The following is a 143,229-nucleotide window of genomic DNA, read 5'->3' on the forward strand; positions in this document are numbered from 1 at the left end:
AACTTTGATCATGATGGACTGTACCAGTGTCAGTACATGAAAACCAGTAGAAGTTTCAGCTCTTCCCCTGTCAGACTCTCTGTTACTGGTAAGAAAAAAATCCACTTTGCCAAGTTCTTTGTTTCATTCTCTTCTTTCAATAATAAAATCAGTAACCTGGTGAGATAATGCTTTGATATGTTGATATTTTTTCAGTGAGGTTTCCAAAACCTCGTATCTCCATTTACCCTGTTGGTGAGGTGACCTGGGGTCAGACTGTTGAAATCACATGTTCAGTCTCAACTCAGGTTTTAGGTGGATCGTTCACTCTGAGTCAAATTCAGGGTTCATTCAGGAGGAGCCAAACCTCCAACACAAACTCTGCTACCTTCAAAATTCCTAACGTGGATTTTGATAACGAGGGATCTTACCAGTGTCAGTATAAGAAAAGAGGCTCAAGTCGTGAATTCAGCTCCCCATTAAGTGATTCTGTCAGACTCTCTGTTACTAGTAAGAAAAACAAAAACAAGTATGGAGTAACTCTTGGAACAAAGCGAGATAAGAGTGACATGAATAAGAGAGTACTGCATTTTTATCACAGATCCTTTGATTTTTTTTAAAAAACTCTGTAACAAAGTAATTGAAAGAGTTTTTCAATCATAGCTTTAAACTTATTTAATTGTTACATATAAAAAGAGTGTATTAAAGATAGAATCTGCTGCTCTATATAGTTTTTAGTCACTTTATTTATCTGATATTTTTACTGGTTCATGTTTTTTGGCCATTATCAAAAATGCTCTCAAAGCCCACTGTAGCAAGCAGCAACCAGACAGTATTAGAGGTTAATTATGGGAGACTGTGGAGCGTTTAGCAATGAAAGAATCAAATCCAGAGTTTGCAAAGACCTATAAGATCATTCATCAAATCAAATTCAGCATAACAATAATATGTTAATGCTGCTCCATACCTACTACATTTATAAACAAGAAACTAAGTGTTGTGTTTGATTCTGCTCCCTTCTTAATCCTGGTACCTTTTATTCCCCAGTGAGACTGCAGACACCCAGCATCTCCCTGACCTCTCCTGGTGCAGGTCTGGTCTGGGGTCCTGAAGGTGCAGAGATCACCAAGGGTTACAGTTTTGTCTTCACCTGCTCCATTAACTCCACATTTTCCAGTGGACGGTTCTTTCTCATCTTCTCTGACTCCAACATCACAGACAGCAAGCCAGCAGTCAACAACTCAGCCTCCTTTAGTTTCCCTGTAGCTGAGTATGAACACCAAGGCAACTACAGCTGTGTGTATGAAGTCACAGTGTCCACACGGACATTGAGTTCTACTGCAACAGCACCCATTACTGTCATCATTAAATGTAAGTATACTATTGAATTTATGTTTTGTACTGTCCTAGAAGGACAGTCTTAGCCCAGACTGACCTTCTAGGTCTCAGCTAAGGGACAAACAAAAAACGTTGTCTAATCGTGAGAACCTTCAATTTTGTGATTTAAAATATTCAGTCACTGAACCTTCATACAGAGTAAACATTTCCAAAATCTGAGGTAAATATAATTGTAAGTCATCTACATAGCAGTGAAAAGAGATATGCAAAGAAAAAACCCCAACAAATTTCAAATAATGAGATCATAACTGCTGATGCAGAGTATTTTTTGATGTTGACTGAGAATGTCCAGTGTTTGTTAAGCTTTAAACCCATTTAGACCTAAACCTTAAACTACAACGATCCAAACACTCTGTGAGCAACTCATGATCAACATTGTCAAAAGCAGCACTCAGAAGCAGCAGTAATAACAATCAACACAATCTGGATTAAGAAGAGAATCATTTGTCATTTTAAAGGAGCAGACTCAGTACTGTGAACGGCCCTGAAACCTGACAGAAAGGACGAAATGTTCTCATCTAGGAAAGACAAGAGTTGATTTAAAACAACTTTTTCTAAAACTTTAACAAAGAGTGACAGTTTAAAAATGGACTGATAAGAAGGAACTTTTGTGATAGTTTGTGTAGCTCTTTGTTACCTAGCATTAACTGTGTTTGCTTTAGACTCGTAAATGCCTGTGTACAAGATTAATCACTGTGGTGCTGCGATAAACACTGTTGTCTCACAGAAGGTTTGGTGTTTGTGTGTCTTTGTTACCTGAGCTAACTGTGTTTGCATTTAGCACCTTTGCCTGTGTTTTCTGTGGGTGCTCAGCTCCCTCTAACACTCCAAACATGTTAGATACAAATGTCATCCTAAACAATAAATAAAAGACTCCATACGACTGTAGATTCATCAAAAGTCTGTAATTAGTCTTAAACTCATTTCTGATTAACACAAGTTTGCCAAACAAGAACCTCCTTACTATGTAAAACCATGATTACAAAGGAAATAGGAAGTGCCAATAAATAATACAAAACCACTTTCTATCTTTCATTTTTGACAAAAACCTTTTCTCTCTTAGTTCCTCGGATGCTGCTGGTCTCGTCTGTAGTTCCTGTGGTCCTGTTGCTCCTGCTGGTCTTGTTGGTGGTCTTACTGGTGCTCAGGAGAAGGAGGCAAACACAGCAGGCCCACATCCACACCACAGGTCAGTGCTCACCAGAACAAACAACATATTACATGAATCAGCAGCTTTATTTTGATCATGACATCTAGAAAAATCTGCTGTGCTGTGTTTCAGTGACTCTAAAAACCTGTAATGAAGAAGATGACGTCAGTGACGAGGAGAGGATCTATATGAATGTTGAGACACTGAACACCTACAGGAATTTTACCAAACAAACAGGAAGAGTGAAGAGAGAGGAAATATATGAGAAAGAGAGAAAAATGGAAGCAGACGAAGAACAAAGCAGCGGTGATGAAAATGATCATGTATATGTAACACAGATGTTTGCTGAACAAACTGTCGACCTTTATGAAGAACAAGAGGACATTTATCAAAACATTTAGATTTATAATGATTAACATCGATCCATTCAGATTAACACAGTCAGAATAATATTTAATACATTTTAAGATTGGAAGCTAGAGGCTCCATCATTGATCAGAACATTGCAGCCTTTCTGGCTCGTCATCAGTGTAAATATTGTGGGGGGATCTAGTTTATCACAGATTACACATTTTGAATTTCTGTCTTTTAATAATACCCTCTATAAAATGTCCGTGTAGATGAGTTGGTGAAATTATAGTTCAGAATTGGTTTTAGTTAAAAATAATTTCTTTTTAAGCACATAAACACAGTGTGGTGATAAGTGTAAGTATAAGAACGTTGAAAAGATGGTTCAGAAAGCTGCATCTGGTCAGACACAAACTCAGAAAAAGCTGGATTTGTACAAAATGAAATGGCTTAGCGATAACTTTTGTGCTGGACACTGGTTGTTAGTTTATTAGTTTAGAGGTGGTGCAGAGGTGCACCTGTGTGTTTATGCTGTTGTTTGCACTGAAGACCGTGAACGCTTAAAAAAGATGTTCCTGAAATCATAGAAATTTCACTTTGGAGATGTTTGAAGCAGCTTATTCATTTTGTTGTGTGTAGAAATGTAAAACAGTGTTTCAGGTACAATTCAAATATGTACAAGTGTCCTTCCTGAAATACCAGCAACAGGGAATAACATGTTTTTCTGTCCAATGTGATGTGTTGAATTTTCTCACAGAATCACATCAATTAAAGGTTGCATCTGATTTTACTCTAAATTGAGCTGAATGTCAAGAAAAATGTAAAGTTAATATTTCATTTCCTGCTCATTTGATTTATTTTAGTTGTATAAGGCTGTTTTGCTAAAACTCAGTGTAGCACTATTGATGCAGAGTATGTATATTTTGTATATTCTTTTTAAGTATAAAGTAAAAGAATACATTAGGCAAGTTTTTATTGTGAAGCCAAGCTAATCTTTGTATTTCTGATGATTATTTAAATGATATAATGCAAATAAATTTGCAATAAAAACAAAAAACAACTTGTTCTTGGAGTATTTGGAAATTAATTACACAATATAACTGCAACTATCTCCAAAACAGTGACCTACAGCGCACACCTGTATTTATCATTTAGCCACTGACCTGTCTGACTGTTACATACATGCATTAGCAGTCTCAGTCTTCCTATACGTTTTGTAGAATGTATCTTTAACTTATTCAGCATGAGCTCTTACTCAGTATTAACCACATATTTCAACACATATACACAGAACTATTCACACACGATGACTTGTGCAATTGCATTATGAAACCTTTCAAGCATTAGCTTCTCATTTCCTGGCATCAGATCAGGATTTGTCTGTGAATCAACAGTGGAAACCCAAACTGCTGCTCTTTGCTCTTTTGTCATTTTTCTATTTTTTAAAGAGAAAAAGAAAATGTTAACCTCTTTAATTAAACATTGTGTTTGCTTTATTATTCGTTGTGTATTAATGAGAAACGTGACTGTTACATACATGCACTAGCAGACTAATGTATCACTGTGATATGTATGTAAGTATGAATGCACAGCACGTATCTGTATCTATCTGTAATCAACAGAAATTCAGCTTGCTCATATTTCATTAGATATACATACACATATTCACGCATGCATCCCCATATGATTGTGATACACACTGTGAAACTTTCAGCAACTAACCGCCTCTTACCTGTGAACTAGCTGCGGAAAGCTTTGTGGAAGCTCCCCCACCCAAAACAAAAATATATGAAGACATAAGTAAAGTTAACTTGCTGTAATTCTTAAAAATCAGACTTATTTTAGTAATCAGTGTGTAACGTGTGTGTAGGAACAGGTGTTCGTTTTTATCTTTTTTCTCATTTAAAGAGAAGTGGAACAGGTGGCTTTGGAGCTTTAAAAATTGTCATTCGTAAAAACACAAAGATGAGATATTGCACACTGACCATGTAAAGCATTAATTAAATAATTAATTAAATATTAATTAAATTATTATTATTATTATTATTATTACGTTTATTTTGTCTGTGTGCCTGTAAAGAAACAGGAAAAATCTGCAGGTAAGTTTTTAGTGAGTATAAAATGTGCCAGCAACTGGCATTGCCCTTAATGCTGTTTCGGGCTTGTAGCAGCATGCTTCTATACAAAATACGCTCACCTGTTGAACATGAAGAGGAGGATAAATGGAACATTCACAAATAATATTACTTCCAGATTTACACAATGGTTATTAAATCTCAAAGACATAATTTACACCTGCGTAAATAAATAACTGACTATATAATTAACATGCTTCCCAAAGACCTTTAAATAGATAATGAAGAACTGAGGTAAACGAATTAAATTAGTTGCTGTTTAAAACCTGGTTAGTCATTTGACCCAGCGTTTTGTGTTTATTATTATGATCTTATGTTCCAGTTTATTCTGTGTATGTATTTGGGTTTAGACTTTTTAGTTGTTAGGGTTTTGGCTCTGTGCTCCCTCTGTTCCTTGTCTGTACCGTGTCTCTGAGTCCAGTCTGTGTATTCTGTGTATTTCCTGTTTTACTTTGAAGGTCCGTTCCTGATGTCAGTGTATTCAGCTTGCGTCCTCCCTGTCTCCTCGGATTAGGTTCAGCTGGATCTCCCTCCTGTGTGCGGTTTCCTCGTTTCCTCTGTGTGTATTTATAGTATGTGTCCTCTTGTGTGCATTATTGGTCCGTCTTTGTTCCTCCATGCTGTGTTACCTCCCTGAGTCACTCCCTCCGTGTCTTCCTGCGGGTTCAGGTTTCAGTTTTGTTTTATTAGTTTTCCCAGTTCGGAGTCGTTCTTAGTTCTGTTTCTCGCCACCCTCGCTTTTGGTTGTATATCACTCTGCTTCAATAAAGCATCTCGCATCAGCCTCTAAGAATTTAGATTTCCTGCTAATCATTTACTAAGCCAGAAAGAATCCTGACCGTCTGACGACGAAAGAAAAGTGAGCGTCAGTAAGTCATGTAACTTTATTCAGTTTTTACAAATCACGTCTACGTGGCGACTACTCATAAATTACCCGTAAACAGTGTTTATATCTTGTGTGTATAACTATAATCCTGTTGCAGATTTTTTTTCCATGTGCGCTCAAAGAGTAATGCTAACCCTTTCAGCTGTTTATAACTCACTGACTTCTCTGGGAGCTTTGTGACTAAATCTGCATACACACCATGAAGGATGTCGTTTTAAACAAAAACCCTGAATAACAGCCACCATAGTTTTTGTAGTTTTTAGGTAAAGTGAAGCTCAGTTAGATTTAAATAATCTTACTTGGTGCATTAAACAACTCACTGCCCGACTTCTTTGTACCAGAAACAATGGGATCTGCAATCTCTCTGTCAGAGGCAAACAGTGCCTTCTCTCTGGCTTTGCTCAAACAGCTGAGCAATAACAACAAGACGGGAAACATCTTTTTCTCCCCGTTCAGCATCTCTTCAGCCCTGGCTATGGTGATGCTGGGGGCCAGAGGCAACACAGCCACACAGATGTCAGAGGTACAGTACACATGCTCACACACTAACACTAAAATTATAGTGCAGAATAGTTGTTGTAGTGGTACTCATTTAACACATGCAGGATGCTCTGGTGTTAATCTGGGCAGCTGCTGGAAACCACTGTGACCATTATAACTGTATAAATGACCCTGACTTGTCTCCAGTGTATCAGTGTGATATTATTATAGTCTGAAACCTAATGTGAGCGACTGAGCTGGTTAGACATGAGGGCACAGTAACTCATACAAAAGTGATAATGTTGGACCCTTAAAAGAGGTCAAATAAGCTAAACTCAAGTCAACATGACAACCTAAATGAGAAAGTAACTCCAGAGTAATGTGGAAAAATAAACTGAGACTGAAACCAAACCAGTTTTCTGAGATTTATTAACAGAAAGTTCAAATCTTTCCAACAGGATCAATGCTGCACAAACAGTCTTCCTACTAGCTTTGAGAAATACACAAAATAATAACAGCTCCACTGTGTGGATACAGTCTTTGTCTGTTCATCTTTAAGGAGCTGAGTTACCACAGCCTGATATGAATGAAGACACAAAGTGCATCATGAGCTTGAATGCAGCTTACAATTAGTTGTTTTTCCCGTTTTCACACACTCACAACGTTTTAAAAGGAAGTTACAGTTACATACTGTTACTACACAGAGGTTAGGAGAGTGAAACACATACTAAGAAAACCTTGTCAATCAATAAAATTAATTTCATTTTCTTTGTTGAGAAACTAAAGTTATTTCTGTCTCCTTTAGGCTGTGACACAGTAAGCTCCGTTTTTTGTTATTTGTGGCTTTTATTGGATAGTTAAGATGGAAACGTAGGGCTCATGTGAGCACTTATTGCTGATGTTAGGCTAAGTGAATCCAGATAACAGAAAGGTTCCCTGGGGATGTTGAAGAAGCTGGGCACTCAGAGGAAACAAATAATAACAAATCATCTAACGACAAAGAAAGAAAATCAAAAGTTAGTTTCTTTGTTTTAGATCCAGTCCAGAATTTTCTTCTGTGTCCTTCTTTGAATCCACTAAAGTGTTTTGTCCACAGTGCTTGCAAACTGAGGATTGTTGGGGTGATGTTCACAGCAGCTTCGCCCAACTTCTCACTGTACTCAACAGGACAGATGCTCCATTTACCTTCAGTGTTGCTAACAGACTGTACAGAGAGAAGTCCTGCCCCTTTACTCAGGTCTGTTTCTTCTTCTTATGTAGAGTGTGATTCTTCATGAGCTCGTGTGTTTTGGAGTAAATGAGAGGCAGAGAGAGAAATGCTGTGAGTTCTGACTGATCAGAATCTAAAACTGTGTTAATGATTGAAATGAGGCATGTGTGATTCAGCATGTGTGTTCATGTGAATATAACAGTCTTTTCTTATCATGTCAGCCTGAAGTAAATCAGAATCAGTGATGTCAGACACTTTGCTGGAGTGAATTTATAAATGTGTCGTCTGTGGTTTCAGGAATTCTTAATACAAAGTAAGAAACATTACAGAGCAGAGCTGGAGTCTGTGGACTTCAAGACCAGGTCTGAAGAAGTCAGGATTGATGTCAACCACTGGGTGCAGCAACACACACCAGGTGGATCACATTTACACATGTATACACAATCACTTCATATAATGTCCAGTTCAAGTTCACATGTTTTTCATAAGCAGGACTCACTGCTCCTGCTAAGTCCCTCTAAGGTGAGGAGTGTGCACCTGTAAGGATACCATGAAAATACTGAATTTCTTTTCTCCTTCTGGTGTTCAGAAGTAATGGTAGCTGTACTTAACATAGTTTTAAAGAGTGAAGAAGCTTTACAGACCTGTGACCAGGGTTTGTCAAAGGGCTCCTTCCACCGTTAATCCTGATTTAACCCACAGTGATTCAAGCTGATTCAGCAGTGATCTCTGGATCCCAGAACCACCTTCCTCAGTGTCTGCACAGTCCTCTGTTCACTTGTTTCTTTTCAGCCAAACTCACTCACTGCCGCTTCTCATATTTTTTTAATCTTCTTGTTTATGTATCTTTTTATATTTTATCTGTCAAACTCTTCCTGTCCCAGTATCTCAGGTCAATATGAGTTCAGGTAGTTGAGTTTAATGAGCTCTGTGAAAGTTAGACTACAGCACAGCTTAAAATACCATCAGATTTTAATATTAACTCTTTCCTTCTATGAAAAGCGTTTCTGGCTCCCTGCCTGTTTGTGCTGGCACAGCATTAATGGTAGTCTCTTTCACTTCCAAGGTGGCTGCCAGGCACCAGAATACTTTGTTTACATCCAGATGTGTTGACCTTGACTGAAGCTCAACTCAAGTATATGCCGAGCGTTGAGAATTATGAAGAAATATAGGGAGGAGCGCCATCTTGTGGAACAGCACATTAATGCAACTTTACCTGCTTATCTGATGTCCCTTGTTTACCTCATTCATCTTATCTCGTGTAGAAAAGCAGGATTTATAAGTACTTCAATAATGAGTTGTTACATGTGTGCTGTAGTCATTAGCCAGAGTGGCTGTGCATCCTTACTTGTTCTAAATATTCACATGTTGTGCTGATGAATAATATCTTCGGGTTTCACTAATAGTCAAAGAATATATTAAACAGTATTTGTAAAACTCATCATGTTTCTCTGGCCTACAAAGGCTGAAAGAGTGTGGGGTCCATCGTGTTCTCATAGATTTGTGGATGAAAACTTTGCTGCAGTTTTGAGACTTTACTTCTCAATGTTTACATTTGGTTTTACTTTGGTCACCAGGTAACATCACAGAGGTGGTGGATGAAGATGATTTGAATGAACTGACCAGGCTGGTGTTGTTCACTGCCACCCACTTCAAAGGCTACTGGATTAAAGATTTCTCGTGGTCTGAAACTTATGATGCTCAATTTTGGCTCAACAAGGTAAAAGTGCTCATCAAAACAGAACACTGACTATGAAACTATAACCTTGTAAAGTCTATATACCATTGCAGTTGTGGTTGGTCAACATGGACAGTTTCAAATCATGAGCAAATATACAAGTAATATCTGTGAGCCAAAACTCAGATTTCAGACTGATGTTAAGGACCGGTTTCAGTTTCTCTGCTCTGCATGATGTCAGAAAGATCAGCCCCTCCCCTTTTGTTAAAGAGGGACAGCCAATCAAAATGGCCTCAAGATGAGGGAGCTTTAAAGATGAGGAGCCAAAATTATTAATGTGAGACTGCATTAAGGCCAAGTGTGAGATAAATAAGATTTATTTGGGAGTGTACGACATACAAAGCTTCTTTACGAACTACTTTAATTAAAAGTCATGAGAATACATCTGTGACTGGAAATGAGTCTTCATGACACACAGCATCAAAGGCAAAGTTTTTCAGAGTGATTTAATTCATTTTTGCATCCAAGACATATTTCAATGACTATATTAAAAATGCTTTTAATTTCTTTTGTCTTCAGAACAACTCAAAGCCTGTGGAGATGATGAAACAGGAAGAAGACTTTGCGTTTACCTTCATCGAAGAAGCAAACTGCAAGGTAACCATCATATTTATTATATTTATATAAATCACTGGAATAATCAGATTTCACTGAGAGAGTGATTGTAATGTAAATGTATCAGTAGATTTATGTGCAGTAATGCTTGAAACCCTCTGCTGGACAGATTCTAGAGATGCCTTACTGTGGGAAGGAAGTGAGCATGCTTATCTTTTTACCTGCAGAGATAGAGGATGATACAACAGGACTGGAGAAGGTAGAACACTTACACACTCGGGATGTTCCTGGTGACTCATTTCTAAGTCAACTAAACGAAGAAAACAAATCAGACTGACCGAATAGTCTAAAACTGACAAACACCCAGATATTAAGTCAAATCTGAAAAGTGCTCGACGTCCAGAACTGTGTAAACAAAGTGATTTGAAACTTTTAATGACATTCTTGAATGAATCATGTTGCTTAACTGTGCAGCACCTCGCATCGCACGTTTACACTACACGTTAAACTCCAAACAGACGACAAAGAAGAAAAACATTTTAAATATATTAACTATGATATGAAAACATGTTTCTACTAAAGATGCTCATTCATTACTGAAATATGAAAAAGTAACAACTGAAAAATAAATAAACTGCAGCTGAAAACTGTGGCACATCGTGCCGTGCATCGTGAATGATGGATGCCGTTCGAGAATTCATGACAATCACTTGAATAAAAGTTTACATTTAAAATAACAAAACAATAAATCATCCATCAATTTTCTTGTGCTTATCTGATGTTGGGTAGCAGGAACAGCAGCCGAAGCAGAGAAGTCCTCCAGCTTATCTGGGGAAATGTTAAGGTGTTCCCAGTCTGGCCAATAGATTTATTCTCTCCAGCAGGTCACAGTGTATGCCTGGTGGGAACACCTTACCCTGGAGGTGCCCCCTCAGCTGTCTCCTTTTAAGCAGTAACAGCTCTACTCTGAGCCTTTTTTGAAAAACTGAACTCCTTTTAGAGAAAGCTATTTTCTGTCGGTTGCAGGTCCTATTTTTTCATCTTGTGGTGTCCTCGGGATTCCCATATGCTTGTTTGCCATTCACCTAGCGACCATTTTTGATCCGAGGACACCACAAGGGTTACGTAGCAATAATAGGTAATTAAATAAAATAATGTTAACAGAAAAATCAGGCCAAGATTAACGAATTTATGGCATTTCTCACCAACACTGCTCTATTTGGTGGCAGATGGCTGCATAACATTTAGGACACAAAAATGTAAAATTTATTGATAAATTTATTTTATCAATAAAATGTAAACAGTAAAACTGATTAAATTACTAGTACATCTGATACTAACTAGTGACAATAGCAATGATTACTTGACTAGTTGCACACACACACACACACACACACACACACACAATCTCTAATAAGTGATATTGTTTCCATCCCAGCTGGGGAAGGAGCTGACCTACGAGAAATTTGTGGCTTGGACTCATCCAGGCCAGATGCAAACATATCATATTGATGTGAGGCTGCCTCGATTTACACTGGAGGAGACGTATGACCTGAACACAGTCCTGAGCAGCATGGGCATGGTGGATGCCTTTGATCACACAAAGTGTGACTTCTCTGGTGAGACATACGTTTGCAGTTTGTTGGTGTTTATGAACAGAGTGTAGAGCAACAATGCTCCAGCAGTGAAAGAGTTCTCCAAAAGACCATGGAGCTGCTTATTTCAGCAGATTGTTTGTCTTGTTTGATGATCATACTACTGTGAGATTTTGAAAGCAGGATCTAAGCTTTGTTGCTGGGTTTTGAATGGACTGGTGGACTTTTATATGACAGTCCTGATACTTTTATTGTAGATACATTATCTGAATTTCAGGAGTGGGACCACACCTCTAAACTTGGCCTTTACGGTTCTTATCTATATATGACAGCCTCAGCTCTACAAGCTGTTCATTCCCTGCCCTTTTTCAATTCTTTCACGTCTCATTAGCACATGGGGATCTGCCTGGCCCAGGAGCCGCCGCCAGTCCCCTCTGAGGTCTTCTCCAAACTGCTATTAATATTTTTAAGTCATTTGCCTTTATTTACTAAAAACGCTGTCAAAAATAAAATGAGGAATTGGCCCAGCTAGTGAAATATTATAATACTGACAGACAGTCAGGGAGGTGTTCTGGCTTCCTCCTGCCTAAACTAGACGTACTCTCTGACACTAATCACCAGAGGTGGGACCAAGTCATTGTTTTGCAAGTCTCAAGTAAGTCTCAAGTCTTTACCCTTAAGTCACAAGTCAAGTCTCAAGTCACTGGTGTAAAAGTCCGAGTGACTTTACTCGGACTTTGAATTTCAAGTCCTTTCGATTCTTTAAAAAACAAAAACAAAAAAAAGAATGTTGCAGTTATGCTAAATGTAAATATTAGACCATGTGATTTTTAAATCTCTATTTTGCCTTCAACACCATTCTTCCCTCGGTTCTGAAGGACAAGCTGGAGAACTCTGGAGTGGACCATCACCTCACTACCTGGATTTTGGACTACCTCACCGACCGACCACAGTATGTGAGGACTCAGGGCTGTGTGTCGGACAGGGTCGTCTGCAGTACGGGGGCCCCACAGGGAACGGTTCTGGCTCCGTTCCTCTTCACCATCTACACTGCAGACTTCTCCCACAATTCCACCCAGTGCTTCCTGCAGAAGTTCTCTGATGACTCTGCAATAGTCGGCCTCATCACTGATGGGGACGACAAGGAGTACAGAGGACTGACTCAAGACTTTGTGGACTGGTGCCAGCTGAACTACCTCCAGATCAACGCCAGTAAAACCAAGGAGCTGGTGGTAGACTTCCGCAGGCACAAGCATTCTCCACTGCAACCACTGAACATCCAAGGTATGGACATTGAGGCTGTGGACAGCTACAGGTACCTTGGTGTTCATCTGAACAACAGACTGGACTGGACTCATAACTCAGACGCCCTCTACAGGAAAGGGCAGAGCAGGCTGTACCTGCTGCGGAGACTCAGGTCGTTTGGGGTGGAGGGCCCACTCCTGAAGACCTTCTATGACTCTGTGGTGGCTTCTGCTATCTTTTATGGTGTGGTCTGCTGGGGCGGCAGCATCTCTGCTGGGGACAGGAAGAGACTGAACAGGGTGATCCGAAGGGCCAGCTCTGTTCTAGGATGCCCTCTGGACCCAGTGGAGGTGGTGAGTGACAGGAGAACGGCGGCTAAGCTGTCATCCCTGTTGGACAACGTCTCCCACCCCATGCAGCAGACTGTGACAGCACTGAGCAGCTCCTTCAGTGGGAGACTGCGGCACCCACGGTGTGGGACGGAGAGATTTCGCAGGTCTTTCCTCCCCACTGCTGTCAGACTCCACAACAAAGACTTTAACTGAACAAACACACACATCCACACATGTGCAATAACACTAAGTGCAATAATCTTTTCTGGCATCGTTGTATTTTTACTCAGTTGTATATAGCATTCGTATTCTATTTTTATCTTATTGTATATTTTTATTCTATTTTATTCTACTGTATATAGTATATTATTTTATTCTATTCTGTACAGCTGTGTACTGTATTTATTCTTATTGTATTCTAATTTTTGCCTCATAACTTTTGCACTGTCCACTTCCTGCTGTGACAAAACAAATTTCCCACGTGTGGGACTAATAAAGGTTATCTTATCTTATCTTATCTTATCTTATCTTATCTTATCTTATCTTATCTTATCTTATCTTATCTTTTTCTCAACACATGACAAAATAGTGAACTTGGAAAATATACACAAATTGTGAAATTGCACCTCTTTAAAATGCAGCTCAATTAAACCTAGCTCCAAGAATAATTTTCACCGACAGTTCTGAGATAAGCTGCATGTTATTCTTGGATGTGCTTGTAGGACCGGCTTTAAAATAGCATGACAAAAATATCATACACATTAAAACCAAACAGTATCATCAACGTAGCCTGGACAACATTTGCTCGTTAGATGAAGTCAGCTATCCCATCGTAGCAAAAGAGAAGCACCACCTACCGTTCTTTATGCAACTTCAACTGTCAGACAAAGTTGGAAGTTGTTCCATCTCTGTCTGTGATTCTCTACTTGCATGTTTTGTATATTGCATTTCGGGTTTTTTTTGTTGACTACTTCATAGTTTATGTACCTGAAAAAAATAACTCCTTGCAGCATTTTTGAGCATTTTTTTTTCTTAAAAAAAAATCTGGTTAATTTGATTGGCTGTGCTACAGCTCACGCACACATACGTACGGAGTGTGGTTTGAATAAATGAATGAATGAATTGAATTAATGGTGCACACTTTCTATATAATATGCGTGTTAAATTTTAGATTCGGGGTGAAATATCAAGTCTTTTCAAGTAAACCAGTTCAAGTCCAATTCAAGTCCCAGGTCATTGGTGTAAAAGTCCAAGTCAAGTCACAAGTCTTAGAACATTTTTTCAAGTCAAGTCTAAAGTCATAAAATTAATGACTCGAGTCCAAGTCATGTGACTTGAGTCCACACCTCTGCTAATCACTAATGACAATGTTAAGAAATATACTCTAAAACACTTCTTCAGTAAAGACTCAGAGAAGAGAAACACACAGAACTTCTTGCTAGCAAGGGCAGCCTCCAGAACTGAGGCTCGCACTGAGAAACTGCCCCGGTCTTTATTTATACTTCAGTGAGCGTTTGTTCCTTACATTGGAATGTGGAGGTGTGTGTGTGTGTGTGTGTGTGGGGGGGGGGGGGGGGTGTCAGAGTGTGGCCCCATAAACGACTTCCCTTAACCTGCTGGTCTGGAAAATCCAACAGTTCATCTATATGTAAAAAAGCACTTAAACTAAAACTGACATAGCTACATTAATCCTACCGTAAAACAATAAGACAAGGTACGACCTCTCTCATGCTCCTAGGATGTGGGGGTGAACACCCTAGAATGTTACAGACATCCGAGGATGAGACGTTCAATATGCCACCAACTATATACTTCTACACACAAATGATTACATGCAGCATTCTACCATATGAAAACTTATATCATTAAAAGATTATACTGACTACTAAGTACAATTTTCCTATTAACAGACAGGCTGTTGAAGTGACCTTATTAAGGTTTATTTTTGAGATATCACACTTTGACAGAATAGTAGAGAGGATAAAAGGGAGAGGATGAGGCATGCAGGAAATGGTCTGGAAACACTCAAACCCAGGCTCCTGCAGATCTTTTGGTATTTTAGTTGTCAGCTCAACCAGGTGATCTATATCACCACCTAGCCTTATCAGAATTTAATTTGAAAAAACCCTCTCAGATAAAAACAAAAAAGAAAAAAAATGAAAATGCAGCATTATGTTCATTTAAAATGTTCTCCTTTCACTTCTCTGTCACAGGCATGTCTGGGCGCAAAGATCTGGTACTTTCAAAAGTCATCCACAAGGCTTTTGTGAAGGTCCACGAGAAGGCAACTGAGGCTACTTTTGTGGATATGTGTTGGGGTGAGAATATGATGGGCAAAATAAGATGGGGCAATTGTGATTTAAAATCCTTCATCGCAGACTACCCCTTCCTCTTCTTCATCAGACATAACCCCACCATGAACATCCTGTTTGCTGGTCGGTTCTGCTGCCCTGTGTGAGCTCTGTGTCCTTTAGAGCAGCTCAGTACCAGAAGTCTTTAGTGTTTAGTTGGAGAACCTTTCAAAATCACTGCACAACAGCGCTGTATTCATATTAATATACAGCTCTATACTATCCGTTTTTTCTGTGTTTTGTATTTTCCTATTTTCAAAACTTTATCATCTTTAATGTTATCTGTTCCGATGTTTATATCATACTCTTCAAATGTCCCATCTCCTGATCAGAAATTTATCAAAGAGTGTTTAGTGGCTGAAATGAGACGAATTGCATGACGTATAATTTATGTTTGAATCTTTATTTCTCATTGACATCACACTGGCCAGTTAGGGACCACCAACAAGCCAGATGTGGTCCAGTTGCTAAAAACATCTTTAAAAAAAGAAAAAAAAAAGAAAAGTAAAACATGTCATGTTAATTGTTTCTGCTCTTACTGTCTTTCTTTAATAACAGTGAAACAAAATCACTATATTTATTTAAACATAAAAGGGACGCAGATTTATATATATGATTTGGTTAAACAAGGGCTAAGTTTTTCCAAATGTTGATGGAGGGGAGCCTATTGTTTTATTCCACTCATCTCGTGTCAGCCAATTGCTGAAGCTCTAGCCAGCTCTTGTCCCTTCTTAGCGCCAGCGCCCATGTTTTCAGTCTCTTGCTTTCTCCAGCCGAGCAGAGCAGGCGGGCTTAAAGGTTTTGAATTGGTAAGCTGGAGAAATGAACCTCTAGAGAGTGAAATACCATTTAAACTGATATTGTTCACGAAGTACTTTTTTGCTTTTGTTGTCGTAAAGGACAGAGTGAAAGCGAAGGGTTTACTGAGAAATGCCAGAATCTCAGGTTAAAACTCACAAAACTATTTTGACAACCACCAAACAGCTAAAACAGTAAATGAGAGCAGGTAAACGGATTCCTCACAAAGGCAACGCGGACCCGACGCATCAGAATCAGTGAGATGGGGCTTTCTCACCCGATGGCGCATACGCGGACACGCCGTCAGTGCTGAAAGCCGACAGCTCACTGATTCTGATGCGCCGGGTCCACACTTTGTGTTTACGTCTTTGGGATTTTTTTGCACTAGATTCTGGTGCTGCAGGTTTTGTCTCTCTCCAACCAAAATTGACTGAACCAGCAGCAAAAGAAGATCAAAACTAAGCTTCACATTTGATAAACATCGTCATTAATTCCCTCTTACTTTTGCTATTTTGCTTTCACCATGATAAAAATCACACTTCCTGCACAGCTTTCTCTCTCAGTGTACTGCAAGAACAGTTTCCCATCCTAAATATATTTTCTGCATTATTTGTTCGCTTATTACGCACAAGTCATGTAGAGTGCGTCAGCCACTGGTTTTGTTTTCCCCAAAAATGACCTCCAACAAGAAAGCCTAATTTCTGCTGTTTAATAGCAAAGAAACTCATTTTTAAAATTATGCCAAATTGCAAAATGCTTAGCTGTGTCTTTAATAAAACCTCTGTAACTTTGCTCTGCTTCACTTCAGCAGCATCAGGTCATGTTCATATGTTGATTTGTTCTGTTGCAGAATATTTTTAGGGCAGTTATCTGCTATAAAAAGCCAGGCCTGGAAAATCTCCTTCATGTTTTTCTGTGTTTTATCCTCAGTTACTTTGACACAAAGACATCTGCTGTGATGCTCACACCTCTGATGAAGTCTCACAAGTGTCAGTACTGATAAATGATCAGAATTATAATATTTTGGACTGTCTGAGGCAAAATTGAATCGAATCGGGACCTTGCGACTCATAATCGAATGGATTATAGAAATCCGTGACGATACCCAGCCCTAGTGAGGAGCCTAGGCCGGACAGAAGTGGATGTAGCTGTGGGTAATCAGAAAAGATGAAAAGAACGATTGATAACGTAAGTTAAGGCCTGATCCATCTGAAATTCATAGCCAGTGCTCTGACATGGAGCCATCAACCTCTGAATGGTGAAAAAGCACAGTATATCCAGAAAACACATAATATGCCGCAATAAATGCACTGCCCAAATGTCCCCTCTCCTCAATGCCTTTCAGCGGCAGGCAGCAGCAAACAAGTCGATGATGATTAAGTTTAACATTGTCTCAAATACTGCCAAAGCACTTTAAGCACAAGCACTTATTCAGTAACGTCTTTCTTGTAGAACTGGGCTCCAAATAAAGAACTTTGTGTTGACAAGATTGTTATTTAATCATTTACAAATCAATATTGTCTGTATGGACACCACGACAGGCACCAACCACCTTGAGGCCGCAGCTCAGTGAAGCAGCTTCGGCAATGGCAAAGTCCAATAATGAAAAACTACTCGGGTTCAGCTCAGGGAGGCCATTCCTCCCAATCACGCCCTTTCAGGTACTGTCGTTGCCCACATCAGCATTGAAGTCGGGCGGTGGAAGGAATACTTCGAGGACCTCCTTAATCCCACTTATGTGGAGGGAACAGAGTCTGGGGACGAGGGGGATGACCCACCAATCTACGGGGTCCATGGTTTGGCTGGAACGTTCTGTCAGGGTTGACGGAAACTCAGGTGCAGACTTAAGGAAAAGAGCAAGGAGAGTTTATTTCCATTTAAAAAAGCAAAACAAAAACAAAACTGATTGACTATATACAGAATGTGAGGGGAGTTCAGGGGTTCTGGGGTTCCACGGGGTAGGTGAGGGGAAATTCCACACATTCTCTCCAGTTCACTCCCAAGCTGCTCTTCGGCCACGCCACACACGCTCTGCTCCTGCCACACAAAACGCTCCTCTTCACTTCACTCACACTCGGGAAAACCAGGGACGAGAATCAAGGACCAAATTAAACCAGAGCCACTCTGTGCTATCTTTGATGTGGTCTAGAACCTGAATCTGCCCAACTCTAGACTCAAACTTAAACTTTTCATTACTGCTGGCCAGGCGAGCTATTTTGCTTTAGTGGGAAGACTCTTGCATGCGCAATGGGTAAAAGATATAATGTCCTGTATGGATTTAGAAAAAAATTTAATATACAGTTTGTGGGTCAAAAAACACATTTTATAAACTGTGGTCCCCTTTCCTGGGCTCCTTTAAGCTGAACACAGCTTCAACCGTCTGTTTGTTGTTAGTAACGCCGTTACTTGTAACGCTGTTATTCCCATCACTGTTCATATTTGACTAAAACCTTTTCTCTCTTAGTTCCTCGGATGCTACTGTCGCGGTCTGCGGAGGCAGACCATGCGGTGGTGTGTGTGGTGGACCCAGGTGCGAACACACGAGAGTAGACTCGAGTAAACTTAACTGAAAGCGAGCCTTTATTGTGGCTGGTGACAGGGAGTGCAGACAAGGCAGAAACGCAGTGACAAACTAAACTATGACTAAACTGGGAAAGTAAAACTAGGAAAAAACTATGAAGACACAGGAAACCATAACTATGAATACTAAGACTGGCTGTGACAACATGGAGGGTGGAACACAGACGACGCGACAATGACATTCAGAAAACAGAGGACTTAAATACACACATGAGGTGATCAGGGGAAGTGGAGACACATGAGGAAACAGCTGACTAGGATAAACAAACAATGATGCACAGGCAAGAGTAAAACTAACCACATGAACACAGAACATAAGCCCCTTTTCAAAATAAAACAGGAAACATGCAGACTTAGACACGACAACACAACTTAACAGGCCTAACACGTATGACAGACTAGACAAGGAGCCAAACATAACCACAGAGACAAGACACATGAACCAGGGAAACTTAGTACAGGGGAGATGACATAACTAAGAAACAGGACTACACAGTAATCTAGAAATTAACTAGGTGCACTAAGCTAAGGCACAAAATAAATATAAAAGATACATAAACTCAACACTGGGTCGCTTGACCCAGGACCATGACAGCTGCTGGTCTCGTCTGTAGTTCCTGTGGTCCTGTTGCTCCTGCTGGTCTTGTTGGTGGTCTTACTGGTGCTCAGGAGAAGGAGGCAAACACAGCAGGCCCACATCCACAGCAGAGGTCAGTGCTCACCAGAACAAACAATATATTGGATGAAACAGCAGCTTTGTTTAGATCATGATGTCTAGAAGAATCTGCTTTGCTCTGTTTCAGTCATTCTAAAAACCTGCAATGAAGAAGATGACGTCAGTGACGAGGAGAGGATCTATATCAGGCCTGCCCAATCCCAGTCCTCGAGAGCTACTATCCTGCAGCTTTTAGATGCATCCCTACTCCAACACAGCTGAGTCAAATGGTTTGATCTCTTCAGCATGCCATCATGTTTGGCAAAGGCCTGATAACAAGCCATTCATTTGATTCGGGTGTGTGGGAACAAGGATGCATCTAAAAGCTGCAGGACGGTAGCTCTCGAGGACTGGGATTGGGCACCCCTGATCTATATGAATGTTGAGACACTGAACACCTACAGGAATTTTACCAAACAACCGGAAGGAGTGGAGGAAGAGGAAACAGAAGAGAAAGAGATAAAAATCCCATCAATAGAAGTGATTTTAGTCTAAATTGAGCTGTACCTATAGTGTACTTACATTTTTTTAAAGTGTAGAGTAAAATAATACATAAAGCAAAGTTGTTTTTATTGTGAAGCCTGAAAAAGATTTGTCTTTTTGATTATTAGTAAAAAAAAACAAAAAACTTCTTGGAGTATTTGGAAATTAATTGCACAATATAGCTGCTGCTATCCCTAATACAGTGACCTACAGCACACACCTGTATTTGTCATTCAGGCCACTCACCTGTCTGACTGTCACATACAGTCTCAGTCTTCCACATCATCATGCATCTTTAGCCAACTTAGCATGAGATGTTGCTCAGTATTAACCACATATTTCAACGGATATACACAAACAGATACACACAAGCCAGCGTGCATTATGGCACCTTTTAACCAATAGCTTCTGCTTTCCTGGCATCAAACCACCTCTTTTCTGTCTTTGAAAAATTCAAATTACTGCTTTTTGCTTCTTTGTAGTTTTCCCAAAATATGAGTAGATAAATAAGTTAACCCAGTTGAGTTATTACAAATCATGCTTATTTTAGCAGTCAGTGTAAATTATGTGTGCAGGAACAAGTGTTGGTTTTGACCATTTCTTTTTTTATATTAAAGAGAAGTGGAACAGGTGGCTTTGCAGCCTTAAGAAAATCTTCATTGATAAAAACACAAAGCTTAGCTGTAACACACTCACCTATGTATTTATTTCTATTATTGTAGTTATTTTGTCTGTGTCCCTGTAAAGAAATATGAAAAGCCAGTATGATTTTCACATTCCTTTTTGTTAACTAGAACATTCAAACAAAAATGTCAATTAGTTTTTAGGGAGCACAAAATATTCCAGCATGCAAAATGCTGTGAAAGAATTAACAACAAACCAATGAAATTCTACAATAACTGTAATATCGCTCAGGTAGCAGGTGAGGTATTTCAGAAAATCCAGCTGAGCATGCTGCAGCTATTATCCACCGCTAATACCTGCTGCTTACTGAATTTGACCAAGAAGCTATACTGCCCTCAAGTGGAAGAGAATGTAACTGTTAGGTCTACACTTATAGTGTCACGGTCCTGGGTCTCCTGACCCAGCGTTTTTAGTTCTTTGTGATGTTTGTATTATTGTACTTGTGTGATTTATTCTATGGTTTCTAGCTTCGATCCCTTGCCCTTCATGTTTCTCTGTGTCCCCTCTGTTCTTAGAGTCCTCTGCCTTATGGTTTATGTCTCTGTGTTTCTTAGTTGCTGTCTCCACTGTGTCAAGTTCGCGTCTCTGTGTGATCCTTCCTGTTTTACTTTGATGGTCCGTGTCTCATGTGAATGTGTCCTGCTTTCCTTGTCTCGTCAGTCCTGATTTCTCCCAGCTGTGCCCTCCTTCTGTGTCTCATTCCCCTCGTTACTTCCCAGTGTATTTTAACCCTGTGTTTCTCTGAGTCAGTGTCGTGTTGTCCCTCATGCTGTGTGGATCGCCCTGTGGCTCTCTGTGAGTTCTTAGTTTGTTGTTTCCCAGTTTAGTTTGTTTGTCCTACCAGCAAATAAAGCTGTGATTTTTGAGTTCATCCCCTGAGTCTGTGAGTCTTGCATTTTGGGTCCAACTCCTGCCTGCCGAAGAGCGATTCATGACATATAGACCCCGCTAACTCAGACTTCTTCGTGTAAGTTCTGCACCCTGCTAATCATCTTGCACAATGACAATCATATTGATCCACAATTCTCCAACATTAACTGTTCTGCCTGTCACAATGCTACGCTCGCTCGGAGTACCAATCAGGTGAATTTGGATAATCTTCCATGGCAGCAGTGGTTGAGAAACACTGCTCTATAGACACAGACCCTCTGCATTTATTTTACTCAAACTTTCCTATATATTTTTTATACAATGCCATTTGTCTAGACCTCACTTGTGCTCATTTGAGGTCATGATAGAGTTGACGCATGCCTTACATTTATGGCTTTAAAATAACAGCTATGAAGCAGTGATGTGTCATGTTAGCTGCTTGACTGGTGGGAGCTCAAAGATGCAACAAAGAGAGGAGGAAAGTAATTGGAGATGTAAAATCTGAGAAGTGAAAAGATCGTGAATGTTTTGTTTCCTGCAGTTGTTCATAGTTTACTGATAAATGTACACTCTTTGTGGAAAATTTGAAAGTATCAGAGGTCTGATCTGAGTGCCTGAAACATTTGCACAGTGCAGCATGTTTTTGGGACAAGTCTTTGCTTTTGAGTAAGTTTGTCGTCATTTCACACTGACTGGTCTGCTGAGCTTATGTTTTACTATAGACTGAGACGTTGCTGTGCATCGGCTCATAGTGCCAAACTTTGCTAATTCGTACCTCAATCATTACTTGTGCTAATTTTAATTATTTGTTAATTGCTGTCCAGTATCTCTATAAAGTAAACAGTTTGATGATGTTTTGATTCTTCTTTTATACTTTTAATATACTGTATTTGTCTGATTTGTGACTGGCCATATCAAATAAAGATATGTTTGTGCTTAATCAAAATATTTGCAAATGAGATTTAAATGTCTCTATAAAGCAATAGAGACATTTAAACTGACTGATCTACTGATTCTTTACTTCCTTTTTTGTTAGCTAAACTATATTTCTCTAATGGACAGGTAAGGTAGAATGAAATTACAGGAAAAAAGTCAACATAACAAACCAGTGACCAATAACCTCTATTGGGTGGATGGTTTGTTTTAGCTCGGAGGCTCAATGACTCCAACAAACAGAGGCATGACAGTCACAATCTGGTGTCAGTCATCCTACTGTGAATTAGTTACTGACACATAATACCAGACATCTACAAGCAGGAGGAGTAAGTTTTTCAGTGTCCTACAATACTGTGCCAAAGTCTGGAACCACTCTTCATTTTTCAGTATTTTGTTGATAAAATGGGAAGTACAGATTGTGTACAGCTCTATCAAGCTTGAATACCTTTATTCTTCAACACAGCCTGAAATCTCTTAGGCAGCTTTTTTATCATTTGTTTAAGTAGTCATCGGGAATATTTCCCCAGTATGAAGCTAAATGTGTTGCAAAATATTCTTGAAGGACATTCAAAGCTCTTCTTTGGATGTGAGGTAACTCTTCGGCCATATGGTTTGTTTTTGTTTTTTGTTTTTTTTTGTCCCCCAACTTGTCCAGTTTGAACAAAGCAGCTCTTTTAGAATCACGTTTTTGTTGCAAAAAAACAAAACTGTTTAATTTCTTTGTTATCTTTGGCATTTTTCATAGATTCAACCAAAGAAACCGTGATAAATTGTGTTTTTATTTTTAATTTTATTTTTTGTAAAAAGCTGCTACTGTCTAATAAAACAATTTAAAGCTGTTTCTTGTTCTGTGAATACACAACACTAGTTCATTCTCAATGCATGAATGATTCATAAGTCTGTGTTAACTAGCTTGATAAAAACAAACCAACAAACCTTGCAGTGAAGGTGATTTGTGTAATGGACTGAACATTTGACTACTTTGAGTTGGATTTGCGCCTCCTAGTGGTCAATTCAAAATCATGTTTTGGTAAATCAAGTTATTATGAGTGGAAGTAAAATTCCCCAAGTTAAGATTCAATTTGAAGCCACATCAGTTGCTGTTGCTGACTATGTAAACATCCTGCATTAACATGCTGTTCAGTGTTTCATTATCCCGGTTTACTGCCCACATTTTTTTTTTGGGGGGGGGGGTGTAAACCTGACTGACAGGTTCTCTTTTAGCATGCATTGTATACAGTGACAGTAATACAGTGTGCATTCATCTGTTGAGCTCTTCCTCTGTTGAAAATGCAATTCGAGCTAGATGGAAGAGTAAAACAAAAGAAGTCTCTGAGAACCACAACATGGAAAATGAATGCATGAGCCAAAGTGTGGGAACAAAGAAATAGTTTTCAGACAGATGAGGATGCAGGAATTTGGAAGTTTGAACTTTTTGTCAGGCATAAAAAAATAAATAAATATAACAATAATTCTTCCATTGTTATTTCCATCCTGCAAAGTGAGTTATGTGGACAAAATCTATTAACACGATGAAACAATGAAACATATTTCTGAAGAGGGAAATAAAGGAAAGCATGATACCAGTCTTTGTAAGAGCAAATAGAAAAAAACAGAAAACAGCTTTCACATTTTCATCTGTGACATCCGTACCAATTCGTCCTCTTCATTTAAATTCAGCATATCTGTTACAATAAAAATAAAATATACACTTTTAAAAATTGCAGAAAAACATAACACAAAATGAAATCAGGACACTTTGACACTGTGCTTCCTGTTAATTACAACTTCTTTGCAGACTAATAAGAGGTTTATTCACCTGACACTAGTGCAGCTCCTAGAGGCAAAATATCAAGTATTTCAATCACAGCAAAGTACTCGATGGTAGTGTGTATGATCAGTGTTGGGGAGTAACGGAATATACGTACCGGTGTTACGTATTTAAAATACAAAATATGAGTAACTGTATTCCATTACAGTTCCCCGTTTAAAAAGGTGGCATTCAGAATAGAGTTACTTTGTTGAAATAAATGATTACACGGCGGTCTTTTCCTGTTTCATATGTTAGACAGTCCCCTCTCTATTTTTGGTAATTCCACACCAGAACAAAACACGCATTAAGAGGCTCTAATGCCTTTGTCTCAATCTCGCGGCCCATGTTAGCTCTACTTGTGGCCCACATAATGACGTGACGAAATATTTTTTAAAATTATTTAATATGAAGGCAATAGGCAGAGTGTTACAGGCATAGACCTAAAGAATGTAAGTGCTATTAGGACTCGACTGTACACTGTGTTCGTGTACATTTCCTACTGCAAAGAACAATGTGCAGAGTTCAGTCTTTGTGAGCTGCATGGATGACATGCTGCACAGGCTTCCTTTTATGGGCGTCTAGGTTAATGTTGGGTGATTCACATTAGCAACCACTGCATTATTATTTTTAGCCTTCATTCATTATACTGCAGGCTGTGGCGGTTGAACAGGTTAGTTGTGCTGCGCTGTGCACCCTTTGCATCTCTTCTTGGTTGTCATTGCTTGCCTTGAATCCAAAGAATCTCTCTTCTTATGTACCAGAAATTTGAATTTTGTTGCATAACTGTGTTTTAATGTAGTGTCACTTGTCCAAACTATTTCAGAGCCTACGATGCAAGTTCAGTTTAGCTTGAATAACTTTATGTGATCTGGATTTACCTAACCTAACATAGGCAATAAGGATCATTTTCCACTGAATGCTAAAACGAGGGTAGTGCAGTGGTTGATACTACAGGTCCTGGATTTGAATCTAGTCTGCATGCAGTTTGAATGCTCTCTCTGGGTACTCTGGCTTCTTCTGGTGGTCCAAAGACATGCATGGGGTTAGATTAACTGTTGATTCTAAATTTCCTGTAGGTGTGAATAGATGTCTGCCTTTATGTATTAGCCCTGTGACAGATTGGTGACTCATCCAGGGTGTGCCCTGTCACAGCTGGGCTTCTGCGACTCTGGATTGAATAAGTGGAAAAAAATGGATGGATAGAAGATAAAGCTACAATATTAGAACATATGAAGAGGTTAAATATACAACACAGACTGAAAGAAACACAGTTGCTACAGACAAATCACCAGTTTGTGAGTGTGTGAGAGGAAAAAGCACTGTGTGAATGTGTGAGCTCTTTAAGACTGGATAAGATCTGCTTTATGAATAAAGTATTGTTTATGTGAAGCAAGGAAAGAAAGCCAAAAAAAGAGAGAATAAGATATCTGATTGATTATTACTGAATATTTCATAAATGTTGTAAAGATTGTTTTAGTTTTTATTCTTTCACGTCCTACCTCAGTCTGAGAGAAAGTACAGAAAAACAGAATTCAAATAGTCAACATGCAAATTGGATGAAAGTACAAATATAGATTGTAAGAAAATATAAAACAATGAAATTATGAAATTGTCTGCAACAAAACAAAAAAAATTTTATACATTAGAGAACTGAGAAATGTCTTGAGGCTATTGTAAGACTCTCCCACGCTGCACACAGATGTTTGAAGGATCTTTCAGGAATAGTGACACTATTTTCCAGACAACTGATTGTTCATTAGGTGGTATACCTGCTGATCCAGAATGAGTTACCATAGTGAAATACGCAGGCAATAAATCAACCACCTAAACCCAGGGTTAACCTTGAAGTTGCCTGGAAAAGACAAAATCCAGCTTCTTGCACAGGCCTCTGCTAGAGGTGGACAGATCACTCCAAATGTCCATAGTATTAAGAAAAATGCTGGTATTGGATTGATAGTTTGCTTCTGTCCTCTAAGTTCACTATGTTATCCACTGAGTTTTGTTAAAAAAATAAATGAATATTAACTAAATAAATATTATTATTGAATGAAGGAATACTGGCCTCATATCTACTTGGTATTGGATCGACACTAAAATTTGCAGTATCGCACAGCGCCAGCCTCTGAACTTTAGTCGTCAGTCCCTGCAAAACGTTTTCTCCTCGAGGTCGCATGCGCTGTACCTCACTGACTAAACCTCACTTTAAACTTGTACTTTGAAGTATTTTAACTGGAAAAAGGTTTCACCCCCTTGCATTGAAGGGGTACAATACAATACAAAATTGTATTGTATTGTATTGTACCTAAAACTCCCAGCAGGCGTTACCCCTGCTCCTGTACAGTAAGTGACGAAGTGGTTTTTCTCTGGAATTTTTCCATTCGGCTTCCGTACAGTGATGTTCGAGAACGCGGAAGTTCACGTGGGGCGTGCCGATTTGTAAATAAAAAGCGATGCTTCACGCAGAAGGCTTGCCATCACAGAAAGACTCCTGATCGCTTGAAGACCTCGACAAAAGTCCGCGTTGGTAAGTGACAGGCTGTGCACTATGGGACGCATTGTTTTTATCTAGTGTGCAGATGGTTGGTGTTACTTGAATGCAGCACAATAAATTTCAGATGACGTCAACCAGATATGTGGAAAAATCCAAGTTATATAGTCGCTCAGATTATGCAGTCCCTGTACTGAATTTAAATTCTGTGTAAAGAACTTTAATCATAGTAATGATCGATGATAGCAATATAAGATTTCTTCCCCCATGTGCACTCAAAAAAAGGGATGTTTATATGTGACTGACAAATGTGGAAGTTGAACTGTTGCTTGGTGTATTTGCAGTCTGCAGGTAAATCTGCATACACACCACCAAAGATGCACGTCATTCTAATTCCCGAAACAATAATCACATCTTTTCTGTTGTTGTGTTTTGGGGGTTTAGGTAAAGTGAACCATAATTCACTTAATTAATCCTACTTTAGTGTAATAATTAACACCTTTGCCCTCTCTTTTTTATACCAGAAACAATGGCATCTGCAACCCCTCTGTCCAAGGCAAACAGTGCCTTCTCTCTGACTTTGCTCAAAGAGCTGAGCAATAACGACAAGACGGGAAACATCTTTTTCTCCCCGTTCAGCATCTCTTCAGCCCTGGCTATGGTGATGCTGGGGGCCAGAGGCAACACAGCCACACAGATGTCAGAGGTACAGTCGTGCAGCTGCCTTTGTTGAAGATTGTATGCAGCTTGTTGAAGCTGGTTAAAATCCATGGCTTCTGAAATGACCCCTTTCATTTACTTAAAGAGCTCTGAGAGGCCGTTTCAAGCAACGTTGAACATTAAAGCTCCATGATGATAGGGCGTCGAATTTGATCTTTTGAAAGCCGCCAAAGCTACTGTGTGACTCACCAAGCTCTGACTTTCAGTGTCAGGAAAAATGACAAAGATCTGTACTGTTCAGCCTTTATGAGGGTCAGCCCTGTGCTGCGTTACTCGGGGAACAGGATCCATAAAATGGAAGTGTAAGGGCAATAAAGCTTCAGGTAATCCGTACGGGTTATCAGTTCCCTTTGTGCAGCGGGCATGCCCATTTGTCTGGCTGCCTGGATTTCATAAGCAGGCACTTGTCCAAGCTAAGGCACTAAATGGAAACGGCTGGAAGAATATTTGACGCAATCTATGAAGAAGTAATACATTACCCTAACTAAGACATATCAGGCACTGAAGCACATTTGTGGAAACATAAAATGCATTTGAACTTGCATTGTTTATAGAAATTAGAGCTATGCTTTTAGCACCTTATGGAGAAGAAGGCTCACGCTGTGGAGCGTGCCCTGCATTTCAAAGGTCTTTAGACGTGAGATTGACAATCAGTGTATTGTTAGAGTAAAAATTAAATAAGAGATACTGAGGGATTTTAAAGAACTGCCCATCTGGTTAAATAAACAGCAGAGAGGCCTTATATTCAGCAGGAGTAGCTGGTATGGAAGTTAACATTCACTAAGAAGATTGTGACAAAAGGATTCCTGAAGTCAAGCCACACCCAGCTAAGTCAAGCTAGTGGGTGTGGGAGAGAGAGGGCCTCCACGTGTATCTGGTCATTTGAAATGATAATGCTCTGAAAGATAATGGATTTATTAGAGAGTACCTTGAACGAAAAGTTTGAAGAAATTCCTTGAAAACGATCACAGCAGTTGACATAGAAAAGCAAGATTAATGCAAGCTGTCTCTTTTCTTGAATGGTAAATGGCCTGTATTTGTATAGCGCTTTACTAGTCCCTAAGGACCCCAAAGCGCTTTACACATCCAGTCATCCACCCATTCACACACACATTCACACACTGGTGATGGCAAGCTACATTGTAGCTTTCTTTCTACGTTGTAGCTTTTCTTCTTTTTATGCCTTCCGTTGCAATACTTTTAGAATATTACCTGGTTGTTTGACAGGATCAGAGAGAAGATGGTAAAATAAAATGGTTCACTGTTCAAATCAAAGAGGTCAGGGCCCATGTGCATGCACGTTGCCTGGGTTCATTCAAAAAGACTGTGTAGCTGTAGGTAAACAGCTACTTTTCACACAGATGTGGCTTCTGCAACTGAGCTGCACCAAGAGTCAAAGCAGGGAAGGAGCTAAAAGATAACTATCAAGGCTAATAAGAGTAGTAATTGAGATTTGATGCATAGTTAAACTTTCTGTGGGGTGTATTTATAAAAATAAAAAAAAAGCCTGCGGCAGAAGTTCAACTGGAAAAACAAAGTGCAATCACATTCTTCATTTTGTGAGTAAGTGTCAGTGACTGTACGATTGTTGGGCAATCGTTCGCTTGACAAATATTGCAGTCGATTGGAGTGCGTAAGAAATACACGGGAGCACTGACGTTTCCTGAATTTGCACACACTTGTCATTTATCTCCTCAACAAACAACATTAGTGCAATAATTCAGTCCTGTTTAGCAATGCACATACGTGGGCGTGATTACTCAATCAGGGTGTAGCTAGAGACCACCCACAATTCTGAATCTATGAAATAAAATATGTTTTTGCCTCACACATACTGGAATATACTGGATAGGGTCCAGTCACCCCACCCCTGCAACCCTGTATTGGAAGAGAATGGATGAATGGAAGCATTTAAATAAGTTTAAAATTATGACTGAATACAGTGACAAGCCACAACATTAAAACCAAGCCAAAACACTTCCATATCATCGACAAACGAACTCCATAAGACCTCTGAATGTGTCCTGTAGTAGGTGGTAGTTTTCAAAGAAGCATCCACATAAATGTCAGGATCCGAGATCTCCCAGCAGAACTTAAAGAACCAGTTAAGAACCATCCACATGATGGTGAAACCTCGTGAAACTGCACAGGCCAGACTGTGAGACACTCGTGACTCTTTCACTCGTTCAGTGGTTATCTTTACTGGGCCTCTCTTGGTAGGTTATTGAACTTTCGTAATTCTGTAAGAACATCAGGACAGAACTGTTTCTTAAGCCAAGTCACACCCAGTGAAGTCATGCTGGTGGGTGTGGGTGTATATGGGAGGGAAAGAACCTCCACCTTTATCCAGTCATTTGTAGTGATAACACTCTGAAACATAATGGATTTATTAGAGATTACGTGGAAGAAAAACTTTGAAGAATTTCCTCGAAGATTATCATGACAGATTATCATGATTATGATGACAGATGATATATCAGACATTAATCTGTGTGTTTTATGCCGCCTGTTTTCTTCGTCCAACACTGTTGCCTGACATTTCTTTTCTCTTGATAGATGTGATTGTGTTGAGATGATCTTGCCATACATAAGCCAGTGGCTTGTGGCTTATGTATGGATACAAGGTGTCCTGTTTCACAGTCTAACTGGGCGGTTCCCAGTTTACTCTGTCTGTTAAATCGGTATTTATTCAAATCATTTCAATAATAAATACATATTTGAGGAACTTTAACTCACCTCAGACTGCTCTGGTCATTGGCTGACTAGTCTGTTATTTAACATAACAATATTCCTATAAACAAGTTGCTTTTTTTTTTTTTTGTTAGTTTGCACAGCAGCTAACTACAATCAGCCTTTCCAGAGCAGAGACACTTCCCGAGCTACAAGCGCCCATGGTTAGGATTCATTGGTTCAAAACATGTGGCCAAATAACTTAAATTGGAGTTAATTATTGGTAAGAAACAAATCCATAACCAATTCTGTCATACATTTACGGAATGACGAGATGCCTGTTTAAATAATGATGTACCCCACAAAGTCATGCAGTAAATCCACTGCTGTCAAAAATGACTTATGTTAATAATCCAGATCTAACACAGTTGTTGTTTTTTGGCTTACATTATTTCTCTGCGAGTTGGTACAAGTAATTTTAAAAGAGCGACTTACTGTAAACGGTGTTTTCCCAAGCACAGTTTTATACACTACTGTGCTAAGTGCAACCAGACACGGCTGTTGGGTGTGATTACTCTGAGTCAGCTTGGCTCAGCTGTACCATCACAGAAAGATGAGCCTGGCTCAGAGGGGCATCTGGGGACCTACTGTAAGGACAGTTGGCTGCCTGTTACCTTATTTGAAAGACTGTATATTTTGCTGGTTTAATTTTAAGTAAGAGTTTATAACACAAAATAAAATGTTGTAATTACTTAAAATGATAATACTTTGATTCTGGCTAAAATGTTTTGGTTCTCAAAAAATTCCTCTGTAGAGGAAATATTCTTTATGCTTAAAGCAAATGAATGCAGGGAAGTTATGGTCATACTGTTTATAATTGTTTCTATTGTTTGTTTTGTTTTTTTCAACTGAGGGGTTTGTCACAACTGTGTAAAAGTGTTTCATTGAACATTATCAGCGACTCATTAGAAGATTTCTTGTTCAGGTATCAGATTGAAGTCTACAACTCGGCCAACACATCAGTTTAAGGACAAGCTCATAAATTACTGTTTTGTTTTGTTTTTTAAAAATGGAAAAACAAACGTTGAACGTAACGGTGAGCACTTGGAATCGCACTTCTAGGTTCTCTGCTTCACCAAGGCAGAGAAGCCTAAGCACGCACCGGCGGGACAGATGCACATGCAACAGCAGGCCCAGTCTGCGCTGCCGAATCTGAGGAAGGTGGTAACAAAGCAGCAATACAGGAATTGCACACTAACAAAAGGGGAAATATTACTAACAGCTGATCTAACAGTGCCGTGTGGTGAGGGGATCAATGGAAACAAAGATGTTAGAGCTTCACAGAGCATTTCACATCTGTGTTTGTACTCTGTTTTTGCTTTGCTGATGTCCTTTATGCTGCTGTCTTGAACTGTCGGGTAAAAGCAGCAGTGATATGTTTACTGAAGGTTTAATGTGTATGTGGCGAGTCCAACAGCTTCAAACCCCACAGCATTACATAATGCATATGAATATAGCCGTGTCCTTTTATGACCTCTTTCTGTGTGTTTTCTTTCTTTTTATCTCTTATTAGCAGATGCTGTAAATGTCACTTGAGCCTTCAAAGTTTGAACCTATGACAGCGCATCACTTTTTCCATTTCCTGTTTGTGTAATTCCAGAGAATCACTCTTGTATAAAGAGAGAAAACTCTGTTAACAAATTGAGCACCCAACATTACAGCCGTCTGTGACTTTAGCTGTGGATGTGCACCATGTAAAAACACACTCTACTTCGTTCTTATTAAGCAGTTGGACTTGAAGATGACCACATAAATGATAACACGGTGGTGGGATGGTGTGGGTCTTTATGTGCTGTAAATGCTTTGTGGAAAGGCTTCTCTAAGCTTGGGTCATGGCTTCTCTGAATCCAGTGCTTTTTTTTTGTTTTGTTTTTTGAACAGTTGTCTGCTTTGTTCACAGTGCCTGAAAACGAAGGATTGTCAGGATGATGTCCACAGCAGCTTTGCGCAGTTGCTGAGTGTGCTCAACAAGTCAGATGCTCCATATTCTCTCAGCGTTGCCAACAGACTGTATGGGGAGCAGTCCTACCAGTTTGTTGAGGTGTGTGTGTGTCTCTGTTCGTGTGGCTTGTTTTTTTTTTCCTAAAGAATGAGAGAAATCTTTAAGCTGTGGAGGAAAGAATGAGGTAGTTGATTAGGCAGTAAAATCCCACAGAGCTAATAGGTTATTTTGTTTGGGTGTTCAGACTTTATAAGTGTGTCATTAACTGATTTCAGGATTTCTTGGGAAAAACCAAGAAGCATTACAATGCTGAGCTGGAGGCCGTGGACTTCATCAAAAGCTTCGATGCTGCCAGGCTCAACATCAACAGCTGGGTGGAGAAGACAACACAAGGTGGGTAACACACTAAACATGTCCACCTTCCACTGATATGAAGTTAGAAGTTGTAATGAAAAAACTTTTATAGTATTAGTGTGTTGGTTAGTAGTCCTGCAGAACTGTTCTTCTGTGAGATGTTAGTAGAGTATTTATTACATACGTCTGTGTCGCTGCTTCACACGTGTCAACGTATCCTTCAGGTAAAATTAAGGATTTGCTGGCTCAGGGTGTTTTGGACCCCATGACCAGGCTGGTGTTGGTCAATGCCATCTACTTTAAGGGCCTCTGGAACAAGCAGTTTAAGCAGGATCAAACACAAGATGCTCAGTTTCGAGTCAACAAGGTAATACAGCAGCTGCATGAATACTGCTGATTTTATTTTTTATATATAATATATCCTGACAGTGTTTGTGGTAAGGGTCTTTTTTTTTCTTCTTTTTTTTAAGATCACATGGTGTTCAGTCACATTCTTAGCGGCACCTCTCGATCAGATATTTCTGTTAGCTGTGATGAAACACAGTAAAAAACACATTAGACTTTGCTCAGAGTGATAAAAAGTCATTATGCTTCGACTGGCTGACAAAATCCTAGAACTGCATGAAGTGATGTTAAACCGTCTCATGACTTAAAGAGAGCAAATCTAACTCAAGAACAAGGCTTGTTATATCTCAGCCTTTCCAGCTGTTATTATTAACTTGCCAGCAAACAGTTGGAAATCTAGAAGAAGTGGGCTGGCAGTGGCAGTGGTTTGCTCTTCACCTGATGAGTGAAAGTCACACTCTCACTGCTGTTTGTATTTCTCGAGTAGCTCAACAAGCCTTAAAGAAACAACTATTTTTAACATTATTTATTTGCATGCCAATGATTTAAAACTTCACTTTTTCTCCTCGAGCAGGTTCGCTTCTAACTGTGGTTGCTCTCATACACTTCTGTATACACTCAACACCAATTTCAGGTTGAACTAGTACACTCGTGACAAAGTAAAAGATTTCAGCTGGTGATGTTTCACATGTTATTTTTTTCATATTTCAGAATGACACTAAGCCAGTGAAGATGATGTACCAAAAGTCTAAGTTCCCTTTGACCTTCATCCATGAAGTCAACTGTCAGGTAATTTGCAGTAAATCAGTCAGTATGGCCGGCAACCCATCACCTGTTAACTTGGCAGCATTTAAAATAGTTTGATTTGAGAGAGTGTGTGTGTGTGTGTGTGTGACACACACACACACAACCATAATGTTGTCTGGTTGGCAGCTCAGGCTGTTTCAAAACCTTGGTGGGTTCAGCTTTAGTGGTTAAGTCATGTGGACTAATGCTCTCTGCATCATCATGGATGCTGGTTTGTGAACTGCACATACAAGATGGTTAATCGTTTTCCACTTCTCCTCAGTCCAAGGAAGGTAGAGAATAAAGTTGGATTTGCAGAAATGCAGGAATGAACTGTATTTACTGCCAACGTTGGTTTGAAGTCTTCCAGAGCCTGTGAACTTGTTTTTCTTGCAAAATCATGTCAGTTTTGTAACATAGTGCAATCTAACGAGCCAAAGATTGTCGCCAACATCAATTTGTTTGTTTGTTTTTACCCTTGACTCTTGTGCACAGGGATTTTAGTGCCTTTTGAAAAGTATTTAATGGTGTTGTTTTTTTGTTTTGTTTTTTTGTTTTTTTTTGTTTTTGTTTCTTTTTTCTTTTTAACACCACACTGTTGTAAGCTTAATGGTCTACAAGTTATTTTAGTGCTATGTTGCCCCTGTCCCAGCTTTCTGGATTTGTTTTTGTATAAGTTATTGTATTACACGGCATTGCATGTTAACATTTTTGGAAGCAGGTTATAATAAACTAAGATGATTAAGTCTAACAGTTGCATAGCCACTATTATATATTCACGCTAATGTTTGAAACCTGTGTGACAGATCATCGAGTTGCCTTACAAAGGGAATGAGCTCAGCATGGTCGTCTTTCTGCCCCAAAATATCGAGGACGGCACAACGGGTCTGGAGAAGGTATAACAAGCACACTTGGATAATGAAACCTATGAAATACATAAACAGTGGATGATTTTTTTTATTTTTATTTTTTCCCCATCTCTAGCTGGAGAAGGAGCTGACCTTTGAGAAATTTGTGGAGTGGACTAATCCCAATATGATGGATGAAATTGAGGTCACGGTGGGCCTGCCTCGATTCAAGCTAGAGGAGAATTACGACATGAAGACTGTCCTGGTCAGCATGGGCATGGTGGATGCCTTTGACATGCAAAAGAGTGACTTCTCTGGTATGAAGTATTCTTGGAACATGCCGCACAATAAAACGGGAGCCCAAAACATGAACGGACTGCTGCTGTTCTCTTAAATCACCGTAATTTCCATCACCTCCATATTCTACATAAATCAAATATGTTATTTTGCTTTGTTTTGTGACAGGCATGTCTCCTGCCAATGACCTGGTGCTGTCCAAAGTCGTGCACAAGGCTTTCGTGGAGGTCAACGAGGAGGGAACGGAGGCTGCCGCTGCCACCGCTGCTATCATGATGCTGCGCTGCGCCAGGATTCCAGCCAGATTCATCGCCGACCACCCCTTCCTCTTCTTCATCAGGCACAACCCTTCCTCGAGCATCCTCTTCGCTGGCCGATACAGTTCCCCCGTGTGAGCGCGTTTAGAGTGGTGTTTCTCAGCTGGAGGGAGGTTACAACATGACTGGTGTAAAATCGAATTTGGTGTTGTTGCTGAGAGCTCCTGCTCAAGAGTTTCATTATGCTAATCTCACCCTATGTTCCTGGCCTGTATATCAACACCACCAGGATGAGGAATTAAAAATGACGGTGTGTAATTTTTATAAAAAATTTCACCCCTTGTTTGTGTCTCTTCTCTGAATACTGTCATCTTGCACTGTTTAACCTAATTTGATCTTTTGATTTATGTCGTAATGCACGTATGGCCCTGTTTGCTGCAGTCATATACCCTATTTTATCTATCTTGAAGACTAGATTGTTATCATATGCCTTACACCTTAGGAAAAAGTTTACAATGTGCCTCTATTAACCTGCTGTACACCAGCTGCACCTTTTTTGGTTAAAAAAATGTGCTATGCATTTTATCTGAAAACATGCAATATCATACTTAGCTTAGCCAAAGATAATAATTTTAACAGTGTAATACATTTTATATGGAATTATAAAATGCATATAATAATTGGAGAATTTATAAAAACGTACATAAATGCTTGAACTGGCATTGAGTCCAGGTCATTTTTATGTATCCCTTGACTTACATGTGGAATAAAGTGTGTGGTTTGCAACTGCTCCATGTTTAAAATGCCTTTTACTCACATTTTCCTTTACCTGGTTCAGCCAAGTGTTATAGGATGGGGTTTCTAATGCTGTTTAACCATTTAATGTAGAATTTTTGGTATTACACTTGTCACCGTCAGTCACTCTAACATCATATTAGTCCTTTCAAATGTTTAGGGGGGGCATTTTGCCATTGTTTTGTTCCAGTAGGAAAAAAGGAGACTTAAAGCAGTTTCGAATTGGCCACTGGATTACTTTCTACACTTCTGTTAAAAAATAAAAAATATTACCTATGTAACCAACTGAAACAACAAAAGTTGTATCAGCCAAGCCTTGGGCAGTAACTTTCAATCCTCAAACAAGTTATTCATTTTGTTTAAATGCAATATAATACTTATCTTAGCCAAAGAGAGTAATAATAATAATAACTGTTAAAAATAGCTTCATAATTTCCAATTTTAAATAGCAGTCCCACTCCAACACAGTAGGTGGTGCTATTGCATTAGCTGTGCTCACTGAAGCCCTTTGTAGAATTTATACGAAGAAGACAATTTTGCTAATGCCACTTCCGGATAACTTCCGTGTTGTCATATTTGAAATTGGGGCATTCAAATGGGATTAATACTCGCTAGTATTAATGTTTGATAAGTCCGTAAACTAAATAGAAAGGATATGGACGCGAAGTAACGTTAAACATAGAAAAATAGCCAACGTAGCTCTCAGTCCTACCTGCTAATCACTCCGTGGCTGGTGATGGAGAAGCTAATATCTAAACTCACTGAAAAGCATTTCCTTTTCACGGCTTCCTTCGTTATAAGACTGGCTTTGGTCGCTTATGGAGACTACCAGGACAGGACAATGGCGGTGAAGTACACTGACATTGACTACCATGTGTTCACAGATGCTGCGAGGTTCATTACTGAGGTAACAACTGTCTCAAAACTGAATGTCCTGCTGATATAACGCTGACAATGAAAAATAGTGAGAAGCACCAGTTGTATAAGGGTGGTAACATTACTTAATACTGAGCTAAATGGAGAATTTATGAACTAGGATTTACCTGGAATTGAAGCTGTTAGGTCACCAAACCAAAGCTTAGTATATTCAGTTCAATGCAGGTTTATTTTTATAACGTCAAATCGTAACAGGATTCCCCTCAATGTGGTATAAAGCGCAGTTATTCGGGAGAAAACAAACAACTCCCCAAAGCAAGCACTTGGAGACTGTGGGAAGAAAAAAATCCCGTTTGACAGGAAGAAGCCTCCGACAGAGCTAGGCTAGAGAGTAGCTCTATGGCACAAGATTGGTGGAAGGAGAAAAGAAAAATATTAAGACACACACACATCAACGAGAATGCCTGACTTTTAAGTGAAGTTTAGACAGTTTTGGACACCTGGATATTTAACACATGAAGTTAGTTGGAGTTGTATCAAATACAGCCAATTTATGGGGTTGTTGTTTAACTTTCCAGAGATGCAGAGAGTGAAACATAAAAATATATTATTTTATTTTTATGTTAGGATATTTTTTGTAGTGAGGTCCTTATTACATTTCTATGTTAACAAAATAAGCTATGTTTAAGATATGATATTTATTCTAGCACTTTAAGAATGGTGTATGAAACCGTCAACAGAAGACAAAATTTCTGTCAGGCTTTTGGATGAAATGGCTGTTTTAGCTGGTTATCATATATAACCCCTTTATTTAACCTAATATCACATTCAGCATTTTCATGTGGGGAATTCCTTTTACAGGGCGAGTCCCCATACAACAGGTCAACCTACCGTTACACTCCTCTGCTGGCCTGGCTTCTCACCCCAAACATCTATCTTAACATGGTTTTTGGAAAGATCCTCTTCATTGTATGCGATGTGCTGTCAGGACTGCTCATCTACAAAGTCCTCTGCCTGCGAGGTCTAAGAGCTGAGGTTTGTGACTGGCACTCTTTCATCATGTCTCTCTCTTTTTTTTTTTTTTTAATTAGATGAGCTATGGGGGGGGGGTATTTTTTTTCTTTTTCTTTTTTTTACAGATAAAAATACAAAAATAAATTTTTGCTTGTTTATGTTCAGACTGCACGCTGTGTTTCTTCTTTGTGGCTTCTCAACCCGTTGCCCATGGGCGTGTCCAGCCGAGGGAATGCTGAGTCAATCCTGGCAGCTCTGGTGCTGGGGACTCTGCTCTGCATGGAACGCAGAGGTGTGGGTTAAATATATCAGCATTAATTTGATCATGTGTTTTCACAGCTTCTGTGTTTATTGGCTCCTTTTGTTTTCTTCCAGCTCAGCGTCTGACCTGGGCAGCGCTGCTGTATGGTTTATCGGTTCATATGAAGATCTACCCTGTTACGTATGCTCTGCCCATTGCCCTGACCCTTCGCACAGCTGAAATCAGGGTAGATGAAGCCAAAAAGGTCTCAAGATTCAAGAAGCTTGTCGGCTTTTTTGTTGGTTTCTTCAACCAAGATCTGCTCCTATTTGCAAGTGTGGCTGGCGGAGTCTTCTTTACACTCACAGCACTCTTCTATTACATGTGAGATGGACACCACAAACCGTTTTCATGATTTAGAAATGACTGTTCTATTACTACAACTAATGCTATTGGAATTAGCATTAATGGTTAATATTCAGATGCCATAAAAATTACTTTGAAGATGATAAACTGTTGTTTAGGAATGACTTTCAACAATGCTAAGTACTGTTTTTGATTTGACTTAATGCTAGCCTCTTGTGACCCATTATTTGAACCAACACTCTTACTCACACGTGTGTCCTCTCGTACAAACGCAGGTATGGTTGGCAGTTTCTTTATGAGACCTATTTGTACCATCTGACCAGAAGGGACATCAGACACAACTTCTCTCCATACTTCTACATGCTCTACCTTACTGCAGGTATTTATCCATCCAACCATTCACGCCTGTATTGTGTAGCATGCGAAATGATGAAGTTTGAAGGCAATAAAATGCTTGTTAAATCTGATTTATAGGTGTGTTGAGTTATTTTCCTTTGTCTTTTGTGTTATACTGAGCAAACGTACAGCGGGAAATACAGCTTTATTTATTTATTTATTTTTTAAATGAGCACATTTCTTTCGGCCTTGCAGAGAGTACGTGGAGCCATCGGCTAGGCTTGGCAGCATTCCTGCCGCAGTTTGCCCTGCTGTTGGTAACATCATGGATGTATTACAAAGACCTGGCCTTCTGCTGTTTCCTGCACACAGCCATTTTTGTTACCTTCAACAAAGTGTGCACTTCTCAGGTACATACCTAACATAATTTCACTTTGTTCCTCCTGTCCTAGACATAACACACAGACTTTACAAATTTAACAATGTTTCTTGTAATCCTTTCACAGTACTTCCTCTGGTACCTGTGCTTACTTCCTCTGGTCATCCCTAACCTGAGTCTGACAGTAAAACAAGGGCTGGGACTACTGCTCCTCTGGTTTGCTGGACAGGTAATTAAGTTAAGCACATTTAAAATTACAGTTAAATATGAATTCAGATATACATTTGTTAATGTAATCAGATTTCATACCATAGACTGAATCTATGGGCTCTCCATTCAAAATCCCAGACTAGTAGTTTAATATTCTAATTTTAGTGTTTTAAATTCTAATATTAGTGTTTTGTAGCCAGAAGTGAGACCATATTTGTACAAGAGGGAGGATTGTTACACTATTAGCTAACACCTTGGTTAGCAAGGTGCATTCATGGAGTGTACAGGTGCATTGCACAGACACAGATACCGTCTGACGAGTGCTTACACACTAGAAAAATACTACAGTTTTACTCACCACTTAGTGTCCCTTACCACTCACTACAATCAACTACACAGCAAGACAAAATTTTGGTTAGCTACAGCTTGACAACTAGCCACGGAAATAAAATTTTTAAGCCTCAGAACGGCTTGATAGGATGAGCCTTGTACAAATTCACCCACCTGTAGTTTTCACAAAGGGTAAAACTGTCTACAAGGATTTTTTTTGTGCCAGAATGAAAGCAGAAAACTGTGTTTCTGCCTTAAACTTGTGCGTTTTAATATGTAGCTCTAAGAGGATTGACTAATGTTTAGAGCTAGCCTCAAGTGGTCACTATTTTGTAGCACCTCCTAGTTGGCGGTGTTTTCAGAGCCCTAAAGTTTGTTTTCTTGATTGTGATCTTGATCATGCTGAGTTGAAAGTTATACGAGTGATAGGATACATAGAACTGAAGTCATCTGGCAATGTTTTTAAAATAAACTGTCATATTTTTCTCCCCTAAACAGGCCATCTGGTTGGGCCCAGCCTACTTCCTGGAGTTTGAAGGCTACAACACCTTCTTATGGATCTGGCTAGCCGGATTGCTCTTCCAGGTCGTCAACTGCTTTATTCTGATCCAGATTGTAACTCATTACAAACCAACAAAAACTCCACTGAGACTGAAAGCTGAATAAAACCCAAATGTATTCAAAGTGGAAGAAATTTTGTCTTTGAAACTTCAAAGGATGCTCTTTCAGATCATGCACTGTGGATCCATGTAGACCAAAGTTTAATCTCCCCAGACTTTAATTACTTTCTCTAATAATTTAAATCACTTTAGCAAAGAACACTACGTTTTCTGAGCGACAAAGGCTTAGGTGGATTTTCAGTTTTTCTGAGTTAAACCTTTGGATTATATGCTCACCACTGCCGGTCAAAACACTTAAATCCACAGTGTATGACACGTAGCAGAAACTGACTGTTGCCCAGGTTTTTTTGGATGGTAACTTTGAAGTCTGCTCCACCTGTGGCCAAGTCATTTGTCAAAAGTTTGCTGATGGGGCAAAACACCTGCTGCAGATCAGAGATCACAAACAGTCTTAATAAACAGCTCTGGGTCAAAGTATTTAACACACCCCTCGGGGATTTTTTTCTTTTTTCTGGGGTGGCATTTTGACCTCGTGGTGACGGAAAGCATTTTCTAACTCCAGAGGGAGAAATAATCCAATTGTATGCTGCTAGGAATCGAGAAGCCTTCAGTCTGAGTGTCTCACTTTCATGTTGACATTATTGTTGGTACTTTCAGCACTTGAACTATGGATTAGATTGCACCGAGGAGAATTACCGTTACAAAATCTGTCCTAAATTGTGTCGTGTTTTTTGTCCTGACCGGTGTAAATTGAGGCTGACCTGCACATTAATCTGACAGGTAGGAGATAGTTTCTTGGTTTGAGGGAGAATATGTTAAATAGTTCTACTGTTAGAAACGGTAAACAAATGCACTGTTGTCTTTATGTCTATTTTTTTACAGTTTCACAAATGAATAAAATCAAATAAGTAATTTCCTGAGAATGCTGTTGTGTAATTTCAAATCCTTGGTTACGTCTCGGACCTAATGATTTCATCTGTGTTTACTATTAACACTGTAAGAAAACAGACAAGCACAGTATTTACAGTCTAGGCCACTAATGCATAATCTTCTGTCAAGGCAGCTGTTTGACTTGCAGCTTCTTTGGCTGCAGTTTGCAGCTGTGACCAGTAGGCAGGAGCATTTGCAAGCAGAAGGGACAGCTTGAGCAAACATCCTCATGTAACCCTCGCAGATTAATCAGTCAACTGGAGCATGAACACAACCTAAAACAAACAGAGCTGGCAGTGGCTCCATAATCTCACTGTACTCTCCCTCTAATCTCACATGGAAATTATTAGAGCATTCACTTTAGCCCTGTTGGTTCTGAGCGTGTCTGTTGATCCTGGGACTGATAGTGGAAGTGCATAATAATTATAATATACTGGATTCGCATTATGAATGCTTGAGATACACAGCAGGTTGGGTCAAATCGGTGGCTTTCCTTAGACATTTGCACATTGCTTTGCTTTTCTGTACGAGTATAAGGTCTTGGTTGTGTGTTGCATATGTGCATGCGTGTGAGTCATGGTCAGCTGCAGCCTGCATATCTAGTTTCTGAATCACCAGGATGCACCCAGTAACCTTTCAACTGGCTAGTTGCCCCCCAGGCACATGCATAAACCATCTTATTTTAAAACTAACGGCCACATTCAGGGGTTTATTTGCAAATTCTTAGGATTACAAATTAATACGAATATGTTTTTCCCCTATATTACAATTTCAGTTTTTTGTGGCAGCCAATCCAAATTACAGCTACTTGTCCCCTTAAGAGTTTCATCATACCATCATAGTTGGTGAACTATGGAGGCAAACTAAAACCAGTTCAGATGAACCTGATGTGTCTGGTGAGTGAAGGGTAACAGCACTCTGTAGGCACAACAGTCTAAAAAAGGTGGAAAGCACTGTTCTGCTGCTGGTGCGCTGATGTGGACAAATAAAGAAAACAAGGCGCTGCGTTCACTGTATATTTGTTAATTGTGCTCAGGAAGCAAGAAGTGGGAAGGTTGAGGGGGTTGCGTGACTATGTCCCATATGCTAATGTGTATATGTGTGTTTAATGAAGTGTATGCATGTGTATGCAGATGCCTGTTTGTGCCAGACCCTGAAGAATTCTCCTCATTGTCACTGGGGGGGATGTATGCATGTATTTGTTCATCTGCCTTTATCTCTGTGTGTTTTTTAAACGTGTATGAGAAAGATGGAGCAAGAGAGGGAGTGACCAGTTAGGCCAAATGGTGTGTGGAGCAGAGAACAGCAGGGTATGAACGGTCACGCAACCTTGTATGGTATAGGATTATAGGTTTTGATCTGCACGCACGCACACACACACACCGTGGCTCACGGATCAGCTGTCAGCAAGCGTCAAACACGTTGGTTACACTACAGTTGCCTTAAAGCACTACTCCTTTTTTTTTTTTGCCCTTTTCCCAAATTGACTTCTGTTTTTTCTTCTCTCAAATTTATCTCACTTCCCTCTCTTTTTTTTCTCGTCCTCATCCTTTCCCCTTCCTGTACCGAACGAGCATTGTACAGATGGCGTGATCGAAGGTTGCGTGCATGCGAGTGAATATTAAACATTTAAAGTCAGCCTCAGCCGCTCCTCCTCCCTGTCATTGTCACAGCATCTGATATGAAGCTACAGTGAGACAAATGGCTCACTGAAATCTTGTAGCAGTATCAAACACTGCGTCACGAGTTACTTGTTACTCGTCATGAAGAGGACTTTATGCCTGAATGTGATTCCTGTTATGCAGTTTGATCCCTGCGAGACGAGAGCAGAATGCTTTATCGTTCAGAGTATTTCTAACTATTTAATTAAGGCTGTTTCCATTATTCTGTTTACAATTTAGTGTCAACAGTCTGAGTGCAAGTGGATATCTTAACATGCAGTGCGTGCATGATCTGCAAAGATTACCTGGAGTTTTGTGGTAATAGTATTGTGAGTAAAAGCCTCCTCAGTACTTTTGACGTAATATGCTTAAGCAGGCTTTGCGTACAGTAAAAGTGGAGAGCAAAAGGGAGCATGCATTTACAGGAAAGCAATCTTGAGAAAGACACTTGAGACTTTTTCAACATTATTATGCAGCACAGTCACCTCACTGCAAGATTGTCCTGGGTTTGAATCCAGTCTGGGGCCTCTCTGTGTGTAGTTTGCATGTTCTCCATGTGGGTTCTTTCCAGGTACTCCAGTGTCCTCCCACAATTCGAAGGCATGCAGTTAGTGGGGTTGGATTAACTGGTGATTCTAAATTGCCCATAGGTGTGAGTGGTTGTCTGTATCTATGTGTTAGCCTTGCGACAGGCTGGTGACCAGTTCAGATTGTGTACCCTGCCTCTTGACCTGTGGTAGCTGGGATAGGCTCCAGCCCTTCTCTGACCCTCAGTTGGATTAATGGAAGAGAATGGATTGGAGGATAATTATGGTCTTGAAGAGCATAAATGCTCATCTGTCACAGGTGACCCCTGACTGTCATCCATCAACTGTGAACACCAAAAACCTTCAGTGACGGAATAAAGGACTGAATGAAGAAAACATCAAACCAGTTGCTTGAAATGCTGTGAGACCACAGGCATCTTGGAGGAGTATGATCATCAGTGCCATTTGGGAAGGTTCTTAGAAAAAGAAGAAGAAGATTAAAAATTAAAGGACAACAGATTGAACAGGAAGTCCCAAAACATTAGCCCGTGTCACCAACAAGGCTTTTTGGGGCCAAAGCTATTGACCTATTGGCACTCTGCATACACACTATTTATGAATCACAATGGGTTGTGAATAGCGTTTACACTTTCTCCTACACTGTAGTTCCTATAGTTCTGCTAAGTAAAAACATAAAAATCGCATTCATTTTCTCACAGCCAAAACAACCTAGCACAGGTGGCCCTGCACTTTTGTATGAAAAACATGTTGCAAATGCAGTTTCCTAGAAACATAAACACATTGTGTGTGAAGCACCAATGGGAAGTAGGATCTTAATTTGCCTTTTGTAAGTCAAGAGGAAGAAAGGCATTCTGTACAACTGTGCGTGTAAAACACATCAGTACTGACACACACATGGTAATTGCTCAATAGGACAGTATCAAAATACAATTCTTTAGAAGAATTTATGGGAAGTGTAGTTTATAATGTAGAAATACTAGTTCTGGAGACTGCTAATTATACACTTTCACAGTTATGTAAAAATGTCGAGTTATTTCCCAAATACAGTAAAACATACAACACTGGACACTTTATAAGATGCATCTTACTAGCACTGAGTGGGAGACTATTTTGCCTCCAGGACTGCCTTCATGGCACAGATTCAACAAGCTGCTGGAAACATTCTTCAAATATTTGTCGGCTGCAAATCTATGATGTGAATCTCCTGTTCCACCACATCCCAAAGGTGCTTTTATCGGATTAAAATCTCTTGACCGTAGAGGCAATTTGGATACAGTGAACTCACTGACATGCTCAAGAAACCAGTTCGATATGATCTGAGCTTTGAGTCAATGGACATTGTCCTGCAGCAGCCATCATTAGATTGGTCACTTTACGGTCACTTTTTTCCTGTTTTTTTATCTTTATTATCTCCAAAAACCTAATAATGAAACAAAACAAACTGAATAACCATTATTCAGTGTTCTGGATCTGTGGTATAGCTGAATGCTGGCCCTAGACCTTATTTTTGTAAATACATAGTGGATAATGGTGGAAAGCATAATAGGATTTCTTGTGCTTTACAGACAAACATAGGATGTGACTATGTGGCGCTTACTTGATGTACTAGCATGCACACAAACATGCACAAATGTATGTACACACTCAAAATCATCCTACTGGCTGATCCTCGTGTATCCCGTAATTCCCTATAAGCTATACTCTCCCCACAGCAAAACAAACACAAGCTTCTGGGGGGGATTAGAGGGAGGAATTACGATACTGTAGTTGGCAGTGGGAGAAACTAGTTCTTTCTTACCAGTATGTGTATTTGTTGCACAAAATCTCAATTCTGTTTCTGTTTGACGTTTGCTTGATCTGGAAAAGTTTTTTCCCCCTCATCCTAAAAACTATTGGGCAGCAACCAGCTTGTAAACAATAACAAGAGTATCCAAGAAAAACATTTATCCACTGGCCAAGTGGACATACTAATATAATTTTAAAAAGTCTTGATATTTCATGATTAATTTTAATTAACGGACAACCTCTAAAATACTATCACTGATGCTTCAGATTGTGGAGTGATCAGCCATCATAGTGGTTTACATCCATCTTTTATATACAGTCTACACTAACATTTACTTTTAAGTATGAAGCGCGTATCATGAAAGTTCCCACGGTGTCCCAGGACCCAAAGGTTCGACTTTGGCCAGTTTACCAAATAGCCTAATTGTTTCCGGAGTATCAGTTTCTGTAATTTCTGATATTACTTTCATTTTTAGTTCCAGTGCTGCAATTGTTTGTCTGGTGGATTTCCTCCATTCTTGATGCTAAATTGTTGTGTCCCATTATCTGCAACCACTTGAATTCTGAGTTTGGCCTTCAAGCCACTTATTATTTACTCTTTAAATCTGACTGATTTTTGGACAAGCAAAAAATCCAAATACCACATACTGCACTTCTACAGTCACGTTCAAAGGAAGCGACGCTGAATGAATACCTATGATAATTTTAGTAGATGAGCATAAATGTTCAGGGAGTACTTTAAACCATATGTGCCAAGTAAATACAATTAACTGCCTGGATGGACTGGAGTCCAGCTCTTCTGGGAATCCCACAGGGTCGGGATCTAACCACAGCTTTTAGGTTACATCTCTTTCCCCTCATGTCCACTGCCTCTTTTTCTGCCCTCCACCTTTTGGTGACCGCCAACATTCCCCTGGCTCTAGCCCTCATCCCAGGCAGTGGTGAGAAATGGGGAAGTTTCCCAGATCGTGTCAAGCAAGTTGTCGCGCCAACTTTGCAGCACATTAATCATACAGGGCATGTGGTTAGAGATACTCTGTATCCTGTTCTGCTGAATATTTATTATTAATTGAGAGACAAATCTGAAGGATGAAACCTATTTGGTGTGCGTGAAAAATTCAAAAGCTGCTAAAAAGACAAGGATGTTAACTGAACAGCAGAATTTGTGTTTTGATGATCCTAGAAAGAGCTGGAAATCATGAAGTCTGGTAAAATGACCTCTCACTGTACATGATTTCACATTAGCTCTGTGATGATGTTTGTCTGATGAGTGTAGCTAGGACATTTAATGTTATTCTTGCAGTAACTAAAAAAAATGACCACCTGGAACAAATTTTTCATATAAAGAAAAGATTTTTTAATAGATAACTCCCATTTGCAAAAACACTTAGAAACATTGGAAGACACTGCACATACATACATATATATATGTACATATATATATATATATATATATATATACATACATATGTATATATACATATATATACATACATATATATATATATATATATATATATATATATGTATATACATATATGTATATATATATATATATACATACATATACATATATATACATACATATACATATATATACATACATATACATATATATACATACATACATATATATATATATATATATATACATATATATATATACATACATATATATATATATATATATATATATATATATATATATATATATATATATATACACACATATATACACATATATACACACACGTATATATATATGTATATATACATATATATATACGTGTGTGTATATATATATATATATATATATATATATATATATATACACACACGTATATATATATGTATATATACATATATATATACGTATATACATACACACACTGTGTTCGCTACCTTGCAGCTACCTCCTCCATCAGATAAGTATGAGTCTTTTTTTTTACAATTATCAAAACAGATAGCGAGGAGGGGGGAAAGCCATATTTATTTACGTTAGTAGAACAGAAACAAAAAAGCCTTCAAAACTGTAGTTTTTAAATTATTTGCGTCTTACAATAAATACAAATCCTCAAACATTTATTGAAATGAACACACACAAAGAGAGAGAGAGAGAAAAAGACAAATCCAAAACAGTGACACCATGTACAGTTGTGCGTGTCGACTCCAAAACCTTTCTGGATAGGCTGAACTTCAACTGAACTATTCCCAGTAGTGCAACTTAGCTTCACAAAACTGAGACTGACATTGATTTAATTTGGTGCTTTTTTTAAAAATTCACTAGTGCAAAAATACTGATGTGAACATAAGGTCCAATGTTTCGGGGCTGAAAGGACGACGTGAAAGGCGTCATAACCCGGAGGGGGGGTATATGAGCTGAAATGCAGAACTTGTCATGAACACTCACCTATGCTGTACAATATTACCTCCAAGAGAAGGTGCGACAGGAGTTTTATGATCTAAAATGATGACGTTTGAAAGATTTTAATTAAAATATTTTACTGTTTAACGATTAAAAAAACAGCAGTTACATCATGATTTCAGTTAGTATCACTTTTGAATTACCAGCCTTCTTAAACTTTGATCTTGTGCACTCTGAATTTCATCTTCCCGTTATCCTTTTTCACAAAGAAGCCCAGCAGCCAGTGCAAAGCAGCACACTCACAAGGTACCAATCAATGCCTTGCTCATGGAGACTTCAGCAGGACACACGCCACAGGGCTTGTGTTGGAGGTTTGATTCCCTGCTTGCTTCTATGTAATCTGGCTGATTGTAACATACAAAAAAAATATGCTTAAAGTTTAAAGCTTTGGCTCTACTGATAGTTTGACATGTTTTACACTATGCAGTATTAATTGGTCTCTAGTTTTCTGAACAGTTCTGCAGCAAGCAAGGATCAGTTTTTAAAACTTTCCAATGTTGCATCGAAAGCTACGCTTTTAGACGATTCAGAACACAAAACAAACGGGCATCAAAGAAGATTTTTCATGCATTAAAATATCCTCGAATGAATGAACAAGTGTTTTACGGTGCTTTAAGTATTATCTTGTGGCACCAATTTAACTTTGCTCACCCTATTTGTTTTTTTAAACTGCCCTGGCAGTAATTTAAAAGCATGAAAACATGCAAAAATCACCTGTTTTTCTCATACTCACTCGTCATCTCCCTTGAGACCAGCGTAGGCGTAAGTCGTCCCCTGTGTGCAAGGTTAAAAAAACCAAAACATTTCTCGACAGCTAAATCTTTGTTTCTTCCACAAAAGTCAGGTGTCCACAACATATTAAAAAAAATAAAATAAAACTGTGTTTCAAAAGTCTTGTCGTCGCTAAATCTAAAAGTGCTTGGAACCAGCTACAAAGTTTAATCCTTACAAACAAACGAATCTATGCATAAACTGGATTCATATTAACTTTGATTGTCACAACACTAGAACCTGAGCTTCTTCGTCAAACAGAAGAAGTATGTGACATCCTGGGAATCCCTTAAAAAATAACTCTTCTCTTATAATGCTGGTGTATGAAAACGATAAGACAAAGTACTTTAATGCACACTGATTTCTTTGCGTGTACAGAATATGTATGTGTGTGTGTTTGTGTAGAGGGTAAGTATCTGCAGATGTGTTGACGTGTCACTTTCACGGCATGTAAATATATGGACTGGACTTGTGGTGTCCTGTGCTCATCACGCATGGCATAACGTTCCTGGAGCCGACCATTATGGACTGGTTCATGTCATGGCCGCGCTCAGGCCACGGCGGCGAGTCTATGGGCTCCCGCTTGATCGAATGGATCAGGCTGTGACCTTTGAACTCGTAGGTGCCATGCTTGTTGTAGTCAGACTGCATGTAGGCCTTGTGTGGATCCTGTGAGTAGACGTGCGAGTCCATGAGGTTGACGGATTGGCTGCTGCATAGAGAGTCTGAGTGTGGGAATCTCTGAGGACTAAACTGACTGGAGTCATTGTTACTGCCCAGGTCTTTGTCGCACTTTAACAGGCGTGCGTTGGCGTTCCCGTTGTTCACTGCATAGTTCTGATAGTTACCGTTGTTGTACGGCGGGCTGATCCCAGCCTTCCCCCGCTGGCAGGGCGAATACTGTGGATCGTAATAATCAGCTTCGGATTTCAGCTGCAGGCCAACGGTGTGGTCATATAGGCCGTTACCATAGCGACGGTCAACGGGCACTTGGTCGCGGCACGTCCAGGGTCGGCCGTACGCGTCGCAGCCGTTCTCCGAATCAGAGTCGTGCTCGATCTTTATGGGGGGCATCTCGGGCATCAGGTGACCGTCGAAGCATTCTCCGTAGCCATTCTCGCTCTTCACCAGGTCCACGCAGTAGGCGTCTGGGTCTGTGGGAATCTGGACGTTGCCGTACAGCTTGGAGACAAACACCTCACCACCTCTGCCGCTGTGACAGCTGGGCGAGAGACGGTACGGCTTCCCGTACTGGCCGGTCTTGTTCATGCGGTTAGAGGGGATGTAGCTGACGCCCTGGCCTGCCCTGACGGGTCCTGAGTTCTGTCGCGGAGGCCAGCCGCCACCCACGCCTGGGCTCAGACCTTTATGGGGACCCACGGAGGACTTGCAGTAGTTTAGGGGCTCCTCCTGGTTATAGTAACCGTCCGGGCGGAACTTGAGGTTGTCTTTGGAGAGTGGGGTCCACGGAGTGTGGTGACCTCGCTGGGTTGCACCAGGAGTGGGACAGGAGAGCCGGAGAGAATCTGCAGCATCACCCATTCCTCCATTGAAGGAGTGTCTCCGGAGGTGTTCTCCACGCTCGCTGTGCAGGGGGAAAGAGTGGAAGTGGAAAGAGAAGGAAAAAAATAGATCATTAGTCACAAAACAAAGACACAAAACTTACAAAGTTTTACTCTACCCATGTATCCATATGGCAACCACTGCATACTCAATGTTTTTGTTTCTTTTCTGCCGAATGACTCAAAGCATAAAAATTCTAAGTTTGGTTCAATTTAGTTCACGAGAGGATCTTTCCAAAAGTGACTCATCTTTTCCGGGATGTGTCTCATCTGAAAATTGAGAACAGAGTCAACATCCAGAACCCCAAAGATCAATGATGGCCCGGTCTCCTAGTTTATAGGCAGCACAATGCAATATATCTTCATGTTTACACAGTGCAGTAGCTGAACCCGAATGTGTTCAGTAACTGCATGAAAGTCTTTTCAAACTGTATTTTCTTATTATTTTAAGTTTGAAATTCATCTTGTTGAACGCTGAGTAAGCGATTGATCGAAAAAGATAAAAGAGCTCAATTATATTTATAACTATTACAGCATTCTGATTAATCAGCATTCATACGTTAAATGCCTTTTCCAGTTTTTCCCGTACTTGTTTGACTTGTTTCTGTGGCTTTCTTCGTGCCCCCCCACAAAAACAATAATCAAAATATGTTTTTTTCCCCCTCTTCATCTTTTCAGTTTTTATATGGAAACCCAATTACAGTGCATGGCTACAGTGGTAATAACAGGGTTTAATTTGCGGTTCTGTGAGTGATTATTCAGGAATTCTAAAGGCAAATGTTTCTTTTTGTTTGTCTGCTTCCAAATATGTTTCTGCATTTTTCCTATCTTTCAAATATCTCTCAACCTGAGCACAGCACAGCTGAAGGTCTTTAATACAACCAAGCTGTGAGTGAGTATATTCTGTAGCATCATATGTGTAAAATGAGTCTTTTCTTAGCTCTTAGATTGTTCTAGCAGTAGCGACAATTTCACTATAACAGGCTCGCAAAGAAATGAACTAAGGGACATGTTTTCAGTGACATCTGCCGACTAGTGACACGAAATGACCAAAAAGAGAAGTATTGCTTTCTATTTTTTGTTATAATAGCCTGACGCAGTTTCACTGTGTTTCCTAGTTTTTAAAAAGTCTACATATACTCAGAATTTAGAGCAGAACCGGAGATCGTTGTGCAACAATAAAGTCAGCAGGCTTTCGGGAATCTGACTGTAAGTTTAATCCAAGTCATATTAAGTCTCTCAATATGGCAGCAGACCCAGGCGCTACATGTACTGTACATACTATACACTTAATTCTGAACCTTAACCCTAAGAATGGTTTAACCAATCCAATCTGCTGTCAAGTTAACCGGTTTATCGTTACATTATCCACCATGTTGCCTTGGATGATGTGTGAAGGAAGAAAGAAGCCTGAACAGCAGGAGGGGTGGAGGAGCTCTGCTTTACTGACTACATCCCAAGTCTTGGCCTCTCTGACTCCCTAAAGTTGTTAATGATGCATGAATCACAGAGGGCCTTATCCAAGCTGAGACGCGTATTTGCTCCTAATTGGCCACAGGTAAGGCGTCCAGCGCTTGTTTGGTTTGGTATCAGATCCTACTGGGTGAGGAGAGGGCTTATGTTTGTGTTGGTAACTGGGTCTCAGTGTAAATGTTTGTGTGTTCATAAAACTGTTGCTGGGCAATAAGTTGGTATCTGTGAAAAAAAGACAAACCTCAAAAAATCAATAAATGACACATGAGGGCTGGAGCAAATGGATTTTCTCACAGTAACTCCAAATAATTATGTTTCCTGTGCCCGTGCGATGTGGACCACAACCGAGGCAAGAGGTAATCTTAGGACATGTAAAGTGTATAATAACAAAATAAACACGTCATCCCTTATGAACTGTGAGCTGCTGTGACCTATGGACTCTCAAATGTTGACCTTTACTCAGAGCTCCCATAAAGCCAATCAGTGTCGTTCTCTAGAGGCTATAACGAGATGCCAAAATGCATCAAACCTCAGTGTTAAGACTGTTAAAACACTTCACCTTTAGTTACTACATAGTACCCCTATTAAAGCAATCAGTGTCCAAAACTGTGACACAGTGTCAATATGCATCATCTCTCCTAACTTAGTTAAAGCTGTAAAGATGCTGCGCATGTGTGAGAATTTATTCCTTCTTACCCTTGCTCCAGTCCGGAGATGATTCCTCCTACTGCTCCTTTATTCTTTCCCCGCATTAACATGTTCTTCATTTTCATCTCCGTGATGGAGGGGAGCAGGAGGGGAACAGCTATGCAGAACAAAGCCAGCTGTGGGGCCACTGGAGCACCAGAGGCTGACTTCTTTTTCTGCCCATGGAGGAACTTCAACCGACCTTGGAACTGCATCGTCTGGAACAGAAGAAAGAAAGGACCCATCCAAAGGCCTTGATTAACATATAATACAATTACACAAACATCTAGGCTTTATTTTTCTGCCCTTTTACAAAGGCTTAAAGGTATCGACTATTATAGCGACCATTTTTATGACCAATCAGTGGCAAAGAGGTTTCATATTGTTGGCTAGGCTTCTGCTAGGTTTCTCCTCTTTTAATCTGAGTCACTGAACTGAACCTCTCTAGCATATCTGCACTGTTAGTGCCACTTTCAGACAAATAGTATCGGTTCCTATAAAGTCAGTTGTGCCGACACTCCATCCATTAAAGCTAAATTCTAGTATTTTATTCGTAAGCTTCTTGGCTCAAATCAGGAGGCATCTGTGTCTGTGGCATGCACGCGTGTGGTCTAAACATTTAGCTAGCCAAGCTTGTTAATGTTAGCTAACTTAAACCTGGTAATCCTCCCCTCAAGTCCAGTTTAACCAAGTTTAATTAGATGTTGTGTGCAGTGTTCAACATCTTGATTAAACCTGTCAGCTAACTTTTATTAGCCAACACTGGTGGACATTTAATTTTTGGCTAACACTGTGAAGGAACTGACTGACTTTCCTGTCCATGAAATAAGGCTGCTACTGTGTCTGAAAACACTCGTAAGTGGTCCAAATGTTATGAAACCGAGACTTTCTTGCCAGATTATTTGTGAGCAGATTGAGCACTGTGCGTTACATTACAAATTGTTGTGTCCTAACTGTAATTATGTTGACTGATGAGGAAAGCCTCCAACCAGTATTTCCTCACTACTTGGCTACCAGCATCTACAGTATATGTAGAAAATTGCCATCTAAAATTTCAGTTGTGCGGCCAGCTTCAGTGCAACCAGAGAGGACTTGGTGACAGTAAACTTGACTGACCCTGATGAAACAGTCCAAACCCATATTCTCGTTGCTCTGTCATCAGGGCCTTCAGCTTTTCCACTGCTGGTCTCCAAACCACTCTAGTCACAGCCATGAGGGATGAACCACGCTCATTCTCTGCCACTGTGGCCATGCACCCAATTACCTTATAATTCTGTCAATACACCTATAAATAACTGCACATACTACAATTATATGTGAAGTCTTGCGGTACCAAGGGGTTATAACACTTTTTATAGCCCTGGGTCTTCTTCCAGTGAGTGGGCAACCCCTGCTCAGTTTTTATATTTTGCGTAAACTTTAATGAACTGAAAACTGAAGTAACGTTGTTGGGGTTTTTTTTGAGTTTGAGTTGGTTCAATTACTCACCAAGAATCCAGAGGTGCTGTCCAAAAGGCATCGGACTCTGGCTATGAAACATCTGTTGAGAAAGCAGGAGAGCTCGGGAGGGATTTCCCCTGCCTCTGGAGAATGGAACAGGCTGCTCACTACAAAGTCTTCACCTGTAATTTAGTAAAGAAATATGGAGAGGGTATGAGTAATACAATTTGTACTGCAATTTGTGTAATAATACAGGAGAAAACAAGATACATATGTATAAATATGATGACGTTTTAAATGACAACAATATTTATAGTTAGCAAATGACTGGGACAGACTTCTTTTTTGTATTTTTATTACTTACCTGCTTTTATGAATAATACACTGCTGTTTAAAGCATTTATCTGTCAGCACTGTATCAATTTTAATTAATGAATCGTTAAAACTGTTAATAACGAGTGTAATGTGAGACAGACACCCTTAAGATCAGGCTTAAAACTTTCCTTTTTTGATAAAGCATATAGTTAGGGCTGGATCAGGTGACTCCGACTCCTCCCTCGGTTACGCTGCAATAGGCTCCTGGTGAGCTTCCCATGATGCACTGAGTGTTTCTTCTTCAGTCCCCTTTCTCACTAACTATGTGTTTATATGCCTCACTGCATTTAGTTATTAGTTATTATTAACATCTGGCTTATTTCCACAGCTCGTCTTTGACCTGTCTTTCTCCCCTCACCCCTAACCGGTCGCGGCAGATGGCCGACACTCCCTGAGCCTGTTTCTGCTGGAGGTTTCTTCCTGTTGAAAGGGAGTTTTTCCTTCCCACTTTTGCCACGGGGGGTCGTCTACTGATTGTTGGGGTTTTCCCTCTATATTTGTAGGGTCATTGCCTCAATTTGGCACTATATCAATAAATTTGAACTGAATTGAATTGAGATTGACAGAATAGATGGTTCCTCTCATCAACATCATACAGATCCAGGAATAGAAATCTCAGCAGCTGACCTCATCACCTCAAACCTATTGCATTGTTCGATAATAAGTTTTATATGTTCCCATACTAAATTCATAGTGATCTACCCACCAGTTCCTGCAGCTAGCTGGTTATCCTGGTGTGCCACCGTCCCTTGGTGCTGTGGAGGACACATGGCCCAGTGGAGCTGGCGTCTGAATTCCTGACGGTCGTCTATGTGGATGTAGTCAAACACATTCTGGTGCATCACGTCAGTCTGTGGGGAGGGGATTCGGACTGGTTTGGTTAATCAGTTTTAATTTTTAGTTTTACATCTGGTTTATGACTTTGGACGACCGAGTTTTGCTTCCATTCTTGTAGCTGACAGCTGTTCGCCGCTCTCAGGGCTAATTCTGCCCCACCATTCCTGGGGAGGTCAACGCTATACATACAAAGTCGATGAAAGTCAGACAACCAGAGCACTCGCACAGTTACATACACATGCAAAAAGGCAGGAGAATTGCCCCAGTACAGTAACAGTCTTAAGGGCAGCTGCGGGGCCAGCGAGGGCAGCTGTGTTTGTCAAACATCGCGTGACACCAGCTCCCGAACGGCAGTCCAGCCCAGCTTTCTCTCCACATCCACACAAACACACAGTAAGTCGGGTTCCAGCCCGCTCTCGTCATTCCTCCCTCTCTTTTCCAGCAATAGCTGTGTTTTCTGTCATTCCATGACAGATTCCTCACTAAAATGTTCAACCTTCTCCTCTTCCCTCTCCCCCTCCTCCCTGCCCTCGCTCCATAATTTCCACACTGGTGGCACGCGAGGCTTTTTGATCGCCTGCCTCTGCAAACACAATCTGTTCCCACTGTCTTCGGCGAGCGCTTCGTCCTGTGGTTGGGTTCCCTACCGGCAGTCAGGCAGACAGAAGGATCGAGTGACTATTGTTTATGTTTCTTGTAAAAAAACTCAGAGAGGAAAAGAAGAGGGGGAGGAAAAAGAGAATAAGTGATATTTTCAGTGACCTTCAAAGGCTAACTGCCCCTGTAACAAATTGGATCAAAGGCCAGTGGAGGTTTTCTGCTCTTCTGTGGCGCTTTCTTGTGGTGCTACTTAGCAAAGCCATGTCTTTTCTTCTTTATTTCCTGTGGTATATTATGGATAAGTGTCTTTCTGAATACAGCTGTGGGCTCAAAATTATGTTACATGCTGTCAAAGCCTGAGAGGCAAAGCATGTGGCTTAAAAACAACTAACAGCTCCTTTGCAAGAGCTGAACATGTGGGAAAGTATAAAAGAATGTTTTCATGACAGTCTGAAAATACAACACGCGGATCTGTGAGTATTTAAAAAGACATATTTTTAATGTAGAAAAATGCAGAAAAGCTGTCAACTACCCGTTCACTCCTATTCATCTTCTCTGTGCTCAAAGTCACCTGCATTTTGCTTTTCACTTCTAAATATGGCCATTGCTGACTACAAAGAACACCTGATTTGAATTCTGAGCTCAACCTTGAGCTAATGCTGATGATACATTCGTTTATCACACCAAATGCTTTGCATGCTGCAGTGCTATGGCTCACAGCCAAACCTGTTGCGTGGTAATTCCTTTTCTTTTTCTTTCTTTAAAATAACTGTTTTGCATGTACGCAATTTAACGTACTGCGGTGACTTGATTCGCTTGATCCGCTGCCAAGTGTCTTACATACAGTCACTGCCGAGATCTGAGCACACAAAGGGCCAGTTGTGATTCTACTAGTGTGAGCTGGTAAATTTACATCTCTTTAATATTTAATCAGCAGCTAACATGTTGCAAAACGGTCCCGGTCCTTCCTAACATGGATACGATTTTTGCTAATTCTTCGAGCACTTGTTGCATATTGAATGAATGTTCGTTTTTTTTGTTTTTAACTGTGCTGGTCACATGTGTTTATGAAAGGCAACAACTGGATGGCAGCAACTCGACTCAACGCTGGGATGGTTTGCTGTGAAATTCAGCCAAGGCCATATTCAGGTTCTGTGCAATAATCAGCTCAAAACTGATATTTTTTTCCATTACTTTGGTTTGATTCCTGCAAAATTATTGACATTAACTTTTCGCTCGGGTCGTTTGCTGAGCACGTGACAAAGAAGCTGGCATAAAGTGAAACCTTAGCTAGCAAAATCTGATCATTTGAGTGGAAATTTATGGGAACAAAAAGCAGACGTTACAAAATAAAAAGCGTTGACTGAGCTGCTAAGACACACGTGCATACGCAAATGCCCCTTGGAGTTTTAATTTCCTTTGCCCGGTGGTTCCGTGCCAATCTGTAGACACACACACACCTATGCACATACTGTGGCAGGGCGTCTCAGACCACTTTGGGTTTCATGTCAATTTCATGGCCGCCCCTGTCTGCTTGTAAGCCAAGTGGGAGCGCTGCAGAAGAATGTCTATCGTGATGTGTGTGTATGTGTGTGTGAGAAAGAGAAGGCATGAGGGCAACAGGAGGAATTTTAACAGTGAAAAGCACTTTATTTATGGCTTTGAAGGAGAGCGATGATTTCAGCATCGAGGGACAGGCGAGCCCATGTTGACTTCATTCATAATTAATGACTGGCTGGGTATAGCCACTGGAAAGGAAAAGAGTTAAACCGTCGGTGACTTATCAGTGCCCGCACACACATAACAGACGCCCGCAGAGTGTATCTCAGGGTGAAACAGAGGTCTTCACCCTTCTGTGGTCCCCTTAGGTGTAACCTTCTGGGTTTACTTTGCCCTCTGAAAGAGTTATCAGGCAGCAGGAAGTCAGAATTAAAAGAAAGGCAGTTTACTCCGGATCCTAAACTGGATGGGATGGCAACAGAAGAATGGAGCGTACTAAAAACGGCAATTGTGACCTTGTTGAATAATGACAGCAATGAGGTCCTATGAGATTTGCAGATTCGTAACCTTAAGAGGGTTTGTGTGCTAAAACACTTTCATGGATGCTATCATCACAGATTACGAGGCCATGTGACCAGCTGAAGTACAAAAAAAGGCAACTCATACCTCATTTTTATATTTTATATATTCTGGCTCAAAGAGCACATTTCCTACTGATCTGTTGGAGTTTTGGCACACTGATTCCCCCATCTACAGAACAGTCAAGGCTTATCAGCTTATCTATGGATAATCATATGTACAGCGTGCATTTCGTTTATACATATTAAACATAGATTATACAATGTTTTCACTGTATTCGTGTTCAACTCACCTGATGAAATCCCAGATAGTCCACAATGGTCGAGGAAGCGTAAAAAACCATCCCGTCACTGCTCACCACCAAGGCAAAGCCTGTCAGAGACTACACACACACACACACACACACACACACACACACACACACACACACACACACACACACACACACACACACACACACACAGAAAGAGAGTCAGGGCAGCTCGTGCAGCAAATAAACTCAAATGCAACAAACACACACATGACTTCTCTATTCTGTCTGTGAAAAGTGTAATACAGGTGTAAGAATATAGATACAATATAGTCAGATGTTCTAATTTGTGACCTAACCGTGGTTGAAGTTATTACTACGCCCTTAAAAAAAAAGAATTTTTGCTTGTAAAACCTTTAAAAATGTAATATTCAACTTCTTTCCATAATTCTCAGAACAGCAGAAAAACTGTAAAAATGGAACAAAAGATAGAAAATTACAACACAAGAGAGGGAATGAAAAACAGATGGTTGTGTTACAGAGCGAGCCAAATAAAACTTAGTGATTTATAATGCAAAATATTGCTTGTGAAAGACCTTTTTCCTCATATTCTCTGGTTAAAACTGTATTTTTTAAAGCAGTTAGCTCGCAGATGACTTACGCGCCTATTTGCGCTCCTTTAAAGTTACACATTTCATAGGCTCGAAACTCTGATAATTAAGTCTGTTTGACTGGTACAGCTGCTTTGATTTGTCGTAGCAAACACACTGATTAAAAGCAGAGAAACTCCAGACACAAGCACACTTCTTCCCACTTTCCCTCTTTGCTCACACACCCATCCACACAAAGCTAGGGAGGGGGGATAACGTGTTTGGCCAGCGGAGGATACAGAGAAAGAAAATGTTAAAAAAATACACAAATGGTATCTGTTAAATGAGGAGAGATGGACAGATGGAGAGGAAAAGAAAGAGTGCGAGAGATATATTTAAAAAAGGCAGCACATGAAGGAGAAAAGCACAGGAAGGAGACGGGAAAGAGGCCTTCCAGTGTGCAGTGTGCGCACAGCTGTGATAGCGTGACAACTGCAAGGCTACTTGACTTGCGTGACTGCTGCTGCCAGAGTCTGTCACCTCTATTTTACTGCGAGACTATGCAGGTCTTTCCTGGTGTGTGTGTGTTTCTGTGTGTTTCTGTGTACTTTATAAGGTAGAAAGCCCAGCTGCCCCTCACTTCACCCCAGTGCCCACTCCTTCCACGTCTCTCTCTGTCACTTACACCCAGCAGTGATATGATTGCCTTAGCGAGAGGCGAATGCTCACTGTACGCGCCCTGTCCTTACCTGTCCCATAAACTCCTCTCTGTGACCTCTCTGTGAGCAGAGCAATTTGCAGCCCTAAAACCTATCGGCGTAAAAGCCAAGCTGCAGCAAAGCAAAGCCTCTGAGAAAAAAATATTGAGACACTGACATGATGACATCTGAAAACAGTATATGAAAGCATGACGGCTGCAGTGGAGACTGGAAGATGGGTCAAGTCCTCTGTGGCATAGATGCAGATGATGTTTGACAAGTTTAACTGGCACATGTTCAAATGTCGGGGGGGTACACACAAACACACAAACACACATAGATGCACAACTTATTCCAGCATTCAAAACAGATGCAGATTAGTTGGAAATAAAGCACACTGATATAGCATCTTTCCTCTGATACTGGTCCTCACTCAGCATTTACTGTGCAACATTTGTACAAATTAAAAGTCTTTGTTACTCGGACCAGCATTTTTGGAGCCCTCTGGAGGGTAGCGATCAATCAACATTAGTGGATTAATATTTAATGTAGCTATGTAATGTATTTAGTACTTCAATAAACATCTGGGAACAACATGTCAATGCCAGATGTGATATATTTACGTCTAAATCCAACACCGCCAACGCAGTGTCGCGGCAGTTCATCAGATAGTCACAACATCTAATGTACTTATTCGGGTTTCTGGACATAATTACCCACCCTTATCTTCGTATCCCTGAAGACATTTTTTCACCTGTCTGGCCTCAGATGTCCTGATTCATGTCCGTGTACACAAAGTGAATATTTTCCGCTATTTGAAAGGGTGTCCCAGACGGGGTTGGCCTTGGATTGATCATTTGACCTCAGTTTGAGTCATGGAGTGACATTATTTATATTATAGAAAATGCTTAGCAGCACGTTAATATGAAACAATATTTTATTGATTATCATTAAAAACGACTTGTTGAGGGTGAGGATATAAAAACGAGTTGGTTACGTTTAGGCTGTGAAGCTGCGGTTAGGTTTAAAAAAAGATCCTGTTCTGGGTTAAAATACAACAGCTGAAAGCTCTCATTTCTTAGCAATAATAGTTTCAATGTCACGCTGACTGTCACAGAAAAATATGGCAATGCATGACCATGAACTTGAACAAACAGATTGCTTTTTCACGACTATTTCACATGTAGCTATAAAGGTCTCAAGCATGGATCACTTGAAGGTCTTTGGATCATGTGTCCAAAAACTCATGAAAACATCCTAAGCATGCTGGAAAGCTAGGTTGACTTTATGAGGTCGTACAAGGCCATAAAAAGGTCGACATTTACATGTAAGGTTCATTTAGATTTATTTAGCCCATTCACCTTTCCCCACTCCTCTTCCAAGTCAGTGAAATGCCAGTAAATTTCTGCAACCCAAATTCTTTACAAAAGGACTTTGACATTTTTATTCTTCTGGAACAAATAGGCCCCAGACCTGTGACCTGAAAGAGTATGCACAAGCAAAAAGTGTATGTTCTAAAGCTTTAATTAGCTTTTTTATGCCTGGCCCTGCAAATTTATTACAGATAAATACAGTGCATTTGTTTTTTACATGTGCAAAACTTCAAGAGAACATCCGTCATTTATGCTGGAATAGAGCAGCTTATTTACTACATTTCCAGTTAAAGAGCTGGAAGGAACATCAGAACTCTATTACTCAAAATAACAATTAGTGTTTGGTTTTATTTATATAAAACCAAACACTTTATATGAATCAGCTAAATACATCTAAACACTGCCTGTTCTTCTGTTGTTGTAAACTAGGCAACAAAAAAAAGTTCCAGAAACAGAAATACTGTTATGATATTGGCTGCACTGCTGCATGCTGTTTTTGTGTGTTTCTCCATTCACATTCCCCTCAGTTCCTTGCATACTAAAGCCTTTAGGTAATGGAAACAGGCACCTGCTGCTGGCCTGCTCCACCACATATCTGCAACCGCAACGCCCCCAGCTCTCATAACTGGCCCTGGGAGACTAAAAGCTTTGACTTACAAATCTTAAGAGGCCCTTTGCACGCAGAGCCCAAAATAAAATATATGTTCGCTGGACTTGGAAGCAGCAGGGGAGCTGTAGGGCGAAGGATGTTAGTGGCGGGCATGGCGTTATTGCCTTGTATCAATGTTTCAAAGGAGTTTCTTTAGTTTTCCTGCTGTCTTGTGTCGACAGTGAGAAATGAGGGGAGGTCGCAGCAACCGTGGTGATACACGCAATAGGGTTGCAGTAATATAGGATCGTGTTGTATTGACTGATAGTTAGAAAACTTTTGATAAGCCACTCAAACCAGAGTCACACATGAAAAACATTTTTCATTAAAAGACTAAAAGAAGTGGTCTGTCCATCAGTCCACTGCGTTACTTCTGACTGAAATGTGTTAAAATGATACAAAGAGTTGCCTTTTAATGCGGGAAATGTAAAATATTAAAGACTTTGTTAGTATCTTTGCTTCCCCCTTGAACCTCTTTTGAGTCTAAACAGCCATTACAACACATTTTCGTCTATTAGCCTTGGTAAGTGTTGATAATTAAATATGAAAAAAAAAACATTGATGGAAATATGTTTAAATGTCCAAAAACACTGCTGCGGCACAACACGGCACAACATCGTCCTCATGTGAATTCAATTTATGCAATAAATCCTGCAACTTCCAGCACATTCGATCTGCATCAATCTCCAAAGAATTGCCTTCAGACATTTGCAAACACAGTTCATATGCAAACAGATAAACATGTACAAACACATATGCGTACAGACAAAGACATGCAATCTCCCCCAGACACACGCACACTCAAATATCCGTCTCTTCCCTCTCTTGGGATCTCGTCACCATAAGTAATGTGCAGTTTGCTATGAGGCTCCGCTGCAGGTTGAGTCACGCAACAGGAGGCAGCACATCACTACGGTCAATCTAACCTTTTGTTTCCTGTCCCACTGAGAAGCCTGACACGTTAACAGAAGCATCAGTGGATCGCTTCTGAACTCCGAATGAAGATCCGTGTAGTTTTTGTGCGATAATCTCTGTCATAATTTACTGCTTGACCGAGAGCCATGGGAATATTGCGTGGAGGCAATGACGACCTAATGCCCGAGCAATTCCCATGTAGCGTATGGCTACGTGCGTTTAAACGAGTCACACAAACGGCTTGTCACATGCTGTTTGTTACTCCACGCGAAATAAATGCCCTCGTAAAACGTGCTGTTAAAAACCTGATTAAAGGTCTCGGGTCAAGTGAGTGCTGAACAGACCTCCTATGTTCTCTGATAAATGTCAACAGGCTTGACGCCTTCTCGCTCTCTACTTCTCGCTTTCTCGTGCTTTCGGCCGGAGGTCCGACCACACACAGAAGCACACTTCCCTTGGATGCTCAAGCCGCCAACATGTGAGAGTCCCCACCTAATTCATCAGCTCTGACACTCCTGTCTCACCCATATGTCACGCAACAGCACAGCCCTGCAAAGAAGGCAGGACCAAAGGGCAAAGGGTGCGCACACACACACACACACATGCAAACAAAATCCCCCCATGTCCCAAATTCCCAATCACTAATTCAGAAGCAAATGTATGCAAACCAGAACATGGCAGGAAAATAAGTGCCAACCAAAAGGTAAAATATGGCACATAGTGTGGTAACAGTTGATATTAATACAACTGCTTTGGTGCTGTATTTACAGATGTAGCATGTTAAATGTTCCACATGATCGCCACACATACAGACAACACCCATGTGGTTTCTTACTTCCAGGAGGAGGCTGCTTTCATTCACGCCTGTGCCCAGTGGAAGGCTCTCTTTCCTGGGTTCAGGGTTAGAGGATGCTGTGCTCATGATGTGCTTCCTGCTGGTCTTGTCTTGGCTCGCTGTAAAAAAAAGAAAAAAGAAAATGGGTAAACAGGTTGGCACGAAGGACTCGCTTTTGTTTAACACAATAATCCAAAAGCCACCGGTCGGTTTGAGAATGTTAAAAATGAGAACAGAAGAGGTGGAAAGAACATCCCCAAACAAAACGAGAAGATCACACACGCTGGATACAGCCCTGATTTAAATGTATCCTTATAGGGTTATGCGCTCATATGTGCTGTTGAAGGTCTGAATTCTTAACCTAATTCAATGCACATTCAGAATACAGAGCATATAACAAGGCCTGTGTCAAAACAGGAAACAGTTGACTTTAATAACAATAATAATTCTGTTTTCTCTGATGTGGCAGCGAGAGAACACGACCAGCACTCAGACATGTGGCCGACACATTAACTGTATCGGTCTCCCTTTCTTAGGCGCTGCACTAATGCCAGGTATTACTCTGCGTGGTTGGCTGGTCTAACAAGACAAAACACTGGAAGATTTCATGACTTTAGAGGATTTCTTACACACGATACAGCCACATGCACATGCAAATCTCACTGGGCTACAGAAAGCCAGGCCAAAAAAAATTGAATGCTTTAGCGACATTTGAATGGGAAGTGGTTAACCAGACATAGAGCATTCACTCTCTGCTTTTACTGAACTGTGCAACAGGTTCTCAGTCAACAATAACAAATATACTCAGCTGCTAAAATAAGAACATCTTGTCTAAGCAACCCCCTGAATAAAGCATCATAGTTTTTTTTAAGTTGACTTATGCAGTTGCAGTTGTGCAGTTTTATACATTAAAGCTGATTCGTACTACATCACGAGAATAACACAATTACATTTTGTACTATTTCACATGTTATAACATAGAGGCACAATATGACAAAGTTCTTTGTGCACGAAAGTGTCGTTGACGAATAAGTAAAAGCCTTCTGGTTCCAGTGACTAACTAAGCCTGACCTCTGGCCTCTCTGTGGCTCACAAAGAGGGCTCCTACAGGCCGACAATGTAATGAGCGGCCATTCAAATCTCTCGCTACACTGTCTTGTAACTAAGCACAGTTTTAACCTGGGTCTTCAAAGGTGAAATATGCCACCTGCATGCTTAAGCCCATGCAATTAGCTTACATGACTGTGGGATGTCGATTCGTCACATGTGCACACGTGGTGACGTATGCATTGCGTGTCGAAGGCATGTTTGCGTGTTTCTCTCACAGGCGTGCTGTCAGGGAGCATGCAGCTCACTCCGAGTGACCGGCCCTTCACTCCATCATTCATTGTAGCAGGCACGGATTAGTCATGCGACATGCACACACACACACACACACACACACACACACACACACACACACACACACACACACACACTGAGAGCATATAAATCTATACATCTACTGATGCTTCATATAGCTCCCACCCCCACTGAGTAACCTCATTACAGCTTCCATCCTCCCCCCTCCACCCCATTCGCACTCCTTCAACTGCCCTCCTCCTCTCTCCACCCCGCCTTTGTTTCAGTCCATCGACGACTGATTTCACTGATTTTGTTGGAACAGTTGGCGTTCTCTTGAATCCACACTGAAGCTTGCAAACCCTTTTTTTCTGCGCCCGTACAGTTTGTCAGGATGAATTTCTTTCACGTGCAATAATTCATTCCCCCAGTTGGAAAAGTAGGTTTATTCAAGCTGTACGAGGAAATAAATGCCCTAACGTGTGCAAGCGCAAGAGCTTTGACAGACAGCTACATTTTTAAAAAGCCAGTAATAATGTTAAGTATTTTGTCATCACCTCTGCAGGTGCAAATGCATGCAAACAAACAGACTCAGACAGTCACACACGCGAACACACACAAAACCCATTCTGTCCAATCACCGCAACATCATCCAACCAGTGGAAACCACTGCAGAGGGAAATGAATCTAATAACCGTCTTTATTTTCCTCCTTCAACGCCTGGTGCATTTTTTTGTTTTCTCTCTTACGGCAGCTTTTTGGAGAGGATGCAGCGTCAGGAAAGACAAACATACGGGATGATTAATTATCGGCACCGGTACTTCCTCTGCCAACAATACGGGCTTTATTCATCGCCGCTCATGTCTTCGGGTTTGCTTTTCTTTGCCTCTATTTTCTCCCTCTCTGGTCGAAAAAGGAAAACAGAGTAGGTAATGGTGAGGCGTTTATGTGCTCCGCGTGAGGACAGGGTGTTAAGTAAAAAGTGACAAGTAGCGGGATGTAGATGGTGCCAAAGGGTGAGGCTGAAAGTGTTTAGCTCCTTTTTAGTCAGCACCGTCTGTCTTTCCACTTTCACTGAGAATCTCAGGACCACCCGCCAAACACCGAGCATAACACAGCATGACTTCATTTTCACAGTCTAAGGCACAATTGTCTCAGCACTTCAATCACCAAACAGAACTTCTGGGATGACTGACGAGAGGAGCTTATAGTGATATTAGATGCGTTGATTTGTCGTAATAAACTAACATTATGAGAAGCGCTGTAATTCAGAGGGAGCCAAAGGACTTTCACAAAACTTTGAACAACCTGCTGGATGCCGCCTGTAAGCAGAGCAGAGCCCTGTGTGGAGCAGGTATTAACTTAAACGGCCTCTAGGGGGTGAGGTGAGATTTGGCACTGTAGCAGACGGATGTGTAGAGCACAGGCTCGGTTTGTTTGTCTGTTTTCAACTGCTTCTCCTCTAAAGCCACTTCCTCCTGTAACACCACCAAGAACACCTTAAAAAAAACAAAACAAAAGAAAAAGAGAGAGAAAACAGAAAAGAGATAAAAGAAGAGGCTGCATCCAATAAGAAGAAAAGACAGGGAGAGACAGTTGTTTCAGCAGAGGGGTGTAACATTTCTGAGGGCTTGACATGCTTTTTTTTTTTTTAATAATGGGGATAAAAGACAAAAAAATAGTTACAAATTGATGCCAAATGCTGAATCAAAGATGTCACGACATTATGCTTAAAATTAATGCTGCAGAAGAGTTTTTATGACTATGCAAATTTATGAATTGCTTCAAGTCATGCACAAGGGTTGGTCTACTTTTAACATCATGTTCCTAAACAGAGCAATGCGCAGTGAGGAGCGAGTAAGTGTTTTTACACGGCTCATAGACACGAAACCAGCAGGCATCCTGCTCCAAGCTGAGTCAATAAGGTGGTTATAGCTGCTGTTTCTGTAGTTTTTCACTATGTTACATTTAAAGTAAATGTTAGTAGAAGTTGGTCCAGTCAATTTTAGCGTTACGTTAAAGCTGTTGTAGGTAACAATATACACAACTGTTAAAATTAGCTTGACTAACTATCTACAGCAGATGAACAGTATCTGAGAGTCTATAAAAATCCAGCAAAGATCTGACACAAGACATAAGATGTGTATCTGGCCCTTCAACCGGTTACTGAAGCCTCATTAAAAAGGGTTTCAGTGGAGGGGCGGATGTCAAGAAGCCATTCTTAATGACAGAAAACAGGGAGAATACACAATAGCTGGACTGAAAACCAGTAGCAACAGATCTGATGGGAGTGATGAATTCGTGGTTTTAATCTCTGTTTCAAACTGTCATCAATATATACGCAGGAAGTCGGGAGAGATGTACAACAGTGAGTTTTTTCAGCCATCTGCAAAGCACGGCAGAGGTGCTGTCATGATTTGGGCCTGCATTTCAGCCACAGGTGTTTGAGAGCTTTTGAGACCACTGTGCCACGCCATCTGGAGAGCATGTGATCTGCAACAGTTTCATTTTTCAGTATGACAATGATCCGAAACACACCGTCAATGCAGCAAAAGCATACCAGGATAGTGAAACACTATCACGCACAAGGCCTCCCAAAAGCTTGGAGCTCAACATTATTGAAGCAGTGTGGGATCATCTTGAGAGAGAACAGAACAAAAAGCAGTCAAGGTCCAAAGAAGAAGAAGCCTGGAGAACTATTCCTGAAGACTACTTTACATTAAAAAAGTTACAAGAAAGCTAAGAGGGTTCAGATTGTGTTGAAGAATAAATGTGGTCGTACCAAATATTGACTTTATAGCCAGTATTTTTGCACATTTCACTAAATCACTGCACCTAGCAAAGTATTAAACGAGAGATACTAAAAATATTTATTCATTATTTATAATCAATGAAAAAAAAAAAACCCAAGAAACTCCCAGCAAACATCACTGAAAAGTCATCATCTATCAGGTAAAATCTCATTTCTGGTGAATGGCAGGGACACCTACACCCATTCGTCTCTGTGCGCCCCTCATTGGAGTAGCAGGGGTGCCATCTTTTGGCAGCTGATCCACGGCTGTGCCAAGAAGAGCTCCAGACATGAACATGGGAGCGCAGTACAGCACAGCAGTTCTTCCCCTCCCACAAGGCTTGCGTGAGTAGAGAAAACTATGTGTGTGTGTGTTTTCATATGTGTGTGTGGAGGCTGGGTTGGCTCACTGCCACCTCCTTTGCCTATTCCCGCCCCCTTCCCTTAGCACTCTTCTCTCTCTCTCTCTCTCTCTCACTGCCGGCACAGGAAATCCACAGCAGAGAGAGCAATACTAACAGAGAGAGAGAGGCAGCGCGAGAGAGAGAGAGAGAGGAGCTGGCTGATCAAGGGCTGGTTGTCACGCGAGCGAGCCGTCTGTCAATCTCCCCCCCTTCCTCCTGACAGACTGCTGGCGGACAGCCAAGGCCTTGCGTGCAAGCCGACGAGCCACATTAGCCCATAAAGAATTTCATAATAGCAACAGCTGTTAAATATTGATGACTGCTGGCAAGCGCTCAATGGCGCTCTGCAAAAAGGTTAAGCCTCCTCTGTAATGGAAGCTAATACTTCATTATGCCAGAGATCAAATGTCCGGATCTCGCCTCGTCTAAATTTGAACTTTTTTTTTTCTCTTGTTTTTGCAATAAAAAAAAAAAAACAAAACACAAAAAAGGATTTACAGCTAGAAACGTTTTGGGGCATTTCCCTGCTGTTCTAAAGACAAACAGAAGCAGACTTTTCCACTGCTTTTAACTGCAGCAGATGAGGAAACATACAGCACACTGACTCAATCATCCCACGTAACAATATTAACTTTAAATATGAGCTTCGTAAGCTCACCGATATTGTTTTAGATGAATGTTTTGGTTCCCCTGTGACCTGCTATGTAAGATTACATTTAAATGAATGGAGAGATTTAGAGCGACTTTCTTTGTCTGTTAACAAAACAACAACTACAAACAGCACGTTTGTTGGAGGCAGCACAGGACTCAGAAATATTTACCTTTCAGAGGAGATTATAATGCGAGCGAGTAATTTTTATTTTCCTGGGGGAGCATGCACATGTACTGTAGTTTGAGCAGCTAGGGGGAAGCCTATCTCTGAAGCAGGAAAAAAACAGAACCCTGATTCCTGAATAGAACGTAAACAAAGGCCTTGGTTGTGCGCCTAGATACTGAAGCAGAAGGGAAGTGATATTATGACAGAGCAAATGGGATCACACAGAAGAGCACAAGATGTAAACTCAATTGTTTCCACTTCTCTGTTTTGGTTGGCAAGCAGTCGCCACACTCTACAGGAGTAATACGTCTCCACACATGAGCCTTTGGGCAAAACATACTTGCATGGTAACTTCTTCACTACCGCTACTGTATGTGGCTCTGTCTGCATGGTGCACCATAAAACTGGCGCCACGCACCTTTTCCTTGCAAACACACACACACACAGGAGAACTATTATAGCGATCATAATTTGAAAGTCATCTAATTGCTTCTATAAATAGAGGACATGACTGATTGTGGCGCACATGCTTTATATGTGAGCGCGATGTTTGTCTGCTGGGAAAATTGCTTTTCTGATGAATCCGCTGAAATGAGCGACGCACAAGCGTAGCCAGCGAAAGGGCTGTCTAAACACTCCTAAATTTGGCTCGTCAAGCCCTAGGAAAATTAACCGCAACATCAGCTCAATGTGGTGCAATATTTATACAGACAATTAGAAAAGCTAACAGAATGCGAATGGACGCAGGCCCAAGGAGAATGTGCTTCGGCACGAAACGACGTGCTCTCTCTCCTCGCACGCACACGCGCACGCTGCATTCAGGCATGTGTCGCGTGAGATGAGCCAGTTATGCAGGAAAGCTTTTTATTTGACTGTACCCAAATGAATGCAACAGTGTGTCTTCTAATTGAAGACAACAAGACGCTGTAGTTTTCCTCCCGGGGCCGGCGATGTTCCACCAGCTAAACGTCGACCCTGGCCCTCGGTAAAGCTCCACGGGGTTGAACTCAGGATATAAACTCCCTCGTGAGTCACACAGTATATTCCAGCAATAAAACTGCCAAGAGGCAGAATGACAACATGTGTGTGAGCACTGCATGTACACAAACAAACACACACAGTACAAGTGGATTTAGGAGGGGAAACCTCACTATAAGGCGTATTGTCTTTTCCCTTCAATTTGCTTCCTTTGCTTCCCTGTTTATGTCAAACCTCCGTGGACATGCACGGTCAAATCATGACATAATATATTTCCTTTCAGGCACCTCCGTGTCCAGACACAATTTAGCCTTGGTGACGCACTTCTTTGCAGAGTACTTTTTCTGCCATTTTATTTTTACTTAGTTCGATTTCTGCCATACAGTCTGTTTTCCAGTTAGCCAACTGTAAAATGAAGTAACAAGAGTGAATACATTTCTAATGCATGCACTGAAATGAGTGCAACATCTCACATCTCAGATCTGCTGCACTACTGTAGGAGGCATCAGCTCTTGCACGCATATACAGTATGCGTTTTGCATGGATACCCTATAAATAGCTGTTCCTTGGATTCCTGTTTTGATGAGGATGGTTGTGGCCCGCTGCTCTCTCAAGGAGCTTGTGGTTAATAAAAGTTGCATTCAGGAACACCACCTGGCCACAATAAAGCACAGGCCTCCTATTTTTGTACTCGCAAAATCTCCGTTTTCATGAGCAGTCTGAGATTCAAGAGCTTGAAGTTGCCATACAGTGTCCTTTAAACTCTAACGTTTATGTGCAAGCTGCTGTAAAGTCCAAATTGCTGACTTTACGTTTAACTGTGGGTAAATTTGTAATGAAAACGTATCCTCTTTTTCTAAACAAACAGAAAACTCAGCAAACAGACGTGCCACGAGGTGAATGTGTTGTTTTAAGAATACAGTGAAAAGGGAGAGATAATGAAGAGGAAGAGAAAGAAGAGATGAGGCCTTGGTGCAAAATCAAGCTTACAATGTATAAAGTAAGCAACTATAAAGTGTTTCTCACTCATTCATCCTTATTCTTACTGAAGAAAGAAATACTTGAGACAAACTTGCGGAATATTTCTTTGTCTTATATCCCTAAACTTTGGTTTCTCTGAATTCTGAATGAGAAGAGAGGAAGGCAAGAGGAAGACAGAAAGCAGATCAGAGGTAAGAGTCTGCAGCATCATGTGCGCTGCCACTTTAAATGAAATGGTGGTTTCTTGTTTGGTGTGCCAATTAATGTCATTCTTACTTAAAATGAGAGGGAGTGAAAGAACCACAACAAGCCCAAGATTATCACTCTGGTATTCTCCTCCTTGTTTAAGAGCCAAAAGCACTCCTCACTTGAGTCTCCATAAACAGGGAGTTAAGCAGGTTTCTGGAAAAAGAACCACACCTTTTTTAAAACCTTGATTCCTTCAGTGATCCAATTAGATTTTATTTTTTTCATGTGTAAAACCTCTTCATAACGAAAGGGTAATCTGTTAAAAAGATTATGGTACCGTTTCGGCCCATTGAGGCAAGTAATAATGGGCAGATGGTCCCTGAGGCTCAATCCATATGGGAGGGAAACTACACTAATGCCGCTGTAGCACGCAATGCTAAACAAATGCTAACCACTGACTTGTGGTGGGAAGACTGTTTCACAGCTTCAGAAAATACGTGTTGCTTAAATTTTACTGAAGGAGACGGTTGTTAGCAGGGAAGAGAGTGAGTTTGGTGAACGCAGAAAGTGGCTCAAAGCTGTACGTTTTAAAAAGTTCAAGATCAGACAATGGTAGTGCTACCATAGCATGTAATGCTGCTAAATGTTAAAAAGAAGGGAGTGGAAAGAGAAGTACAAGAGGTCTCTACTCCTAAAGGGTTTTACCCTGGTAGGAATTTCTTGTTTAAGCTGGTGTCGTCCGAGTGGTTACCCTGCACCTAACGGAGTAGCTCCAGTAGTTAGTTGCAGTTACCAGCCACACCCGGTGCTCTTCCTCTAATGACTGTGCTTCAAGATGATCTGTCTGCTCATGGCGAGGACTAGAGAAATACCAGTCCTTTATTACAAAGCATCACTTTTCATACTCTTTTGCAAAAATCTACTCCCCACTGAGATCGCTTTTTACGCACATGACTCCAGTTGCAACACACTTTCTTCCGCTTTTTGAATATTCGTCTGAACGCAGTGACGCCGCTGACATCCTTTTTATAACATCACTGCTTTTCTTTCATTCATTGTTTTCACTCATTTTACTACGTCTGCTGTTTTGAAATATTGCATTTCGTACAAGATTAGCATTAGCAACAATCACGTGTGTATACATTTCCGAACTCTTTATTTTATCTAGCATCTGATGGCGCTGTGGTGTGCTGGCAGCATATCATCAATGTGTAATTAAATGGGTGTGAGATGGTTAATGAGCCAAGGGTTGAGGAGGATCAAGTGACCCATGATGGTGATCATCCTTAATGCATGAAAGCCATTAACCTGTCAATCACTAGATGCTACCACAGGTGTTACATGTCCGCTGTGTCAGTGTGATCAATCTGTGAAGCGGGTAATCAAGAGCAATGGCTCCATAAAGTATTTATTTTGGCATCGGTTCACTTTATCTTTACCACTCTATTATCGTAAAACTCTGTCCAATAAAATTTAAATTGAAAGAAATATTTCAGACCATGTCGTCCTTTGTAGTTTTAAAGAAAACAACATTTCAGCGAGTGAATGAAGCGGCTTTAACCTGATTTGACACTCGTTTGCATCACCCATTACCAACATTTTAACACTCATCTCCTTTTTTTTGTTTTGTTTTCCTCACTAAAAATATCACAAACCCATTTGGCCAGTGACACTCTAACCCAACAGTAATCTGATTATCCAACACCTCATCCCATTAGGCTAGGGCGGCAAGAAAACACTGGGTGTTCATAGAAACACCCTTAAGACATTTTGATTGCTTTGACATAAAAAACCTCAAATTCACAATGAGGTTGACTGGAGTGGTAAGACAAAAGAAAATACTACAACTGTTTAAATTTGGCGTCTACCTCACTATTGTTAAGATAATAGTGGTGGACTGCAAATGAGGCAAAATGTTTCTACATGGCTGTTCTCCAATAAGACGATGGCAAGCATCTATTCATTTTAAGCTGCCTCCACATGTAACAACTTGCTCTTTTAGAAAAGCTCAAGTGGCAAAATATCCCAAAGAGCCCTTTGGGATGACTTTTATAAAGCTTGTTTTGAGAGACTATTTTGTGTCCACCATGTGAAGAATGAGCTTTTTTTTATTATAGAAAACTGGGAAGTTGCTGTAGTTATAATCCCTCAGGGGAAGGGCAGGTGGAAATATGATAGCTGCTGTCACGTCTGGACATATCGTGACTGTACACTTCACATTTTCCCATCCATGCCCACTTGCACGTCACAACTACGCTCCAATCCAAGCCTCTTTATAAGTGTTTGCTCCTATCACTTCATTTGGCACAGCGAGGGAGGACGTATTCCCCCTGTGTCGTCGCCCAGCAGGCAATATGCTACTGTGTGTGTGTGTGTGTGTGTGAGAGAGACTGGATATGGAGTCGGGTAGTGAGATGAGGAGGGCTTAAAGGGGAGTGATGGTGGGATCACGCAAGCTTGCTGAAAGAGGTAAAGTCGGGGGCAAGTCACGGATGGCAGGACTCGCTGCAGATGCCACCTAGTCACCACTTTGTTTCCTGGCATCTGGTGTTAGTGTGCTAATACGAGTTTATATATGTTTGTGTGTGTTATGTTGAATTCCCGACCAACTGATGAGATTTGCAGGGTGTAAACAAACACGGACTTGTCTGGCCTCTCTAAACAGGCTGTTGCTCTAAATAGGAAGACTATTTTTGTGACTGAATGTGCAAAGCTGCAAAATGCAGCACACCAACCTGTGTGAAGGTTGGTGTGCTAGAAGGCAGCACACCAAAAAGTTGGAGGACATACCTTTTTATTTTAAGGGGCACTCCACCTGCTCCACCTTACCCTTTAATGTGAGTCTTGTGAAAACAGTTGCATGACAGCAGGTCTTTGTCAAGTCTGGGGAAATGACCCATGGTGATATCATAGGGATGTCACTACTGCTATCTTAGCATTTAGCAAGATAACACTTGCATATGGCATGACTATATGAGCATATAGTAACTGTAGGAGACTTTCTTTGGGGAGACCAGGCACCTTATAAAAGAGCGTCCTTTCTAATAAAAAGAAGAAGAAACCCCCACTCCATTTCAACATAAGACCTGCAGCTCAGGAAGTCTCAACTGTTTACTAGACATTAACTGAACAAGACAAAAAAATGCATGGGTAGCTGTACTGAATTCCTGCGTGTAGAAAGCAAAGCTGTAGTTACAGTAAAACAAGCCTCCTGCCAACATATAAAACGTTTTATTGTGCTGATGACCTGAACAAGCTTAGCAGGTTTAAAAACAGAAAAAGCAGATACTCCAAGTGCCTGTGAACTCGATCACAGGGCTGAAGCCACTGGGCTGATGGCACCTGTGTAACACAGCTTTTTAGCTCTTGCCACAGCGCGGACTAGAGCTACTTTAAGCAGTAAGCAAATGAGTCTTTAAAAAAAATTACAGCACAATGACCTTGCGTGTGTGTGGCTTTGTGAGTCATTACAGGCCAGGATTCATTTTTTTCGCAAGTGTTCGTGCATATGACACAGCAGTTGTTTGTGTATGTATGTTTTAGCTTGGTAATGATCTCATCACCATGTGGTAAAATCCTCCTTGTCCACTAAAATAAGAGCCTGCTTCTCACGGAAGCAAGGTCGGAAGCGGTGACGAGCGCACGCGCGCGTGTGTGCATGCTTGTGTGCGTATCTGAATCAGGGAGAAAGAGGGATTGTTTTAGACAGCCAAGCAGAGTACAGTAGGGCGCAGCAGGGTCAGCAGACAGAATCCAGTGTCTCTATCCACTGACCCAAAAGCCTCTGCGGCCCAGAGTCACACACACAGAGAGAGAAACTGCATATTTCACTGCCTTCAATGTGCAAAATATATTAAGTCTTAAGTGTGTTTGACTGGAACTTAAAACTGGGATATCAATCTTGTGTGCTAATGTACGTCATCTTTGATTTTGGCTAACACAAATGGAAATATTGCATTTAAACTGATGCTGAAAAGCAAGAAAGTACAAACAGATATTGGGGATAATTCTTTTTAATGAGTTATTATTGCACAATGATCACCTTGGTTAAAATTTGACCTAGGCTCGGGCTAAGCTATAGATTTATCTGGATCCTAAATCATGCTTTTGTGCTCCTGGCCTATAAAGAAATCTGCACATGGTAAAGAGCAACTCTGTAAATCTGAGGCAAAATAAATGTGGAAAAACTTTTCAGAGAAAATATTGCTAGCTAATTTGATTTATGGGAATAGTAGGCAAGATTCATTCATTACATAATTCAGTTTGTTGAGATTTATGTTACTTATAAAGACATCCTTTGAATGAAAATGCGAGATGAGATCATGTGCATCTGATATTTGTTTTCAAGCTGCAGATTGAAATGTAATCAAACAAACATGCATCTGTCAAACTCTTTTTCTTTTTTAAACCAACAATGGTCGGGTACAGAGTCCTGAAGTGGCTTTTGGAGGTTTTATATTTGGAAGAAGTCAGAGAATTCTGGAGAAAGGCTAAAAACTTGCCGGGAATCCTTGCTGAAATGCTGAACATCGGGACCTGATGTGTGGCACACTCCTTAAACAACCCTTGCAATTATCGCCTCTGCACTAATGAACCTCACATTACACCCGTGTCATTAAAACCGCCTTTTAGGTTCGGCAACATATAAACTTCCACATCGGCCCTTTGGTGGTGTCCTGCAGCTGAGACCTGCGGGTAACACTGCCAGACCCACGCCCACAATCTGCCCATCTAAGGCTGCAGATCTGGCTGCTTTCAAGCCATTTCTTATTTTATAGCATTCATCTACAAACGCTCTGCTCGCAGACAGAAAACTCCAAGTTTCTTCTCTTTTCGTCTTATCACCTTTACTCTCTGATGTTGCAACCCTGTTTCCTCACAGACATCATCAGAGTTTTATCTAATCAAATCTAACTGCTGTGCTGCTTCAGATGTGACATGGCAGCATTCATGAGATAAAGTTCTCCTTAAAAACAGGCTGAAGTGTTGTAGTTCGAAACCCTGACCCAGAAACTGAAGCAGCTGCTTTGTCCATTGACAGCTTCTATGTAAACTTGACTAAAATCATTTTAAACCTTGGAAATCACTTGTTAGGCTCCAGAATTTGTTTTTTTAGCTTGTTGCTTGAAGTTAACTCTGCATATATGAAAGCACGTATGCAATCTACATCAGAGAAAATGCAGCAAGACACATCAAACATGGTGAAAGTGACGAACATGTGTTTCCAGAGTATTCCATGCAGGGCCATGCTGTGCTGGACTGAGCGTCACACTGCAGGCCAGTCCTCCTGTGTTTTCTGCTTGACTTTTCAGCTGATTTATGAGCAGGACCACAGAAATTCCTGTGCAATAGCTTCAGGATGTCTCCACAATAAGAGGAGCATTTCTGATTAGGGAAAGTATTAGCAGCTCAAAAACACGGCCGTCACTGCGAGCGGCTCACGCAAGTCAATGCAGATCCTCATCTCCTCTCTGCTGAACAAAGATTTACTGCGCTTTCTGCTCTTTTATTCATCTCATTGTGAATATTTGATGTAGCAACTCCCTATGTCAGCTCGGTGCTTTAATCTTCCTTAAATTATGTGTCATTTTTAAATCGGTCAGGTTTTTCAGTGTCCTGGGATCGAAATCAGTGTCAGAGAAAATATGCAGATGCACTTACACTTAATAATGCACACACACCTACTCGCACGTCAACACACTTCGAGCAAGTGTGTTACATTTTTAGCCGTTTGGGGATATGGTCTTGCTCGAAGACACTTCAGCGCACAGCTGCTGCTGCTGGGTTTGAACCACTGTCCATTCGGTAGGCAAGTCTCCCGTTAAACCCAGACACACGTGCACACACACACACACACACAAAATAAACACACCAAACACCCACATCCTCCTCACCCAACAACAGTGCCGCAACTGTTTCTCATGTGACAGAAGAGTGGGGGGGGGGGGGGGGGGAACTGCTGAGTCGAGGGAGTGGCGAGGAATAGCGTGCGAAGACCTAATGCAATGTTTCAACCCCAGATGGGTCACATCAGTAGCCCGCAATCAACAAATTTGGCCCTGCCAAGTTTACACGCTTTCCATGTCAAAAGGGATGGAGGAGAGAGGAGAGAGGGAGGATGAGAACCCACCCATCGCCCCCACCCCTAGGCTCCCTTTCAGTGCCATCACAGGTTATAGTTATTCATCGCTGTGACTGAAGAGAAGAGAAGAGAAGAGAAGAGAAGAGAAGAGAAGAGAAGAGAAGAGAAGAGAAGAGAAGAGAAGAGAAGAGAAGAGAAGAGAAGAGAAGAGAAGAGAAGAGAAGAGAAGAGAAGAGAAGAGAAGAGTCCACACTGTGGGCAGGAGGAGCTCTGTGGTCAGCCAATCCATTTCCTCACCGACACCAGTGATTATTCGCGCCACCGCGAGCCCATTTAGGGCTGGAAAGAAACCTTTGTATCTGTCTGCAGTAGTTAGGCCGAGCCAAGCGGACACCTGGCAAGTAACTTTAGACGGAGGGCTTTTCAATGTGTTCACAGTAGTGATATTTAAATAAGACTGATGATATCACAGTCTCTGGAGAAAGACATCTCGAGATAGCAGAAGTTTCAGCATCCTGCTCCGAATTATCAGTGACAAATCACACCCATGCGTGCTTGAGTTTGCATAAACGCACACAGGAGCACCATAGCGATCTATATGAAATCTTTTGCACAAATAGACTGGGAGAGAGAGCTCTGTAGAAGTCTATTCTCAGATCAGTGTGTGGTCTTGTCATTCACTCTTTGTTTCCACTGTGGCCTCTCATCTTTAAATAGCCTGCTATAATCTGTCCATCCAAGCACAGACACATCGAGTTTCAGACCAAATTTTACACTGCACGGTGCCGTTTGACGTCTATCACTGGGAGCCGGAAGAATGATGCACATAATGATGGAGCCTTTAAATAAATGGAAAGTTCACTTTCTCTCACGCTGGAAGAAAACCATTAACGTTTTGTGAAGTATATGTAAAACCGGACGCTGTTTCCTGTTAAAGTACATGTACTTTTAAAACTGATAAAAGAAAGCTTCCTGACAGTCTGTGGGCTAATCCTCATGACTGTCTTGTTTGCGGAAGAACAACTGAATTTACCCTAAAGGGTGGCTGAATATAGTGCTGCGACACCAGCACCAACTCACATTCCAAGCTAAGAAAGACACGGGAGGAGGGTAATAATAAAAGAATGGAATTCCTTTGCAAGATAAAAAAAGAGAGGGAGGGAAAGATAAAGAGAATCCAGGATGGGAACTATCATAAAAAAGAACAGAGAATGAGATTCAAAGTCTTTTTCCCATCGGACAATAAAACATGAAAAAGTGTGTGTGTTAGAAGGAAGGAGAAATCCTCTGTGGCTCCGCCGTACTGTGAAGGAGAGTCAGAGAGAGCTCCAGATGTGTCTCAAACATGCTTCAAGTTTCATTGTGATACTTAGTTGGTCTTAGAGGAGCGGGCCTGGGGTCTGCATTAAACCCAATCCAGCCTGGCTTAGGTTCACGTGCAACCAGATGGCTAACATATGAAGCATAGTTTGACATCAACTGTGCAGTTATCCTTAAAAAAAAAGAAAGAAAAAAAAGAAAAAACTATACACAGCACCCCTCAAATTATTTTGATTTATTATGTAGCTACCAACTAGATGCCAAACACCATTTCCACAGCATCTGTCAGCAGCTGTGGAAACTGATCTATAGCATCCAACCATCACGTGTGGATGTGAATGCTCAATTTTAATTTTTTCTGATGCACATGTAAAATACGTCTAAGATCTACAAGTCAGAGATTCTCAAAAGCTAACAGCAAACGCAGGATGAGGATGCGGTGACACCTCTCCCTCGGTTTCAACACTTCAGCGTCTGACATCACCTCTCCCTTCCTGCCTCTGTCTCCTCCTCTCTGTCCTCGATGCTCACAGCTTCTCCCTGTCCAAACATTTAGTGTCACTGTGCCACAACAGAGAAGCTCACCTTTGATCATCGGCAGTGAATCACCGAGGCAGCGAAAGGTCAAGACAGCACGGAGGGACAGATTATGTAAAATAAATATATGAAACTGGAACCACCTTGTTTAGGCCATTTTCAGGAAATTAGTCTGAGGATCAGAGCTGATTTTATTTTTTAATCAGCAGAAATATTTACTGATACATCCCCTCTTTAAAGTAAGACTACTAAAACACTGCATCAAGACAAGAATCGTGCACACTGCTTTCCAAAATCCAGTTATTGTAAACATTTTCTCTGCTCTTGAACTTCTTTTTGAAATAGAAACTTTAAAAACAGAAACCACAATTGCTGTAGCTAATTCTTTTAAAGGTCCTTTCCCTCACATGTCAAACATGTACTTAGAAGACGGCTGGATTAAAACACAGCTACAGTTAAAGAAGCCATGGCGGCCTTTCTGTATCTCCAGTTCCCATTTTCTTGACCCAGAGCCAGAGAAGCTGATTGATAATCTGCCAACTGGAACGTAAACTGTTATGCTAAAGGCATTTTCTGTGTACTACTTTTGTTACTTTTAATTTGGCACATGATCACACAGCAACATCAGCTTCAGTGCTCTTGAAATAAAAAGAAAGATACGCCAACAACGGAAGGAAGAAAAGAGGCAGAAAAATGTTGCTTCTGATGGCTAGCTCCAGGTGAAGAGTGTGTGTGTGTGTGTGTGTGTGTGTGTGTGTGTGTGTGTGTGTGTGTGACTGATCTTATCTGATCATTGTTTGGAAAGACACCTCGCATCCTCGTGGGATCTGGGGAGAGTCTGTGCGGCGCTGTATCTATTTATTTTGTTTTGTAACTAAGCAAAATGTGCGTGTGTAGGAGTGCCATCCTCATGAATACCTGATCAGTGTCAACTACGTCAGCAGAGTGTGTGTGTGAGTGTGTGTTTTTGTGCATATGAATATGTATGTGTCTATGTGAGAGGGAAAGGGCTGGGATTCCCTAAAGCATTTTCAGTAAATCCTCAACCAGCACGGATTCCCAGGCATTGCGTGCGGCAGGGCGGGACTACCAAGCGAACCCACGCCTCCCCACGCAAACTGCGAACACACATACCTACTCAGGAGGAACGGTAACACGGACCAGCGTAACAGTTAGGTGTAAGGCTTGAGCTGGTGCCGTGGGGAGGGTTAATGGACTTCATCCATTTATTCACCTGTCATCCCCAAGCTGGTCCTTCCGTGACCAAATGAGACCTTTTATCTCTATTACAGTCTGCATCTGGTTAACCTCATCAGTGGATCCGTGCGCATCAGTGCATATCCCCCCCCCCCGTACGGTCTCAACAGCACTTGTGGAAACAGAATGATACTTATCTTATAAAAATGAGAGCAACGATCCTTTGCAAAGAATATCACTGAGCTGATCTTCAATGTGCTTATGATTTAGCCACGGCAGAAACACCTGAAGACTAATGCGGTTTCATGGGTTAAAGAACAGTAAAGCTGATGAGTCTCACATGTAGAGGAAGCTCTGGTTGCAGTGTGGGTGGTCAGTCCACAACAGATCAGAGGACTGACAAGAAAAACTTGTTTGAACTGTTTCTATGCGTGTGAGGCTGTGTTTTAGTGGTGGTTGTGTGTTTGAGGGTGAGAGTGCAGCCTATTATGGTAGACTACACCAAAACATGTCATTGCTGAGAAATGGTTGGTTCTCCACCTCCAGACTATTTTCAGTGAAGGCTTTTGATTTCGAGTGGCATACTGCAGACGTCCAGATAAACAAAGGCTGCTTCTTGCTTTGAGTATTGAAACATTTACTGGAGAAATTGGATTTCAAATTGGAAAGTGCTGAAATATGAATCCCAGTGGACGGTGAGTTGTTAGTACAAATGCTCCCGTGCATTTATGTGGCCGATGAGTACGGCTGTAATTTCCAAACTGGGGATCCGCTGGCATCAAGGTGACCAGCACTGTGAAGAGATCTTTACAAACTGTGCTGCAGAGAAACCACCAGCAACTCTACGACTTGCAGGACGATTAGTTGTTCTGTGTTCTGGACACAAGCACCTCACATTGAGAGGAACTCACTGTATAATTGATGAGCTATATCGAGCACTTGCTAGACAGTAACGAGATAATATGAGATCTTGACAAACATGGCAACTATTTTGGAAGCTTTGAAATACTGTTTTCCACTTGTTAAATTAGACATTCTTATATTTTATTTTATTAAGTTTAATGTTTATGAGGTTCAGCTAGGGCTAAGTCAAACAGATTGGTGGGTGATCGTCTGGCAACCTCTGTTTCTAGGGAAAATGTATTCCCCAACCAGTTGTTGAGTTGTTGCTGGTAAAACTGGCTGCAAAGAGGGTTCTACACCAAAAAATGTGACTCCTTTGGTCGCTAGAAGATCTATGGTCCTGTAGTTTGTACAGAAGACGGCGGATTGTTTGCATGCACTCACTAGCTATGAGACAAGAAGCAATTTGAAAAACTGCAACAAAACCGGAAATAATTTACCTTCAAAGTAAAAGTTGTGCCTCAGCACTGCAGCTAATAGATTTCAAAGGTGTAACATTTACTTTGAAGGCAGACATTCTCAGTTTCTGGTGTGCATCACACTGTCGCTCAAAGAGTAGCTGGTGAACTTTTACAGACGAGTTGGCATCTCACATGCAAACTATGGGTTACTGTGGTAATCTGCTGGTGGCCAAAGCAATTGCAAGAAACTATTTTGTTGCAGCACTGCTTACCTCTTCGTGACCAATTTAACCTAGCAACTGCCAGGAACCCACCAACCAGTCGGAGAATGCAAATTTCTCCCTCGCAACCAGAGTTTGGCAGAAAGTCATCGACAGGTCTCTAGGTCTGCGTGACAGCAGCCTTAGTCATTTGACCACACATCGTCACATGTTCAAAATGGGGGACAAATTCTCGTTATGTAGTCGTTGGTCATGTGACTGCAACAGCTGAATAGCAGTAAAATAGCTGACTAGTTGACATAAGACGCCCATGTCATCAAAAAATTTATATACCACGTTCTGGTGGAGGTATATCTAAAAAATATTGTTAAAACTTGGTCGTATTTCGAGTTGTTTTTCCTCAACAAAAGTCTGAAATTAAGGTTTAACTGATCTGAAGACCACAAAGCGAAACACGTTGGTCAAGTAATGAAGCTGCTCTTCATGCCACAAGTGTTGCTGAGGCTTCAATCTCTTTGATTGATTTGTTAAACAGACACCATAAGTCAGCCTCTGCCTGGAAATTAATACGATTAAGAAAATGATGCTATTGAAAGCGTATATCCTGCACAAGCACGAATGTGTGTCCATGTGTGCAGCCTTGATGTGTTAACCTGACACTATTACAACACGGTGATGCACACCACCTGTGCAAACAGCACTACAAAGACTTCCTTGTTTTAATGGGCTGAGCCTTTAATTAGCCTTTAATTGGGCTAAAACTCCCACCGTTAGGACAACGAGAGACAACCAGCCATCTGTGGAATGAATGCGGGCAGTAAAAGAGATTAAGCACGTGAATGCCTGGAAAATTACTTTTTCCTACATCAACCACTCAGTAATCAGTCATTTTAAATGGTGTATTCAGCATTTCTAAGAACTACATGCATTAGGATGCAGGATCTTTAAATTCAAAAGGTTATCTTGATTAGAAGAAGTAGGCTAAAGTTTTCAGTAAGGTATCTGTCAAAGCACACACACCTCTATACCCAAAATAATCCACGACTTACAAACCACATCTCAGAAGTTATGCAATGTTCAAACATGTGGCCTGTAGTGAAAACAAACCATGGCACGCAATGGGAGAGAGGTCATTTTATTCACTGTAGAGTCCTACCGCATCCATCTACCTGCTCCCTGTTACTCTTCCCAAAAGACTACATGCACATTTTAGAGGGAAAGCGGTCAAATATTATTACCTCAGCAACATGCCACTGAGTTTTTCCTGACATACGTCAAGACCTTAAATAGACTGAACACTGGAGCAGGGATACACAACGTCTTACTCCTGGAGTCACTGAATAACAGGAGGAATCCGTTAACAAGTTGGACTAGACAGCAGAGGGAACAGAAAGTGACAATGCAACAAAATGAACTGGAACCAATCCTGATGATGAGGTGATGATCCCTGATGATGGGAGGCGGCTGAACAGAACTGGAGTGTGTACTTAATGACTGATAGGAAACATGTGGCTGCTTCTTTGAGGTCTGTATGTTGGGTCATTTTCATGTAATAGCTAACACATCAGGGTGGAAGGAAGCCAGACAGAGGGTTGTCTTTTTCCTTTTTTTCTGCTTTGTAATTATACACCAATACAGCTCACATTCGCCAGTATTTTAAACACCAAGATCAGCATTTCTTTCTATACTGACAATAATCTTAGAAAAATCTAACATTCCTTATTTGTTTTGTCTTTATAGACAAGCTTGAAAGCTGGGGCAGCAGGTGATGTGAGACTATAAATGACATCTGTTTTTTTTTTTTTTAAACAGAAGAAGAGTCAGCAGCAGTAAATAAAATGAAAGCACCATGTGTCGATCCATTGTTCTGAGTTTGTCTGTGTGTGGATCTAGACAGCATCCTGTGGAGAAGCATAGGGAAACCATACCATTGTGTTGGTGTGTGTCGACACCTCCTTCCTACCTCCCGCCTCACCAACGCTTTTACTGAAACGGACATACAACAATAGAAAGTAGGAGTTTTTTTTCCCCTCAGCATCTGCACTGAGTTCTGGAGATCTATGCGCTGTAACGCTGATAGATCTGTATCACTGGATCACAAAAATGCAAGGCAAGTATGAGTCATTTTGGGGAATAAACAAGAAGCCAGATTCCTCCCTTCCTTCAGCCTTGATTAATTTTAGCAGTCATTCTTCTTAAAAAGTTTCACATTTGAACAAAAAAAATACACTATGTTTAAAAAACCCCAAAAACAACATATTTTCCTTCTCTTTTTTTTCCTTCCATGAGGGACTGCTGCTGCTGTTTAAAAGAATACTTGGAAAGGCTGTAGAGAGCTTCAACAAATTCAGAAGAAGACAAATTATAATTTGATTAAAATACATCCACATTGTAGCCTGCTGCAAAACACAAAGCATCCATGAGAGCAGATGAGCCTCAAAGCACAAATGGTACCAATACAGTTAAATGTAGCGAGTGAGCAGTTGAAACAACTGTTTTAGCTACGGTAATATCATCATTTCTGCTATATGTACAGAAGGAAAGGCTTTATTATTTTTCTTCTGTGAAAGTTAAAAGTTACAAGCTGCACTGTTTTACTTTGGACCTATCCCAGGTCTGGTAATCTACTTAATGTTTTTAAAGACACAAAGCTGGGGAATCACCTTGAGCAAAGAGTAAGTGAAGTACTGAATATCGTCTTGTAAGCCCTGGGACAACAGAGGAATGCCCCTACAGTACGTACAAAACAAACCGCACGCCAGTGAATTTGCATTTAGCCACGTTCCAGCTGCATGCAGGAGCTGTGTGAAGAATTACTACATGCTGTACATGCAAGAGGAACGGGGGAGAGAGAGAGAGAGAGATAGAGGACAGGGGACGCATATGGAGGGAGGGATGGAGCGGCACGAGTGAGTTGCCAGTAATGTATTGCTTCCACAAGATGCCCCGCACGCTCAAAACAAGCTATAATTGGCCTTGATCACGCTCAGCCATTGAGACATACAGCAAATGTGACAGGCAGCAGGGGGAGAGAGGGGGGGAGGGATGGATGCACAGAGAGAGAGAGAGATGGTAAAGCGCTGTGACAGAGTGATTTTGTAGAAGAAGATGAACTGTAAATATTGACCCTGAAGAGGAGGGTAAAACAGTCATGCTGCACCAGCAGGGAAAGCATATCACACACACACACACACACACACACACACACACACACACACACACACACACACACACACACACACACACACACACACACGGTTCTTCACTCATGTGGAAAATGGCTGATGCTATGAGTGGAGATAAACTTCATGTTAGTTTGAGAGCAGTTCCAGTTACAGCAGAAGTCATTTAAAGATTTTCCTGATAGAGCCATAGAAACATCACAGACTTCAGACAGTTGGTCTTTATAGCAGATTTGAGATTTTAAAACATGTATAAAGCGCTGCAGCTGAACTCTAAAGCATTTATAATTGAAAAGGCTGAGGCGCTCTCATCCACCCTTCTTTCATGTCTCTAAGCAGAAGAGTGATGTTAATATGCAGAAGAAAACCTGCCTGAATTCTTCTCGACCTATCAATGTGCACGTGTGTGAAACTGCATGAGCCAACCAAAGACAAATTCCAAACTCTGTATCGCTACATCAGATGACCCTTTGACCCTTTGCTCCCCGTGACTAACCCATTTTGTAGGAATGAGCTTTCAATCCCCACCATCTATGAGCACCAATGTTTAAGTATTTTTAAGGAAGGTATTACTTTCTCCTACTTTCAATTAATCCTGCTATTGCTTGTTATTTGCAGGCAATTTAACCACATCGATTAAAATACATAAGCCTGCCCTTTGATGAAAGTATGATAACAATAAAAATGTAATAATTTAAGCAGTGAGATATTCAGTTCACTCTCCTTCCTCATTAATAAAGGGTATTTTCTACACTTGATTCTAGGATTTTTTCCCCACAGCTTTAGTTTTTTTTTACTAAAAAATATGAAACCACAATCACTAATACACCGACGTTGAAGTGGCACGAAAAAAAATCTCTCAAGTGTTTTTCCACAGCTCACCTTTGTTTTTATAATTACACTTTCCTTGATGTAAGACCTGCATGGTCTGATGGGACTGAGCCAAAAGCGTGAGAGTTGGCAACCTCGTACAAAACAAAGATCACAATTGTCATGACTCAGACTCATTCAGCCTCCTCCTCGCCCCTCGTTCTCCGTCTCTCTCAGCCCCTTGTCCTGGTATGCCCTCCCTCCCTCCGTCATGCTGCTGTCCCTGTTGAGCGACTCATACTCGGATACAATGTGCTCTTTGAAGGCGAGCATTACTGTTCACACGCTATCTGCACCAAACACCGATATATTTTGCCCGCTCTTGTTTTTCTTCTCATCTTTTGCCACATCTGTGTATGCTCCTGGTGATATTTAACCTTCTACTAAAAGAAACATTTGACAAACTATCCATGCCTTGATTTTTTTTTGTTTACTTTCTAAAACATTTATGAGGGTAATGAAGGAAGCCAAAAACTTCTTACAGATGCACAAACATTCGGAGGAACATTTACGTCTACTTGTTTTGGTTAAAGCTTGGTCAGCAAACGTCTCCTGCGACAAAGAAAATTAAAAGCTTACATGTTTCTTTGATTACACGGTTCCAGGTTTACCGCTCTGCTGCTCGCCAAGGAATGAGCCCAAACACTCGCTGATCCTAACACAGTCAGATTGTGGAAAGATTTCAACAAACAGGGACATTACATCACTTTATTTTTATTTCAGGAAAATTTATATTCACATGTTGATGGCTGCTCCAGCCCCCACCGCAACGCTTAAGTGATTAAGAAAACGGAGAGTTTCCAAAACTTCAAAATGTCAACACGCTAGAAACAGACACTGAATCACATTTTCTAAATTCCAGCATTACAATAAATGCACGGGAAAAAAGAATGGATGCAAATTGAGCCATCTTAATTGGACAGTATATACTGTAGTCCTTACAGTCCTCTGTCGGTCTCTGATTGTTTCCATCTGGTCAGCCTCAGGAATCTCTCCTGGATGTTCAGAGCATACCAATGCCACAGTAGGAATATGATACCTGACTTTCTCTCCCCACCTCCCTCCTGCTTATTTCCCCCACTCTCAGTCTCAGTGACAAAATACTCCCATTCCTTTATCTCTCTGGCTTTCTTTTAAATCTCGGTGTATTTTCTATTGCTTCTGTCATGCATGCTATCTGCTCCCATGTGTGAACTGGGTTTTAGTGGCATCACCCCCTGGCTCTAAGCGCTATAAGCACAGCACAGTGTGTGTTTGCTGCATGTGCGTATGCATTCAATACCATAAATATGTGCATGTGGGGCAGCCCTCAGTGCCACTCGGTGATAGTGCAGGGTCCAAATTAACTAATTTCTGCAGCCCTGCTCGCTTATTCTCTCTCTCTCTCTGCCCTCTTTACTGACTCCCTCCGTTTTTCATTCACTCGCTCACTCCTACTCCCTCTCTCTCTCTCTCTCTCTGCTTGCTTCGACAGATCGTTTTCATAACCACTCTTCTGAGGTCGCAGCCTCGTCTGCAGTAGTCACGCAACCCCTTCGCCTGCTCAGTCAGCTTTACATTCTCTCTCTCTCTCACACACACACACACACACACACACACACACACACACACACACACACACACACACACACACACACACACACACACACACACACACACACACAGAGTCTATGCACGCATACTCACACTACCACAGCAAATACTACACTATGCTACACAAAGAGCCCTGTCTTAAAGAGACAGTGTGCATCTCGCTCCCTGTAGCCACAACATGTTACGGGCTCTGCTTTTAAAGGATCAGCATGTCTATTTTTGGCTCTGTGCGCGCTCAAAGCATTCCTGCGCTCGCTGGCAACACACACACAACCTGTGGATGCAGCGTGGAAACGTAACACTAGTCAAAAGCCGGTTTCCCTAATAAACCTCTGATTACAATCGGTGCCAACAATTTTATGCTTTCTTTAGAATGAAATGGAAACAAAAAAAGAGAAGACAACAAAAGATTTTCATGCACACAAAACACGTATTCAGTGGATTATTCACACAGTGATATACATGTTACGTAATATTGTGCTAAAAAAGGATCTCTTCGTGTGGTTAGAGCACACTTAAGACACACTATTTTTGCCTTTACCTTTTAACCTCAAACCTCATTTGAATCAGTGCTGCAGGCTGCTAGAGCAGGTGAAAGTTTTATATTTACATGTTAAGATCACTGAAGCAAAACCAGAATGAGTTTTCAGTCTTACTCTGTGAACTCTTTCTGTGTACTTCCAACTTGATTATGACCACACACAGAAAGAACTGCATTCTTTCAGATGCCAGAAAACAGAATTGCACACTGTCCTGTCCTGATCAGGACGTATTTACGTTTGCCAATCTGTGTTTGCCCTGCTCCTGTCTCTGTCTCGCTCCTGTTCCCAACACCTCTCCATCCTCTCATCACCTCTGTACTACCAGGATAGCCCAAGGAGGAATACAGAGTAACTGGGAATGACAGGGAGCCAGAGGGGAAAGTGTGCACAGAGAAAGTGAGTGCTAGTGCTTCTGAGCAGACAGCATGAAAGAGAAACAAAGAAGTCATTATTACTGCTGGTCTTCTAAAATGCTTTCAAAATCCGTACAAAGCTCTTTCGACTTACAAATCTGCAAGGGCAACATGGCAACGCAAATCTAGCAGAGAACCTCGGAAGTGAAGTGACTTGAAAGCTGAGCACGCGTTGACCACACCCAATAAGTCAAAGCTTGATTTTCAACAGGTAACAAAAGCACTGATGAGCAGCTGCTCTTGTGGCATCGTGGCCTATATTTCTAACAAAGAATAGCTGCGGTCACAATAATGCAATAAATTTCTGTGAATTCCTCTTTCCTGTTTTCTTTGTGCTCAGACGTAAACAGAATATAGAATAGAAAGATCTCTGTCTGTCCTGTTTAGGATGCGAGTGAGTAGCTGCAGGTTTATGTTCTTAGCTGGTAATTAAGTGAAAATTCACCTCAGGCCATGTAAATAGTGTAATGCAAAGGTAATGTGATGAGTAGTCAAGCTAATTAATTTCTTCAAGGTCTAAGTAGGTAGAAAAACACTTTGCTTAGAAAATAATGCATTATTCTAAAAATGTTTTTAAGATACTCAGCATTTCAGTACTCATATACAAATTTCATTACTTTTAATAGTTCCTAAAATACTTCTTCAGGTCATTTTTTTCATATTCCATTGCTAAGCTTTATATATCTCTGCCGAACTGGACAATATGCAGCCATTTAATCTATTCTGCTAAATGTCTTAGCTAGCTAATATTAGCTTGCCAGCTAGTCGAAAATATTGTTACTTGTTGGCTTTTTGTTTCAAGGAAACTACCTTTACAGTGAGAACTATAAAAATGATGTAAACTTTGAAGTTTTGAATGAATTTACTTCAGAAATTAACCAGACAGCACTATAACTTTAAGTTTTAAATAATGGTGACTCGGGAGAGCAGGTCAAATCCATTAACATTAGCATTAAGTGAAAAGGTTAGCCATAAATGGCTACTTTCATTTTTTAAAAACTATGTAACTGCATTCTTTATCTTAAGAGTAAATTTGGGTTGCTTTACTAAAAACTGGCAGGTCTTAGCTTATATAAAATCCTTTAAAATATTTAATCTGTTGCAGTTTTTTTCCTGTATTTCAGAGGATAAAATAGAAACCAAACTACACACAAACTATACTACAACAGAAGGTATTTAGCACAAGCCCAAACACAGAGATTCAGAGTGCCAAATCCAAATCCCAACAGCCCTGCCATGCCCTACTAAGCTAGGACCGGGTCAATCGTCTTAGATTTGCCTAAAGATCTCAGCAACGTCCACATTGTCGCATATAAGCACACACCCAGCAGTGTAAATGCATAGACATGCGTGAACACACACAAACTTTGTTGAGTTCAAATATTATTACCTGCGCTGTAGTTGTATAATCAAAGCTGACATTTTGACACATACTCTATGCAGACTGGACAATAATTCTATACAAGCTGGAATGAGATTTTCCAGCTCATCAAATCTCAGTTTGTGTTTTTTGTTATGACATCACCAGTGAGGGAGTGGAGGCCACCATACAGTCTCAATATGGCCTGGAAATTGACAGAGAATTTGGCCAGGAGAGGTTGCATGAGAAGGGGAAAGACTTGAAGTAGCAGGGAGGGGAGGCTTGCCAAAAAGTAAAGGCTCAAGCCTGAAGGCTTTTGGCAGGTGTTTTGTCTCTGCTATCCATCCAGCTGCTGACTAAAAACATGGGAGGTGTTACAAGAAAATCTATTAGCTGTACAGACAGACTCTAATCTCAGTAATCTTCTGTTCTAGCTACTTTTACCAACTACTACAGAGTGACGGCAAAGCATATCGTACTGTAAAAAGTGGGACATTTCTCATGTCTAGGTTGTTCCAATATATAACAGGTATGAAAAGTCAGTCCAATCGGAGAGGATGCAGCTCCAAAACAACTCCATGAAGATCTGTTACCAAAAAAAGAGTTGAGTTAGTGGATAAACAGAAGAGTCAACCAGATGCAAACTTTCAGCAAATGATTAAGGTCATTTTTCTGGAAATCCTGAATCATAGTTAATTGTCTACCACAGCAGCGCCAACCTCATCAGTAACGTCTGCCAATTAGGTCAAGCCTGTTTCTACATGAATTAACCCATCTGACATTTTAATAAAGATGGTGGTCCAGTGATGGATGAACGGAGAATTGGTGTTGCGATGGCCCAATGAATTATGCACGACAATTTCCCTCCTTTCCGCCTTTTATTTTAAACCTCCTTTCATATGTTTCCAACCCCCCACTGACCTCTCTTGAACACCACTCACAGCGCTGGGTCTTGCGTGACGCGTTGACCTATTTGTAAGATGCATCCGGTTATGCAGCTATGAAATAATTCTGACTTCTGTCTATTTTTCCTCTTTACTGGGAAGCGGGAAGAAGTGCAGGGCAACAGGAGAGGTGAGGGAGTCAAGTAAGGGAAAAAAAGAAAGCGTGTGCAGCTTCAGTTACTGGGAAAAAGTGCGAGAGAGGCAGGCTGAATCCACACCAGCAGGCAGTCAGGCTGAGGTTGTCCAGGCCTCCAGGCCAAGGTGTGGTGGCACCACAATAGAGGAAGGATTAAATGGGAGATTAACAAGCTCAGCGTGAGTAAAAACAAAGACAAAAAAAAACACCTGCCCGGATGTCTAGGATATAACTACACACAATTATAAATTAAGAAATGAAACAGTGAAAGTGAAATTTTAGGTGTAACACATGGTTTTGGTTACATTTTTTTCTATCCCTGTATAAAATAATCAGTGTTTATCTCAGGTTAATCTGCATGCCAGTAATTCAAATTGGTCTCCTAGGCAAACCTGTGTATCTGGATAAGATCAAACATGAAAGACAACAGATTCCCATATGAACAGATGGTAAGGGCGATCTGTTAGCCGCTCAAAGATCCGACAGCAGCTTCAACTCAAGTGCGACACACTGACAGACACAATCAGTATTCGCTGTTGCTGCATGTTTGTGTGTGTGCGCGCATCTATGTGTGCGTGTGCGCATGAGAGCGGGTATTTATAAAACTATCACCACATTATCATGCCTAAGACATGTGAGCAGGCGCGGCATCTTCATCCTTAATTCGTTTAGGACATATTGAGGTCATTTTCCCCGGGTTTACACAACATTGCGTGAGAAGGGAAGGGTATCTGGTGGATCCAATTGCCCTCTGTGAGGGCGGCAGTGCCTCCATGAATGTGGCCTTTGAGTGGCGAGAGACCAGTAGACATGTAGACAGCCTGTACTTACTGTATGTGGGAAACAGGCCCGATGCGACTTCAAACGTCCACAATGATGTTATTATGGTGCCCCCCCCCCCCCCCCCCCACCACCACCACCACCCAACCCCCCCTCCTCCCTGAAGACTGTTTCCTTCTTTCTCTTCTTTCTGAGAACTTGTTGCTCATGAGTCACAAGGAAGGAGTCTCCAGTGATCTGTTGTTTATCCTCATATTACTCATGGTAGGATTTGGACGAATTCCCGCTTCAATTTCAAATAAGATGTTTTTTTGTTATCACTCCCTCTAGAGATGGAAACTGAATTATCGCTATGACAATCCCCTTTTCTCCCCCTGTCCCGTGGCCAAACTGCATTTACAGCATTTATTTCAATGAGCAAAAGAATGCGCAGAACATTGGGCATCATGGCCATGTGGTTTTCAGCAGAGGTGGGGGGGAGAAAGTCATCCCTGTTTTTAAAGGTAAACAGGGATAATTTGGTAGGGTGTAATGGAAAAAAACATGAAAAAGTTCTGCTGTGATAATTTGGCTGTTTTTAAAGCGATAACCTTAACCAACCCTAGCCACAAAAAAAAGCATTTCACATCCCTTCATCCTTAAGTGGGCTGTCTATATCGTTGAGCCAAGATTATATATAACACAGCTTCTCAGTAAAGATTTGAGAGGCAATCATTTCTAAGTGGTAGCAAAATTTAACTTTATCCCCAAGCAAAACCAAACTTTTTACAATATTTTGGTTTGCCACAGTAAAAGTATGTGAAAAGAGCTTCTCTGAACTTGTATCAGACAGCTACGGACGACGAGTGGATGTGACTCAGCTTTGATTTTTGTGCTATATTTACTCGGGCTTTCAGCCTCGGTGCGGGCTGTCATATCAACATCTTCTGGGTGTCAGAATCTGTGCTGGGCCAGGCTGACTTTTGACAGCAAGAAAGTGGGTTAAACATCAGAATGACTTTTTTTTAAGTCACATTAATTTGTCAAAATTTTGCCTTCTTGAGTGTTAGGTGCTGTAAAGCAAACAGAGGTGATGATGTCTTTCTTCTTGTCTCTTTATCTTGTGTTAAGCTTTTCTATAGTATATCATAAACATATGCATGTGTTTCATAAAGCAGAGTCATCAAACAGAGAATCTGAAAGGGGAAGTCTCTGCATTGTGGCTTTAACAGTACACAAACATGCCAACACACCACTCACTTTTCCCATTAATCTTCCAGCGCTCACACTAATTGTGATTCCACATTGCATGTATTAATTTAGACACGGAGCCAAGAAAAGCACTGAGCTCCGTTATAGTCGAAAGAATCCTGTGTAAGAAATCAAATATGATTGAAAAATTATGGGAGTGGTGTATGAAAAATAAACATGAGTGGAAGCCACTTCCAGCTCTATATTTGACAGATGACAGTGTATGAAAACACAGATCAGACAGCGTCGGGGCTCCGGCTAGATAAATGTGACCACATTTGTGTGTGGGGGGAGGTTTTATGTGTGTTGTGTGTGTGATGCATATTTAAAACGTTTGCAATTTGATGATGAAAACAAACCCTGGCACATTAGCATGGATAATTTCCCAGCTCCGCACGCAAACTTAGAGCAGGGGAGGGCCCCAGTGTGAGAGTGTGTGTCTGTGTCAGTCTGTGTGTGTGTGTTGCTGTGGGTGAAGCCAGCAGCTGTTTAAATCCACTCTAACAGTGCTCTCTCCACAACATGCCAATTTAAACAATCCTCAGGGACAGAAACAGTCCAACGCTTCTCTTCACCATCACTTTGTCATTTTCGCTCTTTTTCTCCTTCCTCTTCTTTTTTTTTCATGCTGTTGAAACTATTCGCCGTGCGCAAGTTTCATGATGAGCTCATGCACCTGATTTGACTTGATCTCTTTGCTCACTGTCATGTACTGTCTTTAAGAGCTCATGCCGCCGTGCCTGATGAATAATAAGTCATGAGATCAGTCCTGCACTTATCCCTGGAAGGTCCAGAGCCTCGCTGCCTGTGGCTCCACTTCTACTAAGGTCACGAACCATGGTGACGGGAAACAGCCGTGCCCAAGTATTTATTACATAAAAAGATCCTATTTAAGTAGAAAAGCCCAGTTTTGCTCCTTGCTCAAATATTTCAATACTGCAGAAGCTTGAATGGAAAGTGGCGCTCAAGAGACAAATACTGAGAAAGGTTCAGTTAAAGTGCGAGTGATGCTGTGAAGTAAATGTGCACTACAAGGCTGAGTACAAAGTTAGATTTTAATCACTGAAGAGAGCTGAAATGTTAGCTTAAGGAGAGAAACTGACACGGACGTCGTATAAAGTGAAGGAAAACACGTATGCCGTATCAAGCACGTAGGTGAAAAGACGGCGTCAGCTGAAGCTGGCCAGAGTGCAAACAATGAAAGCAGCTGTAGTAAAAAACAAAGGAAGTTTGTGAAAAAAACCTTCAGAAAAGCTGAAGGAGGCTTGTTTTTGGTAGCAGAGATCTGACACCCGCAAGGATTCAACGCGTCAGCTGAAGCTGAAGCGTACTTTAAAGAGATGAAAGGAGTGGAGATGAAACACTAAAGAGAGTACCAGCTCCTCACTAAAAATATTTAAATCTCCTTTAATATAGCATTAACACTGACAGGCTTTAAAAAAAATGTGTGTTAAAGAATCATTAAGTGATGGGAAAAAGAGTAGCTTTTATATTTTTATTCACAGGCATGTATTTGTAGACTCCTTCTTAAAGAAATAGTTCAAATTCCTGCCTTAAAAATCAAATAGTGTAAAGACCAGAGTGAACCAAAGCAACTCCCCTCAAGATAAAACTGCAACGCAGCTGTTAAAAATAGCATCCTTCCCCTTCATTATTCAGTTATTACATCTTTTATGCTTTTCTCCTTTTCTCTTCTTTATTTTCAGTTGACACTGGAAAGTTCAGAATGCCCAGAAAGCCCCAGACAGCTTTCACCATGAACTCCCACAGTGGGCCTTTGGTTTGCTAGTGATGTTAGTGAAAACCTCCAGTGGGGCCCAGTGCGTCCAGCAGCTTCCTTAACAGGAAAACTGCCCTGGTTTCAAGCTCTGCAGAGGAATTAACTACTGTGAACCCAGTTACAAATAAAGCAAACACTTGTTTGAGTTTCCTGCTTTAACAGCATCTCGCTAAAGATTTTGCAAAGTCTGTGTTAAATGTGCGGTCGTGCTACATTATAATCCCCACTTTAGCTCTTCTGAATAACTTTACGATGTCGTGTCAAGTCCAGTTAACACTCTGGGGATGCGAGATGAAACTCCCTGCCCTGCTGATAGTCTTGTTTGCGCACACATGCACACAAATGTGCACATCCCAAATAAATCCCGGTAAGCATTAGGGCCCCCGTCACAGCTCTGTTTACTGTAGAACACTTAAGATATACCTTCCTTTCTCCTGGCTAACAAATAACACCCGGAGGGCTTGAGGGCTGAGCCAAGCACAAGTCACGCAACTGCCTCTCTCTCTCTCTCTCTCTCACTCAGTTGCTTCTTCCCTCCCACACACACACACACACACACACACACACACACACACACACACACACACACACACACGCACACAAACTTTCATCTTCCTGACTGACTGAATACCTGGCTGCCTTGGTGAGACATTTGCCCCTGCAGAGCCTTCCCCCTTTAACAATGCGCCTGGACGCTGTCAAGTCACAGACGATTCTGCAGCTGTTAACTGATGTTCAGCTTCCCTTCGTCTTTCTTTTGCTTTGGCCGTGTACAAGTGAATGCATGTGCCCATACGTGTGTGTTTGTGTCTGTGAGAGATAAAGCGCCCTACCATTACCCTCGTTCTCTCTCACTGTACCCTCTGCTTGCGTCTATCTCCAAACTAAAAATATTTTGTCAGGCTCACTCATTCGATCATAATTCGGCAGAGAGCAGGAGTTCACTCAGAGTTCAGTCTGCTCTGGGTGCGCAGAGTGCAGCAACGGCCTGCCAGCCAATAAAAAAAAAACACACACACACAAACCCTTTTAGACACCCTCTTGCATCACATTCTCTTGTCCTCTTTAATTAGCTCTTACTATGCCCTTTCTCACTGGAATATATGCCTTTTATAGGAAGATGTTTTCGCTTAGTATTATTTCAATTTGTATGGTTGAATCTGCAACACACTATGTAATTCTGAAAAAAAATCTTCCCCCCTCTGAAAGCTTCTCCAAATAACCCTAACTTTATATGACATGATCCAAGGAACTATTTTTCTATTTTTACTCAGGCTGCTGTTTTTCCCATATCACATGCTGATGAAAGGGGACCTCATCTGGCTGACGGTAGTTAGCGTATCGAGCTGTATCGGGTCAGATGCCACCTTTGGTTAGTGATCTTTCCAACCGCATGGAAACATATCGATTTACATTAGGGAACAACAGCAGGGACCGGGTCTGGGCATTGTTGCACACTGAAGCATGCTTCAATTAAGATAAATGGAGGTGACAGACAAAACAAACGGTCTGATGTACAGTATGCTCGGGAGACCAGAGCATAGACACAGCCTGACGACATGTCGTACACGTGGTAGTCGTGCCATGCCACGATCGTTATCACTAATATTGCTTATAACGAGCATATGCTTTGGCTCCTTTGCATTTAATCCTCAACGCATTGCTTCTGGTGCTTGTAGAGCGTTACCAGGTTCAGGAGTCTGTAATGACGATGCATTTAGGCGCATCTGTGGACTACATGTGTGTTTGTTGAATTTGACCTTAATTGTGTTATTTTGATATTTATTACCAGATTTTCTTGGCATAACATTGACCACTCATTCACTAGCAACTGTAAAGAGTCTCTCAGTTTGCCATCAGGCACTCCCTGTGGTCAGTCCATGAAAGCAGGATGCTTTGATTCCTGCCTTAATATATATATACATATATATATATATATATATATATATATATATATATATATATATATATATATATATATATTTAAATTCTTTATTTTTTTCTTAGTTCCCTACCAGCAGTGTTGCAAAATCGATTTAGTTTCTGAAATCCGGTAATTCCACAATAAACACATGCAAGACTTTTACAGGAAGACGTTCTGTTGAAATGCTCGCATGCCACAAAAGAAAAAACCAAATAAACAAAAAAAGCTTAATGAGTTATCAAATGGGCTTTCAACATGTGGCTTTAGGAAGTAGTAAACCTGTAAGCCATATTCCATGTTTGCAGGGACATCAACATTGTCTATTTGTTTGTTTTGTGAAAGAATTAGCATAAATTGGCATTTCAAAAATATTTAATCTAATCCAAAAATGAAAAAGGGTAAAAGGTTGCAAAGCATTGCAGGAAATGCCTGCTTGTAACAATAAATAAATAAATGGCACAGTGCAAACCCAAAGAAAAAAACGCTTTTTAATGAGAAATAAGTCTGCCAACAGCGTTACCATACTGTTACTGTAGATTCACTGCACAACCAGCAATCTTTAAATACCATTGACTTCAGAGTAGCATGTTAACATTTCTAATGGCATGCAATAATATTGTAAACGATGTAAAACACCAGCTGGGCTATGTCAGCGTGTTTGTAGCTGCGCTGCTTCCTTAAAGTGCTCCCATAATATTATTATCATCTTAATCTCCAGGGGCTTTGGGTTGCTTGCTGCCTCCCTCCTTGCCCACCCGCCCCCCTCTACCCTCGCTCAGGCTGCGTATCACACTAAGCGGTAGTTGTGACAGTGATTACACTAGACAGCTTCAAACAATAGTGTTGGGCCAACAAAGGCTGCTGCTCCCTCTGCATGAGCCCTGACTGTCTATTCACACTCACTCAAACTGAAACACACACTCTACCCGTCAGTCAGCATGCAGGCACGCACACACACACACACACACACACACACACACACACACACACACACACACACACACACACTTACACCTCCCATTGCTGAATGGTCTCCACTAGCTGTTACAGTTGGCGTCTAACGGGGCTCCTATTCTGCATTGATTTGAGCAATTCACTTATGGCCTTCAGTGATCCCAGGGGACTCTTGGGGGGCCCCCCAGGCCTACAGACTCCAACTCCACTCAAGTGAGTTCAGTGTCTCTGGCACAAGAGGCCAAGCAGAGACAAAGCCAGTGTCATGCTTTAGATTCAAGCAACTAATGAGTTAACTGTGAGGATGCTGAATGCGTACGGCGACATTTCCATTCATGGTTTTTGACATATACAAGGGATTAGCATGGCTGGCCAGTCGCACTACTTAACAGCTATTGTGTGGCTGATTACTGCAAAGGGGGGGGGAAACACATGCACGAGGGTGGGAGAGAGAGCTGACATGCAACTAATGCGCTGCTGAACACAGACTCAATGGGCAGACAATACCTCTATGTTAGCCATAAAACTACTCAAAGCTAAAAATATGCACGCATCCAGGGCAATTTTTCTTTTACAAATTGCCTGGATTATGCAATAAAAATGGTATCACCCACTTAAGGTGCTTATCCCACCTAAAACTATTTGATTAGTGTGATTTTAATGGTGAGCTTAATGGCAAAAAATGTTAAAATTAGTCCAAAGATTGGGACAATAACAGACTAGTTTAAGTTGGAGCGGACACCCTGTAATCTCTTATGTTGTAAAGTAAACAGTAAAAAACACTAACAGTCAGTCAGAGCAATTCCTTATCTTGGATTAGATTTTTTGATCTACAAGTTTTCTACCAATGGGTGCTAGGGAAAGTTACATGGGTAAAAGTGCTCACATTAAAAAACAAAGACTGTCAGTAGAAGTATCTTTGTCACTATACTGTGTATAAATCCTTCTGTCAAACCCTTTCCCCATCAAACCAGCTGGATTTTTGCATGCCAAAATAAATGGAAAGAATGATAAGAACATGAGCACAGGCTCATAACAGTGAGAACACCTTAACATTTACACCGGAAATGTATTAAGGGGCCATACATCTACCTTTGTATACAGACATCGCATGCAAAGGAAAGAGGAAGAAGAAAAAAGCCTGACCACTGGCATTTAGCTCGATCACGCACTCCTCATGAAGCAAAAATGGAGACGAGAGGTGAATTTCTTCCAAAGAGGTCAGAGAAAATTACAGGAGGGCAGAACACAACAAAGGGGGAAAGAGGAGAAGACAGAGATAAAAAGAAAGAAATGTTGGGCAAAGAAAAAAGACAGGGATGGGTAGAAAAGAAGGGGTGGGGGCTCTGGTGGATGTGTACCCTCATTTGAAGATGATAATCTTGCACAAGAGCAAATTTTGTCGGCTTCAACAGCACACACGGAGATGTTTTGACCCATTATCTCCATGGATGCTCGTAATCAATACACACAAGTAGCTCTTCTGAGGATGTACTGATGTGTGCTGATCGGAAAACGATGAGTAGCTGCATGAAACGCTTTAATGAATTGTCCAGAAAAAATAATCGTGAGAATGGAAGCTGCTGGCTCGAGCTCTGGTTACTGTGTGTCACGAACGCTCAAAGGAAGCTTTTGTCCACTTTCAGAAACATGGCGTTCACACCATCACCTCTCACTCTCCTACTTTTGCTCCTACTTTTAGAAAGTCTTGGAATCCAGCAGCTCGGCATGAACTGGAGATTTCATGCAGCTGACATCAGCAGAGCAGTCAGTCTGTATCCGTCTTAAGGCTTGTTGCGACATGTGACATTTAACTGGCACGAACGGCAGATTCATGTTAACGTCCACGCTAACATTTTATTGCTTCTGATGCACTTAAACATTTAAATATACGCAAACATGGCATCTTAAATCAGCTCGTAAGACTTGCTTTAGCTACTCAAGAAGTCAAGAGTCAAAATAAATGAATTAATAAATAAAAGGGGTTTAATAGAGGGTTTAATTGGAGATAATTTATTTGAATTTTAGGAGCACGACCACACCTCCATACACTTTTTTTGGTTCTCTGACTATACAGGACCCGCCGTTCCAGCTAGTGAAGTGTTTATTTAAAACACACGCGCGCACACACACACAAAAACTATAGATAAATACAAGATGAATATCGAGCTGAGCAGCAAAACCAGTCAGTGTATATGCCCTCAAGCTAACGTGTTCAACATCTTCATGTTGACATTTCACGGGTATAATTTATAACAATGCCCAGCAGCTGAATCATTAACAGACACCAGCGTTTCAGTGACAGGAATATCTTCTTCTTCTTTTTTTTAAACCAAACAAATAAAAACATTTCCAAAAAGTTGGGATGGTGTGTAAAAATGTAAATAAAAACTGAATGAAATGACTAGCAGATGAGATGGTTTTTTACTATTTAGCACTTTCTGCGCGTCCTGAGGGGACTTACTGCTGAGAGCAAACTATTTGAGGCCTCTAGTAAAACCGCTGTTTCTTTTTCTTTTTTTCTTTTTACATCTTTTATGTGGGTGACATTCTGATGTTGTAGTATCTACAAAATGTGGTTTGGCATTGTTTTGCTAAAATAAGCAAAGCCTTCCATGAAAAAGAAACCTGCATATATTACTCCAGACTGTTATATATATCGTTTAGCATTGATGAAGGCTTCGCAAAGGTGCAAGTTACTGAGCTTGGGCTCAGACGAGACAGTGGCTTTTCTTTGTTTCTACATGCTTTTAACTTGAATTTATAAAAACACTGTTAGTTTTCAGAACTGTTCCCAGGCTCGTGCTGGGGTTGCCACATTAGAAAAGTGTCGGTTTTTAATGCTTGTCCAAGGATCACTTCATTCAATATTGGTTCTCGGCCTTCTCCCTTGTGTACAGAGATTTATTTAGCCTCTCTGAATCTTTTAATGATATTACGTACCACCGATAATGAAATCTTCAAATTCTTTGCAATCTTATGTAAAAAAACATCAGTCTATCTGAGCACCACAGGGGTGAAAACACCAGCCCACCTTTACTTCTGAAACACTGAGCCTGTCTGTAATGTCTTTTTATACTCGCTTATGTTCCTAAGCTGTTCTCAGTTAACCTTGTTTATTAAGAGATGTTCCATCGCAATTACAGGTTACAGTTGCTGGGGCTTTTCAAAAATATTTTCTGTATGGTAAATGGTAAATGGCCTGTATTTATATAGCGCTTTACTAGTCCCTAAGGACCCCAAAGCGCTTTACATATCCAGTCATCCACCCATTCACACACACATTCACACACTGGTGATGGCAAGCTACATTGTAGCCACAGCCACCCTGGGGCGCACTGACAGAGGCGATGATGATGATTACACAAATCTTTAGGTTTGTAGCTGCCAAGTCCGCAACATTTTTGAAATTAAAAAACAGGAATAGTCTAGACAGGATAGACAGATTAAGGCACAAATATGTGTGTTGAGTCTAGGATGCTAACATCTACAGACCCATAGATCTGTACTGCGCTGGACTAAATGGGTCAAATACAAATTGAACAAGCTGTTGATACTTTCTAATAGCCTGGTTTAAAAAAGGGAACAGCTGTGAACGCCGTCTATGATTCACCGGAAATTTTTTTGGAGAAAGCTTTTTGTTTCCTAAACCGCAATAAACTGACCACATGCTGACCTTTCTGTTGCTAAACCTTTTCAGTTCATTTACAGTCTGCTCAGATCACCGATTTGTCTCGGACTCTGCCTCGCCATCTTGTCTGCCTTTGGGTTGCAAAGTATTAAGGAAGGAAAGAGTGTGGGGTCACTCCGAGTTTAGTAAACACAAAGTCCATCTGTAATGTGACCTGATACACATTTTCACCCATGGGCAAAGACTCCATTCACAAACGGCTATCACGCAGCAGCACTTCCCTCTTTGGGAAATCAAATGGTCCGCACTTTTATTACCCGGATTTGATACAGACTTGACATAAAAAGGATTAACCCAATTAGCAATGAAGACCGGGCTTACGTCCGTGAAATTCTCCAAAATTAGGAGGTGATCTAATAAGAACCTGATTGTTTTGTGCTGTTCCATCCTTCCTCATTTGCACGGCGAGTTACAAAACTGTCTCCTGTCTGCTGGTTGACGTCACAAATGGTGTGCGCCTGGCGTGAGTCTGTGGGTTCTGTGGTCTTTTTTTCTCTTCCTCTTTTATTATAGCTCAGCCAGCATTTAGAGTCAGACAACACGCATATATAAACCTGTCTGCTATTAGCAGATCTGCGCATTGATGGCTGATAAACAAAACTCAGTATACCAGCGGGATGGTGGGCACATCCCAACTTGGCGTAAACTGGTAGACTTGCACTGAAGTCTCTCGTTACATTGTCTGGGTATGTTCTCATACGCTGTCAACACCCCGACCGGACGACAGCTATGAGGGACGGTTGGGTTTTAATTAAGGACTTCCAGAAACACACACGCACACAGATTTCTAAATATACTTCAATGCAGTGTGGATACATTTACACCGCAGGTATTTATATTTGGACTGAAATCTGTTTTTGGTGGTAACATTAGGGAGTGTTATGACATGCATTCCTAGACAGTGCTAAGTTTTCAGATCAGATGATTTAGCTTTACAGGTTGCTGAGAACTGTGTGTAGAGGCTTTTTTATTTCTAGAATTAAAGAGAAGGATCCATTCTAACTCTGCTGACTCTATCTATATTCAGTATTTATCATGTTTACGATTAAAAAAAAGATTTTGTAGTTGTAACTCCTTTAAGTACCAAGAAAGATGCAGAAAAACTATTAAAATAACTGTTGTTCTACCAAACTTTGTGATAGTTTTAGTTGTTTTTCATAAAGTTGATTGCCGGCATGAGGCACGAAGGCATGAAGCAATATATCCTTGGCAGGATTGCAGATGGATTTAAAAACAAAACAACACACACACAAATCCTATAAGCACACTGGATATCATTCGGTGATTATATTTTAAAGTGCAAACAACTTCCCTGCTGCATCGAAAGTACATATTGGCGCCAAAAAGTTCATTTTTGTCCTGTTCACACCACAGAAGAACTGTCTAACTAACTAACAACTGATACATATCTGCATTATCCATACAGATTTAATATAGGTTTGATAGTCTACGTGGTAGATCTGAGTACAGAAAAAGGCTGCAAATAATAGCACGCAGGAAACGAGTGTGGCATAATTAACTGTTTATTTACAGAGGTTCAGTAGCAAAAGGTTTAAGATCATATTTATTCAATGCCATGTTCTCTGGTTAGGAGAACGCTTCCTGATACAGTCAGGTGTCTATTCTTGGTTACTGGGAAAGTGTGGTGGTCTTAGAGCCTTGTTTGCAGGCACAAAACACCAAGAGAAGTTTCAGGACCAACTGAAACAGTTTTTTTCTTCACACAATTCACGTTTGAAAATGTTCCGCTCGATCGGAGACACGCTGATGTGGAACGTGGCTGCAACAGTATTTCAACCACAAGCTGCACTCCAACTTGCAAACGTGTGACCACATTATAAGCAAACAAAGACCACAAACAGAGCATAATGATCCCTGACATTTTTAAAATATAAGTCGTACCAACAGCTAGTATTAGTGCATTGTTATGAATTACATCAACCGATATAAAACCCATAACAGTGCAACGCATTCAGCCCTAGTTATTAGAGAGGCAGCATGTGCATTAGCAAAGAAGATGCTGCCCAGTTTATTATTATCTCTAGCTCTGTTGACTTTCCACTCTCATTAAAGGCAGATCCAATTCATATCTTCTCAGAGGAAAGTGGGGGTGAAGAGTAATAAAGGAAAAAGAAAAGTTATTGAACACCATTAATCAAAGCGATGACTCCTCATCCAGCTTTATTTTATCAGGATCCCTTTAATGTCATTGATATAGAAAAATACAACCCCCTGCCAGCATCTCTCAAAAAGGGAATGTTCCCTTTAAGAGTTGCCTTTAATTACCTAATCCCTGAAAAAAATGCAGCAACCTTATTAAAATTTAAAAAAAAAAGAACAAGAATATTCTACTTTAAAATAATGAGAAACACAATCACACAAACAGGGTAAAACACATATGCACCGGAGGAGAAATACAGGCAATCGGGCCAGAAAGACAAATGAGGAGAGATAGTTAATCCTAAGGGTAAATATTTAACAAGCTCAGCAATTACAGCTAGGGCAGAGGCCTAACATAGAAAAGAGCAGAATTACAACTGCTGACTGTCAGCTCTCACATACGTTCATGCGGACCTACCTGATTGGACATCTGCCTAAAAAGGCAGGAAAAAAAGCCTACTCTGGCCTTTAATCAAATTTAAATGAAAAACATGGGACAAAGAGTTCCACGCAGCTGTAGGCTACAAACTGATGACTTTCTTTCCTTTTTTAAAATTTATTTATTCTTATTATTTTTGTTATTTTTAAAGGAGAGCTTTGCCCCTCTGGGGCCATTTTCACTAGCTCGGCAAACTTTACTGCTAGAGTAATGGTTTATGGAAAGAGGAGAATATGACTTTTTGCCGCGTCCCGTCTCGACTCGGGGAAAAATGTGGCAGCAGAACTCAACTTTAACAAAGAAAATGAAACTAGGCCACCAGTTTTCAGTTTTCACATGGATGTCAGAAGATGGGTACATTTTATAAGTTTATAATAATCAATTAAGTAATATTTACTTACAATGTGCCTTTCACAGACAAGGGGTCACAAAGAGAGTAAAATAAATCAGTAAAAGTACCAACAAAACAAACCTGCTTAAAAAAAATAATTTTTAAAGGGCAAATGCTTGCACAGTGGTGGTTTCCATTAGACAGTAGCTTCAACTCTAAAGTTACATTTCTAACAGTGTCCCTTATTTTCTTATCTGTAAAAACATTTGGTTGTTAGGCCCGCTTGTGAAAACGTTCCTGTGCCATGCATCTGTCTACAAGCAGACAAAGAAAAAAAAAGTATAGAAATTGTTTATGTATGCAAAATACTTTCACTCTTTATTTATTTATTTGCTAGTTTTTCCTCTATTATAGATGCATATGAAATAGTGCATGTAGTGATCTCAGTCATGGGCCTTTAAACAAATCATCTAAATTTCCAGTGAAGTTCTGATCCCAGTGGAATATGATGATTCAGGCGAGCTTTTTATTCTCACACACACACACACACACACACACACACACACACACACACACACACACACACACACACACACACACACACACACACACCCACCCTTAGGGTATATTTGCATGAACTACGTGGCCACACACTGTTCAATGAGCTCCACCTTCGAGTTGTCACGCAACAAAGACAACCAGCATAGAATCTCAGGGAGCTTCCAGAACACCTGCTGCTGCACGGTTTCCCTCTCCTCCTGCCTGTCTGCACCTTTCAGCACACCTTGCATGACATACCTGAATAGTCTCAGATCAAGTTGATAAACTTATGCTTTTACAAAGATAAATGGTATAACTGTAGTCAAATTTCCCACCCACTGCTGTATCTGAACAAACTGAAAAGGATATCAGCCATAGCTCAGCTCAGTAGCAGCTTCACACAGTCCCTCCGGTGGAAATACAGAGTAACTGCACCTTAAAAAGTCTGTGCTTCCCCCAGAAAAAGTGGTTATAAGAACAAATGAAACTTAAGGTTGCTGGTTTCATGCTTTCATAATGTGTTTTCGTCTCAATGACTCACTTTTGAAATGAAGAAAGAAAAAAAGAAACAGACAAATATGACGGTCGCTGAAAACCACAGGGAGGATGTGGAAACTTACTTGTTCATCTCCAGATTTATCTGGAAAAGCTCTGATCAACACTCCATGTGTAAATATCAGTGGAAAGCCCGAACGAGTTTATCAAATGAAGGAGGGCACGACATTCCACATGTATACCAACTCAAATCGCACTAATTAATCTCATTACCAGAGCATCAAAAGACAGATAAGCCGGTCACAACTGCCACTGATAACAAGGCACCCAGCAGAGGTGGGGAAAACAGACAGAAGCCTTGGCGCGAACGCATCTTCAAAGAGTTCGGAATAAAGGATCTTAAATGATCTTTTCCACATTTACCTTTTTTGTAATGCTTAAAAAAACCCTGCACAGATATATTCAAGAAAACTCCCCCTTGTGAGCGTAGTTTTCACCCTGCAGCGTTGCCACTCAAGCCAACGGCTTCTGCACACCTTTCAACACTTGCACCAGCCTCCACACATGACTGAACTGAACCGTCTCCTTCCCTTTGCAGCTCTCAGATGGCATCGACAGTCCTCGGCATCACTCTTCGTTAAAGCGGTGGTTGTGGTCTTTATCTCTGCGTGAGCCTGATCTGGGAAATGCCCCTTTAATAACTCCATTCAGCACCTGCCTGCCAACTTTGTGTGGTGGCTAAGCTGAATAAGGCAACAAATGATCGAGGTTAAGCGTCAGAGGAGGATCAGGAGGAGGAGGAGAAGGTTAAAGACTAGCTGCAAAACTTTGAGGACACCAGAGCCTCACAAATTCATCTGCCGTCTCCTCGAAGAGAGCTTTCAGTGAGAATTTTCTTTCAGCCCCGAGGGCAGGCTAGGTAGTGAACCTCTCGGGAGCTCCGCTGCTGCTTCTTCTTCACTGCCCTGCCTTTCCCTTTTATCCCACTAATGCTTTTTCTCCTTGCAAGAGTGCTCGTTTTTTGTAATAATAAAAAAGTGCCTCTTGTTTCTAGGCCTGTCACATCCAGCTGTGCCAGTAGCTGCTGTGTTGATAAGGCAGCTGCCAAGGCCACTGGCAACAAAATACTTTCTAAAGCAGCGCATAAATATTTGAAGCAAATCGTGGAGGAACACGAGGAGAGGACGGGAGGCATTCAGTTGACAGTGGGAGGGTGGGAAAACTCAAAATGCCTTCTAATTACATGCGTTTAAAAGAGATAAAGGTCATAATAGTTATTTGCGGTTCCTCGTATCTAGAAAGCATTTTCACATCGTAAATCACTGTAATCTGAAGTGTAATGGCAACATGCACAGATCTTCTTATCTACGTTTTTGCTACGGAGCCTTGGGGAATCTCACTCCTGAGGCCGACAGAAAGAGTGCACAGGTTATTCCAACACACTTTTTTTTAGCTCAGTATTCTGACATTTAAAGCCTTTGAAATTACAATTTACATGTCAAAGTGTTGCAAAACACTATGCATTCTTTCCATCTGCTGAAAGGAAGACATTACTACCTATAGTTCTGTTACCACTATTTCTGTGTTTGCATAGTAAAAGTGAGTAGGTCACAACCCTCCGCTTTGCTCCAATAATGTCCAGGTAACTGAATCAGAAGTGGACAACAGAGGCCTCTATGTTCATATGCAAAAAAAACCAAAACAAAACAAAACAAAGAAGAAAATTTAAAGCTATTTATTGGCCTGACCCACATCCACTCAGGAGCTTCCAGCTAACTCAAAGCCACACACTTCCACATAAGCAAAATACCTAAACCACTACTGCAACAATGCCGCCTTTTGTACCTCCTTTACCTTGGAAGAAACTCTTGACGCGGAGGTAGGAAACAGCAAGACGGAGCACTGACAGCTTGTCCAGCTTGGAGATGACATCTGGGGGGAATGGCAGCAGGCTGGCCAGGCGGTCCAGTTCAGCATTCAGCCTGTCCCGGTGCCGCTTGGATGGGTTGGTTTTCTCATTGGCAGAGGATGGCTTCCTGATGATGAGACGGATATAAGGTAAAGACAGATCCCAGGTCTGAGAGGACATCGGAGTGTGTGTGTGTGTGTGTGTGTGTGTGTGTGTGTGTGTGTGTGTGTGTGTGTGTGTGTGTGTGTGTGTGTGTGTGTGTACGTGCGCAACACTCCCCAAAAGCGACAGCAGCAGCACGAAGAAGAGGATTAAGTTTGTTTAACTTCACTTTTTGGAGCTACGCTACTGGTGAAAGCAAAGACGGTGGAAACGACATGATGCAGGCCTTTTTTACAGGGCGCACACACACACTTGTTGATTGTATCAGTAATATATGAAGTATGAAGTGTGGCACCAAGCCAGTTTTTAACACGCTATACCGCAAAAACGCCAAAACACACTCATATCAACACAGTGTCAGACTCTCTGAGGTTACAGTAAAGTGATTACTGACTCACTGTTTGAAGACTTTTTTGAAATAGATACCTATTGTTTTTTTTTTTTTGCTAAATAGCTGTTCCTCATTTTGATGACACAAACAATAGGATGGTGTTTTGCCTTGTTTACGTATGGCAAGCATGGCAACTTGCAAACCAAGGACAGACACATGACCAGATAAACCACACAGTGTACGAGTCCGTTTTTCTTTAAAACCATAGTTCCTTTTGACTCAGCCTTCAACAACACAGCATGCACATCAATCATCTCTGCTTCCCTTTAAAAAAAAGAAGAAAAAAAAAGATGTGTGCATTCACCACCAGATAAAAGGAAGCGATTTGGGCATTTTTCTGATATCAAGCGTTTCTGTAGCTTTGTAGCTTTGCATTAAAGAGTGGGACATTAGAGGTACCGCACAGACGGCACGATCTTTCCCTGAGAGCATAAAACTCTCCTAGTTATTTGTGAACGTTAGTATGGTGTACCACGGCTTTACCAGCTGACCTTAACACGATCCACATACGCAACGGTCAGCTCTGATTTCCACAGCTGAGAGTTTAAACTTTTCAGCTCACGCCGCGCCGAGACGTTTACATTAACGGTCGAATATATTTTCCACTTGTTGCCAGTGAAAAAGTGCGTAAAGAAATATGTTTAAATGTCACGGTGTGGTCTAGACTACAGTTTAAATCGCCTGTTACTTACACAAACTTTGAGTTGCGCAAATTCAGTATTAAATAATAATTAAAACTTCCCTTTAACTATAACTCTAAATCCTCAAGACTCTAATGGCAGAATTAGCAGGCTCGGTTTGACGTGGCAAAGATTTCCCCCTTGTATTAGCAGCACTGTCAAAAACGCTACCGGCCTCGTTAAATTACCACTTCCCTCTTCAAAATCTTATACAACTTGCCAACCACTGCTCATGACATCAGCTGACATAACTGTCCAACAAAAAGTATCCTGGCATTAAAAGCCTTGGACATTTAAAACAGTGAACGAATGATACCGTGACTCCTGTGACTGCATTAAAACTATTTTGAAAAGGACATGCAAGGGTTAAAAAAAAAGAACCTGAAAAAATTCAATTAATTTTAATCATTGATCAATCAGCCCCATTTGTGCGTATTTGGAAACAAGTCCGTAGGAAACTTTGGACAGCTCACAGAGGGCAGTCAAATTCTAATTAATTAACTTTAAAGCAGGGTCTGCACCAGATCTGCTGACAGCAGTGTTAAATGAAAGTTGTGATAGATGTGAAGTCTTCTATTAAAACCCATACCAACTTGTGCTATAATTTTCACACCTTCATGCTAGAACCTCAATTACTTCCTGTCATTCATTATAACCTAGAATCACAGGGCAGAGAGAAGAAGTTTATTTTGAACCAACAAAAGTGTGCAGCCTCAGGAAACAATGACTGAACAGATGTGAACACATAAACAATAAATACTGAAGAGCGCTCCTTAACTGTTTCTGGATGGGCTTCCTCCTCTTTCTGCCCGCATACATGCAGTCTCCAGGAGGGATCATGATCTCGCGCTCCGTGGAGGTAACAGGTGCGCTGCGGAGGACACAGAATAACTTTACGTGAGGCTGGAGAAAGTACCCTGACCCACGCTGGAAGGGAGAGTGCATTCAAATATATACACACTCGCAGTTATATGTCACTGAAAAGTCCTCAGTTTGGAATAAATACGCAGGAAATTCCAGCATCCCTAAAAGTAAATACAACAATCCACTTAAAACAGCCTAAAGTGCTTTAAAGAAAAAAATATTAGGGAAATTGCAAAATAGGTTTAATATTTTTATTATTACTCGATAGTGATATAAAAAAATAGCAAACATCTAATTGAATAAAACAAATTAACCAATAATAAAATACAAAAAAAGTAAAATAAATAAGTAGAGCACGCCGGTGCAACTTGGATAGCCTGTATGCAAAACTGCAGAAGACATGCTGAATGCTAAAAATCAGAAGAAAATTAAATAAAGAAACTGGAAATTTAAAATGACAAAAAAGCGCCACAAATGCGAGCACTGACCTGAGATATGTGCGGCTTTCTGTTAATTCCAGTATAGTGTTGGCTGTGGAGTCACATTCACTTTAAGTGCTGAAAAGAGATGCGTCTCCCAGGGTGCACCGACTCCCAGCGATAAATCCAGGGGAAATCAAATAAATCTGAGTGGTCCTGTATGAGCTCCGAGCTGATGTTTTCATCAGCTTTGCACTGCTCGGGGCAGATGTTGGCTGATGCTTTATACCCAATTGAGTCGCCTTCACTTCCTCGCGTTTCAGGTGGCGGATTCCTCTGAATGACATGTCGAGCTCTTCGCACGCAACTCTCTGCCTCACAAACACGGCGCGAGCGCACACACACTAGGCTTATGTTGCATTCAGGCCCTGTCTGAATTTGGCAAACAACTTGTTTTGTTTATGTATTTTAACATGGCGGTTTTTATCGTAATTGAGTAAATAATTATGGATGAATAATAGCTGAATATTATTCATTTTTTAGTTATACATGCGGGCTACTTTCAAGACTTGAAAGGAGCATGAAAAGTTACGTGTCGATAGGATTTTTTTCTGTATTCTGCAGAGCAGAGCTTCTGTTCGGTTTCATAAAATCACTAGAGATAAAAGCTAATGTCTACATTGTGGTGGTGCTATATTTGTTTAAATGTATGTGGTTTTTAGCACAGTTATTCGAAACTCGTGATATATTAGCAAATTTACGAAGAGTACACAAATGCACCATTAGCCCAACCCGACCTGAGAGTAGTAGAGAGGGGAGGGGTCGCACGCGAAGGGCAGAGGAGGCACAAATCTGCCCCTTAAAACCGAGGCTGATGGTGGGTCAGGGCGCTCGCAGATCGGAGGGATTTAGCTAACTAAGGGCTAAAGGAGACGTACACATTTTGCAAAGAAACCCCAAAATATCAAAGTGTAATGTGCGCTGGACTGGACTAAGCCTTTTCTTACTAAATTAGCGGATGCAGCTTCCAGAAACGGGCTCTGCGGGACCGGTTTGGCCGCTGCGTCAAGTTTTGTACAGACCGACAGACGCCATGCTTACGCCGGAAATTAGGCGAATGCGTTGTCAAAATAAAAGTAACGACTGATCCGCTGGATTTCGCTTGTACAATCTCTGGAATTAAAGCCGAAACTAGTGAGAGGATTTTAAGCAAGATCGTTGATTCATATTCAGTCTGTTTTAATTAATGGAAAATTTCTAGTAAATGTGGTCTTTGTTTTAAACCGGAAACGCTTAAATCTGGACAACCTATCGGATTTATGATCCGCGTTTATATGTCAATTGGATATAATTATTGTTTATTTTTAAGTTAAAAAGAAATACATACGAAAGCAAGGCTTGCAGTGAAAGGTGGTTTCCAGGTTTTATTTTTGCTTGAACGAATCGTCCTTAAAAATAAAGAAAATCAGATTTTTCATTTGAGCTATATTATTTGTGGGCTATAAAACTATCACTACCCGCACAATGCTTACAAAACGAGGCAGCAAAGCAGAGTTTGCAAGGATTTGTTGCTGCAGAATCCCCCTCTCGGTCATATTTTGCATTACTGACGATGTCCTGTCAAATATCGCAATGAACATGTTTTAAACGTACTTGATGAATGTAGTAATGTATTCACTGATTAATCGTTGTTTGTGAAACTGTACCCTAATAAGTATACTGCCTCAATCTACTGTCACTGAAACGCATCACACTCACTAAACACACACACGTAGATGGTCTACTCTGCCGCACCCTAGTGTACAAAGCATGCACAGCAAACTGAAAAGCACAGTAGCTCACTGTGTATTAGTGTGTAGTAAACCATGCAAGCCAAATTCCACCACAACACAGTTCTTTTAAGAAAGATGACATAGTGCAAGGGAAAAACCTTCAGCTGTGATGTGCCACATACCCCAGACATTATGTGAAGTCACTTTCCTCCAGTGTTGATGGGACAGCTCCCATTGGAAAACTCAATTTAGCAATAAGAAGAGAGAAAAAAGAAAAGGGACACGTGGCATTTAAACAGAAATATATTAACTGCATTATAAACATACCAAGATACTCTGGAGCCACATAGACAAGATGTGATGATGTGGTGTGGCCCAACCTACCAGGGTTTATGTCACCCAATAGGATTACTTCTGAAAGGCTTTGAGTAATGTTTGTCTAACTAAAGCTTTAATCTGAGCTAATGAAGCCATCTGACAGCGTACAGCAGCCCAGTGAGCGTTTTGGCAACAGGATGAGAGCAGAGTAAATCACTGTTTAATCACCACTGGTCCTCGGTAATATCACAACTAATGTATGCAGTGTGTAAAACAGCAACCAAGGACAGTGGTGGCCTCGGGCTTGAGGGCTGACATGACAAGATACATTTGTCAGTCGTTTTCCTAGTCTCCAGATTGCTGTGGAATATATGAGATGGGTAACAAAAGTTAAAAAGAAAAACAATCCTTGTATCCTACAGTGAAGGAGACACAGTTACCCTTTTTTCTTATCCTATAATGAACCATAAAGGGCAAAGACATGAGGGCTCACTGAATGGTTTGATCACTATGAAAATGATGTTTCTCAACCCAGATGAACACCTATAGGAGACTGTGGACTCCCTGCCCTCTTCAACACCATCATCAAAACACCCACTTAAGGAATATCTGATAGGAAACTGCTCCCCCATCCTTCTGGTAGAGTTCAAGACACTTGGAGACTCAATGCTAAGCTGCATTTAAGCTATTCAGGTGACAACTGGTTGCCAAACGGCGTATTGACACACTTTGTTGCTATGTCTTTGTCTGCTATAATTCAAAGTACACATAGAGTCAGACTGCACGACAGACAGAGCAAATGCTTGTTTAGCGTGCTGTTGCATGAAAGTGTCCATCAGGGGAGGCGTTTTATTTGTTGTGACAGTTGTAGTTGGGGATCTAAAGAGATCTTAAGGTGCTGTAAACATTGTCGGTGGCTACCATTAAAGCTACAGGGAGCTTTGATATCAATGCAAATCCGCTGGCACCACTATCCAAGCTGCCTTCCAGATTAGCCCAGGCTTAGAGCTCTGGCAGCGCTGCTGGGGCAGACCTTTGCACGCAACTGTTTACTGTGTGCGTGGGTGCACGCCTCTGCGAGCAAGCTATTGTGTGCATACATTAAGAAGTGCATGTGTATGTGGCTAAATAGTTTTCAGAATGACTGGCAAGCCAAATAGGACTTACTAAAAGCCATCTGCCAGGTGCAATAGTGTGGCTTTCATTGATTAAGATGTCTCTGTTGACATCAGTGTGGGATTTCAGGAGACATGGGGAGCTGTGACACGACAAGTCTGATTCTAATGGACATGTATAATTGATGGGAAGGTCGATATCGGAAAGTACCAAACATACACTCATTTCTCCTCGCTGTCACTGTCATTTAGACAAGGCTCGTTGTCCATTATGTGCTACATGAGTGCTCATTGTTAGGAATAACAAAAAGCACAACTTAAAAAAACACACATTTTATCCAGCAGATTGATCGGCACACCGGATAGCGTGCACATTAGGATTTTATTTGTTGTGCAATGTTTCAAGCACAAAGCTTCATCCCGGACATCATTTTACCCAATCCCTATAAAAAGTGATGTCAACAGAGGTGCTGACTCCACTTGCAGTGGAGCCTTGAACCACAGAGTACTAGCAGAGTTCATGGCCTGACAAGTGCAGCTGAAAAGCACAATTGTATTGTCAGGATTTGTGGAGTCTGAGTATAAGCCATGACAACCAAAAGACCAGCTCAAGAGGTTGAGAAGTTAGGACCTGTGGGAAATACTGCCCAGGCACAAAAGTGAGCATGCACGCGCACAAGAACAATAGCGAGGTTTCATCTACTCATTTTCTTTTTTTTTCTAGATGTGCAGAAAAGCTGCAAGAATCACACACTGACCCTGAAGTGTTTAATACCACATTTGAACAGACTCGTGTTTATTTGGAGACAATGAACAGATCACCTTTGAACTTATAAAACCATGGATCACAAATCTGGGACAAAATCTGACAATAAAATGCAAAAGACACAGATTGAAAAAGACGATGACGCAGAAAAAAACACTCTGACAACGTACAACCACAAAACTTATCCACTGAAAATATGTGAGGGGTTGGTATCAAGCCCTGGTGACCATTTGAAGATGTTCCAAACACATGCTTTTGTGTACTAAAATCAATATTGCATTCATTTCCTTATCAAATTCCAGCTCACAGTAACATACATTATGGTGCAGCTCAGCATCAGGACAGACATCATGCTGCTGGTTACACACACAACAACAAAATAAAAAATCAGCCTGTGAATACATCTTCAAACTCGTGCGTTGCTGTCACGTTTCTGTCTCTCCCTGTATTGAGATCTGTGTCAATTGGTTTGAGAGGGAAAACTGTGTATTGGAACTGATGGGGATAATCTTTTGTTGATGTTTGGATTTGTTTGGGTTTTTTTCCAGAGGTCATTTTATAGCCAAAGCAAGGGTTAGATGGAGGTTGACTCCTTTTTCTGCTCCCATCAATCCCTCTGTAATCTGCTCCATCCCACAGCTGCGGTTCTGCTTCTATCTGAGTGAAGTGCACGAAAAAAAAAAGGGCACGGAGAGGCCGACAGAGAGGGCCGTGGTGTTGTGTAACACCCAAGATGCTGGGAAACCCTGCAAGCAAATGAGTCACTTTTGCAGTGATAAATGTTGACAGTGGAGCACAAATGTGAACTCAAGCAGCAACTGTTTACTTGCACATCGTTTGCACAACAATACACAAGGCTATGATATTTATGGACGCTGGTTTTTGGATGTACTGCAGTTTTTCTAAACAAACTGACAGGTCTTCAGTGGGCAAGTGAGCTAATTAAAAAACAGAGACTGTTAAGTAGAGAAAGCTCCAGAAGCTTTAAACCTGCAATCATTGCAATATATAACACAACAGAGGAATCAAAAGATGCACATGAGGACACACACACACACACAGTAAAGATGCATTGCCTTAGGTGATGCGCTTCTGAAAACCGCACTGGCTTGTACAGCCAGAGGCCGATGGCCACAAAGTAAATTTCATGGTAAAGGAACAAAGCTTTTTGGGAAGACATCCAAACGCTGGGAAAATTCTATTATGCCTGTCATATTAAGCAAACTGTGTCACCACTGACTGAGGCTAGGTCACTTGCAATACCAAATCTCTCTCACTAACAGATGCACACACACACACACACACACACACACACACACACACACACACACACACACACACACACACACACACACACACACACACACACACACACACAGAACCATCATAAGATCATAAGTCATTAAGTTTAGGACTTTAGCTTTAAAAAAATATGTATGTCCTTTATGGGTTATGGGATGGGAAAGAGGTGGAAGGATTTTTAAGTCTTAGTTTATCATTTGAGTCGCCTTTTTCTAAAACTCTGAGAAACGGTTGGGGCAGCTCTGAGACGTTTCTTAAGATGTTTTTGAGATGATCCTTGGTAATCAATCGAAAGCAAGTTACTTGTCAAGATTTTGCAACACATTTTTTGACTCTGTCTTTGTTTGTCCTCGGCATCTCTGTTTAAGGGGAATACACAAAAGAGTACAGTTATGTGAAAAAAAAGTGTCCACAGCATTTTGTGCAATGCTGTGGAAAAAATAAGTACACCCTAACTGCTTTCACAGGAATTCGAATGGTTAGTAGCAAACAGGTGCTGCTAGTGTGAGAACCACTATAAAAGCAGAAGTTTTGGCAGTATTCAGCTGTATGCTAACACGATGCCATAATCTTTCCAAGTGTGGACATACATGCCAATTTGCCAAAAGGTCAGATCATGCAATGCTCAGAAAAATTGCAAACAACCGCAAAAGGCCTCTGTTAGTGTGTTAAATGTTACAGTTACAGCACTATTAGAAAAAAACTGAACTAGTATGGCATGTTAGCAAGTGTTAACAGCAGAAAGCCTTAGATGCAACTTTGCATCTAAACAAACTACAAAGACTTCTAAAACACAAACCTTTGTACAGGTGAGACCAAAGTGAAGATGATTGGCCACATTTGAAGAAAACCGAGCACGAAATATTAGCACAAACATCTCACACCAACTATCAAGCCCAGTGGTGGAGGCGTGCTGATTTTGGCTTGTTTTGCAGTCGCAGGATGTGGGTACTTTGCATGTGAGGGGTCAACCATGAATTCTTTTGTATACCAAAATATTCTAGAGTCAAATCTGAGACTGTCTGTTGACAGCTAAAGCTTGGCCCAACTTGCATTTTGCACCAGACAATGATCCCAAGCACAGCACTGAATCTAACCCAGAATGCTTAAAAAAGAAACAAATGAAGGTTTTGCAATGAGCCAGTCAAAGTCCCTACCTCAAAATGGCTGAAATGCTGTGATGGGAGCTTACAAATCCTGCAAACCTAAATTAACTGAAGCATATTGTAACAAATAGTGGGCCAAAATTCCTCCACAATAATGTGAGATACTGATAAAGTCATACAGAAAACAATTACTTCATGTTATTGCTGCTAAAGGTGGTTCTTCAAACTACTTCAAACTACAAGAGTCAATAAAGCCTTTATTTGTCACATGTAAGTTGCCCTGCAGCGAAGACAGCAGGGGAGACAGGTTGGAGACGGTAGCATTATGGAAAAACACTGAAATGTACAAAACAATAGGCAAGTCGAGGAGGGGAAAAAAGAGACCTCTACTCATGCTGGGCTCCTATGTGAGGACAGCATGAGAACAGAAAACAAAACAAAAAAACAAAAGGGCAGGATTTAGTTTTCCAAAGTATAGCACAGTGCTGTGAAAACTTTCTTTTTCACATGAGGCCTTCTAAAGCAAAGCGCAGGGAACAGAAATCAGAAAACTGCCACTTAACTGAAACCGATCTCGACTGAGGATCTTCTTTTAAATCTAGGATTTAAAACAGACACTATGCTAAAACCTGGCTAAGATAGCCAGAATAGTAAGATATAAAGATTTAAAACTCAGTTTCTAATTTATTTTCTATCAAATAATAAAAGGTTTCTGTTGTGTTAATCATTTAAGCAACATTATTAGATCTATGTCTGTCGTTTATCACTACTGCATGACTACTATATTGACAGCTACAAACAATATTATTAAATGTTATTCAATCCAATTGAAACCTTATGTGAGTGAAAATAATTGGGAGGAAATTGAATGAGTCACTCCAGTTGCTGCCCGCATGCCACAGCGATGTTAATATATTCCAAATGTACTTCTCTCCCCACCAGTTTCTTACAGCTCACACATGACTGCGCACTCAATTTGCCACAGTCCTGGAGAGGACTGCTTTCCTCTACTGAGTGATGCTTTTCATTAAACTCTGCAGGAACCTTGTCGCCTGCCTGTCGGGCCAGTCTATATCCAGGTCATCAATAATGATTTCCACAATGCCAGTGCGTTGCTATTTGGTCATGTTTGAGGATCGTCTGTGTTGCTGAACCTCAGGGAATGTGGTTTGAAATGCTCGTCGTTTTAACACATCTTTCCACTGATCATTCTCACATGCTCACAGCAGTTTCATATCACAAAAATATCTGGCTTTGCATCTTATTACGTTTGATTGTTGAAGCAATGGCGACAGAGACCAGTTTTTGTCAGTATGAACATGGGGTAGTTATAGTTGCATACCCATAACCACACAATTGTTATAACAATTTGGTAACATTTATCTACTGCATGCAATCAGACTTCCAGATTTAAAGTTTCACTCTTGTGCATCATTCCAGCTTTTAGTTTTAAACACCAAGCTTTTAATTTTAATACCAAATATGATTCAACATTGCATTCAGACAGATGCCAGCTTATGCATGTAAATATGAAGTGCTCGTCTTAAATGAAAGTTAGCCATGGAGTTCCACAGGGCTCTATGCTGGTACCACTATTTTTTGCATTATATATCCTAAGGGAATTAGGCAACATTATTAGAAAATAATGCATAGATTTTCATTGCATTGATGACTATACCTAGTTGAAGCCAGATGACACAAAAAATAGTTAAACTATTGGCATTTCTTGAAGACATAAAGACCTGGATGACCTGTAATTTCCTGCTTCTAAATTCAAGTAAAACTGAGGTTAATGGACTCAGCCCTAAAAATCTTGAAACCATGGATTTTGAACCAGATACTTACTGAGATGGCACTCCAATCTTGGAGGTTCTTTTGCCCAAGATATATCTTTCAATGTGCACATTAAACGAATATGTATGACTGCTTTCTTTCATGCAGTACTGCTGAGATTAGAAACATCCTTTCTCAGAGTGATGCTAAAAGCTAGTTCATGCATTATTACTTCTATCCCAAAAGTTGATTCTGTTCATCTGAACGTAGCGTTTTCAGTGGGGGAAACGTTCTGTCACTGATCCAAGTGACTTCTTCAGTCTCAGCTGACTGCATGTTTCCCCAACCTTACAAACAATACACTTGCATAATGACTGAAACTAGCTCGACTGATGAACAATGGGCCGTGAGGTCAATTTAGGGCCTCTGAGCAACAAGAATCCTCCAGGAGGCACAGAGCCAGATGCTCAATGAATGGGTGAAACAAACAAATTTCACCATTGATGTGCTAAAATCAAAAGAGGAGATTCTAGATGAGAATACTCTTCAAAAGGTGTTTGAATTCACTGAGAAGGCTCAACGAGGACAGCGTGAAAATTCTAAGACCAGGCAAAAAAAGAACTTTGACCTACTTGTTTTGCATTGGAAACATCAGCAAAATATGTACAGTGTCCTCAGTGGCCAGAAGAGGAACGGATTCCACACAAGTGGGACAAGTGGGTGAAAAATCTGTCTGACAGACAACTTACCCAAACAGTGAAAAACATCCTTGCAAAAGGGTTGAAATTTGCTGTGATGCCGAGACATATCCCGCTAGTGGAACTCATCATAGCACAACATTGCAGATGTGGAAGCAGAGCATCTGCGGAGAAAGCTTTAGCCTGTCTCAGCATTGCAAAGGATATGAAAAGTGGCAGGTTACCATTCTTAGACTGAGATTTCCAGCAGTAATGGGGGACAGTGATCAGTTGATGTGTACCGTAAACCAACGCATACAGATCCGATGTCTCTCATCATCCACTGGAGCACAAACAGGGTGTCATCAGGATGCTACAAGACAGATTGAACACCATCCCTACAGATACAGCAGCCAGGGAAGCAGAGGAACATCACATCAAGAAGGCGCTGAGTAAATGTGATTATCTCACCTGAACATTTGTCAAAACTGGGAAGGCACTTAAAGAAAGCTCCAGCCGATCCAGAAGAGAAGGACAACTGCTGCCTAAAAGAAAAACTGTAGTGATCCCGTATGTGTCAGGAGTTTCGGAACAGTTGCATTTTTGACGCAGTGTATTTTTTAAACCCCAAAATACACTGCGTCAAAAATTGGTCCACCCCAAGGATTGGGTCCCCCAACATGTGCCAGGAGGATTGCCATGATTTATACATCAGGGCAACCAAACAACCAGATGGCACAACACAGACAAGATACCTCGTCAGGCCAGGACTCTGCAGTCTATTTAAACCTACAGGCCAGTGGGCACTCTTCAGTGATGAGCATGTACACATCCTGGACAGGGAGGAACGCTGGTTTGAGTGGGGAGTCAAGGAGGCCATTTATGTGAAAAGAGGAAGACCATCTCTGAATCGAGGAGGGGGCCTAAGGGTCCATCTTTCATCATCCTACAATGCTGTGATTGCAGCCACTCCCTGATTCTCTGTGAATGGTAATTGATCAGTGGTCATCAATCAGTTGTTCTTGATAAATGGTTATTACAACTTCCATTTTAATGATCAAGAAACTGACCTCACATCCCTGTTCGTCAGTGGTGCTAGTTTCAGTCACTGTGCAAATGTACTGTTTATAAGGTTGGCGAAACCTGTAGTCAGCTGAGACCGAAGAAGTCACTTGGAGGAGTCACATTTTTCCCATTAAAAACACTATGTCCAGATGAACAGAATCAAGCTCACCTGGGTGTTTGAGCATGCCTGAAGACATACAAAGAAAGAGCATATTCTCCCATATTAACTTCTTTCTTTGGCTCCCTCATAAATACAGAATTTAATTTACATTTTTTCTCCTCACAGACAATGTTTTGAATAATTGGGCCCCATCGTTTTTTAAAGGCCTCATTGTTATTAACCTAATAGAGCACAGCGCCCTTAGGCTGGAGGATGACTTGTAGTATTTAAAAGTAATTCAGGAGACAGACTTCCTTTCTACTTTTAAGATGACTTAAATCTTTCCTTTTTTGATAATGCTAATAGTTAGGGCTTGACCAGGTTTCCCGAAGCACCTTTACTTGCTTTAATTAAATTGCTTTTAACCTTTAATACTGCTATAGGCTCAAGCTGCTGGGGAACCTCATGTGATACACTGACCATTTCTTCTCTATTTGCCTTCACTGAACCGTCTCTGGTGACAGCATGGGAAGCGAGGTGCCTTTTTATTAACTTTAGTTATATTCTCGGTAGTTTTCCCCAAGTTGCATCTAAATCATTTCCTTTACTAGTATAAAGTTTCAGTACTCTTATTAAGTTGGATCAGTTTGGTGAATTACTTTGTTTTGTTAAGCTGTGTTTTTAAAAAAATCCTTTTAGCAGACTTGTGTTCAGATGACGTCATCTATGTGCCCACTTATTTCTTACAATAGCATATTTTCTTCTGTAATTTTTATATTTTTGTCATTTTGGATACAATGTGCCTGTGAAAAAGAAGTTATTATTTACATTAGTACTTTTATAGATTTAAATCAATCCTGAAAGTTTCATTTTTTGACTCAGGTACCGACTTGGCTTCTTGGCCACTTTTTATGACCATTGATCGGATTAAATTTTACTTTAATGCATCTCATTTAAAAAGCAGAAGACACGATCACACACCTAAATCAGTGCAGAACAACATTACATGCTATTATACCGAGTATAATTTATTGCATCAACTGCACATCGCTGCCATCTTGTGGATGGGAGACTGTTTTTACATCATTTGTTTTCATATGAAGTTCTTAAACAAGCAAAGTTAGACCTTAAACCTGGTTTCCAGCTATAAAACCAAGGCCCCGCTGAATGCACTTTGTATTCTGTGTTTACTTCATTTTGTTGCATTTAATTATGGACACCCAGTTGCATTCAGTTTGTTTAGTGATTCATCCTCTAATTTATGTTTCCCAGACTTGGGACATGACTAAACAGGATATTGCATCAGCGTCATTTCACATTAACTGACCAATCCCGAACAGTACCACAGGCCATCATTTGGATTAAGACTTGGAACAAGAATACCTGATATTTAGGAATGATATAGCAGTCCGTCTGTCTCTCCGTGTTTCACGGCGGGGCCAGAGGGATGAACGGAGTGAGCTGAGTGGAAACTGTTGCTCAACTGTTGCTTCTTTTAAACTAAATTTATACTCCTCATAAAATGTTCCCAAAATGTTTTTGCCAAAGTTTTCTCATCACAAATCCAATAAAGTATTAAACAGAAAAGAAAAAAAAAAGAACATGTTGTTACATCATCGTAATGTTTTATTTACTCATGACAGCACAGTCTTTAATAAGGTCATCTGTGTACATTAGTGGTTTAAAAATTCAACACATAAACTGGTATAAAGCAGTCCCGGGGACTGGCTGACTAAAAATAGTTCACTTTCCCTTCTCCATCGGCTCTCCTCATCGGTGCACCTTCTCAGTTGTAGCACAGCCTATAAATCTCAGTCACAGTCTTACTAGCTAACAGCTAGTTCTTTCCTCTCGACTTCACCTGCCGCTTTTACAATACATCTGCTGCATTTCTCACATTCGTCGAGATAAAATAAATATCTCTCATGGCTCGCGCTCACTCTGCTGTGTGTAACATTCTTGTCTTTCACTATCCCGACTCCCTGCGTTACCCAGCCGCTGTTAGCTGCTGCATTATTCAAAGTATATTTTGCAGCTAAGGTGGCAGTGGGGTTCCTGTTTTTCACGGTATACAATGTATGAAAATTGACAGTGATCACACTGTTTACTCATCCACACTACTGAAAGAAGCAGCACGACAGAGGATCTTCTTTCTTACTGAACTATCTGCCAGACTCGTCAGCTTCAGCCACACACACAAGCTATTATTTATTTTATCTATTTATTTCTAAAGAAGATTAGTTTTACTTATAACTTCTTTAGCATTTAAAAATATTTTTTACTTTCAATAAAGCCTTTGGTCAACCAAAGAAATAAAAAAAAATCTCTTTTATTACCTTTAAGGTTCCTTGTACCTGACTTTAACATCTGCGTAACACACTTTCCTGACACTGTCACTGTACCATGAAAGCCTCATACCGTGGTAACATCATGTGCTTGTTCAAAGCAGCAGGGCACTAAACCCATACACTGAACCCCTGCTTTATAATCCATGACAGAGACACTTTGGTCCAGGAGGGTCCGACACAGGCAGTTTATTACAACCTGATTGGTCTTTTTGACGCATGGTCCTCTTGCACTGAGATCTCTACTGGTCAAGAACACGCCAAGTCTCCATGTCGTTCGCATCTTGGCAGGGTGTCAGCAGCACTTTACTCTTACTCTAAGTACCTTTGGTTTTCTTCCACGTGTGCATCAAGTCGATGGGGTTACCTTTTGCTAGAGGAACGAACCTGGTGTCTCATCCAGCTTGTTGGAGCTAAAGAATGACAGCAGGTAGACAGATAAACAGATCAAGATGCTGTCTTTATGAAGTCTTTCAACAGGCCCCCAAACTTGTTTTCACTACTTACAGCGTGATTGTCCTGGTTGCCTGGGGTTACTGGCACTACTACCAAAAGAAGACTGGAAGTTATGGATGGTCTCTTGAAGAATCTGCCTCTCTCTACCCTGATGACAGACAACAGTGATCATTATGCATTAGGAACAGATTACAGAAAGATGCTGTAAATGTTCTTTAAAAGCAGCCATATCTGGTATGAATCCACTGTAACACTATATATGTTACATTCCCTCTATATGTCTCTTGTGGCTCAGGCAGTTTATTATTAAGACATAATGTTAGGATATACATTAGAAAGATACAGCACAAAATAGATTGCTGGAAGCAACTTTGAAATGCATAACCACGCTAAACCGAACATACCTTTCCAGCATTGAGCTCTGATATGGCAGCCAAGATCTGTTGTCTGGGTCCGTCTGTTTTGATGCCCAGCTCCTTCAGGTCTCCATCGGTTAAAGTCAGGAATGCTTCCATATCCACCTAAAAGACAAGAAAAGAAAAGAAAAGAAAAGAGATGCATTTTTGGGCTTTAAGAGTGAAAATGTATGGTTAGAAGGCTAAGAAAGAAAAGACGGAGTACCTCTTGTTCCTCAAATATAGGCTGGTATTTCTCAAGGGACAGTTTCTTCAAAATACTGGACAGCTCATCTGAAAAAGTAAAAAAAACTATAAGGGAAACTGATACCACTCATACTTATTTCACATCAAAGCACATGGTGTACATAAAAGAACACAATCCATGCATGATGATGATTTGGGTTAATGCTGAATAAAATGCGCCGACACCTTCATCTGTGATGGTTCCGCTGCTGGATCCTCCGCTGCTCTTGGAGCGTGGATGAGAAGAGGCTGAGGACAGAGAGTCTCCTGGCACGGGGGGAATCTTGGGTGTTGGGGAAGGAGACGGTGTGAGAGTGGGCGATGTGCTCTTGGAAGTCGAGGAATTCCCAGACTGAGGTCTCTTTTTCAACTCCATTTTCTACAAAGGAGGACAGTGAGGGTGGACGGTGGTATTTGTTCAGCTCTGGCTGTTTTTACACAGCTTTACAAGACATTAAGAGTTACTGTCAAAGAAAACCTGTGAAAGAAAGTTGAGACCTTTCTGGAATGGATGTCTGAGGCAACAAGGCTGGGATGGGTGTGAATGTCAGGAAGGCTGATGTCAGGCAGGGGCAAACCAGGTGCTGAAACTGGTGGTGGTAGTGGGGCTTGACTCGGCGTCTGGTTGTGCTGTTTTTCCGGAGGTTGGCTCTTTACCTCTATAAGGCCGGCTGCTCTTTTCCGTTGGGCTGCTATCTGGGAGAGCACGCTGTCTGCACTGCCCCCTGGCGTAAGGAGAAAGCAAGATTGCGATGTGTTTTGCAGCCCCTGTGTCATGCAATCACTTTTTGCTTTTAATGTTTTTACTTGCGAACCTGAACGGTTGTGGGAGTCCCGGTTGAGTCCCGCCACTCCATTTGAGCCTCCAGAGGAGTGGGGGGAGTGATAGTGACCAGAGTTGGAAGGAGAGGATGAAGATGGTCCCTTGGGGATACTGGGAAACTTAATGGACCTGCTGACCACACGGCTGATGGATGTCTGTCCCATAAAGGAGAGAGAAGGAGCAGCATAAGGACAAATTTCGTCTTCTCTGACCTGAACTAAAACCCTCTCTGTCTAACACCCAAAAGGACTCACAATATCTGAGTTTCCACTGCTGTTCAGCTTCCTCTGTGGTGGCATGGGCAGGCGGGGCACTTCGCTCTTGCCCTCCCTGAGGACGCGTGAGCGGTCCGAGTTCCACGGCTCAAAGTTGGAGGGTGGCAAGAAGGGAGGAATCACTGCTTTCAGCTTGTCATTTGGCAGCCGAGTCAAGGGGGCCCCGCTTCTCAACTAAATTAGACAGACACATATTAAGAGTCACAAACACGTCTTAAAACTAAAAGAACCCTAATCCAGGATAGTGCTCCTACCATCGTGGTTATTAGAAAGTCGTCTTTCTCTGAGGATGCTCTGCAGTGACCTGCTGAAAGGAGAATACATCACATTTATACATTACTTTGCTCACATAAAGATGGACATATGCTCAGCTACATTTACCCTAAACATCTCATGGACATGTGATGTCATTCATGGTTTTAAGGAAAAAGACTCACCACCATCTTTGGTCTTCACTGCCCAGGCGGTGCTCATGTCATTCCCTGCTACAGCAGGAGTAGGTGCCACCGCCCCGTTGGAAACAGCAGCGGGCTTCCTGTTCGCCTTCATCGTGGCATCCAGTGAACTCTCGGCATCGTCTGGAAATGGAGCCAGGCGATTGGCTGAAAGGCCATGCCTGAGAGTGTGAGTTAACTTGAGCCGACGGAAGCGGTTCGACATCCTACTCCACCAGGACTGGAAGAGGGTGGACACAAAGGAGCGTTATAACCAAAACTATTATGATATCCTTGATAGAAAGCAACTTTGCAAATTACATTTTTACCTTAAGGCCTCCTTTGTCATCGGGCGGCACGGGGACATTGTTGAGGGACTGTCGACTCTTGGAGCGCGTCATTAAAGTTCTGGCGCGGTGTTTCGACTTATCTTTGTCTACCTGCATGCACACGGATGCTAACAGACGCACCAGCTCAGTGTCTGACAGAAAACACAGGGAAACAATTATGAGTATATGCAGTTAATAACTTGCAAAACGCGAGGGATTTAAGTCGACCTGTTTCATGATCGTTATCATAGATTATTCTACTGATTATTTTCTCTATTAATAGATGAATTGTTTGATTAGACAAACTGATAAACACCCATCACATTCAAACAGCTCGTTTCACACAGCTAATACTTCAAAAAACAACCTCCTCACTTACTGCTAAAACCAAAGTCCAGGGATGAGCTTTTCTAAAAGCAAATATAACTGAAAAAAGATTCAGTTCTTTTTATTCCAATTCACGCTTCTAAATTTTGATTGGTTGATATTATGAAATCACTACGTGTGTCCTGTATCCTCATCTTAAGTACACTACTTTATTTAAAAGGTTTAAATAAGGGATTTCACAAATGGTGGATGCCTTTTGGTTGGTTGGTTTTTTTAGCTGATTATGAATGAATTATAGTCTTTAGCTGAGGTTTTCCCAAAGTGTTATTAGACGGAGCAATGACAGGAAGAACTACCTGGATCATTGAGCAGCATAACCAAATCAAACGCTGTGTATCCATTCTTAGCTCGGAGGTTGACATCAGCACCTTGATTCAACAAGTACTTGACAATGTCTTTATTGCTGAATGGAGGGCGGAGGAGAAAACAAAAGACAGTGTAAGAAATGATACTTGCTCTGTGTATGACTTTGGAAGTCAGACATCCTGATATTAAATATGGTATTGACTTTTTGTCACTCTGTAGTAGAAACCTGTTCTAATTTACATTCAAAATCAGCAGGACAGCAACAACAGTGTTTAAGATAAGATAAGATAACCTTTATTAGTCCCACACGTGGGAAATTTGTTTTGTTTAACACCTGAGCCAAACTTCTTAACCTCAAATTGATCTAAATCATTCTAATAAAAAAGCAATTTTCTGGTTGAAACAAACCAGCAGCTTCTCCTCACCCGTGGTAGGTGGCCTGCATTAAAGCGGTCCACCCATGGACACCATCTTGTTTATCTATGTCGGCATTCTTCTCCACCATCAGCTGAACCACCTCTAACTGGCCGCTTACTGCTGCCATCATGAGAGGCGTTGCTCCCTCCTGATTGGACAAATTCACCTGAGCAGGATCCTCCTCCAGGATTTCTTTGACCAGCTGTGAATTTCCTGAGAAGAAAACATATTTACAGATGTGTAGAGGCATGTAAAGTCATTCGTTTCCCAAAAACTTTTCCTCCAGGTTTATCTGTTCGATTCAGCGTACCTAATTTCAGAGCGCTGAGCACATCTGGCCTTCTTCTCTCATCATCTGCGAAGAAACAAGTGAGAATGAGAAGAGGAAAGAGATCTGGAAAAAACACAGCCCACATAGCTCAGCAAAAATCAGGCAGCGTGGGGGGCGGGGCTGGGGTGATAAGTACACAACTGTTACATGCTACAGAGTTCAACACACACATAAATCACATCAACTATAATTTATGTGCGAGACTGCTTAGAAAAAAAAGAAAAAAGGCAGAAAAGTAGAGCGGTGAAAGACGCATTCACTAGCAAGAACTAAAGCTCCAAATGTGATTTACCAGAATGTACTGCTAATGAAGATGACACGTTAATGAGAAGCAAAGAGCTAAGCCAGAGGCTGACGCTGTGGTTTGGGGAAGGCAGTGGCTTCGAATCCTGATAAATCCCTCTCAGTTCCCACAAACAGTTGCATAGGGCAGGTGGGCATTTGCAGCAGTAAACCAGCGATGTCTGAAAGGTGGGCCCACTCCTGAACTTCAGATAAGAGTAATAAGAACCTCACCAGAACTTGTACATCGTTAGAAACTAAAACTTGTAGGTTTCGCTAACAAATCTGCCTGATTTGTCTTTTCACACTTTTCCTTGTTTGCATGCTGCAATTAAAACCTTTGAAATATACACTGCGTGTGGCTACGTTGGTAATTTGAGCTAAAAACCTGAACTACCTGTGAGAAGAGCCATGAAACAAAGAGGCTGAGCTCCTCTGGCGCCTCTCACGTTAATGTTAACTGAAGTGCATTCGCATCCTGCAGGGGGTCGGGAGTGGGGGATGGATTCTCTTGTCGACATGGTGCTACCAAAATAAAATTCAAAAGCTTTCAAAGCACCACACACTCTCAGAAAACACTAAAAAGTTGAGTATTTACTTTATTTTGTCTTTTTGCAAACACTTTTTGCACTATTACGTCACTCTGCTATTCTCTGATAATAACATAAAACATAAAAACATTCAACTGACTCCTTCATTATACTATACAGTGAAGTGTATTAACACAAGGCCTACTGTGGAAACCACTGTTGCCTTTATATGTTCTTTTTATGTTCTATATGGATTGAAGATACATGTGAAGTTGAAGTTCTATACTGATGTTATCCATGTTATTTGTGTCTGCTTTGGCTGATTTAATTTTAGTATTAATAATAATAATAAACCCCAACAATCAGATGACCCACTATGAAAACCACTTGGCAACGGTGGAGAGGAAAAAACTCCCTTCTAACAGGAAGAAACCTTCAACAGAACCAGGAGGGGCAGTCATGCTGCGCCCGCTAAGGGGTGAGGGAAGGAAGACAGGACAGCCAGTATTTGTTCTTTTTAGGAAACATGTAACAATGTGTGTGCAGGCTCGGCCGCTCAGCTCCTTCAGTTTGCTTCAAAAGTTTTTCAGACTGGAAGATGTAAGTAAGTAAATTTTTATTTATATAACACCTTTCAAGATAAAATCACAAAGTGCTTCAAGCTAAAACATAAGAACAAAAATCAACCAAAAGCAAGTTTAAAAAGATGAGTTTTTAACTGTTCTTTTACAAGGGCGTGTATAATATGCGATGGCACTACTGTACTTTATCATCAGGCCAAGACAGCAAAGTCTGAATGAGTAACTGAGGGAAGGCCGTACCTGTCTGTGGTCTGACAGTAGTGATGGAGTCCAAATAAGCCTTGATGTCTCTCTGTTTCAGCTGCATGGCCAGTTCAAAGGCTGTCTTGGACAGAACGTTGATTCGGTCTGGGTCAGCTCCACGTTCCACCAGCTGCTGAGCCACAGCCACCTTTGCAAAACACACACACACACAGCTTTAATCATCAGGTCCTACAGAAAATTAGCCCAGGTCCATTTTAAACAATTTATAAAAACCCATTAATAAATGCCACCAACATACCCACAATGTGCTAAATATATATATCTTTTTTTATCCATCCAACCGTCAATGTTTTAAACCCTACCTTCCCACTTAGAGTGGACAGCATCAGCGGTCCCCATCCAGTGGTCTTCTGAGAGAAGTTTACATCAGAGCCCCACTCCAGCAGCAGGCACACAACGGCCTCATGACCGTGCTGAGACGCCACCATCAACGCTGTGATGTCCATGAATTCTCTGCCACCTCCTCCTCCCAGACAGCCTTCACCGGGTCCAAAACTGGCTCCGCTGTGAAAAAAAAACACAAAACACAAAACAGTGGAGGATGTTAGTTAGATATCACACTGGGCTACAAATTTACTTGAAAAAGAGAAAAAACCTGCAGCTGTTGTTATTGTTGCCATTGGAGACCGCCTCTGCGGCAACAGCCAGGTGATCAAAGTCATCCACGTACGCACCGCTCTCCAGAAGCAGCTTGACTACATGAGTGTGTCCCCCGCGAGCCGCCATGGTCAGGACGCTTGCTCCAAGCCTGTTGCGCCCATTAATCTCTGCCCCGTTCTCCAAAAGAATGTGGGCGACAGTCAAGTGGCCAAACCTGGGAGGAGAAATAGGACAGAGGAAGAACTTTGCATGTAGAAGTTGTTCTAGGTGAATTAGGATGCTCTTTTTAAGCCAGCTATCACAGGCTCCAAAAGAGGTGCCAGTGCACTTTAAGCAAGGACTGTGTAGAAAACTACAGGTATGTTCAAAATTAGAAAAAGAAAATGGATAAAAGTGAACAGTAATTTGCTACAAAGCACTTGAATTTTCTCTATAAATAAGGTTGAAGGCTCATTGAAATCTCTAGATAACAATGGTATTACTTTATAATACGGCCTGCACATAAGGGCATAAATTAAGGTTTTGTTTCTTTTAAGATCAATTTAGCTAGGCTTGGCTCCATCATTATAAATTCTCACTGGCCTGCAAATTTTGATGATATCTTTGTTTCCTGTAAAAACCTGACTTGTTACCCCGTTATTATAATGTGCCTTCTTGTAATTAACTGTTGGTAAAATATAATTACATTTGAATTTCAAGTAAAATAATTTAAATACAATTTAACTACAGTGGAATTTGTCGCTGGCTGTACCCACGAAACTCCACTAAGTTCCGCAAATGTTAAACCCCCGATCGGCCTGTGATATTAAAGGAAACAAGACTAAACACAATCTGCTCCCTCTCATGTCACTAAAATGTGTGTTTTTATGCGACGAATTGGGGAGGGGCATCGGAAGATTCCTTCCCTTTAATATTAATTACTTTATGATTAACAACACACGGTGGCAAATAAAAAAGGCACATTTTTAGAAGGAGTATGGTGCCACCCTCTTACATGAGCTACATGAGTTACATGAGCTCCAGCAAGCTGCCCCACCTCGCAGCCTGCATCAGTGGGGTCCAGCCGTAGTTGTTGCGACTGTCCACTGAGGCCCCCTTTCTCAGCAAGAACCGGACCAGGTTCTCGTGTCCGCTGGCCGAGGCGAACTGCAGGCCGGTGTTTCCCTCTTCGTCGGTGCAGTCCACAGGTATCAGAGACAACATGTCCGCAGCGTCACACTCCGAACCCGCTTCTGACCGCAGCCTGCTCTGCCGCCCGGACTCCTTCGGGGCTCCGGGCTCCAGGATGCTCCGGGCCGTTTCATAGTCCCCCTCATCGCAGGCACGTAGAAGTAGCCGCGAATTCACGGGGACCCCGAAATTCATGTCTTTATTCGCCGCGCTGTTTCGTCTCCATTCAGTTTCCAGTTGTTTTATCGACGCTAACCGTGAAAAAGTTCTCCTCTGTCACTTGGCGGCGGCCTGTGTTTGGAAATCATGATGCACAGCAAAATGAAGTTCAGATTTGTTGTTAATGTTCTTCCTTTCAAACAATACGCCAAGGAGCTCCTCTCCAGTCTCTACATTTAGTCTAATGTTCTTCACAAAACAACTTTGTGGCCATCAGCCGGCGATGCCCGGTTCCGTTACTTGTTTAGGAATCTGACCACGGTGAAGTTAGTGGCTACACGGCGCAACTTCTGCTTTTCAAAACAAAAGCATACTCAGGTACGATCAGCTTTTAAGGTACTTTGGTCAAACCCACTTATAGCTCGGCTGCGTAGTATATTTCATTACATTGTGTTTGTATATCCTCACTCCACATTCGTATATGACTAGTGTCCGATACATTATTAGCCAAGATAATATTTTAAAATATACAGTGTCACAAACCTTAATATATACTTTGTGACACAAAGCAAATGACACATCTTATAATTTAAAAATGTAAATATCAAAAGGGTAGTGTTCCACAGAATAGTATTGATATTGATATTATTCACTCGGCTATCACCATATTTCTGAACTTTTTGTTCGCCTCAACATGATTGTATTATTCTGAAACGTTTTTTACCGGAAGTGTTCTCTGGTTTTTATGTCTCTGTTTGCTGTTGTTGTCCGAGGTTTCTGCGTTACATACTTAGAGGTTATTTAGTTGTTGTAGATATACAGAGGTTAACAGTGCTAAAAACACGAGGTTTCTGGTTTATTTTTAATGTTGTCATGATTGTTATTGTTATTTATGTCCTGCCAACGCGCAGCTGATCAGATGTGCGAAAAACGTGTTTCCACTGCCCTCCAGTGGTGGAAAAATGCAACAATTCACTTTATTCCTTTTTTTTTTTAAACCACAGACACCAAATAGCAGTATCTACAGTGAGCATTATTATTTGCACAATATACACAAATATAGTTTTAATGTAAACTTTGAAATAAGGTTTACTTTAAATAAATAAATATATTTGAAAAAATATTTTAAAAAATCTGGGAGATTTTTTTTTTCTCTCAGTAGAAAAAACAAGCAGTATGTTATGTCTGTGAAGGTTCTCAGTCATCCAGGTCATCGTAGTCAAAGGAGCTTGCAAAGAAAAGCGTCTGGACTTCTTTAAGTTGCTTGAAGACGTTTCACCTCTCATCCGAGAAGCTTCTTCAGTTCTAAGGTCAAATGGTGGAGAGTCCCAGATATAAACCTAGTGGGAGTGACCCCCCACAGAGGGACAAAAGGACCCCCTGATGATCCTCTAATCGCCTGAGCCAAGGTGGGAAACTGGGCGTGGGTCCCAATCAGCCAGAGTTTCGGGTGTGTTCATTGTGAAACCTGGCCCCACCTTATCATGCGAATTCCTGAGGTCAGATGGCCCAGGATGTGAGTGGGCGTTAAGGCGTCTGGGAAGGGATCTCAAAACTGGATTATAGATGGCAGAGAGTTGGTGTCGTAAACCACCGCCTCTGTTCAAAGATGGTCGCTCACAGTGGACATAGATCTCTGTCCAAAATGTGAACATTGGCATCCTCGAAAGAGTGTCCTTTATCCTTAAGATGCAGATGGACTTCTAAGTCAGCAAAGAGGCACAGAAAAGAAGACCAGACACCAGCGAGGGAGGATAAGAAGGACAGACGCAACAACATTGTCATCCCCTATGTAGCCGGTGTATCAGAGAAACTCAGGAGAGTTTTCTCCAAGCATGACATCCCAGTGTATTTCAGACCCAGCAACACGCTCAGACAGAAACTGGTTCACCCAAAAGACAAAACGCCAAAACACAAACTTAACAATGTGGTGTATGCTGTACAGTGCAGCGAGGAATGCTCAGACCTCTACATCGGAGAGACCAAACAGCCACTTCACAAGCGCATGGCACAACACAGAAGAGCCACCTCCACAGGACAAGACTCAGCTGTCCATCTGCATCTTAAGGATAAAGGACACTCTTTCGAGGATGCCAATGTTCACATTTTGGACAGAGAGGACAGATGGTTTGAAAGAGGAGTGAAAGAAGCCATCTATGTCCACTGTGAGCGACCATCGTTGAACAGAGGCGGGGGTTTACGACACCAACTCTCTGCCATCTATAATCCAGTTTTGAGATCCCTCCCCAGACGCCTTAACGCCCACTCACATCCTGGGCCATCTGACCTCAGGTATTCGCATGATAAGGTGGGGCCAGGTTTCACAATGAACACACCCGAAACTCTGGCTGATTGGGACCCACGCCCAGTTTCCCACCTTGGCTCAGGCGATTAGAGGATCATCAGGGGGTCCTTTTGTCCCTCTGTGGGGGGTCACTCCCACTAGGTTTATATCTGGGACTCTCCACCATTTGACCTTAGAACTGAAGAAGCTTCTCGGATGAGAGGTGAAACGTCTTCAAGCAACTTAAAGAAGTCCAGACGCTTTTCTTTGCAAGCTCCTTTGACGAAGCAGTATGTTAATGAAAAAAAAATTGTTTGTTGCAGGATTCGATTTGTTTTCATAGCTTGTTTTCACAGCCAGTACAGTCAGAGCAAGCAAACAAACAAAAACACAAAAACAAAAAGGAAATGATTTTAAATGTATCTAATTAAATTACATATACAATTTGTACATTGTAAAATGTTAGAATTAATAGAATCTGGTCAAATGAAATTTACTTGATTGGCATAGATTTAGTTTATACCAAGTATATTTTCCGTGATGATTGCTAATTTAAATAAATAAATCTTTGATTTTATATATTTCATTTACATTTTACACAAAATTCTTGCTTCATGTTTACTGGAGGTTAAGCTTTATTTACTGTGTACCCTGGGGGTTGGAATAACAGTTTCTTTTGTTTAATATGACGATAGGGGCTTCTCAGTGTCAACTTTATATTTCAATTTTGTGGGATATATTTTGCGGAAATTTGTGTAATTAAACCATTTATATCATTAGAACTATTTTGTAAAATATTGTATTATTTAATATTGATACTTTAACTTGCTTGTTACTGTTCTTACTGTGTTGGAGCAACTGTGACCTTTTAATTTCCTCTGGGATTAAAAAATATTCTGATTTTGATTCTTGCTTCTAAATGCACATTTTGGAATGAAGAATTTGCCATAGATTACGAGTAACAACACAATAACTACTGTAACAAATTTGTGGCATTATCAGTTTGTACAAATCACTATTACTGGAATAATAGTAAAGGTAACAGTTGCAGTCTTATCTAAAACGCACATACGTGATCACACTGCAATTTCAAACTCACGTTAATAGATGTCGCTATTAGTTACGGAGCTGCTTGAAACACCAACGAAGAAGTAGAAGACTTCCGGATGAGCAGTACATATGAGGAAACTGGCCTGTGCTCGGTCTTTTCACCGAGAGCTAACCACGTTGGTGGCGTGCTTTCCTGGCTCACCGCTGTTCGCTTGAATTTTTTTCCGAATAAGTCGGTCAGGAATATTCACAATGGTATGTGCTGTTTGATTATGTCAACCAACAAGTTGTATGCAGCTGGTTTTTGCTAACTGCTTGATAATTTGTAGAGTAATTCGAACTCAAGAGTTCTACGGAGTGTCGCTGCTAATGCCGACAGCTAATGGCGCTCGCAGCCCCTTCATAAACACCGTCCAAACGGACTGTAGATAGTTACTAACGTTAGCAAGCTGTAGATTCATGCGGCTGTGGATGTTAAATGCACAGTTAACGTTTCGGCGCATTTCTAAGCGAGGCAGAAGACTCTTATATAAAGTTCAAGCTTCCTCTTGACTCGCGCGTTTTGTGGGGGCCGGTTGTTGCTGAAAGTAAATCTGAGTGTCGTTATTCATCGGGGTGTCCCAAATTATAGTTCTCTGCCGCTGCGTTCAGGTGCTTTTGCCCGGGCTTCCGAATCAGTGTAAAAGGAATCAAACCTAAACTAGTTCGCTGCGCGTGTTCTTGAGATCTCCCCTTTTTTATTTTTTTTTTATTTTTATTTTTTAAAATACATCGTCCTGCAATATCAAGGATGGGCCTGAGTAACTGCTTTTTCCTCCTCACATCCAGGCTTTTAAGGACACCGGCAAGGCACCAGTTGACACTGAGGTTGCCATCCACCGCATCCGCATCACCCTCACCAGCCGCAACGTCAAATCTCTGGAGAAGGGTAATTAAGCTCAGATTTAGTTAATGTTGTGAGTTTAACCTGACCTGAGCTATGAGGACAAAAATTTGACTGATAAACCCTGATTTATGTATACGCTATTCTGAGCCACGGCTTGGAAAGCAAATCAAGGCAAAGTGATGACTGGCCGTGTTTTCAAGTTTTTGTGCATTTCTGCTCTGCAGTCTGCGCAGACCTGATCCGTGGGGCTAAGGAAAAGAACCTGAAGGTGAAGGGACCTGTCCGCATGCCAACCAAGGTACTGAAGACCATGGCTCAGAACTCTTATCTAACACCACATTGGAATAAATTGCTTTTTCTTGATTGCGTATCCTGAATGCTTGATCATTTTATTAAAGTAAAATGCATTTCTCTTCCTCCCTCCAGACTCTGCGCATCACCACCAGAAAGACTCCCTGTGGTGAAGGGTCCAAAACCTGGGATCGCTTCCAGATGAGGATCCATAAGCGCCTGATTGATCTGCACAGCCCATCTGAAATTGTCAAGCAGATCACCTCCATCAGCATCGAACCTGGTGTAGAGGTCGAAGTCACTATCGCTGATGCATAAATGACCCAGATTTTTCAATAAAGCAATGAATGAGGAAACTATGACGTGGTGGTGTTTGGGTTTGTGATGGTGGGAAACCTCAAAAGGGCCAAGTTTGCGATGAGTGTCTAGATGTTAATTGTAAACTTAAGCAAAATCTGCCTACAGGTACAAATAAAGGAACCTGAAAAAGCAGTCTTAGACGCTCACTGAATGGCTGTAGTTTTCAAAAGCAATAGATATAAATTTGCCTTTTATTAATATGTCTTAAAGGAAAGAAAGTGCCAAAGGTTTTACTAAGTTAAAATGAGTGTAAACATTTGTCAGTTGAAGAATTATTAGGGAAACCTTGAACTAAGGGGGCTAGTGAAATATGACAACTGTAAACCAGAGTTGGATGTCTCGAGACCGGTCTTCACTTTTACGTGGTCTTGGTCTTGCTTTCTCAGATCGACAAAGTGTTCAGGAGATTTGGAGTCAACCATGGGGGGTGGCTTACTGGGCTTAAGCCCGGGTCATTTTTTCAGAAGCCTTTTGGAGTGTAATTTGTTTCATAGTAAGATGCCTGACTGACAACTATAAAACAAAAACTACACACCATATTCCAAGCACATAGCACACAGTACTAAATTCCCTTTAATTTTGGTATGATCCGAGCTCAGGCACTAGTAGACTGAGCACAACGCTTGCGCATGTGAGCAAGGGGGGAGAAGCTGCTCCCTGCGAGTTTACTGCAGACAGAGGAGAGCTTAAGTTTGACCAGGTACCAAAGCAAATCATTGGCACTGTTCTAATAATGTAAATATGACAATGTTTCACAAAAGATTGATATCAAACTGATCACTTGACCCATATTACGTTACTTGCTCTTCGAGTGAATCAACAAATGGCGAAATGAAAAGCCGAACAACAATAATGCTTTCTTTTTAGAGAGTCTTAGCTTACATGTGTGTTTATTTCATATTTTCAGTTGTTACCCTCCACGGCTAAACAAACTAAATCGGTTTCAGATATGTACTGATGAACACAACAATGGCCATAAGGAGCTTCTTTCAAAGAAAAAACTCAGGTAGATGTTATTTTATGTATTATGCTTTGGATGTTGTTCAGTATATTTCTATGCAAAACAAGAAGAATTTCAATTCACTGCAGTATATTCACAGTTGAAACCAGATCTTTACATAAACTTTAGAGAGAAAACATAGAAATATTTTTTTACTGTTAAACATCAATTTAGAGTAAACTTGTTTTGTTTTAGATAAATAAATATTGAAATATCTTTTGAATTAGTTAAATGTCAGAATAAAAAGAGGAAGCTGTCTATTTTTCATTACTTTCATCAAATTTAGGAGTACATATACACTAAGTTTATTGTTAATTAATAAGAAAACTCCAGACGATTCCATTCTGAGCTGAAGAAGCTTCTGACAGGTTCGTAGAGTCCATGTGAGTAAATTGGTGGCACAGCTGTGGATGCATATAAGGCAAAACACAGAGCCTGTTTCTTTGACATGGGAAAATCAAGAGATGTCAACCAAAACACCAGGAAAAGAATTGTGGAGCTGCATAAGTGTGGCTCAATTTTGAATACAATTTGGTGCCATTTACAATTAAGAAATACAGACAATTTACTCTTAAATTTAACAAATATGTTTTTATATTTATTAATCTAAAAAATAAACATTTAGTCTGATTCGATGTTACAATTAAAAACGTTTTTGTGTTTTTATCTGAAGAGTGTGTAAATGTCTGGTTTCAACTGTATATTTGATGATGTTGGTGTTTGGCTTGATTGTCAGCACAAAGAGGGAGAGAGAGGAGCAGAGAGGGAGAGAGAGGAGCAGAGAGGGAGAGAGAGGATCAGAGAGGGAGAGAGAGGATCAGAGAGGGAGAGAGAGGAGCAGAGAGGGAGAGAGAGGAGCAGAGAGGGAGAGAGAGGACAGAACAGAGATGGAACAAGAGCAGGTGACACACATGTTAGTCAAATGGTTGTTTGCCAAAACTCATCAGAACATGTATCTAGTACCTTGTGTGACTTCTGAGATACCATTTGTTACTTTTCAAATTCTATATTTATTAAGTTATGCAGGCTTGTTTGCACAATAAGGCTAAATAATTATATAAGCTGCTCTGAATCTAAATAGTGGACTTTGGTAGAATTAAAAAATAAGTGTAGTGCAGGTCTATGATGATTTTTAGTGCTACTATCATCTAGTTTTGATTCTGGTTCTGTTTTGGTTAAGTCCTCAGTAGCCCTGATTTTGAACTCTTGTAGTCCTGTTTTGATTCCCGATCAGTTCTGGGTCTGTTTGAATTGGGGTTTAGTCCTCGTGTCTTGATACAGTTTAAGGTGTCCTGCATATGTGATATTTATTTTTTCCTATATGAAGTCATTCTTTTTTGAACAAAACTCAAAACAGAGCCTATTAATCTATCAGTCATTTCTACCCTCGCTTTATTTTCTTTCGCTGCTCAGCTCTCACACAGTGCCTCAGCTGTGCTCCAATCCCTCCATATTGTGGCCAATCACATGCGAGGATATAGGATAATATCATTGTGTGAAAAACAGAGAGGGTGAGAGACGTGCTAAAGCAAAAAGACATAAATATGCCTGACACCCGTAAACGAAGCAGCATCTGGCTGCAGTTTAAAGACTTTTTTGTCTGTCTCTGTCTCGTCTCGACTTGGTCTCGACTTGTTCTTAGTCTTGTCTTGGTCTCGATACCCTCTGGTCTTGGTCTTGGTTTTGGCGGTCTTGACTGCAAGTCTAGTTGCACCAGTGGTGCCATGAGCAGTATCTATCTGCTGCTCATCAGCTGCTATGCCGTGGTTATTGTCACAATGTGGTGTATTTGGATCACTCGATCCTAAGTGGATATGGATATGATCCAGGATTGGATGTTTTGTAAAAAATTTGAAAGGAACAATTGTTCCTTTCCCCTTTGCTGTGTACTCTGCTGATGCTGTTTTCAAAACCTACCACACTCATGTACAGTATCAGTGTCACACTGAGATATTTCAAAGATAATAATAATACATTTTATTTGAAAGCGCCTTTCAAAACACTCAAGGTCACTGTACACATTAGAATAAAAAGCAACATAAAAACAAGCAGTTTACACAATCGTAAAAGCATAAGACATAAACTAATTTAAAAGAGCAGAGTGGAGAGGTTATGTGGGATAAGCTATTTTGAACAAGTGAGTTTTGAGTTGGGACTTAAAGAGAGAGAAGGAAGAGATATTTCTTAAATCAGGAGGTAGGGGATTCCAGAGTCGTGGAGCAGAGCAGCTGAAAGCCCTGCTCCCCATGGTGGCAAGACGGGGGGAGGGGACGGAGAGTGAAAGGGAAGAAGTAGATCGACGTAGTAGTAGTACAACGAGATGGGGCGGCGATCTTAACCAGATCAGAAAGATATGGAGGGCAGAGATGATGAATAGCCTTAAATGTGTACAAGAGTATTTTGAAATTGATACGATATTTGACTGGGAGCCAGTGAAGCTGCTGCAGAACAGGAGTGATGTGGTGGATAGAAGGGGTCCTGGTGATGATACGGGCAGCAGAGTTCTGGACGCGTTGAAGCTTGTGGATGGATTTTTGAGTATAAAAATAACCTGAATAAATACAAATAAAGGGAAAGAGCTGTCCAGACCTCTGTCTCTGACCATCTGTGTTAACACTTGAAATCGGAAACATGTAAATGTAACAAACATGTTAAAACATAAGATATCAGGAAGGGGCAAAAAAAGCATTTTGCTAAAAAAAGATTTAGAGCAGAAGTTTTTAAAATGAAGATATATTGCATTTATTTACAATTAAAAACACACAGAGCAGAAAGTGTGTTACTGTTTTACATCCACAGACACACAAGAAAAGAAGCCAGCAACGTGAGGTCAAGTTATGGCAATTTTATTTGTGTATTTCAGTACATGTATTCAGAATAGAGTTTTTAAAAACAAACAAACGTCCCAAGTCAAGTTTGGGGGGATTTTTGTGAAAGAAAGGTTGAGAGAGGGGGAAGGAGGAAGAAACTATTGCTCTCCTTAAACTTGATGCTGCTGGGTCAGTTTTTTCTCAGCAGTCTGCTCCAGAATCCACTCCTGTCCTCGGCTTTCTTTTCTTTTTCTTTTGCCTTCAGCTCTTTTAAGGTTTTGTTTAGCTGCTCCTCGGCGTCTTTAAATGCTTCTTTCAGCTGCTGTTTGGCCAGTTTGACTTTCTGTTTCAGGAGCTCTTTAGCTTCCTTTTTGTGCTTTTGTATTTCTTTAAGTGCATCTTTGCAGCCTTTCTTGGTCACCTCAGAGGCTGTCGTTTCTTTCTTGAATACCTTCACCTCAATTTTCTCTTCTGCAAGTTCTTCTTGCACTTTCATCAGTTTCTTCTTCAGAGTTTCACTTTCCTGTTTTGCCTCCCATTTTCCATGTGTCTCTTTTTCTATTTCTTCCTCTGTTTCCAGCAACTTCTTCCTCATGTTTTGAGTGAAACTCTTTGTATTTTCCATTTCTTTCTTTGCTTCCTGTATTTTAAATTTCTCTTCCTCCAACACTTTTTGAGCTTCCAACAATTCTTTCTTCATATTTTCAATCTCATTTTCTGCCTCATGTTTACGTTTTTTCTCCTCTTGAAGTTGTTGCTTTACATGCAGTAATTCCTTCCTGAGTATTTCAGCTTCAGCCGTTACATTTTCAGCTTCTTGAGTTGCCAACTGCATTTTCCTTTTCTCCCCTTCAAAAGCTTCCTGCACCTCCTGTAATTCCTGCATCACATTTTCTGCCTCCTTCTTTGCAGTTTGATATTTATTTTTAGCTTCTTGTGCTGTGCTTTTCTCTTCCTGCAATGCTTTTTGAGCTTCCAACAGTTCTTTCTTGATGTTTTCATTCTCATTTTCTGCTTGTTGTTTTCCCATCTTCTCTCCTTTAAGTTTGAGGCCCACATGCAGTAATTCCTTCAATACTACTTCGGTTTCAAACTTTGAATTTTTAGCTTCTTCTCTTGATTCTTCTGCCACTTCTTTTAATTTGACATTTTCAGCCTGTATTATTTGAAATTCTTCTCGTAGTTTAATCAGCTCAGACTGTTCTGTACTGTATGGTGACGCACTCACCAATCCTCTTCTCGATCTCCCTTGATTCATTTTGGCCTTTTAAACAAAGGAACCAAAGTTTTGTAGAGAAGTGAAGTTTTCGATGTGTTTTTTTCTTCAACCGTCGTCTGTCCTGCACAGAGATGCTGCTGTAGATGTGTCTCTAGCTGTGTCTGGATAAAATGAACAATGCTGTAACTAAGTGCTTGTGTTGCACAGTTCTACAAAACATTCCATTCCATGCATGCTCCGCCCACATGGTCAGGAATGTCAGGTGCTGCATCACCAAATGCTGCTCCCGTTGCCTAGCAATAACAGCTGTTTACTTTTTGGGGTCTGGTTCATTATTTAATAAAGAAAACATGTCCAAGTATTGCAACCATGGTGCTGAGGCTCAGTGCATATTCTAGCCTGCTGTGTGGGTGGGCAGCTAGAAATCACTGGTGGGCAACATGAGAGAGGAGAAAACTGGAGCAGCCAAGCAGGGAGCTGCAGGTTGCTGGTTTGAGTCTCTGTTCAGATGCTGGTGTCTCCTCTCTCTGAGATGTTTGCAAACAGTCCCAGATAAAACAATAAGGACAATAAACAAACACGTGACTAAACTAACAATTATGACACTGATATGTTTCATGTGATGGCCTCTATACAGCAGTCACTGCAAGCATCCACATCAGCACACTCACTTTTCTTTAAGCAGGCGTGCTGGGGTCCTCCTAAGGAAAGTTTGAAACTTCATTTCCTTCATGCTGGTGAACTTTTTACCAAATATTTTCATCAAAGCTTCTCCATCACTGACAGGGATTGTTTGGATCTTCACACTCATCTCCATGAACCCTAAAAATTGAGTTTCACTTTGCTCATATAATGCCAGGAGTGTCTCCATATTCCACAAACGTCTATGCAAACATGTAACAGTATCCCATATTCATATAAATATTATTGATATTATAACAAAAGCTGTCTCCACCACAATTGTCCCAAGTGCTTTTTTTAAAACAGGATTTTAAACCAGAGGATTTCCCTAAAGCTTAATTTTTTTAATATTTTGTAGACAACAGCAGAATCATTTCAGAAAAACTCAAAATGACTGGTGTCAATATTATTTGCCCCACAAAAAAGGTCAAATATAAAAAAATATTGCAAATATTGCACAGTGAAAAGGCACTACAGCTCAGTTGTTCCCACTCGCCTTTGTCCTCCTGTTTCCCCTCCCTCTCCCCTCCAACGAAGAGTTAAACAGTTTGATGGCGTGTGGGACAAAGGAGTTTTTAAGCCTGTTGGTTCTTGACTTTGAGAGAAGCAACCTGTCGCTGAATAGGCTCCTCTGATTATTTACGAGCATGTGCAGAGGATGCCCAGCATTTTCCATAATGTCCAGCAGTTTCTTTAATGTCCTTTTCTCTCCCACTATCACCAAAGTGTCCAGCTTCATGCCGACCACAGAGCTAGCCTTCCTGATTCGTTTTTCCAGCCTGGATGAGTCCTTTGCTGTGCTGCTCCCCCAGCTGTTTCTGGTTCTGTTTTGGTTAAGTCCTAAGAAGTCCTGATTTTGAACTGTTGTAGTCCTGTTTTGAGGGGAGAGATGATGAATGGCCTTAAATGTGTACAAGAGTATTTTGAAATTGATACGATATTTGACTGGGAGCCAATGAAGCTGCTGCAGAACAGGAGTGATGTGGTGGATAGAAGGGGTCCTGGTGATGATACGGGCAGCAGAGTTCTGGACGCGTTGAAGCTTGTGGATGGATTTTTGAGTATAAAAATAACCTGAATAAATACAAATAAAGGGAAAGAGCTGTCCAGACCTCTGTCTCTGACCATCTGTGTTAACACTTGAAATCGGAAACATGTAAATGTAACAAACATGTTAAAACATAAGAAATCAGGAAGGGGCAAAAAAAGCATTTTGCTAAAAAAAGATTTAGAGCAGAAGTTTTTAAAATGAAGATATATTGCATTTATTTACAATTAAAAACACACAGAGCAGAAAGTGTGTTACTGTTTTACATCCACAGACACACAAGAAAAGAAGCCGGCAACATGAGGTCAAGTTATGGCAATTTTATTTGTGTATTTCAGTACATGTATTCAGAATAGAGTTTTTAAAAACAAACAAACGTCCCAAGTCAAGTTTGGGGGGATTTTTGTGAAAGAAAGGTTGAGAGAGGGGGAAGGAGGAAGAAACTATTGCTCTCCTTAAACTTGATGCTGCTGGGTCAGTTTTTTCTCAGCAGTCTGCTCCAGAATCCACTCCTGTCCTCGGCTTTCTTTTCTTTTTCTTTTGCCTTCAGCTCTTTTAAGGTTTTGTTTAGCTGCTCCTCGGCGTCTTTAAATGCTTCTTTCAGCTGCTGTTTGGCCAGTTTGACTTTCTGTTTCAGGAGCTCTTTAGCTTCCTTTTTGTGCTTTTGCATTTCTTTAAGTGCATCTTTGCAGCCTTTCTTGGTCACCTCAGAGGCTGTCGTTTCTTTCTTGAATACCTTCACCTCAATTTTCTCTTCTGCAAGTTCTTCTTGCACTTTCATCAGTTTCTTCTTCAGAGTTTCACTTTCCTGTTTTGCCTCCCATTTTCCATGTGTCTCTTTTTCTATTTCTTCCTCTGTTTCCAGCAACTTCTTCCTCATGTTTTGAGTGAAACTCTTTGTATTTTCCATTTCTTTCTTTGCTTCCTGTATTTTAAATTTCTCTTCCTCCAACACTTTTTGAGCTTCCAACAATTCTTTCTTCATATTTTCAATCTCATTTTCTGCCTCATGTTTACGTTTTTTCTCCTCTTGAAGTTGTTGCTTTACATGCAGTAATTCCTTCCTGAGTATTTCAGCTTCAGCCGTTACATTTTCAGCTTCTTGTGCTGCCAACTGCATTTTCCTTTTCTCCCCTTCAAAAGCTTCCTGCACCTCCTGTAATTCCTGCATCACATTTTCTGCCTCCTTCTTTGCAGTTTGATATTTATTTTTAGCTTCTTGTGCTGTGCTTTTCTCTTCCAGCAATGCTTTTTGAGCTTCCAACAGTTCTTTCTTGATGTTTTCATTCTCATTTTCTGCTTGTTGTTTTCCCATCTTCTCTCCTTTAAGCTTTAGACCCACATGCAGTAATTCCTTCAATACTACTTCGGTTTCAAACTTTGAATTTTTAGCTTCTTCTCTTGATTCTTCTGCCACTTCTTTTAATTTGACATTTTCAGCCTGTATTATTTGAAATTCTTCTCGTAGTTTAATCAGCTCAGACTGTTCTGTACTGTATGGTGACGCACTCACCAATCCTCTTCTCGATCTCCCTTGATTCATTTTGGCCTTTTAAACAAAGGAACCAAAGTTTTGTAGAGAAGTGAAGTTTTCGATGTGTTTTTTTCTTCAACCGTCGTTTGTCCTGCACAGAGATGCTGCTGTAGATGTGTCTCTAGCTGTGTCTGGATACAATGAAAAATGCTGTAACTAAGTGCTTGTGTTGCACAGTTCTACGAAACATTCCATTCCATGCATGCTCCGCCCACATGGTCAGGAATGTCAGGTGCTGCATCACCAAATGCTGCTCCCGTTGCCTAGCAATAACAGCTGTTTACTTTTTGGGGTCTGGTTCATTATTTAATAAAGAAAACATGTCCAAGTATTGCAACCATGGTGCTGAGGCTCAGTGCATATTCTAGCCTGCTGTGTGGGTGGGCAGCTAGAAATCACTGGTGGGCAACATGAGAGAGGAGAAAACTGGAGCAGCCAAGCAGGGAGCTGCAGGTTGCTGGTTTGAGTCTCTGTTCAGATGCTGGTGTCTCCTCTCTCTGAGATGTTTGCAAACAGTCCCAGATAAAACAATAAGGACAATAAACAAACACGTGACTAAACTAACAATTATGACACTGATATGTTTCATGTGATGGCCTCTATACAGCAGTCACTGCAAGCATCCACATCAGCACACTTACGTTTCTTTAAGCAGGCGTGCTGGGGTCCTCCTAAGGAAAGTTTGAAACTTCATTTCCTTCATGCTGGTGAACTTTTTACCAAATATTTTCATCAAAGCTTCTCCATCACTGACAGCGATTGTTTGGATCTTCACACTCATCTCCATGAACCCTAAAAATTGAGTTTCACTTTGCTCATATAATGCCAGGAGTGTCTCCATATTCCACAAACGTCTATGCAAACATGTAACAGTATCCCATATTCATATAAATATTATTGATATTATAACAAAAGCTGTCTCCACCACAATTGTCCCAAGTGCTTTTTTTAAAACAGGATTTTAAACCAGAGGATTTCCCTAAAGCTTAATTTTTTTAATATTTTGTAGACAACAACAGAATCATTTCAGAAAAACTCAAAATGACTGGTGTCAATATTATTTGCCCCACAAAAAAGGTCAAATATAAAAAAA

At 40.9% G+C, this 143,229-nt stretch overlaps 7 protein-coding genes and 1 non-coding gene across 12 annotated transcripts; 6 read left to right on the forward strand and 2 right to left on the reverse strand.

Annotated features, from left to right (window-relative positions):
* The first annotated feature begins 31 nt into the window (after positions 1 to 31).
* LOC113028756 (uncharacterized) lies at positions 32 to 3,647 on the forward strand. The gene is made up of 5 exons (XM_026179177.1): positions 32 to 88; positions 196 to 489; positions 1,027 to 1,350; positions 2,441 to 2,566; positions 2,660 to 3,647. Exons 1-5 carry the CDS (start codon positions 37 to 39, stop codon positions 2,926 to 2,928), a joined length of 1,065 nt encoding a protein of 354 aa, XP_026034962.1. The 5' UTR covers positions 32 to 36; the 3' UTR covers positions 2,929 to 3,647.
* Positions 3,648 to 5,498: 1,851 nt separating this feature from the next.
* Positions 5,499 to 15,836, forward strand: LOC113028755 (leukocyte elastase inhibitor-like). Of its 2 annotated transcripts, none has more exons than XM_026179175.1 (9): positions 5,499 to 5,879; positions 6,238 to 6,419; positions 7,473 to 7,613; positions 7,884 to 8,001; positions 9,164 to 9,306; positions 9,844 to 9,921; positions 10,049 to 10,138; positions 11,318 to 11,498; positions 15,265 to 15,836. In XM_026179175.1, exons 2-9 carry the CDS (start codon positions 6,243 to 6,245, stop codon positions 15,507 to 15,509), a joined length of 1,173 nt encoding a protein of 390 aa, XP_026034960.1. In that variant the 5' UTR covers positions 5,499 to 5,879; positions 6,238 to 6,242; the 3' UTR covers positions 15,510 to 15,836. The 2 variants fall into 2 exon arrangements, with proteins under 2 accessions (XP_026034960.1, XP_026034961.1); XM_026179176.1 differs by having other exon boundaries at positions 5,850 to 5,869.
* A 10,842-nt stretch (positions 15,837 to 26,678) lies between these two features.
* On the forward strand, positions 26,679 to 35,698 carry LOC113028758 (leukocyte elastase inhibitor-like). 2 transcript variants are annotated; one of them, XM_026179180.1, is made up of 10 exons: positions 26,679 to 26,805; positions 27,294 to 27,475; positions 31,282 to 31,380; positions 32,120 to 32,260; positions 32,437 to 32,554; positions 32,740 to 32,882; positions 33,572 to 33,649; positions 34,453 to 34,542; positions 34,631 to 34,811; positions 34,960 to 35,698. In XM_026179180.1, exons 2-10 carry the CDS (start codon positions 27,299 to 27,301, stop codon positions 35,184 to 35,186), a joined length of 1,254 nt encoding a protein of 417 aa, XP_026034965.1. In that variant the 5' UTR covers positions 26,679 to 26,805; positions 27,294 to 27,298; the 3' UTR covers positions 35,187 to 35,698. The 2 variants fall into 2 exon arrangements, with proteins under 2 accessions (XP_026034965.1, XP_026034966.1); XM_026179181.1 differs by lacking the exon at positions 31,282 to 31,380 and having other exon boundaries at positions 26,681 to 26,805.
* A 648-nt stretch (positions 35,699 to 36,346) lies between these two features.
* pigm (phosphatidylinositol glycan anchor biosynthesis, class M) lies at positions 36,347 to 40,279 on the forward strand. Its single transcript, XM_026179174.1, has 8 exons — positions 36,347 to 36,750; positions 37,581 to 37,754; positions 37,899 to 38,025; positions 38,109 to 38,358; positions 38,616 to 38,719; positions 38,932 to 39,086; positions 39,183 to 39,284; positions 40,094 to 40,279. Exons 1-8 carry the CDS (start codon positions 36,580 to 36,582, stop codon positions 40,259 to 40,261), a joined length of 1,251 nt encoding a protein of 416 aa, XP_026034959.1. The 5' UTR covers positions 36,347 to 36,579; the 3' UTR covers positions 40,262 to 40,279.
* Positions 40,280 to 47,218: 6,939 nt separating this feature from the next.
* On the reverse strand, positions 47,219 to 110,757 carry LOC113028747 (uncharacterized). Of its 2 annotated transcripts, XM_026179169.1 has the most exons (9): positions 108,719 to 110,584; positions 108,145 to 108,237; positions 106,079 to 106,260; positions 62,699 to 62,817; positions 57,681 to 57,770; positions 54,579 to 54,723; positions 53,546 to 53,679; positions 52,067 to 52,275; positions 47,219 to 49,920 (listed from the first exon to the last, which is right to left on the reverse strand). In XM_026179169.1, exons 2-9 carry the CDS (start codon positions 108,204 to 108,206, stop codon positions 48,777 to 48,779), a joined length of 2,085 nt encoding a protein of 694 aa, XP_026034954.1. In that variant the 5' UTR covers positions 108,207 to 108,237; positions 108,719 to 110,584; the 3' UTR covers positions 47,219 to 48,776. The 2 variants fall into 2 exon arrangements, with proteins under 2 accessions (XP_026034954.1, XP_026034955.1); XM_026179170.1 differs by lacking the exons at positions 106,079 to 106,260; positions 108,145 to 108,237; positions 108,719 to 110,584 and adding an exon at positions 110,604 to 110,757.
* Positions 110,758 to 120,251: 9,494 nt separating this feature from the next.
* Positions 120,252 to 129,299, reverse strand: anks6 (ankyrin repeat and sterile alpha motif domain containing 6). Of its 2 annotated transcripts, none has more exons than XM_026179167.1 (18): positions 128,681 to 129,299; positions 127,640 to 127,858; positions 127,347 to 127,548; positions 127,021 to 127,171; positions 125,367 to 125,411; positions 125,065 to 125,269; positions 124,630 to 124,736; positions 123,947 to 124,098; positions 123,621 to 123,858; positions 123,438 to 123,487; positions 123,163 to 123,357; positions 122,901 to 123,063; positions 122,584 to 122,810; positions 122,272 to 122,464; positions 122,066 to 122,133; positions 121,849 to 121,965; positions 121,496 to 121,592; positions 120,252 to 121,401 (listed from the first exon to the last, which is right to left on the reverse strand). In XM_026179167.1, the coding sequence occupies exons 1-18, from the start codon at positions 129,007 to 129,009 to the stop codon at positions 121,352 to 121,354; spliced, it is 2,808 nt and encodes a 935-aa protein (XP_026034952.1). In that variant the 5' UTR covers positions 129,010 to 129,299; the 3' UTR covers positions 120,252 to 121,351. The 2 variants fall into 2 exon arrangements, with proteins under 2 accessions (XP_026034952.1, XP_026034951.1); XM_026179166.1 differs by having other exon boundaries at positions 123,438 to 123,490.
* A 3,151-nt stretch (positions 129,300 to 132,450) lies between these two features.
* rps20 (ribosomal protein S20) lies at positions 132,451 to 133,843 on the forward strand. Its single transcript, XM_026179188.1, has 4 exons — positions 132,451 to 132,562; positions 133,136 to 133,235; positions 133,418 to 133,491; positions 133,620 to 133,843. The coding sequence occupies exons 1-4, from the start codon at positions 132,560 to 132,562 to the stop codon at positions 133,800 to 133,802; spliced, it is 360 nt and encodes a 119-aa protein (XP_026034973.1). The 5' UTR covers positions 132,451 to 132,559; the 3' UTR covers positions 133,803 to 133,843.
* Positions 133,281 to 133,346, forward strand: LOC113029934 (small nucleolar RNA U54). The gene has a single exon (XR_003273528.1). It is a non-coding gene; the product is annotated as a small nucleolar RNA U54 (small nucleolar RNA).
* Positions 133,844 to 143,229: the final 9,386 nt, after the last annotated feature.

Source organism: Astatotilapia calliptera, chromosome 9 (assembly GCF_900246225.1).
Source record: "Astatotilapia calliptera chromosome 9, fAstCal1.2, whole genome shotgun sequence".
NCBI lineage: Eukaryota > Metazoa > Chordata > Actinopteri > Cichliformes > Cichlidae > Astatotilapia > Astatotilapia calliptera.

Excerpts from the sequence above, each read along its gene's own strand:
- LOC113028756 (XM_026179177.1), top strand. The coding sequence starts at position 37 with ATGAAAACCAGTAGAAGTTTCAGCTCTTCCCCTGTCAGACTCTCTGTT. Across the intron at positions 1,351-2,440 it reads CATTACTGTCATCATTAAAT|TTCCTCGGATGCTGCTGGTC; the intron begins GTAAGTATACTA and ends TTTCTCTCTTAG. Across the intron at positions 2,567-2,659 it reads GGCCCACATCCACACCACAG|TGACTCTAAAAACCTGTAAT; the intron begins GTCAGTGCTCAC and ends GCTGTGTTTCAG.
- LOC113028755 (XM_026179175.1), top strand. The coding sequence starts at position 6,243 with ATGGGATCTGCAATCTCTCTGTCAGAGGCAAACAGTGCCTTCTCTCTG. Across the intron at positions 8,002-9,163 it reads GGTGCAGCAACACACACCAG|GTAACATCACAGAGGTGGTG; the intron begins GTGGATCACATT and ends TTTGGTCACCAG. Across the intron at positions 11,499-15,264 it reads CACAAAGTGTGACTTCTCTG|GCATGTCTGGGCGCAAAGAT; the intron begins GTGAGACATACG and ends TCTCTGTCACAG.
- LOC113028758 (XM_026179180.1), top strand. The coding sequence starts at position 27,299 with ATGGCATCTGCAACCCCTCTGTCCAAGGCAAACAGTGCCTTCTCTCTG. Across the intron at positions 32,555-32,739 it reads GGTGGAGAAGACAACACAAG|GTAAAATTAAGGATTTGCTG; the intron begins GTGGGTAACACA and ends CGTATCCTTCAG. Across the intron at positions 32,883-33,571 it reads CTCAGTTTCGAGTCAACAAG|AATGACACTAAGCCAGTGAA; the intron begins GTAATACAGCAG and ends TTCATATTTCAG.
- pigm (XM_026179174.1), top strand. The coding sequence starts at position 36,580 with ATGGAGAAGCTAATATCTAAACTCACTGAAAAGCATTTCCTTTTCACG. Across the intron at positions 38,720-38,931 it reads CATGCTCTACCTTACTGCAG|AGAGTACGTGGAGCCATCGG; the intron begins GTATTTATCCAT and ends TCGGCCTTGCAG. Across the intron at positions 39,285-40,093 it reads TCCTCTGGTTTGCTGGACAG|GCCATCTGGTTGGGCCCAGC; the intron begins GTAATTAAGTTA and ends TCCCCTAAACAG.
- LOC113028747 (XM_026179169.1), bottom strand. The coding sequence starts at position 108,206 with ATGATCCCTCCTGGAGACTGCATGTATGCGGGCAGAAAGAGGAGGAAG. Across the intron at positions 54,724-57,680 it reads ACTATCTGGGATTTCATCAG|ACTGACGTGATGCACCAGAA; the intron begins GTGAGTTGAACA and ends CCCTCCCCACAG. Across the intron at positions 53,680-54,578 it reads CCAGCTAGCTGCAGGAACTG|GTGAAGACTTTGTAGTGAGC; the intron begins GTGGGTAGATCA and ends ACTAAATTACAG.
- anks6 (XM_026179166.1), bottom strand. The coding sequence starts at position 129,009 with ATGAATTTCGGGGTCCCCGTGAATTCGCGGCTACTTCTACGTGCCTGC. Across the intron at positions 122,811-122,900 it reads GGACTCCCACAACCGTTCAG|GGGGCAGTGCAGACAGCGTG; the intron begins GTTCGCAAGTAA and ends TCCTTACGCCAG. Across the intron at positions 121,402-121,495 it reads GCAACCAGGACAATCACGCT|CTCCAACAAGCTGGATGAGA; the intron begins GTAAGTAGTGAA and ends GTCATTCTTTAG.
- rps20 (XM_026179188.1), top strand. Across the intron at positions 133,236-133,417 it reads CGTCAAATCTCTGGAGAAGG|TCTGCGCAGACCTGATCCGT; the intron begins GTAATTAAGCTC and ends TCTGCTCTGCAG. Across the intron at positions 133,492-133,619 it reads CTGTCCGCATGCCAACCAAG|ACTCTGCGCATCACCACCAG; the intron begins GTACTGAAGACC and ends TCCTCCCTCCAG.